Source organism: Magnolia sinica, chromosome 3 (assembly GCF_029962835.1).
Source record: "Magnolia sinica isolate HGM2019 chromosome 3, MsV1, whole genome shotgun sequence".
Classification (NCBI taxonomy): domain Eukaryota; kingdom Viridiplantae; phylum Streptophyta; class Magnoliopsida; order Magnoliales; family Magnoliaceae; genus Magnolia; species Magnolia sinica.
The window spans coordinates 113,910,930-114,055,108 of NC_080575.1; the positions used below are offsets into that span (position 1 = coordinate 113,910,930).

General features: G+C 39.4%; 6 protein-coding genes, 1 long non-coding RNA gene and 1 pseudogene across 8 annotated transcripts in view; 4 read left to right on the forward strand and 4 right to left on the reverse strand.

Annotated features, from left to right (window-relative positions):
- The first annotated feature begins 6,966 nt into the window (after positions 1-6,966).
- On the forward strand, positions 6,967-9,669 carry LOC131240804 (pentatricopeptide repeat-containing protein At5g46460, mitochondrial-like). Its single transcript, XM_058239287.1, has one exon. It carries the CDS (start codon positions 7,222-7,224, stop codon positions 9,340-9,342), a length of 2,121 nt encoding a protein of 706 aa, XP_058095270.1. The 5' UTR covers positions 6,967-7,221; the 3' UTR covers positions 9,343-9,669.
- A 27,850-nt stretch (positions 9,670-37,519) lies between these two features.
- Positions 37,520-38,511, forward strand: LOC131238712 (uncharacterized). Its single transcript, XR_009168027.1, has 3 exons — positions 37,520-37,607; positions 37,768-37,926; positions 38,002-38,511. It is a non-coding gene; the product is annotated as an uncharacterized LOC131238712 (long non-coding RNA).
- Positions 38,512-42,981: 4,470 nt separating this feature from the next.
- On the forward strand, positions 42,982-47,828 carry LOC131240805 (S-adenosyl-L-methionine-dependent uroporphyrinogen III methyltransferase, chloroplastic-like). Its single transcript, XM_058239288.1, has 6 exons — positions 42,982-43,645; positions 44,023-44,100; positions 45,029-45,098; positions 45,183-45,252; positions 46,438-46,645; positions 47,116-47,828. The coding sequence occupies exons 1-6, from the start codon at positions 43,013-43,015 to the stop codon at positions 47,263-47,265; spliced, it is 1,209 nt and encodes a 402-aa protein (XP_058095271.1). The 5' UTR covers positions 42,982-43,012; the 3' UTR covers positions 47,266-47,828.
- Positions 47,829-49,715: 1,887 nt separating this feature from the next.
- Positions 49,716-50,783, reverse strand: LOC131240806 (uncharacterized). The gene is made up of 2 exons (XM_058239289.1): positions 50,644-50,783; positions 49,716-50,495 (listed from the first exon to the last, which is right to left on the reverse strand). Exons 1-2 carry the CDS (start codon positions 50,737-50,739, stop codon positions 49,863-49,865), a joined length of 729 nt encoding a protein of 242 aa, XP_058095272.1. The 5' UTR covers positions 50,740-50,783; the 3' UTR covers positions 49,716-49,862.
- Positions 50,784-53,406: 2,623 nt separating this feature from the next.
- On the reverse strand, positions 53,407-58,533 carry LOC131240808 (cytochrome P450 CYP72A616-like). The gene is made up of 5 exons (XM_058239290.1): positions 58,199-58,533; positions 55,904-56,121; positions 55,217-55,461; positions 54,320-54,719; positions 53,407-54,033 (listed from the first exon to the last, which is right to left on the reverse strand). Exons 1-5 carry the CDS (start codon positions 58,470-58,472, stop codon positions 53,611-53,613), a joined length of 1,560 nt encoding a protein of 519 aa, XP_058095273.1. The 5' UTR covers positions 58,473-58,533; the 3' UTR covers positions 53,407-53,610.
- A 4,907-nt stretch (positions 58,534-63,440) lies between these two features.
- LOC131240809 (cytochrome P450 CYP72A616-like) lies at positions 63,441-70,359 on the reverse strand (annotated as a pseudogene).
- A 34,256-nt stretch (positions 70,360-104,615) lies between these two features.
- LOC131240810 (cytochrome P450 CYP72A616-like) lies at positions 104,616-110,356 on the reverse strand. Of its 2 annotated transcripts, XM_058239291.1 has the most exons (5): positions 109,976-110,356; positions 108,005-108,225; positions 107,322-107,566; positions 105,961-106,348; positions 104,616-105,285 (listed from the first exon to the last, which is right to left on the reverse strand). In XM_058239291.1, the coding sequence occupies exons 1-5, from the start codon at positions 110,247-110,249 to the stop codon at positions 104,860-104,862; spliced, it is 1,554 nt and encodes a 517-aa protein (XP_058095274.1). In that variant the 5' UTR covers positions 110,250-110,356; the 3' UTR covers positions 104,616-104,859. The 2 variants fall into 2 exon arrangements, with proteins under 2 accessions (XP_058095274.1, XP_058095275.1); XM_058239292.1 differs by lacking the exon at positions 108,005-108,225 and having other exon boundaries at positions 109,976-110,114.
- Positions 110,357-139,580: 29,224 nt separating this feature from the next.
- Positions 139,581-144,179, forward strand: part of LOC131240812 (cytochrome P450 CYP72A616-like) — a 5,569-nt gene continuing 970 nt past the window's right edge. The window contains exons 1-4 of the mRNA XM_058239293.1: positions 139,581-139,914; positions 142,242-142,462; positions 142,692-142,936; positions 143,063-143,459. Coding sequence (XP_058095276.1) covers positions 139,641-139,914; positions 142,242-142,462; positions 142,692-142,936; positions 143,063-143,459 — 1,137 coding nt within the window. The 5' untranslated portion in view covers positions 139,581-139,640. The remainder of the gene's footprint in view (positions 139,915-142,241; positions 142,463-142,691; positions 142,937-143,062; positions 143,460-144,179) is intronic.

The following is a 144,179-nucleotide window of genomic DNA, read 5'->3' on the forward strand; positions in this document are numbered from 1 at the left end:
AAAGAATCACATAGCATAATGCAAGATATTGGCGAGGTATATAGACGATTCCAATATTGCAAGGGATTCATCTTCTATTCAGACGGTTCTAAGTAAGCCTGGTGCTAAGTAGTGGAATGTGTCTATGGGCAATGTGATGGACTCGTTGTATCAGATCGACGCATGGGAGCTGGTAGAGCTTCCAGTGGGTCGGGAAGCAGTTGGATGTAAGTGGTTTTTAAGAGGATACAGAATAGATACAGAGAGATGTTGGTAGCGAAGGGTTATACTCAGAGAGAAGGGATCGGCTTTTCAGAGATATTCACGCTGACGGTATATCAGGTGTCTATTAGATTCATGATTGGCGCTGGTTGGCCAATGCGATCTTGAGCTGAAAGAATGAATGTGGAGTCTGCACTTCTACAAGAGAAATTGAAAAGGAAAATTTATGTGAAGCAATCAGAGTGGTTTGAAGTTAAAGGAGCTGAAAAGAAAGGTTTGCAAGAGGTCGTTACACGATTTGTGCCATTGGATTGCTATCCTAGATCTAGATCTGATACCACTTGTTGGGGATTTGTGTTGCGGAATCACAAAGATCTAAATCTCGGATAACAATCCAATGGCACCAAGCAAACACAAGAGAACACGCAGATTTAACGTGGAAAACCCTTGTGGGAAAAAATCGCAACAAAAAGCGACAAAATTTCACTATGAAATAGAAATTACAAAGAGAGAGGACTTACTCGATTCGAACAACCTCGAATCTCACCCTTGTTATACCCTTTAGAAACCCTAAAACCCTTTTAAGAATCCTTAGAACCCCTTTAGAAAGCCTTAGCATGCACTAGAATAGCCCTAGAGACCCTTATTTATAGTTTAGAAAATTCCCCTTTCGTACCTCTGCGAAATCGCCTCAAATTTATGCAGTCCGCACAAATTTTACGTACTATCTGCGTAACCCTCGACTAGTCAAAGGAGGGCCTCGACTGGTCGAGTGGCCCCCGACCGGCTGAGCAATACGGAATAGCAAAACCCATAGACTACACTTTGAGTCGAGCGAGCCTCGACCGGTCGAGTGGACCCTCGATCGGTTGAGCCAGCCACTTGACTGGTCGAGCAACATGGTAATGCCAAGATTTAAGACGTCCGATTTACAACATGATGGACAATTGTTTCACTAAATTCACACCATTGATTATATTCATCTCAAGCGTCTGTAAAATGTCCACCCATCGAGCTAGACAGGTGATGAAATCCGTACAAATTTGTACTTATATTCTATTCAAACCATAGCCCACAATTTGAACGGTTTATTTTGAGTTATTTTTATCTAATTATATAAGATATAGTGTTTCTGTATAAACCATCACACGCTCTTTCAAGGTATGAAAGTTTTTCTCAGAACTCGAGAGACATAGTCGGGTGAAGTGGGAAACAGATTGGCTAGTCCCCATGCCACCGGCCAATGGCTGATGGTCGGTGCTCTGTGGACCTCACCTTAATGTATGTGTTTCATCCATGTCGTCCATCTATTTTTCCAGATCATTTTAGGTTATGAGACCAAAAATGAGGTATATCACAATCTCAAAGTGGACCACATTACAGGAAACGGTGTTGAATGAACGTCGATTATTAAAAACTTTGTGGGGGCCGTAAAAGTTTTGTATCAAGATGATATTTGTTTTTTACCTTCATCTGTGCCTGTATGACCTAATCAATATATTGGATGTAAAATAAACAGTATAGTGAGCCTTAGGAGGATTTTAATGGTGGATATCTAATTACCATTGTTTTCCTTTGGTGTGGTACACCTGATATTTATATACCTCTTGTTTTTTGGATCAAGCCCGAAAATGATATTTTAAAATGGATGAATGGCATGGATGAAACACATACATTATGGTGGAGACCATAGAGCACCGATCACCAGCCACCGGGCTGGTGGCAGGGGGAGTAGCCAATCCGTTTCCGGTGAAGTGAGGTCCCTATCGAGTATAAAATGACAAGGTTCTACTAACCGATTTAGTAAGCGAGGAACCATAGCACACTCGAGTCGGGCATTGCGGTTGACTTCGGGTATATAACCACCATGAGAGGATTAGGTGCGTCCCCGACCTCACTCGGCACGGTGCGACCCTTACCGTGTGGGCCACCTTGATGTATGTATTCCATATCAACACCGTCCATCCTGTTTATCTAGATCATTTTAGGAGATGAAGCAGATCCAGATCTCAGGAAGACCATATTAGAGGAAACAGTGCTGATTGAATGCCCCACTATTAAAAACGTCCTGTGGTCCACCATAATGTTTATTTACCATTCAACCGGTTGATGAGGTGATATAGACGTAGATGAGAGGAAAAGACAAATGTCGGCTTGATTTAAAACTTTGATGGCTCATTATGAGTTGTTAATGATCAATCACTGCTGTTTTCCATCTTATGGCTTATCTAAGATTTGGATTGCTTTATTTTTGGACTCATTCACGAAAACATGTATTATATACGATGGAAACGGATTGGCCACTCCCCCTGCCACTAGCCCAGTGGCTGATGGTCGGTGCTCTGTGGGCCCCACTATGATGTATATGTTTCATCCATTTCGTTCATCCACTTTTAAAGATCATTTTAGGGCTTGATGCCCAAAATGAGAGGTATACAAATCTCAGGTGTACCACACCACAGGAAAACAATAGTGATTGGATATCTACCATTAAAATCCTCCTAATACCCATTGTACTGTTTATTTGACATTCAATCTTTTGATTAGGTCATACAGACCCAGATGAAGGGAAAAAGCAAAGATCAGCTTGATCCAAAACTTTTATGGCTCCCAGAAAGTTTTTAATGGTTGACAGTCATTCAACACTGTTTCCTGTAATGTGGCCCAATTGAGATTGGCATATACCTTAGTTTTGGCCACATATATAAAATGATCTATAAAAATAGATGGACGGCATGGATGAAACACATACATCATGGTGGGGCCCACAGAGCACCGACCATCAGCCATTGGCTGGTGGCAGGGGGAGTAGCCAGTCCGTTTCCTATATACATGCATCTAAGGTGGCCGCACAGTAATGGCTGCATGTGAGGCCGGGGCAGATATCCACCGTCGTATGTATTGATCTGATCAGACATTTTCGATGAATGGCTCAAATTTTACAGTTTAGTCTATCACAGCCGTCAGATCTGCAGTCTACAAATAGACGAAGGAAAGCAAAAATGGCTGCAGGGTCATTTTATCTTTTGAGCGTGAGACGCGTGACATGGATATTGATGGTCCCACCTAAATCAATGAATACACAAGGAGTTACATGTGATGTGGGGCCACCAAAATGGTACACAGCGAATATTTGTACAGTGATCCTATCTGTTCACAGGTGTAAATCCTATCAGTACAAGTTTTGTGATGTCCTATCCACTATGAAGATCTGGCTCATCACGCAGCTTGTACGGTTTTGATGATCCGGCACACCATATGATCGTATACCGCGAAGCATTATAACATTTCCAAAAAGGAGCAGCCAAGCCAAGCGGATAGCTGAGCCGAGCGAAGTGAAAGGTAGAGGCAGAGCAGGGAGCCGTACCTATAACAAGAACTGGGCCACCCGAGCCAACGGAACGCACATGCAGTCACATGATTTTCTCGAACCTATCACCATGCCCATGTGCCTTCTCTTCTAGGCCCTCCACGTGTCAAAATTTCGATCTCCCACATAGGAAAGTAGCTCACGTGGGTCCCTACAGGTGGCCCAGCTGGAGCCATCCAAGACGGCGGTGCGGTTACCGAGGAGGAAACCGGTCCGAAATTCACTCCCAGCCCAGATGGCAGACCGGGCCATGCGTTTGGAACGATCCTGGGGCGATCTTGCTGGGCATATGGGGTTCCATGTGACCAGAGCCGGTGCCTCTCATGTTGGGATACAGACGTCCGCTTCCAAATATTTATATTTCTCGGATCTTGCTCACGCCATTCAATCTCTCTGTACACATGTATGTACGGAACATATGGGACCCACTTTTTTTATTTTTTATTATTTTTATTTTTTTTATTTTTACATTCTATCACTGTCCAAGATAAATGCTAGAAAATTTTAAAATCATGTGGTGTGACTCACCTGAGATTTGGAATGAGCTGATTTTTCAGTTGTCAACTCATCTTTATGGGATTCATTTTATGATTGGATTAGATGTTGTATACAAAACATGGTGGGGGCCATGTGATGGATGGATTGTATGCCATACACACGTAACGTTGGGTGCCATACATTGTTTTGTGGGTCAGGCTTCACCTGCAAAGCTTGGCAGTGCAAACATAGTTTAAACGTTTGTCTTTGGGATGAGTTGACCCGGACGAGTTGCAACCGAGTTGCTAAAACGTGTCGTAAGTTGCCTCCATAACCCATTTAAGATAATTATAGGGCTATCCACTCAGTCCATCGGTTGCATCAAGTCATGTTAGGATGTGATCTAAAAAAACAAGCATAAAAATCACTCAGGTGGGCCACACCATAAGAAATAGTGGAATTGAGTTCTTGCAATTGCAACCCTCTCACGGCTTATAAAGGCTTTGTATTTCCCATTAATCCTAGTAGGATTGACCATATGAACGGCCAGATCGCAAGTAAAGCTTCTCCGGTGGATGTACGGAGAGAAGACAACCAAACGAGTCTGATTCAGACAGACTCCTGAGTTATATATGAATCGTCCGAGTCGACCCGAGACCCCGTCACAACCCTGTCACGTGATGTCCGGCCAGATTGGTGTCTACCGAATCCAAGTCAACTTGTCCAAGTCGTATGAATTCCTCGGTCCAGATTCAAGAAAGAAATATCCATTAATCAGATGATGCTATTGTCTAATCAAATCAATCTTAGGAATATAACTCATCCACAACGGGTCCCACAATTTGAACAGCTTAGTATCAAACATGCATCCCATGTTTATCGTTTATGAATGCATGTGTATGGACCATCAGATACGGCCAGAGTATAGGGACGCGTATAAAAGATGATGATAATAATGTAAGGTTGTTGGGATGGCCTGGCACTGTTTGGACTGATCTCGCGTGTTATTTCCAGCGGGAACAAATCTCTACTGTCAGAGAAACAAAGATAAATCAATAAATACACTGACTCTTTACATCCACATGGAAATTCATTGGACATGTTTGTATGGGTGGATATACATGTTTAGAATAACCAAAAAGAATGGTGGAGTCAGAGGCTGTTCGTCTACCTCTTTGGCCTTATATGTTTCCTATTTTCTTATTTTTCTAACGTAAAACGGACTCGGATTCGGCAGTAATACTCATGTGTCGGTGCTGGAAAAGCTCCGTAGCCCCTGCTAAGATGTATTTGTTTTTATACATGTTGTTCATCTATCTTATCATATAATATTATGGCATTAGTCCAAAAATGAGACAAGTCCACATATGAGGTGAACCAAGTCCAAAAATGAACCAAGTCCAAAAATGAGACAAGTCCACATATGAGGTGAACCAAGTCCAAAAATGAGACAAGTCCACATATCAGATGAACCAAGCTATAGAAACTATGGTGATTTTATATGAAAAATGCATAGTGCCCGTATTTGCATTTTCAATTTTCTTGTTCAAGTAACCATTATCTAGTGTTTATTTGTGATGCTGAAGTAAATATTTTAATTAAGGAGCTCACTTAACAAAAGCCTCGTAAATTCGACTATAATGATTGTGTCATTTTTTATATCTATTCTGTCTGTATATGTTAGAAAGTCAACACAAAAATAAAGAACATGCAGAACTTGAGCAAGCAATGATATTGGAGGCGATGATGATGAAGAGCTAAGCTTTGGTGGATGTACGTGTTATATATCTACATCGTACATTTGTTTTGAAAACTCATTTTTAGATTGTGATAAAAAAAAAAAAAAATTAGGTAAAGCATAGTACATGAAACATCGTAATTGACCATTAAAAACTTCATGTGGACCACCAAAGTTTTGGATCAAGCTGATATTTGTATGGTCTCTTCATCCAGATCTTTGTGACCTTATCAACGGGATGGATGGAAAGTAAACATTCGGGTGGACCCTATGAAGTTTTTAATGGTGGGGATTCAATCACGACGGTTTGCTGTGGTATGGTCCACCTAAGATTTGAATCAGCTTTATTTTTTGGATCAGGCCCTAAAATGAGCTATCAAAATGGATGGACGGTATGGATGTAAGGCACATATATCAAAATGGACCCCACAGTCCCATCCAAGACAGAGACACATCTACAAACCAACCTCGGCACACGAAGAGGAAACTCCGCTTTTATTGTCTAATGATGCTTAGGCCTGAATAGGAAGCAATCTGGTGTCGTGATCACCTGTTGGGGTCCAGTGCATCTTAGTTGCTTTGATGTCCCTGACTGGATCAAGTGGGCCTGCTGATGCTCATCAGCGTTCTGATTTTGATGGATTGATGATATGATCTTATGGCAAGATAAAGAAAGTTGTATGACTAAATCCTCCTAAAATAACACAAATTTGATGGATAAGACAATACTCATAGAAAATAATATACTCTTTTATGTATCAAAAGTCTTCGATCAAGCTGATATTTGTTTTTCTCTTTTATCCAGGTCTGTTTGACCTTATCAACGGGTTGGATGGTCACATACATTATTAATGGTGGGCATTCAACCACCACTGTTTCCTCTCGTGTGGTCCACCTGAAATTTGTATCTTCTTCATTTTTGGTACTAGACACGAAAATAATCTGGAAAAACATATGGATGGTGTGGATATACAATGCATACATTGAGGTGGGCCCTACTGTCAGCGTCGCACCCACATAGCTGGTTCATGTATCGTAGACAAGTCACTCTCCAACCGATGGACCTGATGAACGGCTTTGATCCTGCAGATTTACTGTGGCGGTGAGCCTGAATTGGTGCAACTCTTATTACAGGGCAGACGGTGGACTGTGACCATACATGTAGTGAACCCTACTGAGAGAAAAATGAATGGTTAGGATTGTAAGTTTTAGAAAGTGGGGCATTTAAAGCAGGCCCATTGAATGGAATGATCTCTACCGTTTATCTGCCATCGTGAATCGATAGAATAGTAGAGGTGGCTATGATTGAGCAACCCTTTAACCGTGGAAAGATAAGGGGCGGATCCGTACCGTACATCTCGTGGGCCCTGCTATGTTTGGTTCAGCAAAAACAGTTGTTGTGGAATGTTCGGTTCCGTTGTTCCTTTGAAATACCATGCAGAAACTTCCCGCTATTATTCTGGATTTCAAATCGTTACGAACACTCTCTTCTTGGATTTCAATACTTGGTCAGAAATCCTTCGCTTCGTTGGTGGGTATGAAAAATACTTACCCAAAAAGCACTCCTTCATGGAATTCAATCATCTCCAATCACATCGGAAATGAAAGATTAGATGACGCCCGTCGCGTTTTCGACAAAATCCCATCACCCGACGTCTACCTATATACGATAATGATCACGGGCTACTCTCGAATGAATCGAATTAATGAAGCCCTCCAAATGTTCTACAAAATGCCGACTCGCGACGTGGTCTCTTGGAATTCAATGATCAAAGGGTGTGTAGATTGTGGGAAATTGGATATTGCTAGGAGAATTTTTGACGAAATGCCTGAAAGAAATTGCGTCTCTTGGACCACCATTGTAGATGGGTTTGCTCGGTTTGGAAGAATTGAAGTTGCAGAGGAATTGTTTTATAAGATGCCTTCGAGGGATGCTGCTGCATGGAATTCAATGATTTTTGGGTATTGTAGCAATGGTAGAATTGAAGATGCCTGTAAACTGTTCGAAAAGATGCCTCATCCAAATGTGATTTCGTGGACCACGATGATCAGCGGGCTAGATCAGTGTGGGGACAGGGACAAAGCATTGGTTTTCTTTCAGCAAATGCAGGTTTCGGGAGTTGAACCCACCTCAAGCACCTTTGCTTGTGTGGTTACAGCTTGTGCTAATATACCAGCATTAGATCAAGGCATTCAGCTCCATGCCCATCTTGTAAAGGTGGGTGACGTCTTCGACACTTTTGTTTCTACTTCGCTTATTACTCTTTATGCAAATTGCAAGAGAATTGAAAATTCTTTCAAGCTTTTTGAAGAAAACAAGAATAGAAATGTGGTTGTATGGACAGCTCTTTTAACTGGTTATGGCTCAAACGATAAACATGAAAGTGCATTGGAAGTTTTTTGTAACATGACAAAGGTCAGGATAAAGCCCAACCAGTCCACTTTCACCAGTGTATTGAATTCATGCTGTAGGCTAGAGGCTCTTGATAGAGGAAAAGCGGTCCACACAAAAACCATTAAGGCGGGATTGGATCTTGAAGTGTTTGTGGGGAATTCTCTCATTGTCATGTATACCAAATGCGGAAACATCAGCGATGGGGCGATCGTGTTTAACAGCATGAGCAAGAGGAACCTTGTTTCATGGAATGCTATTATAGTTGGATGTGCACAACATGGGTATGGCCAGCTTGCACTTGAATTCTTTGACCATATGGTACATGCTGCTGTACGACCAGATGAAATCACATTCGTGGGATTGCTAACTGCCTGTAGCCATTGTAGAATGTTAGAGAAGGGTCAGCATTTCTTTGAATTGTTGAATCAGGACCCATCCGTTGATGTGAGGCTTGAGCACTACGCATGTATGGTGGATGTTTTGGGTCGATCTGGACACTTGGAAGAAGCAGAGGAGTTTATTAAAAACATGCCCATGAGTCCAAATTCAATGATCTGGCTGGCTCTACTTGGTGCTTGCAAGGTGCATTCTCACTTAGAAGTGGGTAGAAGAGCTGCAAAACAGTTATTCCATCTTGAACCACATAGTAGTGCTGCTTATATTTTATTGTCGAACATATATGCTTCGTCCGGTAGATGGAATGATGTCTCGCGAATTAGAGCGATGATGAAAGAGAGAGGGATTATAAAGACACCTGGGTGCAGTTGGATTACACTAAAGTGGTCGAGGCATGAGTTCTTGAGTGGAGATAGGTCCCACCCAATGAGCAAGCAAATATACGAAAAGCTGGATTTTTTGAGCGGTAAATTGAAAGAGCTTGGTTATGTTCCTGATAAGCAGTTTGTGTTACATGATGTGGAGGATGAACAGAAGGAAGCAATGTTGGCCTACCACAGTGAGAGGCTAGCTATTGGCTTTGGGCTTGTTAGTACTGCAGAGGGGAGTGCGATAACGGTGATCAAGAATCTTCGCATTTGTGGTGATTGTCATTGTGCCATAAAGCTTATATCGAAGATCGTTGGCCGTGAGATCGTTGTAAGAGATTCGAATCGCTTCCACCATTTTAGGAATGAGACTTGCTCTTGCGGAGATTATTGGTAGATGTTTTCCAAAGTTTGGATCATTTTGAAAGGTTGGTAATGCTTGAATTGATTCTTGGGTAAGCTCCAAAAAGTGCTATATGTGACACCAAGAACAAGTGTACAGTGGCGATTGGAGCTGCATGTTTGTATAATTTTGAAATTGGGAAGCAATGTTGAGAAATGTTTACAAGTGAGAGTAATCACAGCTAGAAATTGTGATTTTTACCAGCACATCAAAGTCATTGGGTTTGGCAGCTTTCTTGACTGCCGTAGAGAGAAGTGGAGGTGAAAGGGAATCAAAGTGTTCTTTGTTAATTTATAATAATAATAATAAATTGGTTCATTCGGAAAACAACAATCTTCTCTCAATCTTCTTTTCTATCATTTTCTTGTCTTTAGTTATTTTTAAAATTTGGTCTTTTTTGGTCTTGAGTTATTTTGAAGATTTTGAGAAATTTCAGCAATTTTAGATTGCAAATTGAAAAAAAGAAAAGAAAAAGAGTCAGGGTATAAACTGTAAAATAAATATAATAAAGAAGTCAGGAATGTATGTTGTATAAGTGTGTTCAAGGTGCAAGTTTTTGGATTTGCAGGCCAAAGTCCACATTGCTCTAATTCAATATATATATATATATAGATATATATACTTATTACATTTCAGAGGTGGATTTGTTGTAACCTCTTACAAACTGGTTTAAACATTAGTAGAGTGAGAATAATTCTATAAAGATACCAACACTATAATGCACCTTAAACATATTTTTAAGTGTATTTTCTTTTATTTCCACCTCTTTTATGCACATCTCCTCTTTCAAGAAATGCACAGGGAATTGGCTCCTTACTGCAAGTGGCCCACTAATGCAACCTAAACAGCTGATGTGTGGTTAGCCTTGAAGGATGGGGAGATTGATGTATTGTCTTCTGAAGTAATACAGAATACATTGACTCAACCTCAATTATAAGGCAATAAATATCCTTTTGGATTAACCTCGTCCGTAGTGATCATATGAGCAGAACAATTTCAATATATGGCATGACAGTTTTTGCCGACATATTACTCACATTGGACCATCTCATCCACAGAGGGATTGGTATTCCTAATGGACATCATGTGTAAAAAGGATGCAGAGTCTATCCACCACTTCTTTATTCATTACCTGGAGGCCTAAGAAAATTGGGGCCACTCCCTTTAACTGTTCAATATGAAATGAGTCTTATACGCGGCGGCGCCCTTGATCATGCCGATAGCAGTCTTGTTGGGGCAGATGGAAAGAAAGGAACAAAAGAATTTTGAAGGATTTCACCACCCAAGTGTTTAGGATCTCTGATTACATCAAAAGTAGTTTAGTGAACTGGATTCTTGAGTAGACCACCTATGCTCTTGTATGGCTCATCTAAAGGCCTGTTTGTTTAGGTCGAAATCTGTGTAAAAGAAGGTGAATTCTTCTGTTGTGGTGGTTTCACCTATTTAGAAAACTGAAACAGAGCATTTATTTGCCAGGAGGGAACAAGTGGGGTTCATTGATTAGTGATCCAGACTGTTGATCGGATGGACACTGCTGTGGATGGAAAATTCCCCTAATTCCACAGATTGAAGAACTCTAACCAATCTTAATGTTGGCCTGTTAATGGGTAGGAGAATACAGCAACAATGCACATTCAACGGAGCAAACAAAAGGCTTGATGGATATGATGCATGTCCTATACGTCAGAGTCACAGATCAATGGTCTAGATCACCCGGATGTGTAGCCTACTTTTCCAAGCTTAAGAGCTGAGCATCATGCGGTTTCATTACGAAGTTCATATAATTAGCGGTTGCGAGTGATGTGGACCTTTCAGCTCCAACGGCAGGAAGCGGATTGCGTATTGAGTAACTTGGTTGGCTTAGGGTCCTGAGTAAACTCTGTTGGGCCTACCATAATTGATGTATTTTATCCACTCCGTCCATCCATTTACCAGATAATTTTAGGGCTTGTTCTCAAAAAATGAAACATATCCAAAGCTCAAATGGACAACACCATAGGAAACAGTGTGAATTGAATGTCTACCGTTGAGAACTTCTTACTGGCCACAGAAGTATTGGATCAAACTGATGTTTGTGTTTTCGCTTCGTCCATGTTTGTGTGATCTCATGAGAAAGTCGGATGAGAAATAAACATAACTGTGGGCTCTCGGAAGAAATCATTATTCCCATTGGTTCCTCTGGTGTGGTCCGCTTGAGCTTTGGATAAATTTTAATTTATGGCGCAACCACTAAAATGAGCCCCAAAAAAAAGATGAATGGCATGGATAAACCAATAAGATAAGCCACATGCATTTATATACATTTATAGTGTGGGCAATAGAGTTAATAAGATAAAAGCATACTCACTTAGCACGCAATTCCATTTCCGATCTTTGAGCAGCTACCTTTATTGCTTACACGAATAATAGGAACAGGAATAGCCCACCATTTTAGTTTTGCATCATCTAAAAGATGACTGTGACTTTTAGCCGTACACATGGGAAAGTGGTACTATAATACGGAATGTCCTGCGGCAGTGTCTATCCCAACCATTTCATCAATGAATGTACTGAATAAATAAATGATTAAAGGTAAAACAGTGAATGGTTTAAATTTTACTCTCTTGATTTACCTATCTTTTTCTAAGTATTATTTTGTGCACACTTGATTTCTCTTACTTTTTATCCAAGTTAATTGGAATCACGTGAAACTTGAACTTCTGTATATATGTCTATTTATTTCTAACTAGTGTGATTATTCTCAAAAAAATATTTTATTCTTTTAAAATATATTAGATAAAGTGATGGTAAACATCAATGTGCTTAGTTCGGGAGTAAGATACCAAATTCTTTGTCAAATTAATCGTGTTCTCGCTATCACAATACACCGTCACGACTGCTTGTTGAAGCTCCAACTCATTTATTATTCCTTTCAACCAAATAACTTCCTTAAATGCCTTCGTCACCGATACACTATTATGTATTTAATTCTAGTAGTAAAAAGTATAACTACAGACTAAAACTTAGACATTTAACTAATAGCTCTACCTACTAGCATAAAAGAGTAACTGGAAGTAAACCTTTTATTATCTACATTCTCTATATAATCCAAATTAATATAGCTTCCGAGTCTCTCCTCTAAATCTTTGAAATACAAGACGTAGTCATTCATACCATGTATATACTGAAGTAACAATTTCACCGCTTCTTAATGTTACTTGCCGAGGTTCGACATGTATCTACTCACAATAACAACTGCATGTAAAATATCCTGTTTCGTATAGACCATGACATACATAAGACTACCAATTGTAGTTGAATAGGGCACACAAGACATATATCACTTTCTTCATCTGACGTAAGACATAATTCTTAATAAATTCAAAAGTGAGCAGCGTGGGAGTGTTAACTAATTTCACCTTTTTCAGTCTGAATATGATTAGGACCTTTTCAAGATATTTCTCCTAAAACAACCATAGCCTGCTTCTCTACCTATCCCTATGTACATTAATGCCAATAATCCTCTTTTCATCCTCCAGATCTTTCATTTCAAACATCCTGGATAAATGAGCCTTAAATATGTTGATTTTAGACATGTTATGACTAACAATAAACACATCATCAACATATAACACTAAAATGATGAATTCTTTGTCACTCAGTGCTTTAAAATAAACATAATGATGAAATTCACTATTAGTAAAACTTTGGTTCAACATGAAAGAATCAAACTTCTTACACCACTATCGAGGCGATTGTTTTAGGTTGTATAATAATCTCTTTAACCTGAAAACAAGACCGTTCTTTCCTTGCACCTTAAACCCTTCTGGTTGCTTCATGTAAATTTACTTTTCTAATTTCTCATATAAAAACATAATTTTAATATCCAATTGTTCCAAAATTATTATATTGAGCAATTAAAGCCAATACAAATCTAATAGATACATGTTTTACCACTAGCATGAAAATCTCACTAAAATCAACATATTCCTTCTAAGCATATCAATTCGCTATCAATCTGGCCTTGTACCTAATCAGTTTTTTCTAGGATATCCACTTACACCTGATTGCCTTCTTCCCAATAGAGCTCAAGTAACTCACATGTGTAATTTTTATACAAAAAATCAATCTCTTCATACATAGCTACCATCATCTTTTCTATATCTTTATTTTCTAAAGCTTCTTGGAAAGTAGTTAGACCTCCCTCATCTATAATAAGAGCAAATGCAACATTAGAGTTACCCCTATATCTTAATGGTAACAAGCAATCTCTTGGTAGATTTCTCTTGATAGGTAGCGGCTCCACCTTTTCTAATACCTTAACAAGCGGCTTGGGTTTTTCAAGTGTCCCACCCTTATCTAATTCCACATCAACACCTGACTTTTTCCGTTTCCTTTTGCTTATCTTTTTAAGACAATGAACCATTATCAAATTTAACATCCTTCATAATAATGATCTTCTGTGAAGCACGGTCTAACAACACGTAACCTTTCATCCCATCACCATAACCAACAAAGGTGCACTTTTTTACTCTTTGGTCTAACTTATCTTTGTCAACAGATGATACATAAGAGTAAGCATCATAATAATAATAATAAAATTTCAAACTCGACTAATTGACTACCTGACCACTTATACTTCCCTAGGAATTTTTCAATTAATAACTATAGAGTGAGACCTATTCATTATATAAAAAGCTATAGAAATAGCTTAAGCACAAAGCTCTTTAGCCGACTAAGAATTGTTCGACATACTTCGAGTCATTTCCAAAAGAGTCCGGTTCATATGTTCTCTCACACCATTTTTCTCTAGCATATGCTTCATTGTGTTGTGCTTGACTATTCCTTCATTCTTGCAATACTGATGAAATTCTCTTGAAGTAATTCCTCGCTGTTATATATATGTCATCAGAACTTTTACTTTCCACCTCGTCTGTTATTCAACTATCGCTTCCACATATTAAAAGTGGCAAACACATCGATTTATGTTTTAAAATACAAAGTTAAACATTCTTAGAGAAGTCGTTTATAAATGTGATAAAGTGAGACGACCCTCTTTCAAAAATAATAGGTGATCGCCCCCACGCATCAAAATGCATGTAATTAAGCTGCTCTTTACTGACATGTTTTTCTATTTTAAAATGTAGCTCCGTCTCTTTCCCATATATGCAATGTTTACATAAATAGAAATCAAAACTTTTAAAACTAGGAATTAACTTACGATCAAGAATTACATTTACACCTCACTTGCTTATGTGGCCTAGGCGTGCATGCCACAAACGTGCCAACGTGGAATGATGTTGCAGCTCCACCAGATATGGTATTTTCGATCACCAGTAAATGTTATCACTCCGTTGTGTCTTTATTACTGTAAAAGCCCATCATAACCGGCGAACTTACAACTAATTGTATCCAAAGTTTCCATATAGATCAGATTCTTCTTCAAATCTGAAATGTACCTCACATCTATCAGAATACACTCCACCCCATTAAATTTTGATGCAAACCGAACCAATTCTAATTATCTTGCAAATATGATCATTGCCCATAAGAACCAACCCACCATTATACTCGCTATATGTGGTAAACCAACTTCGATGATGACACATATAGTACGATGCCCCCGTATCCAAGATCCATTCTTAATAGAAATTTTTAGTTTTGGTTCGACAGTACGTCACAACCATTCGAGTCTTCACCAGATTCAACTGAATTAGCTGCCTTCGATAAATCATCTAACTTCTCATCCTTTGACTTTGAGAAACTGACAGTCTTTTTTTAAATGTCATATTCTTTGACAAATTCAATACTTCAACTTTCCTTAACCTTTTGACTTTTATATAAATATATATATATATATATATATATATATATATATATATATATATATATATATATATATATATATATATATATATATATATATATCGCAGTTTTCTCTTTTCTCGCTTAAGGCAAGGCAAGTTTGGGTAGCAGAATTACGCGGTGATAGGAGGGATAAAATTGTCATAGCCCTCAATCCAAAATCCAATCTCATTTGGATATGCTAGGATTACGGCTTGAAGTACAGATCCTATCCAGATGAATGGATTGCAAAATCCAGCGTTGGATATATCGCCGGGTTGCATCTGAACCTCAAGCCCATCCCACCGTCTTTCTAAATCCGTCGTACAGAATGCGGGATGGGTTTTTTCAGGTTCGAATTCGTTGACTGTAATGGCGGGGAAGTAATACTTTTTGGTAGGAAGATGACCCTTATTGACAATGGGTGGGTGCCATTCCTTCTGCTAGAGGGAGAAGGGAGCTCCATACCATTTGATCGGGGGTAAAGAGAAGAGGTAAGCCTCCCTTTTCACATACTCAACCCCTTTTTCCCTTTGGTCTTCCTTGAAATTCTCATTCCATTGTCGTCTTTGTCAGTTACCTTGGATGCTCCTTATTCAGCATCTACCATGCAGGTGGAGCTGAGCAGATATATCACATTTCAATAGATTCCAGTTGCATCTCACAACGCTCTTCGCCCTTACTTCGTAAGTAATTATGTGTTGTTTTAAAATTGGACCCTTTTTTCTTCAAACGTGGTTTTAAATCATTTTACATGGTACTAAGTATAGATCATATGGAGAAGTTGTTTGCTGAATTGGGGGATACCTGTTTAGTTCTTTGTTTGGTCATGCACGTTGCTTTGGTGGTGAAGAAGACGGTGGGAGAGGCTTCATCCTTCAGGCTCCCATCTATTTGCCTCCTGATTATATAGAGTCAAATGGAGGAAGCTTGGGTTTGTGTTATAGTGTTTTCTGTAGTACTTGTAGTACTAGCACTCTTCTTCCCATTTTCATTTTTTTTTTGTCAGTAAAACCGTCTGTTGGGTATGATAATGCCATGAGTGTATTTGACAAAAACAGAAACAATCTCTCTCTCTCTCTCTCTCTCTCTCTCTCTCTATATATATATATATATATATATATATATATATATATATATATATAGCTATTTTTATGCATGACCCCCAGCTTTAGTGGTCCCAAACTTTGCAATGAAGTTTTCAATGAATTTCAAACACTTAATAATTGGGGACCCATAAAAACCAAAACCTTTTAGAGAAAAAAAAAACAGTACTATAATTTCTACAACACCCTTGGAAGAGATCAATGTCCTTGGATGGAAAAAAGAAAAAGAAGAAACCAAAAATAAATTAAAAAGCTGACTTCCGACTCTCTGTACTTTTTCTAAGCTTCCAACTTCTCAACATCATCAAGAATGATTGCCTTGTGGGTTTTGTCAGCAAATTTGTGTACTCCTGGAATTAGAAGATTTTGTGAAGCGGGTCTCCCTTTAAAAATCAGGGGTAAGGAATTCGCTAGTCTTCAGCAGACAATCAAAATTAGTGTAACGTCTTGGATTTTCAAAAATCCTTGAATTTTTTTTTAAAAATATAATTAACTTATATTATCACCTACTGACTATTAATACTCAATGTTAGTTTATACATGGGTGGTACCAGTAAAGAACCACACAAGTCTGATTAATCAACTGTAAGAAGCCAACAAATTCGCCCGATCACTTAAACACCGAGTTTAGCCACATGATTTGCTCCCATAGAGCCTAAATCTAACCGACCTACCACTGATTAATCAAGACAATCGTAACTAAATTAAAAGATTTACCCGAAGCCTAGTTAGATAAGGCTCGGATATTGACTAATGGACCAAATCAACCCCATTACTCTTTTATCCCAAAACCGACAGCTTAGAGTAATCATGACCAAATCTCCACTTTCACTAATTATAAATAGGTCACACTATGAACATAGTTAATCCAAACCCTAATCATTGCCCACGAGAAATCTTAATACCTATTCATTCAAGAAATGCTCCGATTTTCTGAACAAGATCTAGACCGCTCGTTAGTGGGCCACTAGTTCTAAAACTATAGAATAATGTCCGTCTCATTGGGCTTGACGCCTATCGCGGGTGACAAATCAAGAAAGTGCCTAGAAAGGCTCAACTTAGGCTGGAAGTTAAGTGCTTGCAATGGGCAAATCCCCTGAGCCGAAATCTTAAACTTAAGTGAAATAGACCTTTCACTCTTTCGTGAAGTTGTGGCTTTCCGACTGTTAGATCACAACTAAACTTAAGGCATGAGTTAATGATATTTTTTCGTTCATATCCGTATAGCCGCGGCCCTAATTGACCATCGATGATTATTGAACAGACTTTTAATCATATCTGTCGATTAACACATCCAAATGGCGGGCCGATCATATTCATATGTAGATCATCATTAGGACTAATTATCCTATGGTGTATATCAATATGTAAGCTCCATAGTGGGCCCTAGAGGTTAGAAAGACCCTCCTATAGGGCTAGTATAACAAAAACCTAGCCCTTGGGGCCATTTACACCAAATATGACACTATACAAGGGCCTCTTTTGGGCACCCCCTCTCCCCATACGAATTTGTATTTTTCAAAGGATAGAAAGAGAGAAAGAGGAAGAGAAAGAAGAAAAGAAGAGAGAGTAGGAGTGGGGGAGGCTTTATATAGTGCTTCCATTTCATCGATTTCCTCCAATAAAAGCCCTAATATCGATCGTTTTCCTCCGCCGAATCTACCTCATTCACGATTGGAATGTAAGAAATAAATCTTATTCCCCAACCTAGGTTTTTTTTAGGATGAATTGCATGAATTTTACTTAATTATTTTTAAATTGGTATAGGGATCATTTTTTCTAATTTTCTAATCCTAAGAGTGCCGCGAGTCGAGCGAATCGTCATAAGGTGCGGAACATTATGCCTAGGTTTCCATTTATCGACCCTTGAGGGTCTCAATTAATGATTTGTTATGGTGAATAATTTCTAAATAACTAGCATATTCATATTTCGTATTTAATGGTAATGTGTGTCATTGCTTGTCTATGTATGCTCACGTGTTTGATAAAATGCCTAAGTGATTAAATGTGTTATTCTAATTATGCTCACATGATTGATTGAACTCTAAATCAAATGCGTTGATTTGTTGATGCTCACATGATTGATTATATGCTCTAATGAATGCATTACTCTATTGTTATTCACATGTTCAATGAAATGCCTAAGTGAATGTATTGTTCTATTGATGCTTACATATTCGATGAAATGCATAGGTCGTTGCGTAGTAGTATATATGTAATAAATTGCATGATGTAGTGTTTAGTTCATAGTGATGCTTAGGATTTCTACGATGCTGGGTTAGTCGGTAAATCACCCAAACTAAAGGGTGGCCCGAGTTAGGGCGTCCACCCTAAGCTTATTCGATCAATCTGGGTTGGCCACGGACGACCGACAGTAGCTGGACTATACCGGATACTTGCACCCAATGCCGATTGTGTCGTGGTTCTCTCAGGTCAATCAAATTAATCCACGAGTCGACTGATCATGTATGTTCATAATGTATGACACAACTAAATGAAATCTATGATACTCCGTTCCCAATGGATGTGTCTATTCATAATCATTAGTGCGATACGATCCTACTAAGACTCATAAACTAGGCATGGTGGTACGGGACACTATGTCCGAGCTGTCGCCTACGTTGGGGTGACAAGCCTTCCCGTATTGACCAGTGAATAACTAAGACTCATGAGCTAGACATGGTGGTATGGGACACCATGTTCGAGCTGTCGGCTTATGTTGGGGTGATGAGCCTCCCCATAGTGACCAGTGAATATTGATGGAGGTGATAGACCATTGTTCGAACGGCACTCGTCAAATTACCTGTCCGATGGTTGCGTGCTAGAGTATCGTTTGAACGACTCGGGTGTGAATGGAATTAGGTGACGAACCCTTTTCCTTTATGTGCTTTGGTTTTATGTGACAAGCCCGCACCTCGAAGCTAAGTGATCATACTTGGTATTGGGTGACGATTCATATCAGGTTGATCCTCATACATTTAGGTATCATACCGTACCCCTGGAATTATTGATTTGTGATATAAATGAGTGATACCTAAATTTGGATCAAGGGACACTAGTAAGGAACCACTATGTGTGGCAAGGAGCCACGTGATCCAGATAAGGACTCATGATATAACGTCAGTATTCTAGCTTAGCCTATATATTGGATGAATTGAACTTAATAATTACTCGACTAATATGATCATTCACTGTATTGCATTAGCTTTAAATGTGGCGAACAGGCATGGTTGTCGAGTGATGAGGAAGTGTTGTCATTTGTGAAACAAGTGGTCGGAGTCACGTGTGAGGGAGTGTTGTTTGGAAAGGGCATGCATCATATCATATCTTCATATGCACATTTAATAAGAGTATTTAGGAAATGTTTAATTTATTGCTTTATTATTACCTGTGCTGATTGTGTCGATAACATGTGTAACTTAGAACTAATGGAATCACTGAGTTAACTACTTACTTCCACTTAGGATGGTGTTTTAAAATACCAGCCAGACATATTATTAATGCAGGTACTAGTGAAACCTCAAACAGGTAGGCTTATATCGAGTTGTGCCAACGTCGTCATGTTTTGGAGAATTGGGAGTAAACTGAAAGCTTTACACTTTAATAATCTTGGGTATGTATATTGTGGCTTGTATAATCCCATTTTGAGTGATCATCATAATTGAAATTGTATTTTTAATTCTTAGCCCCATATTTCTAAATCTATTATCGTCTCTACCTCACTTTGGATCCGTTAATTCGAATTGCGCTACTTTGATTATTTGTGTGTGAAATGAATTTGAATCTGAATAAGGACACACGTACGTTTTCATTTGGTTAACACCTGGGAACTCGGGATCGGATTCTATGTACTCGGGTATCGATTTTTGGGGCGTTACAAGTAGCCTTGATGAAATTCCCGAGCATCTTGGTGGATCCACGAGGATGTCTATTTGAGAGTGTAGTTTTGTTGTTTCTGTTGGGGTTAAATGAATATGGCTTGCACATGTTTCGACTCTATTTGAGAATGTAGTTACTTATGCAGATCCATCCTACCAAATACCTGGCATTCCAAACACTCTATCCTATGGATTCGGGCATTTCATGTGCATCCCATGGCATATCCAAACACCACCGGCCACATATCCCATGGGTTGGTAACATGGGGTAGGAGATCCAAAAAGTGCACTCCCTATCCCATGATTTAAGACTATCCCACAACAACCCCTGATAGTCATTAATGATGGGTTTTCATGAATTGCATTCCATGTAATCCTGTCCACTTCATCGAACCAAACATGCCCTTAGACAGTCTTCCCCAAGCAAATAATGGATTCGTAAAGGTACCTTCACTGTCGCTCTGCATTGACAATTACTGCAACTAAAGGGCCGCGATAATGGTCTTAATGTCCAACCATACAATGACAAAGAGTATCAACCAGATACTCGAACGACTTGAGGATATATGTCAACAAAATTAGGACTTTGTCTTCCTCCTCGATCTTTATCTCAACACTTATCAACTTATAAATCAGTTCATTAAACATGTTAATATGTTTAGATAGATTCGACCATTCTACCATTTTTAGAGTATAAAACTGCATATTCAGAAATAAACGATTAGTGAGAGATTTTGTCATATAAATACTCTCCAACTTCGCTCATAAATCTGCAGTAGTTATCTCATTTATGACATTGTAAAAGACTTCATCGGGCAAGCACAAGTGAATTATACTAATTGCCCTGATCAAGTTCATCCAAATCTTTTTCCTTCACAGAATTCAGACAATGTGTTTTCCCAAGGAGTGTATATTGAAGCCTTACTGAATTAGGAGGGCTTTCATATTCAATCTTCATAGTTCAAAGCTATTTTTATCTATAAATTTCTGTCTCGAACTTCACATTCAATCCCATTAACGTCATATCTCAAATTTAAATTAACAAACCAACCTCTCTTTAACACCAATTGTTGGAGATCTAGCCATATAGAAGCACCTTAATCTGAATTAAAACAAAAAACAAAAATGAAAATCCAAGAAAATACACAAAGAATACACAATTTTTATGTGAAAAATCCTTGCAAGAAAAAACCATGGTACAAAGTAATGATCAATCTACTATTCAAAGAAGATTACATGGATAGAGAGAACTTACAACGAAAACTCTAGCTTTTCTCTCTCTTTGAGGCCTTAAAAAAAATATAAAAATAATAAAAAATCGTAACTCACTCTTAACCTTAAAAGGCCCCTTATTTGTGAGGGAAATGTCAAAATACCCCTCTAAGGATCCATTAATACTTGAGCCTTATTAGCATATGGGCTCAGAAAAGTAAATAGACCCAATATTAATTTTGGTGTCACAATTTTAATAATTTTATAAGTATTATCTTATAGATAAGATATATCTACAATGGGACCGACAATTTCAATGGTCTACATACATCAATACCACATACGAGGAGGATGAGTCCCCAAATGAGAAAGTGGATTGCCCAGTGAGGTGTACATGGGTGTGAGGAGGATGAGTTAAAGACTTTCAATACTAAGGACATGGGTTCTAGTACATATTATGGTGTGGCTGGGTGTGAGGGTGTACATGTAAGTAATTTAAAACAAGAAAAAGAAAAAGAAAAGCCAAGTGCATGTGGCACAACCATGATGGATGTGTTTTATCTACGCTATCCATCTGTTTTGCCAACTTCTTAAGGAATAAGCCTAAAAATGATGCAGAGCCGAAGCTCATGTGGACCACAACAGAAAACATAAAATAGTGGGAATAGAATGGCGCCACCATTGAAAACTTAACTTCTTATGGGCTATGAAAGTTTTGGATAAGTTTATATTTGTGTTTACCCTGCATCCATGTCTCTTTTACCTTGTGAACACTTGATGGAAAATAAAATATCACGGTAGGCCTTGGGTAGTTTTCAATGGTGAACATTCAATTCGAGCTGTTTTTCATCATGTGATCTACTTAAGCTTTGTATTTGCATCATTTTACGGCTAAGATGAGCTAACAAAACGGATATAACATGTATAACATGGTCAGACCCACAGAACTTGGGCTACTCCGTGCCACAGGGATATCCCTATGGTAGCCCCACCAACTGATGCAAAGCTCTCACAGTAGTTCTGTCGGTTGGCATGTTTGGTCGGTGGAATTGAATGTTATTGAATTGTATTAGATGCGATTAACATCATTATTGCACAGTGATTGCATCTTTGGAAATACCATGGTATTGTAGCCATCCAATTTCATATTTGGGATAAAATTTTTGCTACAGAAAAATACTGAATTAAGCAAAATCATGTTTGGTGGACCATGGAATTGTAATCAACGGACCAAATTCATAGCGAATGTCGTTCACTTATGTACTTATATAACTAGAATGTTACGTGTAAATGGTGTATATGGATGTACGGCATAGATAAACACATGCATCAATGTGGGGCCCACATGTGTAGTGGATTGCAAAATTCACAGGAATTGTGCATGGGATCAAATACAATTCCATGGGACTAAGGGCCTATTTGGATTGACGGTTGGGATTTATTAAATGTTGAAATCTGCTTTTTACTTTGTTTGATACAGAGTTGAAATCCGGGGTCTACCATCCCTGCGATTACGTTAAGGAATCAAGACTCGCAGATGGTGGTGCAGTATTGTTAGAGGGGAGTGCATTAATTAGTGCAGTGCACTCATGATGTGGTATTGAGAAGAGGAGGGTGGTTTGGAAGTTGCATTTGTAGTCGATGGACACAATGCAACACACTAATTGGAAGCTGCATCTATATATATACATCGCATTCAAACATTGACTACTGATTCCCTTCTGTATACTTGCCCAACAAGCAATTTGATCCAAATACTTGTTTGTCCTCTACAAACATGAATGTATATCAATTGTTGTCGAACGCATGCTTCAACAGTAGATGGACATAATGCAACACACTAGTATACTATCAATCCAAACAAGCTCTAAATGCAATTTCATCCCACCTAATCTTAACCTCTACCATTATAAGACCCGTATCCTAGCCCGTACCATTCCGTAGGCTTCTGCGGTCCTCTTGGTCGAATTCTAGCGACCCGTGATCTATTATCAGTGTTTGCACGCGATCCTGAGTCGTGTCCCGTATATCAAAGTCAGCTCGACTCGAAATTTGTACCCTTACAACCGCGCCGTCGCTGTAGTTCTGACGCCACGTATTACGCGCTGAGGCGATACCCGGACCAGGAGATGTGGGCCCGCATTCAATTCAAGGAAAATGGTGCGCGTTACAAATGCCGAGAGAATCTCTACGACTCGTCACATCAATCAAGTACACCCTCCATACCCTAATGCCACCTCACCCTATCTCAAGTACATGCACCCATTCCTTCTTTTCCCCAAGTCAACACTCTCTCTCCCCACCCATTCCACCTTTACACCAAATTCAAACCAACTCAAGCAATCATGGGAGGTGGATGTCCAAGACCTCCATGAGAAAGAGCTAGGTGTGGCCTACTTTCCTACCATCCAATTCCACCCTACATGATCGATCTCAACAGTTGAAGTCCATCCATTGGAGCTCTAGCTTGCTTTGGCGGAAGGAGGAGAAGATCATAGGTGGGTTTTTTTTTTTTAATGAATTTTCAACCATTGATTATTGTATATTTGAGGGCCCACTTGTGGTGGGACCCATCTTGATGCATGCCTTGTATTAAAGAGGGACCCATAGTGGTGGGGTCCCTCCCATCCCCATCGTTCTTCTCTCTCTCTCTCTTGTTGGGATGGTGTGTGGCCCACCTGATGTGCACAACACATCCAGGCCATCCAGGGCCAATAGGCCCACCGTGATGCGTTTTATCCATGTTCTCTGTCTATTCGGGCCACCTTACTACCTGTTTTCGGCTTGGCCTGTGCGAAGGGAAATCACGAGGATTTGCTTGTTCCCTGGCTGTGTGGACCACTTGTGCGGGCCCTACCATGATTTATGTATTTTACCCAAGCCGTTCATCAAACGGGTCCCACACTGCAGATCATCCAGCATCATTCCTGCTGTCTGGACCGTCTGGGCAGGCCCAGGTAGAGAGAAAAACCAAATATCAGCTTTGTCCAAAGCAGTAGGCCACACGTGTGGCCCACCTTGATGATAGGCTAATCCACACCGTTTGTTGAAGCTAGGACGATGGGTCCAATGCGGCAAATGTTGCTGGATTGACGTTGCAAGTTCTGCAGGTCCATCACGTGGTACGTGTTAGATACCTACCGTCCAACAAATTTTTTTGGCAGAGGTGTGGGGCCCACCACACACGTGCTGCATGTATGGGATGGGACCCACCGTGATGAATGTATTCTATATCCTTCGTCTGTCCAGCTCCTGCTAAATGATGGAACCCCTTGATATATATATATATATATCACTCCGTCCACCCATATGGCATGGACCACCCCATACGTGTGGGTGGGACCAACCTTGATGTAATTATTATATCTGCACCATCTAGTAGATTGCTGGACGGTGGCCGCACCTTGATGTATTCATTTCATCCACACCGTCCACTGGATTGGGACGGTGGGTCCCACCTTGGTTGTATGTATTGTAGATCCACCACCCATCCATTTTGACATGGCCCACCTTAATGTATTTTTATATCTTCATCATCCAGCCATTTGACGAGCTTGCCTTAAGGCTTGAGATAAAAAAAGAGGCAGATCGATATGTCAGGTGGACCACACTGCAGAAACAGTGGAGATTGAACGTCCACCATTGAAACCCTTTTTGGGTCATAAAAGTTTTCGATCTGTATGATATTTGTTTTTTTTTCATTCAACTCAGGTCTTTGTGACTGTATGATCTGGTGGACGGAAAATAAAATGGTGGGCCCCGCGAATTTAAATGGTGAAAATCATTATCTCCATTGTTATTGTGGTATGGCTCAGATGATCTTTCTATGAGATTTATTTTTGGTAATGCTCTAAAATGACCTTTAATTGATGTGTGAGCCCCACCTTGATGTGATGTATGTTGGGCCCATTTGAGAGGCCCTTTATGATATATTTGAGGCTCACATGATGCGGCCCAACTTGTTGTATATGAGGCCCATTGGTGCGGCCCATTGAGCGGCCCATTGTGATATATTTTCGGCTCGTGTGAAGAGGCCCATTGTAATATATTTCCAGCCCATTTGGTAAGGCCCATTGAGATGTATTTGGGGCCCATGGGTTGAGGCCCATTGTGACGTACTAAGGCCCATGGGTCATGGCCCATTGAGATGTATTAATGGCCCATGTGCAAGGCCCACCTGTTATGTATTTAAGGCCCGTGGAAGTAGCCCAATGTGATGTATTTATGGCCCTTGTGCCAAGGCCCATGGTGATATGTATGCGGCCCACAAGTGAGGCCCGATGTGATGGAATTATGGCCTATGGTGATGTATATTAGGCCCTTGTATGAGACCCTGGGCCCACTATACGTTTGGCTCTATGTGGGCCACTCCTTGGGAGCGAAGTTAGTTAAATGTCCACATTGATAGGTAATGATGGTTAAATGTCCTAATTGCGACATTCCCTTAGGCGTTTTATTAAGCTGATTTTGATTGTCGAGGCCGATTCCGATTATTGAGGCCGATTCCGATCGTTGATACCGATTCCAATTATTGAGGCCGATTTCCAATTGTCGATACCGATTCTGATTGTCGAGGCCGATTGTTGAAGCCGATTCTGATTCCGATTGTCGAGGCCAATTGTCAAGGCTGATCCCGATTGTTGAGGCTGATTTCAATTATCGAGGCCGTTTCGATTCCAATTATCGAGGCCGATTCTGATTATCGAGACCGATTCCGATTATTGAGGTCGATTCCGATTATTGATACCAATTTTGATTGTCGAGGCTGATTGTTGAGGCCGATTCCGATTCCGATTTCGATTTCGATTGTCGAGGCCGATTCTGATTGTTGATACCAATTTCGATTGTCGAGGCCGATTGTTAAGGCCAATTCCGATTCCAATTATCGAGGCCAATTGTCAAGACTGATTCCGATTGTTGAGGCTGATTCTGATTCTAATTGTTGAGGCTGATTCCAATTGTCGGGGCCGATTTCGATTATCGATACCAATTCCGATTGTCGAGGTCGATTCCGATTCCGATTATTGAGGCCGATTCCGATTCTGATTGTCGAGGCCGATTTCGATTGTTGAGGTCGATTCTGATTGTCGAAGCCGATTCCGATTGTTAAGGTCCATTCTAATTGTCGAAGCCGATTCCGATTGTTGAGGCCGATTCTGATTGTTGAGGCTGATTCTGATTGTTAAGACCAATTGTTGAGGTCGATTCCGATTGTCGAGACCGATTCCGATTGTCGAGACCAATTCCGATTGTCGAGGTCGATTCCAATTGTTAAGGCCGATTCCGATTGTCGAGGCTGATTCCGATTATTGAGGCCGATTGTCAAGGTCAATTATTGAGACTGATTCCAGTTGTCGAGGCCCAATGTGATGTATATACGGCCTGCATTTGAGGCTATTGTGATGTGTATTCATCCTGTGTTTAAGGCCTAATGTGATGTATATGAGGCCTATGTGATGAGGCCCATTGTGATGTATTTGAGGGCCAGGCGATAGAGCCCATTGTGATGTATATGAGGTCTATGTGATGAGGCCCATTGTGATGCATTTGAGGGCCAGGCGATGAAGCCCATTGTGATGTATGTGAGGTCCATATGAAAGGCCCATCGTGATGTGTATTCAGCTCTTGAGTGAGGCTCATGGTGCTGTATATTTAGCCCTTGTGTGAGGCCATGGGTCCACTATATGTTAGGCTCTAGTCCACTATATGTTAGGCTCTATGTGGGTCATTCCTTAGGGGTAATCTTTGTTAAATGTCCACATGGTTGAGGTCGATTGTCGATACCGGTTATTGATACTGATTATGAGTATATGATAGCATAACATCATGATACATGCCCATACGCATCATCTGCAAGTTCGTTATGAGGTGTGGTTGACAATTGCATATATCATTGAGTAGGTTGTTATGAGACTCCCTGATAGGAAGAGGTTATCTCACATGAGCGCACGGTATGCGCAGGATTAATGCATGACTAGATTGTATGACTCATGCATCTTGCATTATGTGTTGTGATGTATCTTGCATTGTGTGTTGTGATTACTGTACGCGCTAGCGACATCAGGGCCGTAGCCTCCACAGGCATATCGTGGATGACCAAATGGGACACCGAAAATCTGTCATTAACATCGGGCTGCTATAAATGGCCCTGGGTGAAAATCTCTAAACTTTTGAGGCCAAGAGACACCCTAACATCGAGACCGAGTGGATACATGAGAGCCTGAGTGCCGAATACCAGGAGGTCGCGTTTCGTAACGTGTCGTGGTCGGTTAGGAGGGAGTGTGGCCTTATCCGCCGAGTGTAGGGGGCATAACTAAACTGAGTTTGACTAACTCGTGAATGAGTCCGCTATCGACGTGTCAGAAATATATTGACTGACTACTGGCCAGGTGGATAGTGAGGTCTCTTCCACTTGCATGGTCGCGCGTCAGTGGGTGGCGATTGCATGTAAAGTGTACTAGACCCTGGTGATGATTCCAGAGATGTACAACACCGATATGTGGACTTATTGAGCATGAGTTGCATATTCATTCATTCATTTATTCGCTATCCACTCGGGCTGGTGGTGCGCAACTATTTGTTACGTGTACCTTCGCAATGGTCAGGATTTCAGTTAGGGCACGCGACTAACCTGAGATCAGGAGTTTACCACATTAAGCTTTACTATCCAAATTTAGGTATGAGACTAGTTTGGATAGAAGTCCCTTTTGGTAGATCCCGTAGCTTGCGATACTACATACTATCATCCCAACTTCACACTCCTGCATAGTTATTCGTACCGCATATTGTATTGCATCCTCGGTATCTGATACTTGACTCTTTATGACTACTCATTTGCATAGCTAATTTGTATTGTGTACTCTGATATTGTATGACTCATGGACTTGTCAGTATTCCGCTTATTCTGATATCGTATGATTCATGGTCTTACCGGTATTTTCGATATTGTATGGTTATGACATTGTATTAAATACTTGACACTTACCTTGTGCACACATTTACACCACCCTTTAAGCTTTCTATAAGCTTATGTACGATAGATGCGTGCATGTGATATTAGGTTGCAGTAGCATGGAGTTTAGAGCATGTAGCAGACTTCTGGAGCTTTGATTTTCAGATATATATGTTCCTTTTAACATTGTATTCAAATGTTTATATTAGTAGATATGAGATGATGATGTTGCCTTTGTGATTTGGGTAAACTTGTAGTTATGTTTATTACGAGATAAAAGTATGTTGGAAAATCCTCATTGTAAGATCTCAGGATCAGAATTTGGCATATGGATGTTGGGAGCTGAGAATGAGGTACTACGGAGACTGTCGACATTGCATTCGGTAATTGAAAATTATGTGAGCCCAATTTTCAAGTTTCACGCATGACAACCATCCTCTCCAAATGATGTATGGAATTGTCCCGGACAAATGCAATTTTATCCCACAAAAACACCTTAGATGGGTGGGTGGAGGTAGAATGCACTTACTCGGAAAAGAAAAGGAAAGAAGAAATCCAGCTGTCGCTCTTATCGATGGTGGCTTCACGGCACATGGACAGATCTAGGCCATCCATCACGTAGGGACTTCACAGCACATTGACAGATCTGGGCCATCCATCACATATGGATCGCTGTGGGAAATCACTGACTGAAGAATCAGACTGGTTCAGCCATCAGGGGAGAAACTTTTATGTTAAAAAATAGATATATACTAAAACTGTCCAACGGTCTAAATTCAAAATACATATACGTCCTACCTAATGACTGGCAGATTTTTTCTCTTGTGCATGATCGCATTGCTCCCGATTCTATGAATGGCGTGGATCTGGCACAAGTATTCCATGTTGCGCACGGGTCACACCTTTAAGTTCAATCTCCCACGCACGCGAGTACACGCAGTATTCCTCAACCCTCAAACATCGGAAGCTTTGTTCATTGTAACGTTGGATGTTGCAACTGCTAAGGATGAAAGACGGAACGGCCAGTCTCTCGAATCATCAAAATCAAAGTGAAATTTCCAACTGAGAACGAATCCTCTACAAACGGAAAACTGATTGGCTACGGACCCTGCCACTAGCCAATGGCTAGTGGTTAGTGCTCTGTGGGCCCCACCATGATGTATATGTTTCATCCGTGCTGTCCACCCATTCTTCCAGATCATTGTATGGTATGAACCCAAAAGTTAGGTTGATCCAAATCTCAAGTGGGCCGCACAGTGTTGATTGAACACCCACCATTAAAAACTTATTGGGGGCACAAAACTTTTGGATCATCCAAGTCTGTATGACCTAATCAACAGTTTAGATGTCAAATAACTATTACAGTTAGCCCAGGAGGTTTTTAACAGTGGAAATCCAATCACTACTGTTTTCTCATGGTGTGGTCTACCTGAGATTTAAATCTACCTGAATTTTGGCATCAAGCCCTAAAATTATCTTTCAAAATGGATGAACAGCGTGGATAAAACACATATATCATGGTGGCGTCCACATAACACTGACCACTAACTACGTGGCTGCGGGCAGCGTCACCAGCCAAACCACGCGGAAAAGCTTTTTCAACGGCTCTTATACACCTCCCTAATTCAAGTTATTAACATGCGCGAAACTTGTGTCTAAATCTTATTCAATTGTCTATGTGGGGTCCAACCTGTTGTGTGTACGCCATCCAACCTATGTATCGAATGAGTCCCACCAAGACGATGTGATGACCCAAAATTCACGTCTATAAAATCATTATCCCATTGAAAACAATGAAAATCCACTTAAAAACTTCCAATTCATGTGGTGGCCTAGGTGATGGTACGATCCACCTTATTTTCGGGCATCCTACTTTCTTGGTGGACCAACTCTTTTGGAAGGGTTGGATTCCATGCACAAACCACAGTAGCCCCACAAGCAGAGTTGTAGCCAGAATAAGCTATTTCTTAAAAACAAAAGACCTTCATTTCAATCCGTGCTCATGAGTCAGCGTGACTGCCTGTTAGGGCTGTTGAAAATATGGGTGTAGTAAATACTTATGTTATGTCGATTGGATGAACCCAGCTGTCAGGTTGGTGCCTCTGGAACGGGGTAGTTGAAACTTGATAGGAATGGCCCAACTGAACAAATCCAATGTATAGATGGTGAAAACTGTCCAATCAGTCGGGTTTCAAGCATGGTTTAAAAACTTGATGTTCGACTGACTTGAAGCCTTAAAATGAAATATATATATATATATATATTACATTTAGAAATTTGAAAACAATCTTAATTTAAAAAACGAAGAAAAAAAGAGAAAATAATAAAATGAGGCAGAGTTCTCAGTTTGTTTTTGTAAATAACTTTTGGATGTAAGACCTGTTGGTATATTTGGTTGAATTAAATAGACTATGGAAAATCGAGAACCAAAAAAAAAAAGATTTGAGAAAGATGACTTATTGAATTGAGTCGAGGCGTGACTGAGTCACTCGGCTTGAAATCGAATTTGCTCCCCTTGGACAACGTCCCAAGTGCAATAGGTTTCAAAAGCAATTGACCTTCAGGATACAACGACTATGACCCGGTCCTAGCGATGCACTCACTGTACGCGAGCTCGAACCACTTGCAGTTTAATCCGAAAGTGCTGAGTTAACTCAGCGATGAACTCAACAATTAAAATTCGTAAAATCGTATCAGAGAGAGTTTTATAAGAGAGATAATATTTTTCATATTTTTGAAATTGGAATTGGTAGTCCTTATATATACTCCGAAGTGGTGCATAAGCACCATTTACAAAAGGTTAGGTCCGTTGGGTTTAAACCCAACAGGTACAACCAACCAGAACGGATGCAACTCTCTGGTTTAAAACGGAAAAGCGCAAGCGCAAGTGCGAGTACACTCTCGCAAATAAAGTCTCGCGAGTAACCATACACATACACACACCCACGTGACTACTCTCACACCGCACCCGCACCCGCGCCCTCACCTAGTCCAGCTCGTCCCGTCCCGTCGCGTCGCATCGCGCACGCGGACACGGACATGGACTCGGACTCGGACTCGACTCGGCTCGACATAACACGACATGGCTCAGCTTGACGTGCGCGCGTGTGGTCAATGACATAAATTAGAGCTATTAGCATAGCCCCCCACATAACCAAATTCACATGCCCCTTAAAAGGGGCTCAAGCCCAAGGCAAAAAGACTATCTTATATACAAGATAGTTTTCTTTGTCAAATCCAATGTGAAACAAAACCCATAACTTAAAAGCATTAAAACTTTTCAAATTTTGGAGAGAAACTAAAAATTTGAAAATTAAAATTTTTAAATATATTTTGAAACAAAATACAACAATCTCCCACATGTTTCAAAATAAAACTTTTTCGGATTAAAGCGTAATAGTTGTGTAATGGTACCGGTGTCACCATAGACTTGAACCGACATTAGAGTAAGCAAGACAGGTCTACAGGAATCAGATGATAACATAGTCTTGAACCTAAATCCTTTTAATGTAAATCACAAGTGCATACCACTCACACAACTCTTCCTCTGTAAGTGATTCTGCGATTCGGTGCATTTCGGCCATACACCATTACTGGATTTCATGAGTGCTCTAGAGAATTCGTCTAGATTCTCATAGGAAACGACCTACACCTCCACACCCATATAGGTGAATTCCATCAAGTATATGCAACAACTGTATACACCACCAAATATATGACTATGGATCCATTAAGAGTTCTAAAAACTCATCCTTCTGCGTTGTTGCTCGCATTGTACACCATAGAAGGGGTTCATATAACTCAGTGCAATCATCTACCTCCTGTCTTATTGTTTACGCATTAAACCTATCTCATGGGATCTCCGCTTGTATAGGTTGGGTTGTTGACACTAATAGCTCATATATTAGGCTCAGCCCCAGTCCTTTCGATGTATCATTGACTAACCTTTTAGATAGTCCTTTGGTTAGAGGATCTACTAGATTCTTTTATGATCTCAAAAAGTCAATAGATATAACTCAATCGCGCAACATGTGTTTCACTATGTTATGTCTGAGTCTAATATACCTACTCTTTCCATTATATATTTTACTCTTTGCTTTCGCTATAACTGCTTGACAGTCACAATGAATAGACATGATCGATACAGGTTTTAACTACAATGGTATACCAGCTAAGAGATTTCTAAGCCACTCGGCTTCTGATCCAGCCTTTTATTAGGCAATAAATTCGGATTCCATAGTCGACCGATCTATACATGTCTGTTTGGTAGACTTCCAAAAGACTGCTCTTCCACCCAAAGTGAAGACATATCCACTAGTGAATTTTGTCTTATCTGAATCACTGATCCAATTAGTATCACTGTATCTTTCTAATACAGTAGGAAAACCATTATAATGTAAACCATAGGCCATACTGCCTTTTAAGTATCTCATAATCTTAGACAAGACATTCCAATGCTCTTTTCCAGGGTTATGTGTATATCTACTTAGCCTTCCTACTGCAAAAGATATGTCTGGTCTAGTGCAGTTTGTTAGATACATGAGGTTACCAATTATTCTGGAACACTCCAATTGAGACACAGTATTTTTTGTATTCTTTGTGAGAGTCACAGTATAATCATAAGGAGTACTGACAGGTAAACAGTAAAGATGATTAAACTTTTTCAATATCTTTTCAATGTAATGAGATTGTGATAATATAATAATACCATCTTTCCTGGTTATTTCAATACCCAAGATTACACTAGCATTTCCTAAGTCTTTCATGTTAAACTTAGATGACATAAATTTCTTAGTTGCATTAACTAATTTAATATTAGTTCCAAAAATAAGCATGTTATTAACATAAAGGCATATAATAACATAATCATTTTCAAAAATTTTACTATATACACATATATTTGCATAATTTATATGATAACTATTTGATTTTAAAACACCATCAAATTTTTCATATCATTGTTTAGGAGCCTGTTTTAAATTATATAGTGATTTAATTAGTCTACATACTTTATTTCCTTTACCTGATATCTTATAACTTTCAGGTTACTCCATATATATTTCTTCTTCTAAGTCTCTATTGAGGAAAGCCGTCTTAACGTCCATCTTGTGTACCACTAGTTTATATATGGAGGCTATGCCTATTAAAACTCTAATAGTTGTAATCCTAGTTACAGGGGAATATGTATCAAACTAATCTATTCCTTACTTTTGTTTAAAGCTTTTCGCTATCAACATAGCCTTAAACTTATCAATAGTCTCATTTGGTTTTAGCTTCTTTTTATACACCCATTTATAGCCTATTGGTTTGTTTTAGGTAGTAGGTTTATAAGTTCTCAAGTGTTATTAGATATAATAGATTCTAACTCATCATTTATTGATCTATTCCAAAAGGTTGCATCTAGAGAGTTAATTGCTTCTATATAGGTTGTAGGATCATCTTCTACTAAGAATGTGAAAACACCATCTCCTAAGTTAGTTTCTTTTCTAACCCTAGTACTTTTTTTTGATTGTATCTCTTTTATTACTTTCTTGTAAGCATTTTTACTAGTAGACGCAATATCTGATTCATTGACTTTCTATATTCCTATAGATTTAGATTTCATAGGGAATACATTCTCAAAGAACTCTGCATCCCTTGCTTCTATAATTATATTAAGATCTAGAATATTATCCTTAGTTTTTAAAACTACAAACCTATAGGCTGCACTGTTTTGTGCATACCCTATAAATACACAGTCAGTCGTTTTAGGACCAACTTTCTTTTCTTAGTTTCAGGTAATCCTACTTTAGTAAGACACCCCCACACTTTAATATATTTATAACCAGGAACATTATTCTTTCGAAGTTCATAAAGTGTTTGTTCAAAACATTTAGAATGAATCCTATTTAGGATATAACAAGTAGATAGAATTGCTTCTCCTCATATATTTGAGGGTAAGCTTGAACTGTTTAACATGGCATTCATCATCTCTTTTAGAGTTCTATTCTTACGTTCTGCTATTCCATTCTGTTCTGTTGTATAAGGAGCTGTAGTTTTGTGAACTATTATACTCTTTTTACATAATTTTCTAAATTGAGAAGATTCATATTCACCACCTCTATCTGTTTTAAGTCTTTTAATTTTTATATTTAACTGATTTTTAATTCAATTTTGTATTTAGAAAAAACATTTAAAGCTTCATCTTTGTTTCTTAACAGATAGACTCTAGTAAACCTAGAGTAATCATTTACAAAAGTTATGTAATATCTTTTTCCACCTCTAGACATGTGGTATCTAAAATCACCTAAGTCACTGTGTATCAATTCTAATAGAACAGATGATCTTTCTATTCGTTTAAAGGGTTTTGTAATAAATTTTAATTCTACACATGTTTCACATTTTTCGAATTCTTCATTAGATATATTAAGTAATAAACCTAATCTTTTCATTTTCTTTAAAGATACTACATTCACATGACCTAATCTACTATACTATAGATAAAAAGGTTCAACGATATAAACAGAATTAGATGTCTTCTTATTATTATCATTAGATACATTTACAATGAATAAACCATTGCCACAGTTTCCCTTACCAACAAAAGTTTCATTCTTAGTTATTACAAGCTTATCTGAATCAAATACTAACTTGACACCAGCCTTATTGAGGAGTGAACCAGAGACCAAGTTTCTTCTAATGTCAGGCACATGTAGGACATTATTCAACATTAGAGTCTTTTCAGAAGTGAGTTTCAGAAGTACTTTTCTTTTCCCTACAACTGGAGACATTTTAGCATTACCCATGAACACCTGTTCATCATCTCCTGATACTTGGTAGGAGGTAAACATGCTATGATCCTTACACACGTGCCTAGTTGTACCAGTGTCTAGCATCCACTCTAAGTTGTTTATAAGGAAGACTTCTAACACCAGAGCTATTAACATGTCAAACTCATTTCTTGTTTCTGTAAGATTAGCCTGTGGCTTATCTTTATTTTTCTTAAGCCTGTAGGTTTTAACATTATGCCCAGGCTTTCCATAGTTATAACAGTTTTCTTTTTTCTTGAATTGATTATTTGCATTCTTCTTTTTGAGCCTGCATTCATTTGCGTAATATCCAGGTTTGCCACAGTTATGATAGTTGCCTTTTTTTTATTATTTGTTTGACTTGATTGCATAAGATTCACCTTTGAATCTATCTCATTTCTATTTTCTTTTTAGTTCCTGATTCTATTAGCTTCATCTATTCGTATATGTATGATAGTGGTTTCCAAAGAAACACCATTCTTTTTTATGTTTCATTTTATTCTTATATTCTTTCTAGGAGGGCGGTAGCTTTTCTATTAGCGTTCTTAATAGAAACACTTCATCCAACTTAATTCCTTCCGTCGATAGTTCATGAACTAGACTTTGAAAATTGTGAATCTAATTTATGACAGGTTTATCGTCTGTTATTTCATAATGAAGGAAATTAGTAATTGCATGTTTCTTAATACCTGCATCTTCCAATATGTACTTCTTTTCTAAAGCAGTCCATATGTCTTTAGCAGATTCATAAGAGGGATACACGTCATATAGTTTGTTGGACAAAGAGTTTAGAATGTAGTTTTTATAATTATTTTCATCCGCTACTTTGGTTTGATTTGCTGGATGTATAGTAAATGATTCAGATAGTATGTATGAAACTTTAAGAATGGTCAATGCAAACATTAGTTTCTGTTTCTACCGTTTAAAGTATTGTCCAGCGAACGATTTGATTTTGGCTAACTCAGCAAAAGCATTTACTGTTACTGTAGCCATAGTATATGTAATTCAACGAAATTTGATTTCAAGATTGTTGGTATATTTGGTTGAATTAAATAGACTATAGAAAATTGAAAACCCAAAAAAATAATTTAAGATTTGAGAAAGACGACTTATTGAATTGAGTCAAGGCGTGACTGAGTCACTTGGCTTGAAATCGAATTTGCTCCCCTTGGACAGCATCCCAAGTGCAACAAGTTTTCAGAGCAATCGACCTCCAGGATACAACGACTATGACCTGGTCCCAGCGATGCACTCACTGTACGCGGGCTTGAACCACTTGCAGTTTAATCCGAAAGTGCTGAGTTAACTCAATGATGAACTTAGCAATTAAAATTCGTAAAACCGTATCAGAGAGAGTTTTATAAGAGAAATAATATTTTTTATATTTTTGAAATTGGAATCGGTAGTCCTTGTATAGACTCCGAAGTGGTGCATAAGCACCCTTTATAAAAGGTTAGGTCCGTTGGGTTTAAACCAAACAGGTGCGACCAACCGGAACGGATGCATCTCTCGCAAATAAAGTCCTGCGAATAACCATACACACACACTCACACCACACCTACACCCACGCCCTCGCCTAGCTCAGCCTGTCCCGTCTCGTCTCGTCGCGCACTCGGCTCGGCTCGGTGCACGCACATGCGTATGTGATCAATGACATAGATTAGAGCTATTGGCATAGCCCCCCACAGAACCAAATTCACATCCTCCCTGAAAGGGGCTTAAGCCCAGGGCAAAAAGATTATCTTATATACAAGATAGTTTTCTTTGTCAAATCCGATGTGGGACAAAACCCACAACTCAAAAGCACCAAAGCTTTTCAAATTTTGGAGGGAAACTAAATATTTGAAAACTAAAATTTTTAAATATATTTTAAAACAAAATACAACAACCCATGGTTGGTTTATCCAATAAGCTACATCATCATTGTCCATTAGGCCACCTAATAAGCTGATGGGCTTGATTTTTTCGCGGGTTATCTCTAAAAGCACCTCTAATACTAGCCAAATGCAGATTCCTAAGCAACCATCGGGTTAATGAAAGAAATGATGTAATTAGACAGCTGATTTTGTTATATCCAGTTCAATCCTTAATCTAAACCATCCATCTTGTGTGTCTCTCCTTTGATTGACTCTCTTTCTCATAGAAATCACTTTAATTAAATGATTATAGCCATCCAATTAATAACTAGGGAGATGAATTATTAATATTGATTGTATTATAGAGTCCTTAGTCATTGATCTAGACCATCCACCATGTGCATCCCATCTCTGAGTGCCTATACCTCTCGAATATCGCTTTTGTACATCACACTAGGTCTACATTTATTTTACATGTCTTAGATTTTAATGTTAAAGAGCAGGTGTCAACCTCAACATGGTGAATAGTGCAGTAATTACGGACTAAGTAATTATTACCCAACGGACAGCCGAAATGGCTCCTTTCTCTCATCCCAGGTTATCCTTTGCTCAATTTCATGCTTACAACAGCTATTTATGTCCTAGTAAGTTCAAGCTAACCTGACCTACTTGAAAATGAAAGAACATTGATATTATCAAAAGGCCTATCAATAATTGTAAAGGAAAGAAGGATCAATCTCATTTGGCATGCGGGTTGAGCCATGCATACTTGCTTCTCAATCTCTATGGGCTTTGCTCTTGCAGGTATCCTACCGGTTCTATGATCTAACAAATTACCTAAAGACAATCTTTGTGCCCAGTAAAGACAACAACCGCCTTTTACACAATTTCATTGCTGGAGCTGCTATTTCCCTGTGCTTGTATTGTATTTCATTGTTTCTTCTTCAGATTCCTCAAACTGTCGTACGTTATGTGACATTTGCTGCATTGGTAAGAAGTGATCTTTCTTTTGCATCTAACAAGTGAAACGATTAACAGACCTGACAGATTGAGACACTGACCTTCACGAAAAGATTTCTTGCTGGGAACCCAAGAATTCGGATTCCAGCTAATAAGCAAGGGTTGGAGCTGAAGGTTTGGTTTGAGAATCTGGCATTGGTAAGCCAATGTTTCCATTTTCTTCCTCTTTCAGAAGTATCTTATGCTCTTGAAAGGCACCTTTGTAATGGGGATCTGTTCAGAGATGAATAGCAGTTTTAGGCTCAAAGGAGACTGGGAAGGAGGAAGCCTTTTTCTTTTTCTTTTTCTATTTTCTTTTACTTTTTCTTTATTGTAGTCTTGGCGATGGCCATTTATCGGTGTTTTTGTTTTTACTCCTGTGAGAAGCTGAAAGAAATAGGCACTGAAGTTGGTAAATACATGTGATTTGGTTCCTATGAAATCCAATAAATTCAAAATTCAAAATTCAATATCAGTGCATCTGGAGGAAAACACAAATAGGACAACTTGCTATTAAGACAAATTCAACAGTCTTTCTCCTGTCTTTCAGTATTTTGTAGGAGGTATGTATAATACAATGCTTGATGGGAAGGTAGGCCTTGTTTGAGTCAGCATTTTGTGATGGTGGGGCCCACCTCTCAGTGTTTGAGATGCTTCATCTGGTTGGCCCTAAGATGAGCTAATATAAAATCCATGCAACAATCCAAGCTGCACATGTGGACTATATTCTGACTTCTAACTGTCTATTTGCAGGGGAAGAATTCGGATGTCTGCAATTGTCTGATTGGTTTTTGTACAACATGGAAACCATTGTGGGGCCAACTTGATGAATTGTCTGGGTAATATTGAAAGGTGGAACCCACCTGCTTGGAGTGTTGTTGGAATTATATTTGAAAATATCTGTTTGCAAAAAATAAGAGGGTGGGACAATGGAGCATTTGATCACCAGTTGCTAGTATACAGGAGATGTATTTAGTTGTTAAACTGGGAAAACTAAATCCATCCCATGATCTGATTACCAATAAGATTAAGTGATTTCTCAGACAATCATACTCTTGATCTTGGAGATAGATTACCATCAACCAACCCAAAATAGTTAGATCCGTTGTAAGATTTCTTGAGATCTAGATATGAATCAAAGTAGCGAACAATCTATCCTTACCATTAATTTCATGTTTACAAATGATCTAAAGGGCAAGATTAGGTGCATGGCTGCTTCACAACCTTCACTATGCCAACCAATAACATGACTATGCAACGACGCCTAACCATTCCTAGAATACCAGTCCTCTCTCATGAGAAGCAGATGATGATCCAGATTTGTAGAGAAACAATGCTATGCAAGCATATGCAATTTTGGATGTTTGCTTGGTGGAAGGAAAGTTTTAACAATTGACAATCTTTGAAAAAGAGGAATAGTCTTCCTCAATATTTGCATATGTTGCAAGAGTGATGAGGAATTGTTATCACTTTTTGTGCACTATTCATTTATTAGGAATGTTTGGGTGGACATCCTCCAACCGGTGTTCAAAATATCAGTATTGCATTACATATCGCACCTATGGGATATAGATATGTATTGGTTATCACATAAGATATATGTCAGTTGTATCTTATAATGTAATGTATTGTTGTTGTTAGAAACACAAGGAAACATAGGAAAATTGATTAAATTTTTCAATAAAATTTCAGTGATTGTCGAAAAAGGCATCGATACAAACTTAGAAATTCAAACATTACAAAAAAATAAGTGCAAATAATAATTTTTTATTGTATAGGATCCTAATTTATGTGTTATCTAACTAAATTAACACATTTATATTCAAAGTCAATTCATATAATTTATAAATGTAATAAGCGTGAAAACATAAGTATTATATTCAAAAGCAAAAGAAGAATCAATAGATCAAACTACATGTATGTTTGATTTTATGTTTGGACGCAAATATTGCAATCGATTTATGAAAAATTGAAAATTATTATTATTATTTTCAATCTTTTGTAACTCAACCCATCTCCTTCGAATTTCGAAATCAAAGTTCTCGATGCATAATTTTTATGCAAAATATGAAAATTCATGAATTTATAAAAATTTGATACTGATTTAACATAATTTATAAAAAAAATGATTAAAAATAAAAAATACTCACTGAATCAAACATGTGTAATATATCACATAAATGGTATACAAGATATATTATGAGATATATTAGCCCATCTCATCGATGCTAAAAATAGTCTCCAACATTTCAATATTTTTTTTGACTTTTCCAAGATCGTGGAGTGAGCTCTTACATGCATGGCATGGAGTGCGAATAGGAACAAATGAGAAAATTCTTAGAAGGATCTCTTTACTAGTAATTTGGTGGGTTGTTTGGGAAGAAATAAATGCTCGGTTTTAGGAATGAGAATGAAAATACGGAGGGCCAAATTGTTAATAGCAGAATGAGCAGTGAATAACCCTACGTGTAAGGACTGTAATCTTTTCTTTCTTATAGTGAATTACCATTTCTTTAAAAAAAAAAATACATGCTCATCAATATACGCTGAAAGATATACTCAATTCATATGCATTTCCATGGCTGGAATGAGGCTTTTACATGACTAAAACTAGTGTACACATAGTGTTCTTTTGATGATGATGATGCATACAGTGTCTCAAGATCTTGATGGTTCAGATCATTGTCAGTAAATTCCACATTTAAAAAAGAAATCATATAATTTATTAAATGTTTAAAACTCCATGTATATGGAAAGATAAGCAGAAAGCTTGTTTGTGGAGAAATTAAATTAAATGTATTTTTAATAAATCTTATTTAAAATTTTGGGTGTATTTAGAAAATAGAAATTAGTGGTCACCACCCATTGATAAAATTGAGAAGGTGAAATTTTTAATCAATTTACTTGTATTTACACAAGAATACTTGAAAAAGGAAAGATCTAAGAGAGGTAAAGAACACCGTTTGATTACCCATATCCATTATCTGTAGTGGATATAAGGATTTTAATTATTTTAATTAAAATTCTCTATGTAAACCTTACAGCGTTTACCTTTTCACTCGATCTTCACCGTTGCTTTTGCGTCGCCAGGGGTAGACGATTCACCAATCAATGGTTGCAATGGTTGCTGGCGAAAAGAATCCTACCTTACCAGACCATACGTACCAAAGTTGCTAGCCAGATCCGGATTGTTCACCTGGAGAGACCCACCATAATTGAGTTAGCTGCCCTAAAAGTCAGGTCAACAGAATCATCAGGTGGGCGGTACAAATGGAGAAATGGACGGTCAAAAGGGATTGACCAACAAACCACATTCAACGTACACGAATGTTTGCGTGTCTGCTTGGCTACTCTCGCAAGAACTCTTGTGCCCAAGGACAGGTTCATTTACCGCGAGTTATGCCAGAATAAATCCATTGCTATATGATAGCCGTTGGATCTGAGACTTTATCACTGATCCAAACCATTTATGCGATGGGCCTCACCTTGGATGGAGAATATCAAGAGAGCTCTCAGATTGAAATGTTTTAACCCTTTGACTATTTAAAAACTGAGACATAGAGTCCGTACATGGCAAGGGGAAAGAATGATCGAAGGATTAAAATATTCAAGAAACTTTATTTACGTATATTGTCCATTCAAGATCTGGAAGAGCATATAAACGGCTTCGATCATAGGAAGATGACTTAGATCCAACGGCTAAAGTGCGGAGGTATCCTATGACAATAGGTGGGGATGTATGTATTCTAACAAACCTGCGTTTCAGTTCCCACGCACGGTCCTGAGCGCTGCGGGCGAATCGTGAAGTTTCCGAGAGGATCAGGTGTTATCCGAGTAACACCGCAATGGATGTTTCCTTGAGCATGGGGCCCACCTTGATGTTTATGTTATATATGCAATCCGTACATCAGTTTTCCCAGATCATTTTACCGAATGGTACTAAAAATGAACCAGATCCAAGTCTCAAGTCGACCACACCATAGGAAACTGTGGTCACTGACCATTAATAACTTTTTGTGGGCTATAAAAGCGTTGGATTAACCTGATATTTATTATTTACCTTAATCAAGGTTTTTTTTTGACTTATCAACAGGTTGGATGGAAAATAAAAATTACGATTGGCCCTAAGAAGTTATTAACGGTGGATGTTCGATGAAAATTGTTTCGTGTGGTGTCGTCCACTTGAGACTTGGATATGCTTTATACTTTAGATCATGTCATAAACTGATCTTAAAAATCTTATGGACAGCGTGGATATAGAATAAACATCATGGTGGGCCCTACAGTACCCAGGTAGCGAGTCGAGGACTCTCAGGACCAGAACTATGGCACTTCGGCAACGTTATGATATATACGCAATCTCTCAAAAATGGAAACGGATTGGCTACTCCCCCTGCCACCAGCCGATGGCTGATGGTCGATGCTCTGTGGGACTAACCATGATGAATGGGTTTCATCCATGCCGTCCATCTATGTTTCCAGATCATTTTATGGTATGAGACAAAAAATGAGGTATATAACGATCTTAAGTGGACCACATTACAGGAAACAGTGTTGAATGAGCATCGACCTCAAAAATGGCACACGTGGCATGCATGTAACTCAAATGAACCGTCCAAATAGTGGGTCTCAAATTGGATGGGCCCTAAACTAACAATTACAGTGAAAAGATGTCCAAACGAGCAGATCGGTGGACATGCAACGAATAATTGAAATGAAAAGCATTCAACAGCTATCATAAAACAAACAAATTCCCATCCATGTTAGTATCATCCGTTCAATAACATCTCCACATTCAAACCAATCTAAGGTGGACCCACGATGTGGACAGTTTAATATTGAGTCACAGATATGCCACATTACAATCCCTGGACGCATGCGTATGAACCATTAATACTCTGCCAGAGAGCATCAAATGAATGAAAGAGAGATTCATTGAACTTGGCCCTCTCAGCATCAAAAGGCTTTTTTGCCTTTTCAATCTCTTCAAACAGCACAGACTCTTCACTTTTTAAATTCTCTATATATATACTTGGGGTGGGACTTCCAAATGAAGCTTTCTCTACAGTTGGATTTACAGCACTGCCACTTGAATGCAATGGCCCATCTCAATCAGCTCCCATCTCAGATCATCTCCCAACATTCTTCATCTTTCCTCTCCCCAAAACCTCCTCTCTCATTCTCCACTTCCCCTTATGCTACAGCCATCTCCAAAAACCACACCTCCCTTATCCTTCACCCCTCCTCCTTATCCTCCACACCCTCCTCCCCCTTCACAGAAAAGCACTCCTTTGGGAGATATCAAAGGGACAACTGGGTATACAGGGAAGAACCACCTCCCTATTCTTCGTGCTCGCTTGATACTGATTCGAATTCCATCAGAGACGATGACATTGCTCTGCAGCTGCCTGAACTGAAGAGGCTGCTCCAGGTTTTGAGAGAGCGGCGAGCGAATGAGGTCTCTGCCGGTGGTGGAGGAAAGAGAGAGCTGGGAAACGTTTTCTTGGTCGGGACGGGGCCTGGCGATCCCGGGCTACTGACTCTCAAGGCGCTGAGGGTGATTGAGAACGCTGATCTTTTGTTGTATGATCGGTTGGTCTCGAATGATGTGTTGGAGTTGGTGAGAGCGGATGCACGGCTTTTGTATGTGGGAAAGACCGCTGGGTACCATAGCCGAACGCAGGTAGGGTTTCAGCTGATTTGGTGCATTTCATTTTCTGTTGTGAATGTTTGGGGTTTTATAGTTTTTTTTAACCTGGGTTTAGTTTTTTTTTCCTGGGTGTTTGTAGATGGTTCCGAATTCTTTTGTTGGATTAATTTTGGAAAATCTTTGGATTATGGCGATTCATTTTTCCTTAAAAAAAATAAAAATTATTTCTTTGTCTAATTGTGTGGGAAAATGTGTTCCATTGGCATTGATTTTGAAGATCAATTTGAATTCAGCAACTGGGTTGTCAGTTCTCTCTCTCTCTCTCTCTCTCTCTCTCTCTCTCTCTTAATGTTTAAAGGTTTTGTTTGTTTACTTGACAAGTTTACTTGACAAGATTTGGGGTTTTGCAGGAGGAGATTCACGAGTTGCTACTGAGTTTTGCAGAAGCGGGTGCTACTGTTGTGAGGCTTAAAGGAGGGGATCCACTGGTGAGTTTCACCATGCTGTTGAAGCTAAGACCATAAATTTGTTTTTTTTATAGTTTCCTTATCACTGGAATGATGAAAAAGATTTTAAGATTGAGGAAGTTATTAGGCGCATTGAAAAGTTGATGGAATGACTGTATAAGCTCTAGGGAAGATTGCAGTTGTAATTGAATTGATGCATTTTATATGCTGACTTTCACATGAACATACAACTGGTTTATGAAACATTTCATTACAGTCGATTTCATGAAGATCATTGGGGGATTCTAGACATCATGATCATTTCGAATTCATCTTTACATGCAAATCATTGGTACTGCTTTCATTCACCTAATTTAGGGGGCGTTTGGATCGTGAGTTACTTAAGATAAGCTACTTATGCCTCAAGTAGCATATCTTGGTTTCTACTTATTAAATAGATAAGTATGTTTGCTAAACAACATACTTATCAGCTTCTCCTCTCTTTCATCTTTCCTGATGCCTCTCTTCGGCAACTTATGAAAAGTAGAAAAGCTAAAAGAATTAGCTGAAGTGATTAAATAGTTTTAAGTAAAAAAGTTACTTATAACTAATAATAAGCCAAACTTATCTAAAATAAGTTACTTATTTACTGCTGTAAGTAGCAAAAGTAACTTATTTGGTGCTATCCAAATTGGCCCTTACTTTGTTTTGTGACTTTTCAAGATCTTTTTTGCTAATAAACTCATTTACTTGAAAGTAAACTCCCATAATGTGTGGGATCTAGTGCATTTTGCTTGTTAATTCCCAGCAATTTTACGTTGGTTGTCACTAATTGTGTTTTCTGACAACTGGGTTTTTGTCATGAAGGCTACTGCTTCGTTATTCTCATCACTGAATATTATCTTAGCATTAGGATCCACTTGTTCTTTGTGATTGATGGAAAGATGATTGTCCTCTGTGCGGTTTATAGGTGTTTGGGAGGGGTGGCGAGGAGATGGACTTTCTACAACAACAAGGAATTCAAGTGAAGGTTATTCCTGGTATAATAGATTCCATAGAGTTCTGTTTGTGCTTGTAAATGAAGTGTTCAGTGGATGAAGTTTGATTTTGCTTTCATTTTGCAGGCATTACGGCTGCTTCAGGAATAGCGGCAGAGTTGGGAATTCCATTGACACACCGCGGTGTTGCAAATAGGTACTTGCCCTCACCTTTTGCATATCATGTGGTTGTTTGATTTTCCCATAAGAAATTCATATGTCGAGTCTTTTCAGTTTCTAGAGTATGTCATTGTCAAAATCACATATAATCAGTCTCAGTCCTCACTATTCTTGGCTTTGCTTTGCATTCCTGACGAGGAACTCTGGTCTTGTTTGGCATGTTGGAATGATCAATGGAATTTTCTTTTATTCATTCATTCTTTTTTATATTTAGGTTGTTTGTGTGCAGCATCTGTAAAACTGTTAGCAAGCAGGGATTACTGATGGATAGGTAAATTAATGTCCACAAAACAAAAAATACATGATGCAAGAGGAAGAAGCCTTCATTGTAGTTTAGAGTACAAATATGTGGAAGCAAAACCTTGCCTAATTATGGAACTACATCCAAAGTCTTCCCACACTTGTAAGGAACAATAAAAAAGAACAATTTATTTCCTAACAGAGTAAACACATGCATTTTATAATCACTTAACTTTGCAAGTAATCATTTATTTTTCCAGTTACACATTGGGCCATTAGTTTATGGCAACACTAGTGTTAGGAAAGGTTTTTTTTTTTTGTTAGCTTGTTAGTACACCCCACTGTTAGTTCACACTTCACTGTTAGCCACCCCCACTTGGGAATCGATACCATGACCTCAGTGTTGAAATGAGGTATCTTTCACTCAGTCTACCACTTGAGCTATGGATCAGGGTGTTAGTGTTGGGAAAGGTTATTTAGCGTTTGGCCACAGCTCAGCTTTGCTCCAAAGCTGAAAGTTTAAGCAATGATAGCATTGAAATTTCGCTTATTATATCAATGGCCTGGTCAAATGGCTCTACTTCTGCTTTGAGCTATGTTTATGATGTTGCAGGTTGTTTCTGAGGCTGTCCTTGGTGCTCTTGTCAAGAGAGTTCTTTACTGTTTATGTTTTCGGAACTCTTGAATTCTTCGGAGTTGAATATCTTTTCTAAATTAAATTGATGAAGTTAAGCTCATTACTCCAATCCCAAACCATGAAATGCAATAAGACTTTCAGAATTTCAATCCATTCTCTACCTACTGCTGTCTGCAATGGCTCTGAGTTTATGGATTTTAGAGGAGTTGTTGTCTTAATGCACAAATTAGGATGCTGATAATATCGAACTGCTGATATATTTTTTTCTTTTCTTTTTTGCTGCAGTGTTAGATTCCTGACAGGGCACTCCAGGAAAGGAGGCAAAGACCCTCTGTTTGTAGCAGAGCATGCAGCTGATCCTGATTCGACCTTGGTTGTCTATATGGGTTTGTCGACACTCCCATCACTTGCTCAGAAGTTGATGTATCATGGCCTGCCACCTGATACTCCAGCTGCTGCAGTGGAGCGGGGAACTACACCTCAGCAGCGGATGGTGAGAAAACAGTAACTTCTCTAGAAGTTGAAGATTCTTGGCAATTCCATAATCTATGCAACACTGAATTGCAATTGGAGATTTATTTTCCGAATAGTCACTTTAGGAACCAGCAAAGGCTCTATTTGTAAGAGTGGGATTTCCAATATTACCAGCTAAGGCTCTATTTGCAAGAGTGGTATTTCCAATCTTATTCCCCACTCGTGCCAATGTCAGACACATATTTACATGGTTGGGATCCTGTCCAATTATCAGGCAGCACCCGCGATGTATACGCTGTGGCTGGAAAATTAGGCCATTCTGTCTCCGGTGGGCTATTCAATTATCACCTCTGGTCAATCCTTCTTAGCAGTCCATTTACATCGGACACATATCAGCTACTTGATTACTGCATTGGTACATGGTGGGCGCTGCTTGATGGATGACTAAATGGTTAGTGTTCTTGATGCATGAATATCTTGTTGGTGCAGGTATTTGCAGAACTGAAGGATCTAGTGAAGGAAGTTCAAATGGCAGATTTGGTATCGCCGACGCTAATAATAATTGGAAAGGTGGTGGCACTTTCATCATTCTGGCCTCTTTCTTCTAAAGAAGCCCTCATGGTGGAGGAGACTAGATAATGGTAATACTACACAAAGGATATATAACTCACAGCACTGACTGATGGAGGACAGACGATTTTGGTGAGAGAAGCTCAAAAAATAAACAGACGGGCCACGGCTATCTTCATCTGTGTCATCTTCACAATTTTGGCTACCATATAGGATGCCATCTAATGCAGCTGATGCCATATATGAGTTCGCAAGTGAAAAGGCTCATCTGCAGCCCTCTCAGATTCATCTCTTTGATGTTTACTGGAAGATCAGTTCATCCATTTTTGGTTTGTAGTAGTTTGAGCATCTGTCTGAGAAAGAACCCTAGGCTCCATTGAGGCATTTTGGAGGATAGGTGTTGAGATTGGGAGAAGAATGGATTGCTTGTTCCTGTCGACGGAGACAAATATGCAGTTCAAGTGTGTCTAATAAGGTTTGATATTGAAAGGCAGCGAGATGGAGAGCAAAGATGTTCCTCTTGATGATGTCTCAAGTGCGGGATTCTTGTGTAGACTGTAGTAGCAATTCACTTTGAGGTTCTGTAATGTGGGATTCGTGTAGTGACAATTTGCTTGTGATTGGTTTTCTTATGTATTTTTGTGGACCATGATTGGCAAGCAGATGAAAGATTCTGTAAGGGGTTTCCAGTAGCTTGGGCTGGTTTTGTAAGATCATCGCATCTTCTTAGAAGGAAGACTATCTCAGCATTTGATTTCCTTTCTTTGGCTTCTCCATCAGGTCAGAAGAAGGGAGATGCACCTGAAATCCATACAGGAGAAAAATATCGATGCTTTAGCAGTGTGCAATGGTTGATAGGTGGGCGCTAAGAAATTGCACATGCTGCATAGCACTCAATTTAAATTGTCAATCAACAGTGGACCATGATTTAGATGGATCGCAAACAAAAATGTTACCTTGGTTTGATTTTGTAGCTGGACTATTGGATGGCCGGAATTGAAAAACAGTCATAAGTCCCAATTCAACAAACGTCCATCCATCAGAGTTATCAGAGTTTAGGACGGCCCTATCAATCAACTTTTGAGGTGATGGCCTATGCATCGCATGTCCCACAAAAATGGCGTAATTTGAGTTAAGAGGTACTATTACTGAGTGCCTTTGCAGCCACCACTCAACTATCAATAAACTCCCCTCATACAAATACAGCTTAGCAACTTTTTTTTTTTCTGAACCATGATATGTGATTGGCAATGGCCCAGGTTTGCCAGCTTCTAGGTCGAATAAGGCTTGGGTTTGGAATTTAGGACCATGGTAGGGCCCACAAGGCCTGACCCTCATTTACAATTAATAAACAGACTGGGCTTGCACAAAAACCAGTTTGACAACATACTTAGTGAACTGGGCTGTGATAAGGTCTATGCATGGATCTGTAAGTGGCTAATATTGTTCAGGCTGGAGCCTGGGCTTGGGCTTACGCTCTGCTGTCATTGCAGATTAATGATTAATAAATGATAACACGTAGCTGGAAGTGGCCCAGCTGAGCTCGCTGCAAGTCTTCTTTGACCCTGGAAGCAGCCCAACTGAGCTTGCTGCAGGTCTCCTGTGACTGGATCATTGAAATGCTAAGGGCTTGTTTGGTAGACACCTGAAAATTAGTTCATCTTGTCTCAGTTTATTGTAATAATGTATTAGAGGTCATATTTCTTTTTGGCAAGGATTGGAAATTATCTTAATAACCAACAAACTAATTCTCTAATGTGGGGAGAACTCATTTTTTGGCATCTACCAAACAGGCCCTGAGAAAATAATGGCGCCATTGAGAGCCTTTGTAAGTTCTTCAGATTGATGACTTAAATGATCTATCCATTTTTAAGGAGGCCAAAGACAATTTAATTATTATAAATTATCTAGGGCTGAAAATAAAAAAATCACTGAAGAGAGCTGAAGAGGCAATGTGACATGTTGATATGAAGTTTCTAAAGTATCCTCTGAGGGCCTGTTTTTGATAGGAAGAAAATACTGGAAAATGATAGTAAAATTGTAATAATTATTATTTAAATACAAAATTCAGCGTGTATAATTCATTGCTTAAATGCAAATGTAACAGGAGACGGATAAAGAATTTTGAAATCATTATAAAAAATCTCCTATTACACCTAAAATTTAGCGTATTTTTATTATTGTTGATTTGACATTTTAATAATATAGAAATATTATGATCACACTTTTACCACAACTATCCAAATAAAGTGAATCTTGGCTAAATTATATGTGGACTTGAAGACAAGACAATATTATAATATGTAATCATTACACTTTTATAATTTATTATCTATAATTATAATTAACCAAACAAGCTCTAAGCTCATGAAATTTGCTAAAGAACTCTAACCAAACAAGCTCTAAAATTATTCTCTCATGCATTTCTATCATTTTACTAGAATTTAGCCTTTCAATCTTAAAAAAAGTAAACATTGACTTTGAGTTTGCTCTCACTTCAGGGTCAAGGCTTCTAGGCCAAAGCACCAATCCAGCCAAAAAGCTGGCAGGCTTACCATATTGAGTATACTTATTTCTCACAAGCACACCAAATGTTCGATAAAAGTTCTCAAAGAATTGAGCACCAACACAATTTCAAACACAAACACATCCCTATTTCCTGTATGCTATGCTGTTGGGGGATCATTGTATAAAAACTCCTCCACAGTTGCGGGAAAATCAATCCCTCCAAAACCATTTTCATCCATAACAGCAGCTTTTCCCAAAAGCAAGTGAGCCAATCTCAAAGGCTCTTTCTTCTCCCCTCCGTCATTTAAAAAATAACCAATCCACCCCTCTAGCCTTTCCATCTCCTTCTCACACTTGGGTCCCTTCACCCCTGCAACCTTTGAGTAAAACCCGCCATTGCAGAAACAAGACGTGCTCTTCAAATTCCCCCCTTCATGCGCACAATCTGATAAGCCCAGTAGATCCATTAACCGTCCAATATCATCTCCATCGTCCGTTCCGGTGATGGGTTCGTCGTTCGGATCATCAGGCTGCGTTGGGTCTTTCGCGGTTTGCGGGAATTCAATGGAATGAGAAAGGAATTCTTGAGGAGGCTGGCTGTCTTGGAGGAGTCTTAAACTGCTGCTGCTGTTGTCATATGGTTGATGATACCCGAGATAAATGGGAGAGCTGAGACTTTCTACTGTGGATGTTGTTGTAATTGATTTGGTGAGAGGAATTTGAGATGGATTTTTATTGTTGTTGTTGTTGTTGCTGTTGTTGTTATTTTCTGATGCCAGTCTCTTCTCTACCTGTTTGAAGAAATGGGTTTGATTTGGTTAGGGGTATGAATGTAATAACAGTTAGAAAAGAAGGAAGTGTTTTTGGGTATTTGGATATGGAAAAATCAGAAGAAGGAAAGAGGGTGTTTGGTGGATGAGAGAAATGGGAAAAAAATACCAGCTTGAGAGAGGAGAAGAAGGCCGCATGGGGAGATCTGGATTGCATCTCGTTGAGAAGGTAACAGACTCTATGCTTCAAAACTGAAACGCACATAGGCGTTTCTCATCCAATGTTATTCGAACCCGCCGTCGCGTGTGTAAAATATCTGACCTGTGTGAAAGGGGTGCGAGGTCAAGGAGTCGAACCGGCTCGGCCACTTGCTAACCCCTGCTCGAACTCGGTCCTCGAGCCTGATTGGCCAGCTCGGCTCGATTTGGTCACCAGTTGGGGCCAGACCGGTCCGAGTTCGAGCCAAGTTAGCCTGTGGAGCATTTTTACAAACACATGGACTGCACTTTCAAAATCTTACTGTGTGTAAACCAGCAGCAGGGGTTTTACAAGTATTTCATTAAACACTTTGAAACCAACATAAAATTTAATAAAAAAAAGTATTTGTTTCATATACGTATCTTCCTTGCCACCCGCCACAGTTCATTGAGTCATTTCATAAACACTTGGTGAGCAACAATAATATCAAAGTAACTGAGTCACCGAACTGGTTTGATCCGAGTTCGATTCGAGTTGGGTTTGATCTGAGTTGAGTCGAGCTCAGGCAAGCTTGAACTTGGTTCAAAATTTTTTCATGCTCCAAAAATAAGCTCGACTCAGCTTGAATGCAGTTTCAAACTGAGCCGAACCAAACCTTTTCAAGTTGAGTCGAGCGAGCAAACCGAGCTAACTCTGCTCGTGTACAGCCCTAGGTATGCCAGACCATGATAATCATTTGGGATGAAAATCAGCTCATTTATATCGTTGGGTGGGCCACATTAGTTCAATGAATTATAACATCGGCCGTCCTATAGTTTTGATATTCCCTCTTGATGAGTGGGTCAGCTTGATTTTCATACAGATGATCATCCAGAGCTGATCAGGTGTTAGTGTTTCCCTGACCGTTGATCATGGGGACCACCTTTATGTGTGTGTTGCATGTCCATGTCGTCCATCAGTTTTTTCAGCTCAATTTAGGGCATGGACGCAAAATGAAACAGATCCAAATCTCAAGTGGACCCCACCACAAGAACCAATGGTCAGTCAAGGCCCACCATTAAAAGCTTTCTAGGGCCCACTGGAATGTTTTTTTGCCATCTAACCTGTTGATAAGGTCACATAGACCTGGATGAATGGAAAACACAAATATCAACTTGATCCAAAACTTTTTGGGGTCCCAAGAAGTTTTTAACGGTGAACATTCAATCCTTAATATGTGATCTACTTGAGATTTGCGCCTTCTTCTTTTTAGGGCTCAGGCCCTAAAATGAGCTGGAAACACTGATGGACGGTGTAGATATACGACACATACATCAAAGTAGGTCCACTGTCAGGGAACACACCCACTACTGATCTGCTCCTGTGGCCATCATGGTGTGGCCCACCAGTACGAATAAGATATTCTACACATGTAACACATTGATAGGAAAAGAGTGGTATTCAAAGTTCACAAACAGCCAATGTATGGATCTGTTCTCATTATTTTCCATGCCATAAATTAACAGGGGTGGCAATCAGCCAGGCTGCCTGGCCCTGCTCTGTAGGACCAGGGCCATGGCTCCTAAACTTGACCCAAGGGCTGGGTTTGAGCTTGAAAACTAGGCCTAGTGTCCAGGTTTTGCCAGGCTCGGTCAATGATTATGATGCAGCTGGTCCAATTATCAAGTGGGCCACAGCTCTGCAAAAGAATGTACAGGATGAAGGTACTTGTGACCAGTTCCCATATATGGACGGCTTAAAAGGCACCTTGTATTTTGGTCCATGTTTCAATAATCAAAACCATTTATACGGGTACTAACAGAAAATTCTTTGATTGTACTGTACAGACCATGGCCAGGCCTGTTGTCAGCTGCCACCCATGTACAAGGCTAGGTCTCGACTAGCCCACTAGCCGTGTACCAAGTCCACCGTGTTAAAATAAATCAAGACTCAATGAGGCCTTCTAGCTGGACATAAGCCCATCCTATAGGACTCACAGGCTCGACCTGAATCCATTCGAAAACTGGATGGGCATGGGTGATGTAGAGCAGGTCATGGACAATTTCATGGCTAAGATGGACCAAAGAAGGCCCGATCAGAGGCGGATGTGATCAGGACAGTAAAAACTTAAAATAGCATATCTCGCAAATCAGAATGAGTTATTCGACGTACCTTATATGATTTTTGGGTAAGAGAAGCTACTTTAGCCAACCCACTATGTTGGGTTGCCCATGCCGAATTTGCGAGATTCCTTTAGATCGATCGGCGGTCGAAAATCTATTTTATTTTCAATTTTACTATTTATAGTTCGATCACAACTTTTAATCCATTGAGTTTTAGGAGAAAATGGCTTAGAAAATTTAGGGGAATAACATGGTTAGGCCAAATTGGACACTTACTAATTTTGGCCAAAAACATGGCTGTCTATGCATAGGAAGTTTACTATTTATAGTAATGATTTTAGAGAGTTTTGGAGTTTGATTCTGAATCTTCTTCTTAGGTTTGATATCACTATTTAAACTATTGTAAATTTATTTTTATCATTAATCAAGTTATTTTTTATTTTTATTAGAATTTATTTCTTTCCCTCATGGATTTGAGGAATCTTCCGTGGATGGGTGATCAACCTCATCACGTTCTTCCCTGTGTCAATAGGGCACGCGCATGCTAGCCAGCCCACTTGCAAACCTTTTCACCCACATCGAATTTTTGTTACCCGTCACACCACATCACTTCCCCGATACATAAGATGATCAAGTTAAACCCATAACACAACTTGTCAATTGGTGAATCTTGTCGCCATCCGATCTGTATTTTGTAGTCATGATTCTCGGTTCATTACATCTTGTAACTATCATGGATGGATGGAATGACTGATTTGATAAATAAGAAGACTTCTCAAACAACAATTTGAACTTAGGAATGTTTTTTTTTTTTTCCTTCACAACGATAATGTACTCAAACTTTGCGCAAGATAATTTGAGCTCCATATTGAGGTTGGATAGTAATAACGGTCTTCGGAGCATGAACATACAAGGGTGAAAGTTCAAATGAGAAGTGCTGCAGAATCATGGCCAATGCCATCTTAGATTCTATCATTGCAAAGTTCTGGCCAATGCAGATCCTTGGCCCACCCCCAAATGGGAAGAATGCCATCTGATGCTTTGCTGCATTTGAGACACCTCCCACGAACCTCTCTGGTTTGAACTCCTCTGCATCGTCGCCCCAAAATTCAGGGTCTCGATGAATTAGGTTGCTTGGCAATGCAATCTGGACTCCTGGTGGGATGGTGAGTTTCCCAAGTTTCATTTCCTTGTAAGTTTGTCGAATTAGAACGCCGCCTATGTATAGCCGAAGAACTTCATACAGAATCATTGGTACCTGCATTAGAAATTAGAAGAATTTAATAAACCAAGTGTAGACGTCACCACTACAATAAAAACATAATATCCACTGGGTGTATGTGCCACTGCTTGAAAATCATTGAGGTCTTGCATCAGGTGGGCCACACATGTATAGAAAATGGATGGTGACCAATTGCCCATATTCGATGTGGGCACTTGGTCCTGCCGGATGAATGAATACAAGAATTTTAATCATCACAAAAAAGAGTATTAATCACATTGGAGATTATAGAACTGGCAAATAATGAGTGAATCATACTCACAATCTTTAGGTGGTTTAAGCCATTGAAATCTGGTGCATTTTTCCCAAACACTTGCAAAACTTCCTCCCTGGCACGTTCTTGCCAGCTCGGATGCATACTCAACAAGATCATCGTCCACGTCAGTAAAACCAATGAAGTTTCATGTCCAGCAAAGTAGAATAGCTTGCATTCCTCTATTATGTCTTCAGTTGTCATTCTGATGTTCTTGAAGTTCTTTCCATGTTCTTGAGACTCATTACAGTTGTTGTTGTTGGACTCGAGTAACAAGCTTAATAAATCATTGTTACCTGATTCTCCCATTTTCATAGCAATTTCTCTCTTCTCAATCATAGCCCTCAAAAGAGCTGTCACATCTCTGTCCAGCGCCTTTCTCCTAAGGTTATCTTTGGTGGGCAAAAACCTGCATTCACCAATGCAATGATGTTGGTGAGACATCGACTATAATCCTTATTTGGATACTTGTATTGGTATATCCTGGATTGGCCAGTTCAAAAATGTTACCAAACAAAGGACTGGTCAAATCAAAGAGTCACCAATGCAGGATTCAGGACTCCTGGCCCATACAACGAATGGAAGTCCCATAATCCAAAGTCCCAAGTCATTCAACACCGACAATCAATGTGGGTGTTGTTTCTCAAATAAATGCCGAGGATTGAGACTGTAATCAAGACCTATGGCTCATCCACAATGGTCTTTGAATTAATTGAGGTAGTATGCAATGTCCCATCTGAGAATATCTATGCTCAGGTTTTCAGTTTGCATGACTGGGGCCCATGGTCCCATGATAAAGTGGATGGATATGGTATATGTTTATGATGACAGAATACTTAGGCAGTGAGGATTATCACAGAGGAATGGGAATGTCTCGTGGCTAACGAACAAGATGAAAAGAAGTACCTGAAACCTGGGATGTATACAATCCTTCTAGCTTTAGTGAGGAGTAGACCTTGTTCTGCCTGGAGTTCGAATATCCGCTTCCCTTCTTTGTAGCTGCTGCCAAATGCCGTCCGGGAAATGACATCTCCGGCAAACGTCTGAAGTTCCGGCCACACATCCAATTCATAGGACTCTTGTGAACCAATTAACGTTTCCCATCTCTTGACCAACTCACTACAACTCATGGAAAATGCTGGTAGCATGCACTGTAACCAGCAAATTTGTATTGTGTAAGATGTTACAGTTAGTTTTTCTGAAGCTGATGCCTTCAGTTCAACACTTGAGGCCCATTGGGGATACAGACAATTGATCTGATGGGTCCACTGTGAGTTTTGGATGCTGAAAGCTCTCCACGATTGGAAGATCCTAACCCTTCAAATTTGGGTCCTTTTTATTTAAATCTGGACCATTGTTATATATTTATATGTTTTCTCAACCATCAATTTGTGGCATTGGGATCTTCCAAAACAAGGAGGTTTTTGGAGCATCCCCAACTTAAAGTGGGACCTATTGGATATGTGGCATGGATCATTGATCCTTGGGCTCCTTATATTTTGGAAATTAAGTGCTAAACCACTATGATATGACATTATGGCGAATCCTCAGACATTCAATTGAAATTTATGAGAGGAAAGGATAGAAAACAACCTTCAATTTTTGTAGATGGAAGGCAGGAGATAAAAGCCTCCTATGCATGACCCACTTCTCCCGCCTGTAAACAGCAACGCCTGTTGCTAGAAATTTTGTAAGTGGGGTTTGCGGGGGCTTCTCAAAGTGATCATTTCTAGAAAGAATTTCCCTTATCAGCTCAGGATCCATGATGTTCAGTCTAGGCATTGGTCCAAACCAGTTCATTGACATCTTACCTGTAATTTTCCAATCTCAAATATTTCAATTAAGAGAGAGAGAGAGGACATCTTACCTGTAATTTTCCAATCTCAAATATTTCAATTGAGAGAGAGAGAGAGAGAGAGAGAGAGAGAGAGAGAGAGAGATGGTCTACTGTGAACGTAGGGCCCACCTTGGGTGGGTCCCACAGTGATGTATATGCGAAATCCACTTCTTGTCAGGGGACCACAGAAGTACACAGAGATGAATCAAGTGAAGTAATCTAATCGCAATAATCAAGCACAAATACAAACACAACACTCTGATTTTAATGTAGAAAAATCCTTTCAGAAAAAAAAAAAAAAAAACTACGGTACAAATTAAGTAACAAATAATCACTATGAAAGCAGAAATTACAAAAGTTTAGAAAATATTCAATTCGAACAAGCCTCGAATCACCCCAAGCTATACCCTTGGAACCGAATTGGAAAGCTCTTAGATACACTTAATCCTGATTAGCCTTCAAATCTTGCAGATATGCGCTTAACTCTATGATACGTTCAATAAAACCTTCAATGAGACTTCGATGTCATGGACAGACTATCGATGACATGGAACTCCACTTTTATGGCATCGAAATAATACCAAAACAGTCTAGAAATAAAAACATGGAAAATCAAATTTTCTCAATTGCAATTCGATGGGTCTCGATGACATCTAACTTAAGTTTTAATGGCATCGAAACTAAGTTTGATGGCATCAAACAGGTACACAAATAGTCCAACAACCAATTAGAGAAATTATGAAATTCTCGATGGGATCGAGCAGCTTTTCGATGGCATCAAACAGTGCTCAATGACATCGAATGATCTGTCAATACATTAGTAGACTCTGTTTCTGAATTGATTTAAGACAAAAAAAATAAAAATAAAAAATAAAAAATAATAAAACACTTATAACATTAAATATGTCACCCGATGATATAAAGGACTGAAGTTCGGGTGGGTCACACCAAATAGCCTCATGCTGTATATGTGAAATCCAGTCCATCCATTGGGTGTGTCACCCAATGTTACAACCTGTGCTAAAATATGCAATTGAAGTGGGCCACTGAGGGCGTTTGCTCTCAACCATTTCCCTTGCTGCCACCTACCTAAATCCTAGATGGCATGACTTTTTGGCCCTTACACTAATATATGCTATGCATCTAATGGTCGGAGTAAATTTTCCGTACAGCTTACGGGGGAGCTCACCCAGTTTACTCACTTGGACGGTCTCCGGGAGACCATGAGAGTCAGAAAGAACATGTGGACGGTCTCTGGGAGACCATGAGAGTCAGAAAGAACATGTCTAAAATTGATTCTTAATTTAAATGTCTTCTCATGTCCTTTAAATGTTTAGAATTAATATTTATAAAACTAATTACTAAATTAAAATTGTCTACTGTAACTCATGATGTGTGTATTTATTTAATTTTGAGGTGTGTGTATATTTATTTATTTTTGGTGAGGCTTTTGTATGCATGGGTTAGGCTTTTTTTAAAAAAAGAAAAAAAAAAACCGTGGGATAACCCACCTTGCTCAATTTTAATGGATTAGATTTAGATCTAAAATTCTAAATCAGTTATTAAAGGGGTTGGGCTGGGGACCCTCTCAACACGACATTTATTGCACCCTTATCCAACATCACATTTATTGCTCCCTTATCTAACCTCACATTTATTTAGTTTTCCGTTGATCGTAACTTCTGCTTTTCCGTCTTTTCGTAGACTAACAACCAAAGGCGATGGATCTCACGATCCGGAAGGTGGTTTGGTTATTCCCCACTGATGGTCGGTTCCATGGAGCCAGTGGTCTGGATTAACATGGCATGTCCCCACTGATACAATCTCCACAGCTAAGATACTATCGCAGCATGCCCAGCCCCATAAAATTAAAAATCAGAACTAGGAAAGTAACTATTTCAAAAGATAAAATAAAAATAAATAAATAAAACAAAATTTATAAACACGAAGACCCAGAAGATCAACAAAAAAAAAAAAGAAAAAAAGAAAAAAAAAAAAGAAAAAGAAAAAGAAAGAATGTAAAACAGAAATGGAGAACGACATTGCAATACCATACTCCTTTACAGTGTTGTAGAGATGGGGAACGACACGTGGCAAAATCTGGTGGGATAGATTCATGGGCTTTGAGAGGGCTTCCTCCACCATCCATGAATTCTCTCTCAGGTTTCCAAAAAGCAGTCTGTAAGGTGGGCCAGTGAAGCCTTGGGCCCTGAGCTGCCTCTCCAGCTTCATGGGCTTCCACCATACCCAGTATACCAGCCTCACAATCCATGAGACTCCCAACAGACATGAGATTCTCAGAAAAAGAGAGAGAAAGTCTCCCATCCTTTTCAAACTGCTACGGAAATAAAAACTTCTCTACGGCTTGCAAATAACCACGAACCCGCTCGCCTACTACTTATAGACCAAACCAAATGAAGATACCCTCAATCTCTATAGCAAATTACAGAACTGCCACTTATATTCACGCATCATTTTCTTTATTTCAATACCCATATGGATTTTTATTTTATTTTATATTCCTTGCTTACTTCACTTGCAAATGTTGTCCATCTTACGATGGCTAATGGGTCAGGCTGGCTGGCCCCGCCCGCTTTAGGCCATGTTTGTATGGGCCTTAAGGGCCACGGTGGATCAGGGCTTGCAGTGTCATCTGCCTACAAGCCTGATGTGTGGGCGTGGCTGATCAGCTCATCTCAACTGACATTGGTGGGGTGAGTATTTGGATGGTGGGCCTATAGGTCCATGTTTTACGAAACGGATGGGAACTTGCTTTTGGCCTAGCTTATTGGCCACCAAAGTGTTTTGTGAGGGACGTAGTTTGGCTAGAGACCCAAACACCAGCCAGCTAGCTGGTGTCAAAATTCTGTGGGCGCCCATCCATCCATTTTGTAAGCTAATTTTAGGGCATGAGCCCAAAAATAAAGTAAATCCAAGTCTCAAGTGGACCACATCACAGGAAAATAGTCTTGTGGCCCAAAGAATATAGCAGGCGGATTAAAAACTTCTTAGGGACTACTGTAATGTTTACTTGACTTCCAACCTGTTGATAAAGTCACATATATTTGGAACGGAAAACACAAATATCAGCTTGATCCAAAACTTCCGTGGCCCCAAAAAATTTTCAATAATAAGTGTTCAATCCCCACTTTCTTATGGTATGGTCGCTTAAGATTAAGATCATGAGCCCAAAAATGAGCTGAAAGAAATGAATGGACAGCGTGGATAAAACACATATATCATAGTGAGGTCCAATGAGCTTAAAAACCAGCTAGCTGGCTGATGTCAACTCAATGGAAATCAAATAGTTTTTGCCATGAATTCTTGATATTGTAATTTTGGAGGACAGGCTAGGTTCAAAATGGGCCAACGAGATCTGATGGATTGGAACTGTGGTTGAACCAAACCACCCACGAAGGCGATCCCAGTTCAGCCCGGGTTTCAAAACTCAAACCCGACATTCAGGGCGGTAGATGTCGCATCTGTTATGATCAGTATTCTAGACCATCCAAGTGTGGGACCGCATTTTCATATCAACGACAGCCCAAGTATGAGCAAACAACTTCTCATTGAAGAGAAGAAAGAAAAGCAGTAGTCTTTGGATCAGACAATTAGAATAAAGTACTGGATATGTGATTTGCTTTTCTTTGTTTCATCATAGGTCGTCCAGGAGGTGGGTCCCACCACTTCAACTGTCTGATAATGGGTTCCGTGTTTGTGGTTGAGATGGACCGAATATTCCATGCTCTAGCATTGGTGTCGTCTCTTCCATTTGAGGAATCATTCACAGTAAGCTGTATGTTAGTTTAAGGTATAGCCGGCCTTCCTTGTCAACCATGGGGAAATAGGAGAGTGTGGGGTTTTTAATGCAACGGCTTCAGGCCGGTATGAGGTAGTCATCCATTTTTGAAAAAAGAAAAGAAAAAAAAAAAAGAAGAAAGAAAAAAGAGTAAGCTTTGTAAAGATGAAGTTAAAATTTTAATCATGTTTGTCCTTAAAAAACCCAAGCCATGTTCAGGTGCGACGTCACCACAAAGATCGGGCTGGTGCACTTATCATCAAGACCACAGAAATACGTTAAATTAGAGCAAATGGTCGGATGGTTTAATTTAAACCATCCATTATTTTTACACAGAGCGGTCCGCCTGATGAACGGACCAGACTGATTCTTGCACCTGGTGATGCTTACGGTGGTGCTCACCATCTACATGGATAAGATGCCTATACAGGTCACGCCTTTGATCATAACCACAGTTGATGGTCCAGAGCTACCCTACAACCGGTTGTGGCCGAAGCTAACGTGTACTGTAATTGGACACTTCGAATGCATTAGGGCGCTGATTAGCTACTGACGGGTTTAGTAGCGAGATTAGCTATCTCGCTACTAGAGTGACGCCACATAGTTTTGTGGGACCTACCAGGATGTATGTGTATATATCCATTCGGAGAGAGCATTTTAGGGCATGAGCCAGAGAATAGGCCAGATCCAAAGCTCAAGTAGAACCCAACATAGATAACAATGGGACAGTGACACCCACCGTTTCAGCCTTCCCAGGTCTCACCATGATATTTATTTGAGATCCAATCTGTTCATAAGTTAAGAGGGACATGGACTAAGGGAAAACACAAATATCAGCTTGATCGAAAAGTTCTGTGGCCCCAAAAAGTTTTTAATGGTAGGCGTTCAATCCCTACTGTTTTCAATGGTGGTCCACTTGAGTTTGTATCTGCCTCATTCTTTGTCTCATGCCCTGAATGATCTCTCCAAGTGAATGGACGATGTGGATACAGACGCGGATTGCGTCCCACCCCACTGGGTCCGGGCACAGATATGTGGGGCCCACCGTGAAGTAAGTGTTTTATCCATGCTGTTCATCATTTTTCTCATATCGTTTTAAGGTATGAACCAAAAACTGATGCAGGTCCAGTATTTAAATGGACCACTTTGTGGGGATTGAACTTCCACCATTAAAAACTTCTTGGGAGCTGGAGAAGTTTCGGATCAAACTGATAGTTATGTTTTCACTTCATCCACATCTGCATGACCTTATGAATAAGTTGGATGGTAAAAAAATCATGGTGGCCCTTAGAAAGGTTTCAACGGTGGGTGCCATTATGACTGCAGCTTCCTTTGATGTGGTGAACTGGAGCTGTGGATCTGCTTCATTTTTTGTCTCATAACTTAAAATGATCTATTAAAAGAGATGAATGGCGTGGATAAAACACTTATATTACGATGGGCCCCACAGAACCCTGCCCGGACGGATTGCCCGGCGGCGGTAGGAGGCAATCCACGTCCGTACAGGCGAAAATGCAAATACGTTTAATTATACATTCCGTACTGAGTTGCAGCTTTTTCTACCACATGTTTAGGAAATCCAAATCCGAGCCATACAACAGGTCAGCCTCATCATGGATATAACCTATCCTGAAAATTAACGGATGATTGTTGATCTGACCCATCATAAGGTTTGCCCATCTGATGAGTGCACCATCCTGATTTTTATTCCAGATAATCTCAATGATGTAATGGACGTTTTACATGGACCGGATGTCCCACACATGCAACAGATTAGCAACAAAAGAGTGCAGCATGGTGCCTTAACACACTAAGAGATGTACCTGATAATTTCTCCATTTAATCACTTGTGCATTCATGATTCTTTAGTTAGGAAAAAGTCAAAATGTTGTGAGGCAGAGGGGAAAAGAAAACAAGTGAATGATGTAATGGAAAGTTCTTAATTATCTAATTTAAAATTATCCTGATCGAGTTGGGGATTGTTTGTTATGTGGTTGAGGCCGAATCCTCAAAATTGCTTTTAGAGGAATGATGTGATTAGAGTTGAAGAACGCCCTTAAGTTGGAAGTTTGTTATCCTCTAATTTAAAATTACCTTGATGATGGAGATTGGGATTGTTTGTTATGTGTTTGAGGCCGGATTTTCAAATCGTTTGACGAGCAATGATGTGATTATAGTTAAAGAAGTTTGTTGTCTTCTAATTTTAAGTTACCTTGATAGAGATGGGATTTGTTTGTTATGTGATTGAGGGGATTGTTTGTTATGTGCTTGAGGCTGTAGAGGAATGATGTGATTAGAGTTGAAGAACGCCCTATGTTGAAAGTTTGCTGTCCTTTAATTTATATGGCTTTGATGGAGATGGGGATTGTTTGTTATGTGCTTGAGGCCATCCTCAAAATCACAGTGGGCCCACACAGTTTGACTCAACCTGACCATACACTGTCTTCTTCTTCTTCTTCTTCTTTTATTTTTATTTTTTTATTTTTTATTTTTGCACCCACACACATTGCCCACATGATCACTTGAGCACTCGATCCTATGATCTCAGTGTTGAAACAGAGACTGTCTACCAGTGAACTATGGAGCCTGATCCAACTCTATCAAACACAAGTTTAAGAATGAAATGTAAGCTAAAGGTATGCCCAGTCCTGCCCAACTAATGGTAAGTATGCCTCCACGCTTATCTTATAGATTACTATTTTGGGCTGTGTCATTTTGCCCAGCCTATCTACAACCGGTTTCAACCCAAGCCCAAGCCATTTACTTAAAATGGGCCATATTATTAGCCTGAGCCCAACCCGCTATGCATTTAGCTTGGCCTGAACCCTCTCAAAAGTGACTTGGACCAGCTAATCCGTGCACTACTGGGCCACACTCTAAGGAACAGTTAGGATAGGGATTCTTCCCATTAAAACATTCAACTGTGTGTCGGGCTCACCACAGTGTTTACATGCTACCTAGTCCATTGCCATTTTCAAACACGAGTGGGCCACACCATGCGGATTGAGAAGTCTTAGGCATGATTTTATGGGCGGCTTCGGTGGCACCTACCGTGATGTATGTGCATTACATTCATGACGTTCATCCATTTTGAAAGCTCATTCCAGGGCATGATCCCAAAAATGAAGCAGCTCAAAATCTTAGATAGACCACATTACATGAAACAGTGGTGATTGACAATTAAAAACTTCTTGTGGGCCCCAAACTAATATTTGTGTGGTCCCTTCACAGGATGGCAAATAATGGTGGGTATTCAATCACCACTGTTTCTTGTGGTATGATGGATGTACAATCACCACTGATTGGTGGCGCTTTATAAACATTTTCTTCTCCTCTATACTATCCAATGCGGTAAAGGTTTTGCCTTTAAAACCTAACCACTAACACAAGTTGCAAGAACTTTTTCAGCTTTAGCCACCTCGAAATCCTTCTCAAGTCTAACCAAACTTGCGTATTGCAGGTGTTTGTGACAGCATTTATGACACGAGAAAATGGGAAAATTGGAAAAGCAGAAAATTTCATTATAGATTTAAACATAACACCATTACACACACATACATACATACATAAGAGATTGTGTACAACTGTACTTGTTGAGAAAGACATGGCATCTTTGTAGCAACACTTATTTTGTGAACGATGGCTTGTAAAGATGCATAACATTGTGGAATTTGACGTCGACAAGACAATTACATGTGATAGTGTTATTGTGCTGGTGACATCAGAGGTCTCAGAGTTTATTTAAGATGATTTGAACACCATGTTGGGGTTGAAGAGTTACAACAACGTAAGGGGCATGAGCATAGGTGGGTGAGAGCTCAAATGAGAAATGTTGTAGAATCATGGCCAAAGCTAACTTAGCTTCAATCAAAGCAAAGATCTGCCCAATACATATTCGTGGCCCCCAACCAAATGGAAGGTATGTAACTTGATTCTTCGTTGCCTTTGAAACTCCTTCTGAGAACCTCTCTGGATTGAATTCATCTGCATCCTCACCCCAGAGATCGGGATCATGGTGAATGAGGAGTGTCGGCAGAGTGACTTGTACTCCAGGAGGAAGGTCAATTCCTCCTATTCTCATCTTCTTATAAGTCCTCCGAGAAATAATAACCACTGGTGGATATAATCGAAGAACCTCATGTAGAATCATGTTCACCTATAGAAAAGATAACAGAAGTTCAGAAATCTACCTCAACCGTATGGAAATATAGCTAAATGGTAAGAACATCAAGTGGAAAAAAAAATCCCACATTCGAGCAAAGCAATGTTATGAATGTTTCATTCATGCTAAGATGCAACCAAAGAACTGACAAGTATACTAAGATGCAACCAAAGAACTGACAAGTATAGATTATCAAATCCCACATTTGAGCAAAGCAATGTTATGAATGTTTCATTTATACTAAGATGCAACCAAAGAACTGACAAGTATAGATGATCTTCAAAGGAAGTTGTTGAAGGAAAACAGAAAATGAAACTTTCTCCTGCATAATTATAGGTGCTATGATATGAGGCCATAATCTATTGAAAGGAACCTAGAATTCAAATACTTACAATCTTCAAGCGGTTAATGCCATCAAAGTCTGGTTTATTCTTCCCAAATACTTGCAAAACCTCTTCCCTTGCACGCACTTGCCACATTGGATGCATACTAAGCAGCACCATTGTCCATGTCAGCAAAACTGATGTGGTCTCCTGTCCAGCAAAGTAGAATAGCTTACACTCTTCTATCACTTCATCAATCGTCATTTGGACTTTACTTGGCTTCCCTTGTTCCTGAGAGTCTTTAAAGTTGGATTCCATCAACAATCCCAATAAGTCATCATTACATGCGTTTCCCATTTTCATCTCCTTCTCTCTCCTGGATGATACCCCTCAGCAGGTCGCACACTTGTTTGTCGATTTCCTTTCTTCTAACGTTCTTTTTTGTGGGCAGGAACCTGCAAAAATGGACATGTTGGTGAAGGTAAAAAGCAACAGGAAATGAAATCTGCAACTGTCAGTATTTTGATATCTATCTTCACTTCTTCCCTGAGTAGTTGAGGACTCCTGGTCATATCTGGTTTCATCTACCTTAACCCCTAATACTATAGATTTACTTGAGATTAGAACAGAAGTGGTGATGATGAAGATCTACTTGAATATAAAATGCTTGCAATTGAACAATGCACTTGTATCTGACATAAATTATGGGTGTGTTTGGATGTAATCCTAATCACGAATGGGAAATATGTTTTGGCAGAATGAGTAGCTTGAAAGTTATTGAAGTATTATTTTCCATTCTAATGAATTGTGTTTGGATGTTATCCTAGTCACAAGCTGAACAGACATTCTATTGGAAGGGATGGTTATCCAGTCAACTGCAATGAAAATATTGGAAAAACTGGTGTGCAGATTGCTCATTGCATGGTTTTCCGTATTGCTACCATGTCTTTCTTATGTTAAACCATGTCTGGAATGTATACTCTCCGAAAGGCATGGATCATAAGCTTGTCATGTTTGGCACGCAGTAGGAATAACCCTTCTTTGTAGCTATAGCCAAAAAGTAGTACTCAAGATGAGGAAAGCAATATAGAATAAAATCGCACCTGTAGCCTGGGATGTACACACTCCGAAAGGCCTGCATCATAAGCTCACCCTGTTCTGTTTGGAGTTTGAATATCTGCATCCCTTCTTTGAAGCTGCTGCCAAAAGCAGTCCTTGAGATGACATCTCCTGTTAAATTCTGGATTTCGGGCCACACATCTAATGTGGAAGAACCCTCAGAACTAACTGATTTCTCCCATCTGCTAATCAGTTCACTACAACTAGCAGAGAATGCTGGTAGCATCCGCTGCAACCAACTCAAAAGGAAAAAAAAAAGGTTAAGTATGATCAAGCATTGCCAAAGAATAAAACAGAACAACTTTAAACACCATTAATTTTCCACAGTACACTGCTTCATAAGGAAAAGATTGATGGTTCCAGGGACCATTAGTACTTGGGCCCTTCCATGATACACGGGGCCCATGATGGTCAATAATCTATTTTCTCTATAGATCCCACATTAAATGGGTCATGGTGCATATATCACATTGATTGTATTAAGTAGGCTCGACCTTTTTCTGCAAACAAACAGTTAAAACAAAAGCCACCAATGGGTTAACATTTTAAATGTGAAGTCCTTTAACTAGATGGGCAGGATCATCCAAACCATATATTGTCGCACCTTACACAATCCATAACAGGACTCACTAGATAAATGGTACCTTCCAATCGCCAACTGTGATGGACCCCACAGGCTGCATTTTCTGGTGGTCCTATGGACTACTAATCAAGCCATCAACAAATGACCTAATCTTCTTCGTGACAAAAAAGAAGTGTGGAGCTAAGAAAAACCCGAGAGATCAGAAACTACCTTCAATTTCTCAAGATGGAAAGCAGGGTTGATAATCCTTCTATGCTTGGCCCATTTTTCACCATCATAGTTGGCGAGCCCTGTTGCCAAGTACTTTGCAAGAGGGTTTGTTTTTGGTTTTTCAAAGTGACCAAACTTGTTAGAAAGAATTTCCCTTATCAGCTCAGGGTCCATGATGCTCACCCGTGGAGTAGTTCCAAGCCACGTGACAGACATTTTACCTGTGTTTACAATGATAACTGAAGTTAAGCCATGAAGACCAGGTCCATCCCAATCAAAGCAGATCTTTTTGTAAGAAACCAAACATCTGGATTGATTTAAGTAGAATTTCCATCAAGAAAGCATTTTGAGGTTTTTGATAATTGTCGTTGCACATCGACTCTCTCATACTTAATCAAGGGGTATTCTTCATGAAATTCTCAATTCATGGTATTTAGCTTTTTTTAAGGGTTTTTATTTTTATTTTTATTTTGTGCTCGAGCACGTTCGCACATAAAATCAAGATGGTACTCATTCGATTTCCAACAAAACTGCCAATGTCAGTATAGACAACTCCACACCTGACATATTAGAGTCCGTTTCAAGTAGGTATGTTCAAATCACGAATTATAGGGAAGAAGGGGAATGGGAAAATCACAAAGCTGAGCTCCATTTCAACAATACTAGAGCAAACAAATCAACGTTGAAGCAAGTAATCTAACCACCCAATTCAAAATATACCTATAATGAAAGATATAATGAAAGATCGTGGAATCAAGCACTACAAACTTCACCATCCAATTTAAAGAAAGTGCTCCTCTCCCACAGTTACTGAGAGGTTTGCTGCCAAACCCTTAGGGCCTGTTTGGTAGAAACCTAAAAATGAGTTCATCTCATTTTAGCCAATTATAGTTATGTATTAGAGATCATTTTCTTTTTAGTAAGGATTAAAAATAATCTTGATAACTAACAATCAAAATCTCTAAAAATAAGAGTAACTCATTTTTATGTGTCTGCCAAATAGGGTTGTATATATGGAAACTAATTAAAAAACAATAGGTCCAAGTTTACAATTAACCCTGAAAGTCAGAGAAAAAACGATGATGGCATTTTGTTAATTATATAATGAAACATCCACAGTGAAATCCCATTGTTGGTGAATCTTATTACCATTCTATTAAAACTGGATGCATGTCTTTCTGGACATTTCATACCGCATCATCTTCCGCACTCACAGATATAAGGCTTGGGCATCCATTTAAGACCTGCAGTTTATGCCTAGGCTGGACTGTGAGGCCCATGGGCCAGACTTGGACATGCTTCCTAGACCAGGCCTAAGCCAGGCTTAACCTTTTTTCTGCTTGGGTTCATCCAAGGCCTGGGTCCAAGTATGCTTATGACTGTCATCGTTTAACCTCTGCCTGGTTTTCCACTTACCAGAACACAGTCAACCAGAAAAAAAAGAAAACCCTGTAATCTCGACTCAATACATTGTACAGCTGGTCAGATATGGTTGACCACTTGACCAAGTCACCAAGTCTTTCTATATATATATAAACAACAAAGCAAACCTGCTTACAACTTGCTGTTTACAGATGCTTAATTCCTGAAATGAGGTTGTGAGATTGAAACTTCATGGTTTCTTTTAGTTTTCATTTTATTTATTTATTTATTTATTTTTATTTTTATTTTTTAAAGGACTAGGCAAGTGACTCAGCTCGAGTCACCACAAGGTAGGTGATGCACTCCGAATATGTGCACAAGAAAAGGCCCACTTTCCCTTTTTAGCCCATTCCTACTTTATTTCTTTTTTTCATATTTTATATTAGGTAAGAAGTCATCTTAAAATTTTTCTTAAATACTTTTTAAAATTTTTTTTTTATTTAAGTAGTTTCTTATTTTTCAAATCTTTGCTTGTTCATAATTCTATTTTTAAATTTCATAAATTTTATTGCAGATTATAAGGATTTATTATAAATAAAGCTTAAGCTAATGGAATGATATTTTCTTTTAATTAAAATTCTCTTGTTTTTCTATGGTAGTTATTGAAGGGAAGGGGAATTGATCTCTACGTTAAGACTACAAGACTGTTGCATTCTTTTTTTTCTTTTGGAGTCGTTTTGGCAGTCCCTAGCATTTGGCTAGAGGATTATTCAGTTTTTTTTTTCCCACAATCTCTTCATTCTTTTCTTTGATATATTTGCCTCCCCTTTCAAGGTTTGCATTAGCGGGAGTGGATTAAGTGCGGCTCCAGCCTCACTGAACCCACCTTGATGTACTTATTGTATATCCACACTGTATATCCGTTTTCTAGATCATTTTAGGGCATGAGACAAAAATGCAGTAGATTTAAATCTTAGGTGGACCACACCATAGGAAACAATGTCTATTGAACGCCCACCATTAAAAGCGTCCTAGGGTCCACTGTAATGCTCAACGTAATGTTTATTTGCCATCTAGCCAGACCTGGATGAAGGGAAAGAAAACAAATATCAGCTTGATTCAAAACTATTGTGGCCCGCAACAAGTTTTTAATTGTCAATCACCACCATTTCTTATGGTGTGGTTCACTTGAGATTTGGATCTGCCCGAATTTTGGGCTAATGCTGTAATCACCACTTTTTCCTATGGTGTGGTCCACTTGAGATTTGGATCTGCCCGAATTTTGGGCTAATGTTGTAAAATGAGCTGGAAAAAAAAAATGAATGGTGTGGATATACAATACATACATCAATGTGGGCCCTATGGTCGGGGCCACACCGTGTTGGGTGAGGCTGGGCCGCACTTAATCCGTTCCCCCACGGGGGAGCGCCGCTTCGGTGGATCCCCTCGATCCCTTATTGTGGGGCCCACTGTGATGTATTTACCTTACACCCATGCCGTCCATCCATTTTGACAGCTCGTTTTAGGGTATTCTCGTGAAAAACGAAGCAGATCCAAATCCTAGGTGGACCACACCACAAAAATCAATGGGATTGAATACCCACCATTAAAAACTTCTTGGGCGCCACCAAAATGTATATTTTCCACCCAACTTGTTGATAAGGTCAAAAGACCTGGATAAAGAGACCACACAAATATCTCAGCTTGATCCAAAACTTTTGTGGCCCACAATAAGTTTTTAATGGTCAATCACCACTCTTTCCTGTGGTGTGGTCCAAATGAGATTTGGATCTGCTTCATTTTTGGAATCAAGCCCCAAAATGAGCTGTAAAAACGTATGGACAGCGTTGATGTAAGGAAAATACATCAAGTTAGGCCTGATCGGAGCCATGCCCCCATAGACAATTCAACCAAGTCACACTCGAGCTTCCTGATAACTCCACTTGAAATCTAGTCAACTATAGTTACACTCTACATAGTGTTTGTTCAGTCACCAATTTCAATAACTATGCATCTGTGAAATGTGTGTTATTTGTGATTGAGTTGCTGTTACTCCAACAAATTTGGTATCAGAGATTGGTTCTGCAGCAACCTGGAGCATGGTTTTTTTTTATAGCAAGTATCTCTCTAGTGTTAGTTTAGGTGTCTACAGTATCAGACCCTCACTATTCCATAACTACGACTAAGGATTTCACCTTTAAATTCAAAAGCGATTGAAACCTTTCCCAAATGTAAAGTGGAAGATCCTAAACTTTTATAATCCTACACAAAATATAATTTTACCCAATTTTAAGAAAGTAAATTCGATTGAAAAAAGAAGAAGTATACCATAGCTTTTCAACGTTTGATGGAAGAAGGGAAGAACACGCGGCACGATCTGGTTAGACAGGTTCATGGGCTTTGACCACGCTTCCTTCAACAGACGCGCGTTCTCATTGAGGTTCCCGTGTATCAATCTGTAGCGAGGGCCAGTGATCCCTTGATCTTTGAAATAAGTGGTCAGCTTCATGGGCCTCCACCATATCGAATCGAGCACTCTCCAAATACATGAGAGAAGAAATACTGATAGAATTAAGAGGAAACTGAAGAGAAAACCTCCCATTCTTACCCTCTTTTGAATCTTCCAAAATGAAAAGCCGATCAATACAGAGCCTCCTGCTGTCATTTATGATGCCTGTCTTTCATGTTAAAATACCAAAATGCCCTCGAGTGCATGACAGGTCGAGAGGATATCGACACCCGTAGTTCCGACAACTAGTCGAGATACTAATTCCACATGCGTGTGATCCGTACACCTCTACACGCAGTTACACACGTAACATGAAACACGTGTATAAGATATGATCCTTCCGTAAAGTAAGCGAATTTCACTCTTTAGCTGGGATACAATGGAAGCGGAGTGGCTGGTGTACCCCACACTGGCTTTATAGCTGCCGTATTAACGTCAGCAAGTTTGGTGGGTTTGATCATGAGGTACCTGTTATATCTAAACCGTCCATCCATTTGGTGAGCTCGTCTTAAGGCTTGAGACTAAAAATAAGACAGATTTAACTATCAAGTGGACCACACTAGAAAAAGTAGTAAGAGATTGAACGTCCACCATTGAAACTCTTTTTTGATTACGGAAGCTTTGGATCAAAATGGATTTTATTTTTCCTCTTCACCACTCTCCATGTGACCTTATGAATATATTGAATGGAAAATAATAATAATGGTAGGCCTTATGAATTTTTTAACAGTGAAAATTATTCTCCTCTGCTATTGTTATCTGTGGGTTGGTCTATATGATCCTTGGATATGATTAATTTTTGGATAATGCTTTAAAATTACTTATAAAAATAGATGAACCACATAGATATAATAAATGCATGACTTTGGAGCTCATGTACCTTTGATCTCCTTTGAACGGTTCGTACAACTTGGAGATCGAGGAGCGTAGTGCTCGTTGCCGCACGACACGTACCTGCAGCAGCTAGAAAAGCCGCCCATCCGCTTCCGGCTACAATATACACGACCGTTAAATATTTTGTGGCTGTTCATTGGTTTTTGATATTCCGTGGGCCAACCGACACTGTCACCTGATGGAAAGTTCAAATCTCACACATGTGTTACCTAGTGATACACGTGCCGACGTTTACATGTGTACGGCCCTCGCATGCGTTTGTAATTAGCAAGACTCGAATGATGACAGGAGATTAGACGAAAATGGGAAGTGACTTGAAATATACTACCGGGTTGTTTGGCACTATAGGTTTGGGGGATTCGACGGGATTTCAACTCTTTTATTTTGCACCATAAATAAGGTAATCGTGGGTTTCATATCTCCTTGGGGTTTGAAATCCACGGTAATAGCTTATATTATCTTTAAAATTCTTATAAGAGTTGCATGTGTAACGTGTGTGTCACCTCACTATTATTTTATTGGGCACATGGTCAACTAATGATATCCCAAAACAATTAAGTTATCAATTGCACTATTATAATTACTTTAATATAACGATCAGAACCGTCCTAATATCATCCATGTAAATCAACGGTTAAAAATTATTTGTTAGTCACTTGGACATGATCTTGTGCTTGAGGCCCATTAGAGACTTGGAATTTCATCATTTTCAAGCAAAACATATATTTTAGCGTGTTTGTTACAATCATTGTGTCAAACATTACATAAACACCCGTAAATATATCATGTATAGCTACTTTTAGATTAAAGTTAATTTCTAATATAGGGTGTCAAACATATTAGGAGGATTTCAAATCCATGGGGTTCCCAACCCAGAGAGTTCCAAATCCACACTCTCAAACGGGATCTTAAGAAAATGAGAGAAAAATAATAGAAAATAAATGAATGAAAATAAATAAATAAATGATGGATGAATGAATAAATAAAATAATGCTGAAAAAAATAAGTGAAGAATGAATAAAATGAATGAATGGAAAAAATAAAAAATAAAAAGAGATAGTGAATGAATTTAAGGAGTAAAGAGAGAAAAAAAGGAGAGAATATATATATATATATATATATATATATATATATATATATATAGAGAGAGAGAGAGAGAGAGAGAGAGAGAGAGAGAGAGAGAGATTTGCAAAAAAAAAAAAAAAAAACAAATCCGGAGGCACCACTGCCGGAGGGGCGGCGCGACCACTAGAGCAATGATGCTAGTGGAAAGTGGCGGCTCGACCACCGGATGGGTAGTACCACCGCCACCAATTTTCAGTTTTTTTTTTTTTTTTTAAAGCTTAAAGCTTGATGAGTCTAGTTTTATATAAAATTAAAAAAAATAAAATCAAAATTAAAATATAGTTAATTTTAGGATGTTTTGACAACTTTCCAAAAATCATTAATTTTGTACATCTGTTATTTATAGAATTTTAATATTTTTTCTACAACTCCAAATGAAATTAAATTTTGTAAGATGAGTTTAAAATTTCAGCACAAAGTTAGTCCAGCTTGTTGGGTCAGACAAACTATCTGACCCATTGCCACTCTTACCCATCGCCTCAACCAGTGCCCACATGAAGGCTCAACTGCAGGACTGCACAGCTCTCAGGATAGCATACACTACGTACCTTTAGGGATACTAGTGTAATTCATTAATTTCCTGAGTTACAATTAATTTTCAAAAAAAAAAAAAAAATGGGTTTGATGAATGAGGCACTAAGAAATCTTTCATACTCTTTGGTGGGCACTAACGGAATATTAGCTTGGATTTTCAAATTGTTGATTCATCGCCAGAGATGGCTTAGAACCTAGATTCATTATTTAATGGATCTTTCCTTTCGAATACTCTCAATTATCTCCCTAAGATTTTTTCCTATCTAACAGAATGCTATTGGATCAAATGACAAAGACAATGTTGTTTCCTGCCAGCTTGCATTTCTTACCTAGTCTACTTAAAGAATCCACAGGTATTCCAATTTTCAGTTTCTGAGTTTATCAGTAAAGTAATGCGGCCAGCTTGAACTACTAGTGTTACTCTAATCGCACCCTTCAAAGAAATGTAGTACTCGAGTTGCATTCTGATCAGGGAAACTGCTCGTCATTAAGGGAAGTTTTATTGTTAAATCAGAAGTTCAAACCATAAAAGATAACTTGAGTTGCAACCAATCACTTAAACCGTGGACATGTGCAATCTGCTTGGTGACTCAAAAGATGATTAAATTACATAAAACCATTTTAAAAGTGTGACTTGAAGCATACTACATTTGAAGCACCAACTATAACTCTAGAACTTCATATGATGATTATTAGAGGTTGGGACTGTGAAGATGATCTTAGAGTTTGTGCGAGATGATCTGAGCACCATGTTGGGGCTGAAGTGTTATAACAGTGTAAGGAGCATGAACATAGGTTGGTGAAAGCTCAAATGAGAAATGTTGTAGAATCATGGCTAATGCTAACTTAGCTTCAATCATGGCAAAGTTCTGCCCAATGCATATCCGCGGGCCCCAACCAAATGGAAAGTATGAAAATTGATTCTGTCGCATTCGAAACTCCTCCCAAGAATATCTCTGGATTGAATTCGTTCGCATCTTTACCCCACAATTCAGGATCATGATGAATGAGGAGAGCTGGCAGTCAGAGCTGTATTCCTGATGGAAGGGTAATACCTCCTAGTCTCATCTCCACGTATGTAAATCGAACAAGGGAAGTCAAGGCGGGGTACAATCGAAGAACCTCATAGCGAATCATTGTCACCTGTGATATGGGTTCAAAATTTTTACAATTCATGTGTTATGTGAATATTCACTACGTGAAAAATGGGAAAAAAAGACGGATTTAGAGACGGTTTTAGACCGTCCCTAAAATTGCTTGGTTTAAAGACACTTTAGAGACGGCCGTAAACCGTCTCTAAATTTTTAGACGGCCCTTGACCGTTCTTATTATTGTCTTAAAAATTTGAACGTCCACAAATCATTTAAGACGGTCAAAAACCGTCGTTAAATGCAGATAAAAGACGGCCATTGACCGTCTAGAATAAGAGACGGTCTCGGACCGTCTTATATGCCAGAATTTGAGACGGTCAAAGACTGTCCCTATACTAGTAATTTGAGACTGTCGAGGACCGTCTCAATTAGAGACGGTCGTTGGCTGTCTTTTCCTGTAGTCGGGGACTACGAAGCTTTAGTCTGTATTAGGGATTCTTAGGTGTCTCTGTTTGAGACTGTCAAGGACCGTCTCTATTAGGGACAGTCATTGACCGTCTCATATTGGTAATCAGAGACTGTCATGGACCGTCTCAATTATAGACGGCTGATGGCCGTCTTTTCCAGGTAGGAAAAATAGGCCTGCGTTAGGGACGGTTGTTAGCAGTCCCTATTTGAGACTGTCAATGACCGTCTCTAATGCTCAAGTAAAACATAAAATACAAACATCTTCTATTACGAAAAAAGTAAAAAAACAAAAAATAACTAACAATGTTTAAGAAAAAATTTAGATATTTTTGAATAAAATGTACATTTTATAAGAATCTAGACGTTCAAATCAATAAATTAAGAGACTTTTAATAAGTGTTGATAATTTTCGAAAAATAAAATTGATAAGAAAATGATATTTTGAAAAAGAAAATTTTAAAAATTAAACAACAATTGTAAAAAAATTGTCAAATTGAAAATATAATATATATATATATATATATATATATATATGATATATATATATATATATATATACTATATATTATATATATTAAAAAAACTAGATTTTGTATTTTGAAAAGAAAAACTAAAAAGTTGTATAACAAAAGTGATATTTAAAAAATGATATTTTGAAAAAAAAATTTAAAAATTAAACAAAATTGTGAAAAAATATATATTTTAAAAAATAAAACTAGATTTTGTATTTTGAAAAGAAAAATTAAAAAGTTATATAACAAGATTTCGATAAAAAAAATGATATTTTGAAAAAGAAATTTTAAAAAAATAAAAACATTTGTGAAAAAATATATATATATTATATATATATATATATATATATATATATATATATATATATATATATATATAAAAGAAAAGTAGATTTTGTATTTTGACAACAAAAATTAAAAAGTTATATAACAAAAGTGAGATTAAAAAATGATATTTTGAAAAAAAAAATACGAAATTAAACAAAATTGTAAAAAAATTAAAAAAAAATGTAAAAATATATATTTTTTAAAAAAGAAAACTAGATTTTGTATTTTGACAAGAAAAATTGAAAAAAAAAAAAGGATCTATACCAAATTGAATGGATGTGGCCTACAATACACAAGGTGGGATTAAAAACATGTAAACGTGAAAAGAAAAAAGAAAAAGAAGAAGAAGAAGAAGAGTGTTAACTTGAGGTTTAAAAAAAAAAATATACACGTTTAAGAAACAGGAGTGCAAATCAAAGTTCCTCAATACCTTGGTAAAAAAGAAAATGGTCTAAATTCAACGGTAATATCAGATGGTTAAGATTATCCAATCATTGTGATATTAAAATAAGTGTTCTACCCAACAGAATAGATGTGCCCTTCAATAAGTGCAGACCAAAGGAGATTGAAGCATATAGATATTTAAAAAGAATAGTACAAGTCAATATTATTCATCAGGATAGTCAAAAAGAAAAGGGTCCAAATTAATCCAACGGCAATTTCAGACAGTTAAGATCATCCAATCAGTGTGACCTTTGGAGAGGTACAGGTATGCCAGGTGTTGCCAACATTAAGAATTGGTACCAAATGCATACATTAGTATACGCCATTCTCATGTTATCATTTTTCGGCTATTAACTCGTCTCAAAAGCAATGAGATGTAAACTTGCACAGCTTAGATATAGTTAAAGCTGCTTGTTAATTAAAAAGGAACTGAAATATAGTTTAAGCCAAATGGAATTTCAAAAAAAAAAAAAAAAAAAAAAGACGACCGACATCCATCCAATCGTACCAAGTCCACCAATCAGGTGACAGAGATTGTTCTATGAAAGGCATTCCCTGCTCTCCACCTATCCACAATCGACCCTCACATATTAGCTCCAAGGACTCCAAAATAGTAAAACATAACACATATATAAGTCTCACTAGAAACCCTAGAACTTGTAGAAACACAAGACAATGACACAAACAAAATTTTTCCCAAATGGAATCAAATTAATATCAGAGATTAGTTTCCAAACACCACTAGTAGATTTGAACAATCTTTAACAAGAAAACAAAATCAAACCCTACAACCCCTAGAATTCAACATACAGCTTCATCAAAATAGCGAAATCCAAAGGTGAAAAAATCATCATAAGAGTGATTTCATAACCCACCTGAGATTATTGAGTTCTTATGATTCGAATTCACATCCTAAATATATGATGGAAAAATATATGGACGATGTCGATATACATAAAATATATCAAGGTGGGCCATACACGGTTAGAGTAACACCCATGAAGGAGTTATCTAAATAGTGAAATGGTACTATAAGGTCACCTCTTGGGAACTTCCCATGAGGTTAATCTGTGTGCGCCCCACCACGATGTATGTAGAACATCAACACCATGCATTTGATGTGTCCCATTTAAGTCCAAAAATCAGTCGTATACAAAACTCAGGTGAGCCATAGCATCTAAAACTATGTGAAGACATCACTAAAACATATAAAAGCATTCAATTGGTGGGGTCCACATGAGTTTTGGATGTGTGTGAAACTTGGGTTAACTCCTCTCAACTATAGTGAATGGGCTGGATCTATGAACCACATCTAGGTGGGCCCAATAAATGATTATGAATGTTTTAATGGGAGGGTAACCCTCTCAACTATAGTATGTGGTGTGGCCTACCCAAGTCATGGATTGACTTTATTTTTAAGCTTGTGGCCCAAAGTCACGGTTTATGATATCCACATCGTCAATCCATTTTTCCAGATCATTTTAGGGCCCGTTTGGATAAGTAGATTGGAAGGGATTGGAAGTTAAATCCCTATAGATTGGCCGAGCGTGCCAAACAAACTGGGTGATCTGATCCTGGGATATACAATCCCATGGATCTTAAGACAATCTACTGACAACACCATCATTAACTTTAAATCCCATCCAATCCACCCTAATCCGGTCAAATTTGCCTGGGACATGTTTGGTTCGAGGGATTGGAAGGGATGGGAAGGTTTAATCTTGGGATTGGGCGAGTGTGCCAAACAGACTTAATATATAGCAATCCGGGGGAATATAGCAATTCCATGGATCTTAAGACAATCCATTGACAACGCCATCAGTACCTTGAAATCCATGCCATCCACCCTAAAACCATTCAATCCCTTCCAATCCACCCATCCAAATAGGCCCTTAGTGGTTGAGTCCACAATCAAAGTATATCTAAAGCTCAAGTGGACCATACCACAGAAACAGTGGGAATAATGATTTCCACTGTTGAAATCTTCCTATGGCCTACAGTGATTTTGATTTGTCATCCAACCTGTTTAATAGATCACAAATACATGGATGAAGGGAAAACTAAAATATCAACTTGATCCAAAACTTCAGTGGCCTCCCAAAAATTTTCGATGGTAGACGTTCAATTTATACTGTTTCCTATGATGTGGTCCACTTTAGATTTTTATAGGCTTCAATTTTGACCTTACGTAATAAAATTATATGTTAAAATGGATGGATGGAGTGGATAAATTGAATAAATCATAGTGGGCCCCACAGGATGCTTAGGGTATAAGGGCCCTATAGGGCCTAAAAATGTCTTATCTAAGCTGTCTATATATTTTAAAATATTATTATAGGGCATGAAACCAAAAATCATCTAGATCGAAGGCTAAAGTGGACCATACGGTAGGAAACATGGAGATTAAATCACATGTATTTGCTATGGTGGGGAACAGATTGGCTACTCCTTGACACCGGCCAATGGTTGGTGGTCGGTGCTCTATGGGGCCCACCATGATGTATGTGTATCATCCATGCCATCCATCTATTTTTATATATATCATTTTATGAGATGATAAAAAAATGAGTTATATCTCAATCTCAAGTGGACCACATTACGGGAAATAGTGTTGAATGAATTTTGACCATTAAAAATGTTTTGGGGGCCATAACAGTTTTGGATCAAGCTAATATTTTTTTCCCTTCATCTGGGTCTTTATGACCAACTAAACAGATTGGATGTCAAATAAACAGTACAGTGGGCCTTAGGAGGATTTTAATTGTGAATATCCATTCATTAATTTTGTCCTGTGGTGTGGCCCACCTAGGATTTATTCCCTATCATTTTTTGCATCAAGCACTAAAATGATCTGTAAAAATGGATGAACCGAATGGATGAAACATTCACATCATGGTGGGGCCCACAAAGCATCGACCACCAGCCACCGTCCGCCAGCCCCAAATTTGGGCGCGCGCTCAAAACAGAGTCGCGCGCCCAATTACCCCCTCTCCCCATTTCAACAGGCCGCCTCCCAACCTCTCTCTCTCTCTGTCTCTCTGTCTCTCTCGTCGTCCCGATCTCTCTCTCTCTCTCTCTCTCTCTCTCTCTCTCTCTCTCTCTCTCTCTCTCTCTCTCGCCGTCCCGGTCTCTCTCTATCTCTCTCGCCGTCCTGGTCTCTCCCAGACCCGTGCCACTCTCTCTCTCTCCGTCCCGGTCCCAGCTTCTTCCCACCCTCTCTCTCTCTCTCTCTCTCTTCCTCACTTGCATCATCTCTAGATCTCGTGCGGCCAGCAGCCCCTGCCCTTCATCTCTTCCCCGACCAGGTACTCATTTGTTGTGAATGTTTAAGGTGTGCACAACATGTGTTTGATGAAATGTCTCTGTGGGAGAAGGTGGATTGCATACTTTGCAACTCAAGCATCTGAGTAAACTCTATGGGGCCACTACGATGTGTGTCTTATCCATGCAGGCCATCTATTTTTCAACTCATTTTATGGCGTGAGCCTAAATGGAAGCATATCCAGTGCTCAAGTGGGCCCACCACAGGAAACAGTGGGAATCGAAGACTCACTGTTGAAAACTTCTTAGGGCAGCAGAAGTTTCGAATCAAGCTGATATTTGTGTTTTCCCTGTCTGTGTCAGCTTATGAACAAGTTGGGTGATAAATAAACATCGCTGTGGGCCCTACGAAAGTCTCAACGGTGGATGTCATAATCCCCACTCTTTCCTGTGTGTGGTCTAGCTGAAACCAAAATGCCAATGAATTTAATATGTTATATAAATCAAAACACAATTTTTCTTCATATTTTCATTTTTAGTGCTGATTGTTTATTGATTTTCTTTTCTATCATGTAGAACAAATATAATATTAGTAATATCATCCATGGTATTGCAACAATCAATATCAGGGATGCATTTCCACATGATATATAATAATAGGGAATCCTAGTAGTGAGATGAATCATGGAATATTAGAGAAACAATTTCAGATCATCAAGCTTCATGAGAGCAAGTTTATTCTACACATGACTATTACTACTCACCACTGAGCAAGAACCATATGAACAAAGAATGGAGATGAACAATTTTATTTTAACCAATAATACAATGATCAATAATTTATTACTATGACACATGAGATTGCTGAGCTTTGGATGCATGTTAATGGTTTAAGTTATAAATGATTTACATCTTTACAGCCTATCTTGTTTGGCTTTAAGTTATAAATGATTTACAGTTAACCCCAACAAAGAGTTTGAATAATTGAATAGAATTAAAGTATCATTAGCATGTTATATGTCTAATATATTAGAAGCATAGAGTCACTTTTGTTACACATATAACACAGTTACTTGCATTTGAAATATACCCATTTACTACCAAATCTAAGATGCTAAACAGGATGTTAGCATTTACAAAAAATCAAAAGTACAACTGCTGGTTTATTTACGTTTTATAGTTGTTTTTGATCAAAATTGATAAAAAATCACAATCCCTGGAATTTGGTTTCTACTCCACGTCACTCCAACCAAAAGCACATTGGGAGAAAAAAAATCCATTCCCACGATAAGGCCAATGGATTGAAATTTGTGGTTCATCCAAACGGGCCCCACAAAAAGATTGCTTCATCGAGGATAATAAAAGAAGGCACCAAAAGAACACATGTGGGTTGTATGTTTGGATTTTCATGTGGCCCACTTTAGAAAGGATAGCACTCAATGAACCATCTTACTCACATCTATTTTTCTCGTACATGTGGGTCCTACCTGATAGTAGACCAACGTTCTTCATTTTTTTTTTCCAAGGCATGTTCTCAGCAGGTTACACCTGATGAATGGGCCAAATACTTTCAAGTTGTAGAGACAGAGGATGACAGAAGGATTGAGAAAAACCAAAGATACTAAAGTATCTAATGCATCTTAAATATTTAGAATTAAGAAGTCTCAAGTCCAACTAGTTGGACTGCAATTTATTGCATCCTAAACATTTTTACAGATCATTTTATAAATCATTTACATATTTGCTATCAATTGTATTATCAAATGAAATTCAAACTCTTTGTTGGGGTTAACTGTAAATCATTTATAGTTGTTTATAATAATATGAAAAAAATCTGTTTTTGTTTATAATAATATAAAAAATCTGTTTGTAAAAAAATAATTTCATTTGATTTTTTTTTGTATGGATGCATCATGCATGTTTTTATGATAAAACATATGTATGTATGTGTGTATATGCGTGCATGCGCACATGGATGGATGAAACGTATGCATGCATGCATGGATGGACAGATTATGCATGTGTGTATGCATGCATACATGCATGGATGGATTTGTGTGTGTGCATATGTATGTATGTATGCATGCATGGATGGAAGACTGGATGGATGGATCATCACGCCTGTGTGTGTATGTGTGTATGCATGCATGGATAGATGGATGGATTGTTAGATCATGGATGGATGGGTCATCATGCATGTGTTTATGTATGTATGCATGCATGGATGGATGGAGGTATCATCATGCATGTTTGTATGCATTTATGTATGTATGCATGATCCCAAACCTAAACCCGACCCCAAACCCGAACCCGATTTCCTAAACCAAAACCTTAACTTATCCTCAGTTCCCTAAAGCCATAACCTATAACCTATAACCTAAAACCTACACCTAATCATGTGCATATATTTGTGGATATATATAGATCTATATTTTTTTGTGATTAGTGACCACATGTGTGACATGTTTTGACAGTTTATGAAAAGTCACTTTTTTATTGTATCTCACTTTTTATATGCTACATGCACGTGATATCAGAAATGGATTTGATGCCCCCGAGCAAGAATTGGATGACGAAAGATATATTGAGTGATGAATACATTAAAGGTGTTGAATCGTTTATTATTTTTGCGAAAAGGAATTCGAGAGGTGTTGATTGGTATAGTTGTCCTTGTGCTAGATGTTGTAATGTGCGTGGGAAGAAAATACTAAGTACAGTTTCTGAGCATTTGATTATGAATGGTATAGATCAGACATACACAACTTGGTTTTTTCATGGAGAACAACTTCCCAATATGGGTGTCAATGTCAAGGCTCCTAGTACATCTGCCACTGATTGTAATGAAGAGCTATTGTCCAGAATGGTTGATTTGGTTAATGATACTTTTGGTCGTGTTCAACCCGATGACTTAGATGCATGTATGAATGAGGTCAATGAGGAACATGGTAGTCAGCCTAAAGATGACATAGACAATGATACTCAGTACAATAAATTAAGGGAGGATGCGGTACAACCCCTATATCCATCGTGTAAACGTGAGTATACAAAGTTGTCAGTGACAGTTGAGTTGATGAGCATGAAGGCTAGATATCAATGGTCAGATAATAGCTTTACGAGTTTGCTGCAACTGCTGAAGAAGATTTTGCCAAGTGAGAACTCTTTGCCAGATAATACCTATAATGCAAAGAGATTGATCAGTTCGTTGGGTATGAACTATGAGGTGATACATGCATGTCGTAACGATTGTATTCTGTAATGGAAGGAGCATACTAATAAGGAAAGTTGTCCTACATGTAAAGCAAGCAGATGGAAAGTGAATAGTGTTGTAAGATCAAGAGTCTCACATGTACCATGGAAGGTGTTAAGATACTTCCCATTAACACCAAGGTTAAAAAGACTTTATAGCGTATTATGGATTGCAGAGAATATATTGTGGCATTCAAAGAGGGCTAAAAATGACTCGTACATGCGTCATCCTGTGGATTCTTCTATGTGGAAGTTTGTAGATAGAAAATTTAGTGATTTTGCTGTGGATCCACGTAATGTTCGGTTGGGACTTGCAATAGACGGATTCAACCCCCTTGGGCATATGAGCATCTCATATAGTTGCTGGCCTGTTATGGTTGTTCCATACAATCTTCCACCTCATTTATGCATGCGGAAGCAATTTATTATGTTAACACTTTTAATTCCTGAAAAAATGGTCCAAGGCATGACATCGACATATATTTATAACCATTAATCGAAGAATTAAATAAATTGTGGAAAGGGTCGATAACATATGACTCGTTCGGAAAGAACATGTTTACAATGAAGGCGATTTTATTATGGGTAATACATGATTTTTCAGCCTATGGACATCTTTTTGGGTGTAGGACAGGAGGAAAGTATGCATGTCCTGTTTGTAGTGAGGAGACTGACTCTGTTTGGCTAAAACATGGAAAGAAGTTTGCTTATATGGGGCACAGAAGATTCCTCCCAAGAGCTCATATCTTTAGGAGACAAAATGTATTCTCAAATCCCTAAACCTAAACCTACACCTAATCTTAATCTCAACTCCCTAACCTAAACTTAAACCTAAACTTGAAAACTCAAATCTAAACCCGATCCCGAACCCGAACTCGATTTCCTCAACCTAAACCTTAACCTATTCTCAATTCCCTAAACCCATTGCTTATAACCTAAACCGAAACTTAAACCTATACCTTAACCTAAACCTATAACCTATAACCTAAACATAAACCTATAACCTAAATGTATTCTCAAATCCCTAAACCTAAACCTACACCTAATCCTAATCTCAACTCCCTAACCAAAACCTAAACCTAAACTTGAAAACTCAAACCTAAACCCGATCCCGAACCCGATTTCTTAAACCTAAACCTACACCTAATCCTAATCTCAACTCCTTAACCTAAACCTAAACCTAAACCCGATCCCGAACCCGAACCCGATTTCCTAAACCTAAACCTTAACCTATTCTCAATTTCCTAAACCTATAGCTTATAACCTAAACCTAAACCTAAACCTTAACCTAAACCTAAAACCTAAATGTATTCTTAAATCTCTAAACCTAAACCTACACCTAATCCTAATCTCAACTCCCTAACCTAAACCTAAACCTAAACTTGAAAACCCAAACCTAAACCCGATCTCGAACCCGAACCCGATTTCCTAAACCTAAACCTTAACCTATTCTCAATTCCCTAAACCTTTATCTTGTAACCTAAACCTAAGCCTAAAGCTATACCTAAACCTGTAACCTATAACTTAAACCTGAACCTAAAACCTATTACATATAAGCTAAACCTAAACCTAAACCTAAACCTAAACCTTAACCTAAACCTAAATGTATTCTCAAATCCCTAAACTTAAACCTATACCTAATCCTAATCTCAACTCCCTAATCCAAACCTAAACCCGATCCCGAACCCTGATTTCCTAAACCTAAACGTTAACCTATAACCTAACATAAACCTAAACCTATTACCTGCACTTATAACCTAAACATAAGCATAAAACCTAAACCTAAACCTAAAATCGAAATGTATTTTCAAATCCTTGAACCTAAACCTACACTTAATCCTAATCTCAACTCCCTAACCTATACTTAAACCTAAACTTGATAACCCAAACCTAAACCCGATCTCGAACTCAGACCTGATTTCCTAAACCTAAACCTTAACCTTAACCTATTCTCAATTCCCTAAAGCTATAACTTATATACTATAACCTATAACTAAAACCTAAACCTTAACCTAAACCTACAACCTAAACCTAAACCAAAACCTATAACCTAAACCTTAACCTATAACCTATAACCTATAACCTAAACTTATAACCTATAACCTAAAACCTAATCCTAAACCTAAAACCTAAAACCTAAAACCTAAAACCTAAACCTAAACCTATTTTAATGATCAGTTTTATTTTTAAAAAGTGCTCACTTTTTTGGAAGAAGTTTATGCAATTCTTCATGATTCTGAATTATAATATTTTGTTGGTTTAATATATATATATTAGATGAAAGACAAAAAAAGAAAATTGTTACTAATTTTTTTTTTTTTTTTTTTTATGATGTTAAACTTATATGTATTTATGTGTGGATGAATGTAATGTGGATAAGATTGCTTGTGTTTGGATGGATGTAGTTTATGTCTGGATGGATGTAGTTTATGTTGGATCTACGTAGTTTGGGTTTAGATGGATGTAGTTTATGTTTGGATGAATGTAGTTTATGTTGGATTTACGTAGTTTAGGTTTAGATGGATGTGAATGTGAATATGATGAAATATATTATATAACAAGTGTATATCAGGAAGAATATGATGATGTAACAGGTGTATATTGACCCTCTTATAAGGGACGGTCCATGACAGTCCTTTTTAACGGTCTATAGCCATCCTTTGAAGGCTCATCAGAGACGGTCTACGACAGTCTTTTTTAAGGATGGTCCATGACCGTCCTTTTAAAGGACTGTCGATGGCCGTCCTTTAAAGGCTCATAAGAGACTGTCCGAGACCGTCCTTTTTAAGGACGGTTCATGACTGTCCTTTTTTCGTCAATAAAAATGACGGTTTTCGACCATCCTTTAAGTAATACGACACGTCAAAATTTGACGGCCCTTGCGACGGTCCATGACCGTCCTTTTTGGTCATTTGAGACGGTTTTGGACCGTCCTTTTTTCGCAGTTTTGGCGTAGTGACTCCAACCTACAAAAGAGAAGGAAAAAAAAAGGTTTTCTTAGATGCTTAACTGAATTGAGCTCAGATTAACTCAATTCAAAAAGTGGGACTAACCCCATTCAATTCATAATGAGGGATTGCGCTAGTTTCAAGTCCAATTTGAAATGCATCTAGTTGCAATCATGGACCAGTCATCGTTACAAAAAAATGAAAATTGTTCGACCACCATTTTGGTCTTTTACACTAATTTAGTTGAATTAATGCCGTTCAGTCCAATCGATCATCCAAAAGCACACTAAATGCAATCAAATAATGTGATGATGGGATGTGGATGTTGCATGACCAACTTGAAATGCATATAATTGCAATCACCGGCCAGCCATTGTTATGAAAGAAAATGGTCCGACCTTCATTTTGGTCATTTCTGCTACATTTAGTTGAATCAGTGCAGTTCAGTCAAATCGACCATCCAAACAAATCCTCAGTGCATGCAGCAATGCAATATGGATGCTTGTAATGCAACTTCCCAAATAAGCAAGCAGAATATTTCAACCAGTAAGAAAAAGATGCTGATGCTTATGCACATGTGCCATGCAAGGATCATAGAAACCAAACACTCACAATCTTTAAGTGGCTTAAACCATCAAAGTCTGGTTTATCTTTCCCAAAGGCTTGCAAAACCTCTTCCCTTGCATGAACTTGCCATGCATGCTCAGGACCACCATGTTATAGTAACAGATAACAGAACACAAAATGGGAAGAATGGAGAAAATCTCTACACCCTTATTCATTAAGCAATCAGCCTTTAAATAGGCATTACACCAACTAATAAACAAGAAAGTAGGAACTAACTTATATACTGCGGAATCTGCAGATTTAATTCCTAAAGAATAGGTAAACATAACAAACTCCTATTGACTAGAACAATAAGCCACAGGATAAACTAATTATTGCTGACTTATTCAACAAACCCTCCCTTAAACTAATGATTAAATATTAGTTTAAATAAAAAAAAACTTTGAATTAAATTGAATTCTTTAAACAAATGCCAAGCAGCTCCCTAAGCTCCTAAAATGCGCTTGGTTTGAGGGCCTTTGTGAATATATCAACAACTTGATCCTCACTTTTGCAGTACACAGGATCAATTGTTTCATTTCTTGTAGGATCTCTCAAGAAATGGTACCATACATCAATGTGTTTGCTTCTCCCATGAAGAACTGGGTTTTTGGATAATTTAATTGCTGAATTGCTGTCACAAAATATGATTTTAGTTCTCTTTTGTTTGAAGTGAACTGCTGCAAGAATCTGCCTGTTGAGGGTCAAATATTGTATATTAGACCCCATTTATTAGCTAGATTTACGAGCATGATACTGTTTAACGCTTTATTTTTAATCATGTTGTGATGCAAGGTGAATCTACGAGCCTGTACCGAAAAGGGTGCTTAAAGCATGGATTTAACGCTCTGATGACACCAGAGCATGGGACGGACTCCAGAGAACCAAGATCGACAGAATTACACACCAAGGACCCGGAAAAATCGAGAAACTGAAGCTCAAACGGCCTGAAAGTCAGCCAGAATGCAAGATCACTGAGTTTCCACCATCTGTTCAGCTTGAAACTTTATACATGGCTCGAGGACCAAAAAGTAACCGTACACGTCAAATTTCAGCCATTGGATCCCTCTAGAAGTGGCCCAACGGACAGATCAGCCCCTTTAATCATTATGTGGGGCCCGCCTGATATCTGGATATGCTTTAAAATTGGTTCCCACGGTTTAAATGAAATGGGGAACAAGATGGATGGTGTGGATTTCTCATAATCATCATAATGGACCCAACTTAAGCAAAGTGTACATAGCATACAAATGTACCAGCCATGCATAGCATCAGAGAGTCGGTCAAACCGACTCTTGACCGACCTCCTCTCACAGGAATTCGCATTCCGAATTTTCTGCCGCTGCGAACGCCAAACAGAGAGTGCGGCTGATAGCTAGTGGGCCACTACCTTCAATCACACGGTCAATTTGGACCGTCCAGTCATTCCAGAGGATCCAACCGACTGTATAAAAGGGATTTCTCCAAACCCATACACGCATATATGCGTGGGTCTCTGTTTTAATGCAGGATGGACGGCTGAGTTACAATTCAATGGGCCGCATCAACAGACAATAAAAACCATCCATATCCGACCGTTTTTTCGTCACGCATCTAATGGACGGCATGGATTCCTCTGTCGACGTCAATAATGGGCCCCACCGAGAGTCCAGCGGCGATCCGTCTGCAGGCTCTGTTCACGCACAGCGAAAAGCCTGGCCGCTGCGGGCCACTTTGCAAGCATGGACAGAGTCGGTCCGTCCATCTGGACCATCCAAATGAATCTCCAGGTGTGGCCGACCAGGTTCAAGAGGACTGAACGGTTTAGATATTCCAATCGGTCCGTTCAGAGTGCGAAAACGCGGGTTGAGTTTGACCGCAAGCCGTTCAAGCTTCCGGCTGTGAATCGTCTTCTGGCTGCGTAAAGTCTCCGCAGGAAGTTTTCAAAAAGAGGATTTTTTTTTCTGACTCAGGAGAGACCTCTCCAGCGGACTATAAGATATAAGGGAGGAAGGTGGCTTTTGGGGGACGTCAGGGAGAGAGAAAGAGAAACAGAGAAGACAGGGAGAAAAGGATTGAAGGAAGGTGGATTTTGGCTGGACGTGGAGCAGGGAAAGAGATGGAAAGGAAAAGGTTTTTTTCTCTTTATTTTTGTAGCCACATCATGACGGGCTAATCCTCCTAGCTAGGGCTAAGAGGTGAAGCTTGTATTGAGATGGGAGACTCTATTTGTTGATTTAATTATTTAATTGTGAATTAAACTTGATTGTGGTTTAATTATTAAGAGATGTTTGTAGTTTTTAATGGTCTATTGTGATTGAAATTACAATGGGTCTGAGATAGCTTTGAGCATGTTCCTTTCTTTTTGTGTTTATGACGTCAGGAAGCCCTGTTGTTCACCATCGCCTCATGGGCATGGTCGGATGACGGTACCCTTCCTAACTTTCATGCACTATTGATTGGTTGGTAATTAGTTTAATCCTGTTGTTTGCTTTGTCTCCTGGGCATGGTTAGATGATGGAATCCATTCTAATTTATATACCTTTTATCTCTTGAAAACCAGATCAAGTAAGTTCAGTTTAAATTCAATAATTCTTGATGCAGACATAAGATCTCCCTGATCTCTACAAGTGGATCCTCTGAATCCCTTGTTTCCTTCCTCTGAATTCCTTAAGTTTTCGATAATTATTCCACAATTATTCATTAAATTCTATTTGGTTTAGATCACATCTTAATCTAGTTCTAGTTCTACTTGGTTTCAGATAATGTACAGGTATCAGTCCCTGTGGATTCGACCTCGGTCTTACCGAGTTTATTACTACATCACAACCCTATACTTGGGGAGTGAACACTCCCGCAACCAAATAGCTTGACAAGCACACGAACTCGCAGTTATGAATTCGGCTTCAGTTGTTGATAAAGTGACGATTGATTGCTTCTTCGATGACCATGATACTGCTCCTGACCCCATCATGCAGACATAACCCGATGTGCTTTTTCGATCATCTGGATCTCCAGCGTAATCGCTAGCCGTAAAGCCAAACAACTCTGATTTTTCTCCTTTCTTATACAGGATCCCATAATCAGTTGTTCCCTGCAAATATCTGAATATCCGTTTTGCAGCTAAGAGATGCATCTCCTTTGGACAATCTATGAATTTGTTGATGAGACTTACGGCATGCATTATGTCTGGTCTCGTTGCGGATAAATACATTAAGCTTCCCACCATTTGCTTGTAAAGTGTATCATCAACCCCTTTTTCCTTGGGAGTCTTTGGTAAGCTTCAACCCTGTTTCTGTTGGTGTACAACTGGGATTGCAATCTTTCATCTGAAACTTGGTGAGCATCTCTTGGATATACTTTTTCTGAGAAATAAAGATACCTCCAACAGATTGAACTACCTCTATACTAAGGAAGTAATGCATCATTCCCAAATCAGACATATTTCCAGTATAGATTAAATCATCAACATATAAACTGACTATGAGGATTTTCCCAACATTTTCTGATTTGATGAAAAGTGAATGTTCATAAGGACATTTGTGAAAACCTCCCTTCAAAAAATATGCTTCAACACGACTATACCAAGCACTTGTTTTAGTCCGTATAAAGCCTTTTTTAACTTATAAACTTTGGACTCCTCTCCAATTTTAACATAACCAGGAGGTTGATTAACAAATACCTGCTCCTTTAATTCTCCATACAAGAAAACTGACTTGACATCTAATTGGAAAATAGGCCATGAATTTTGAGCTGCCAATGCAATTATCAATCTGATTGTGTCGTGCCGGGAAACGGGAGTAAACACTTCTTTGTAATCGATGCCGAATTCTTGCTTGTATCCTTTTACGACTAAACGCGCATTGTATTTATCAACTTCACCATTCTCCTTCAATTTCGTCTTATACACCCATTTCACATTAATGGTTTTCAGTCCATTTGGAAGTTTCGTCAACTCCCAAGTGTCATTCCTTTCTATAGCTGCAATTTCATCATCCATGGCTTTCCTTCATTTTGATTTTTGAATAGCCTCTTCATAAGTTACAAGATCACAATCTGCAAAGAGAGCAAAGAGTATGAGTGGATCCTCAAACTGATCAATCCCTGTTACCTCATAGTCACGCATCCATGCTGGCCTCCTTTTGAGTCATGGTGACCTTGGTTCTCTTGTAGCCATAGATGAATCATCTACTTGAATAATGGTGGATTGCTGCTGATTCCCCACAAGATGTTGTTCTTCTTCATCTTTTTCTCTATCAAAATCTATAGGAATATGATGTGTAGCCCTATTTGCATTCCATTGCCAAAAATTGTCTTTGTCAAAGATTACGTCACAGCTGATAATAATCTTCTTAGTGTTAGGATTATCTAATTTATAAGCTTTTGAACAATCACTAACACCAAGAAAGACACACTTTTCTCCCTTGTCATCAAACTTTTTCCTTTTCTCATTTGGAATATGAGCATAGGCTATGCACCCAAATATTTTGAAGTAGCTAACATTTGGTCTTCTACCACTCTAAACCTCCTCGGGTGTCATATTTTGGACTGCAAGAGTTGGACTTCTATTCAAAATGTGAACACTCTAGTTGACAGCTTCTGGCCAAAACTTCTTTGAAATTTCACCCTTCGTCAATAAGCTCCTCACCATGTTCATGATTGTGCGGTTCTTTCTTTCGCACACTCCATTTTGTTGTGGAGTGTAGGGGGTGGTGAGTTGCCTTTTGATGCCATGCTCTTCACAAAAGTTTGTAAATTTGTACAATTTATATTCGCCTCCGCGATCGGTCCGCAACACTTGAATTGAACATCCTGCTTCTTTCTCAACCATGGCTTTGTAGCTTTGGAAAGCTATTAAGGCTTTAGATTTATCCTGTAAGAAGTAAACCCAAGTTTTTCTACTTAAATCATTAATGAAAGTGATAACATATCGTTTACCTCCATTATATATATGATTGATAGGTCCGCAAATGTCGGAGTGGATAATTTCCAATAACTGCCTTGTTCTCTGAGTTTTTCCTTTTGGAAATGGCTCTCGATGTTGTTTGCTAACAATGCATTTTGTACAAGCATTTGAGGTGCTTGAGAATTTTGGAAGGCCAGCAACCATCTTTTTCTGTTAAAGTGTTCTTAGACCAGCAAAATTGAGATGGCCATAGCGAAAGTGCCATAGCCAAGCCATGTCTTTTAATTTTGCTGAAAAACATGTTTGATTAACATTGTCGAGATAGAGAGAAAACATCCAATTTGCAGTCATCGTAACTTGAGCAATTAAGCTCAATTTAGCATCTTGAATTCAACACACTCCATCCTTGATAAAAATCTCATAACCCTTCTCTTACAACTGACCGATACTTAATAAGTTGGTCTTTAGATGTGGAACAAAAAGGACATTGAAAATGATTTGAGTAGCACCTCCTTTAGTCTGGATAATTACTTTTCCTTTGCCCATGACAGAGACTTTGGAGTTGTCCCTAAATTTCACATTGTCTCGGATAGATTCGTCTAAGATGGAGAAGAGCGACTTATCACCACACATGTGATTGCTGCAGCCTGTGTCTAAGTACCACATGTTCTTGCCCGTTTCTTCTTTCGCATGACAAACCATCAAAAGAGAGACTTCCTCTTCATTTTCTGCAAAATGTGATTTTTCTCCGTGGTTTTTAGACAAGTTAATACGATATTCAGATTTGTAATATCCATACCTGTGGCATCGATAACATTTTATGTTAGACTTGTCTCTTGAACTTGGTTTATGAGTAGCTGAATGAGATCCACCTTTACCTCGTCCTCTTCCCCTTCCTCTTTCTCTTCCTTGTGAATCAAAAGACTGATGGTCTGATTGCTGTTGCTGCTGCTTTTTGCAATCGGTTGATCCTTGATTCTATTTTCTATCAGTCTTATTTGAGGCCAAGGACTGACTGTTGATGGAGGCTTGTAATGCTTGTTCATCCTTGTCTTGCTGATTGAGTTTCTGTTCATGGATTAGCAAAGAACTCTGCAATTCATCAAGTGAAAGTTCATCAATATCCTTAGATTCCTCTATAGAACACACAACAAAATTAAATTTCGAAGTAATGAATTGCAATATTTTCTCCACAATTGTAACATCCTTTGACTTGTCGCCGTGAATCCGCATTTTATTGACAATTGTCATGATTTGTGAAAAATAGTCTTTGATTGATTCACCGGACTTCATTCGAAGTGTTTCAAACTCTATACGAAGTGCTTGAAGCTGCTGCCTCTTTGCTCTTACTGAGCCTTGATACTTTTTCTTCATGGAATCCTAAATGTGCTTGGACGTATCCTTACATAGAATTGTCTCCAAAATTGAACGGTCAATGGCTTGGAACAAATAATTCTTGGCTTTGAGATCTTTCAACTTTGCTACTTCTATTTCTGCTTTTTGTGCGTCTGACACTGCTGTGCCCATTGCTGGTTCTGGTATGCCATTAGAAACAACTTGCCAATACTCCTTTGACCTAAGAGAATTCTCCATCAACATGCTCCAATGATCATAATGACCATCAAAGCGAGGTATAGCAGGTTGTACAAAAGTTTCAGATGCCATTGCAAGAAAGCTGGTTATGGGAAGAGGAAACTACTGCTGTATTTTTAGAAAACTTGGCTCTGATACCACTGTTATAGTAACAGGCAACAGAACACAATGGGAAGAATGGAGAAAATCTCTACACCCTTATTCATTAAGCAATCGGCCTTTAAATAAGCATTACACCAACTAATAAACAAGAAAATAGGAACTAACTTATATACTGCAGAATCTACAGATTTAATTCCTAAAGAATAGGTAAACATAACAACCTCCTATTGACTAGAACAATAAGCCACATGACAAACTAATTACTGCTAACTTATTCAACACACCATTGTCTATGTTAGCAGAACTGAGGTAGTCTCCTTTCCCGCGAAGTAGAATAGCTTGCACTCTTCTATTACGTCGTTGATCATCATCCCAGTGCTCTTGGGGTTCCCTTGTTCTTGATAGTATTTGAAATTGGACTCCATTAGCAACCCCAACAAGTCGTCGTTATTGGCATCTCCCATTTTCATCACCTTCTCTCTCTTCTTGATGATAGACCTCAGCAATGCATGCACTTCTTTGGCGATTTTCGTTCTCCTAATGTTTTGTTTTGTGGGGAAAAACCTGTAGACATGAAACAATCTTGGAAAACAGAAGAAGCGACAGGACATGAAATTCATGATAGTCACTTCTTTCTGGGTGTTTGCCGTAAGAATTCTATATATAAGGTGGACCTTATTGATCAACGGTCTGGATTGCCCTGAGGGTTGGAATATCATGAATTTTATTTTTATTTTTTAAATCTCTTTGTTCGAGCTATGGAAAAGTAAGTAGCACTCAAACCGTGGTTACATCCCTTTCAAGTCCAACTTCAAGATAACAAGGTTGCTACTTGGAGCCTAGTCCACCAATATGAATGCAGAGGAAGGTAATTGTAATTTCATCATTTCCATCATTTCCATTATTTCCATCATGCAGCCTATGGGTCCGTTTGGATGCTTGGTAGAAATTGAATTGCATTGAACCATGGATTCCGTTTTCGGGGATCTTGTTCAGATAGCAAGTGTAAATCTCATTTTTGTGAGACAATGCTCACTTCATATCTTGTGTTGGGGAAAATGATTATTCTTGCACTTCAATTCAGTCGTACACAGCCAAACATTCCCTAAGATCATCAGTACAGAATCAGTTGGATATCCATATCAACTGCACCCGAGCAGAAACCAGAGTCTGCTGATTGCTCTTTGATGCAGTTGCTCTTACTGGTATTGTTTTTCTTGGCTTTTAACACATGTACTAAGAGAAATCAAGATGAATGAAAACTGCACCTATAGCCTGGTATGTGTAGACTCTGATTGGACTGGATAAGAAGCTGGGCTTGTTCTGTTTGCAGTTGGAATATCCGCATCCCTTCTTTGTAGCTGCTACCAAATGCCGTCCTAGATATGACATCTCCAGTGAAATTCTGGAGCTCGACCCACACATCCAATTAACACGACCCGTCCGAACCAAGTGATTTCTCCCATCTGCTCATCAATTCACTACAGCTAGTTGAGAATGCTGGCAACATTCTTTGTAGTGAACGGCAATAAAGAACCCCAACCATAATCAGGTGTCGCCATAACATTATAAAAATAAATAATTTCAAAAAAAAAGAAAAAAAGAAAAAAAGAAAAGAACTTTAGAAGACAGTCATAGGGAAAGAATCCTGTGCTAAACACTATACAAGTTGGTTATCAAGAAATCTAGTCTTATACATATACACCAGCCACAAATGTATAAGTCCATTCATTTTGTTGACTCTATCACGAATGGGCCATAACCCAAAATCACAATGGTTGTACGATCCTAGCTGATCATGAATTTCTAACCATTCCATCAATCGGCATCCATCGTATGGGTACGTAGATGAATGGTCTGGATTCTGTAGATGTGTGTCACAGGTGTGGAGATAGAGTGCTTGATAACTAACTAAAATATAAATAGCATGACCGTTAGTATTGTTGCGTAGCACGCCAACAACGCAGTGAGCCTAAATCCAATCTCAAGTCTTACCTGCAAACGATAAACAAGAAAAAATATAAACTAGAAACAGATCAAAGCAATCCAAACAAACCACAAGAAAAGATATACGTGAAAAAACCCCAAACTAGGGTAAAAAAACTACGGATGCAAACTTCTACTATGAAGAATAATGAAGATTACAAGGCAATATACTAACCTCTCCCTTGGAAGTACAGAGAAAATCCCTTGCCCACACCTTAGAAATATTTCTCAATATTCACCTTAACCCTAGAATAGCCTTAGGGACCCTAATTTATAGTTTTGGCAACTTTCCTTTCGCACCCTTGTAAAAGGCGACACAGGAATCCGCAGTCCGCATCAGATTCAGAAATGAATCTGCGTAATCACGACCGGTCGAGCGGACCCCACGACTGGTCGAGCACCTTAGACCCAAAAAATGATGCTCGCTGGAGTTCGAGTCGTGTCAGTCTACGACTGGTCACGATCGGTCGAGTGGGCTCCGTGACCGGTCGAGCAGGGGCCACGACCGGTCGTGTGCGGCCCCAGATGTGGCTCCACTTCTCAATAATCTCCCACTTGGAAACACATCGCCATAAATCTTTGTCTTCTTCATCCGGAGTGCACCACCTTTCCGTCTTCAAGCCTGAAGACCAATCAAAGCTGAACAGAGCTTCAGCTTCTCCCGTGTGACCGCCTTGGTCAGCATATCCGCAGGATTCTCACTTATATGAATCTTCTTTAGAGCAATCGATCCATCTTCCAGTAACGAACGTATAAAGTGATATCTGATGGCAATATGCTTGGTCCTTGAATGAAAGACTGAATTTTTAGCCAAGTGTATTGCACTCTAACTGTCACTGTATAGCTTGCAATCTGCTTGCTTCTTACACAACTCTTCCATGAAACCTTGCATTCACACCATCTCCTTGCATGCTTCTGTAGCCACAACATATTCTGCTTTCATCGTACTGATAGATACTATCTTCTTTAACTGAGAGACTCAACTGACTGCAGCACTACCCAGAGTATAAACATAACCTGTAGTGCTTCTTCTGTTGTCAATATCTCCTGCCAAATCTGAATCCACGTAGCCTTGTAGCTTAATTTTCGATCCACCATAGCACAGCCCTACATCCTTAGTACCTACCAGGTATTTAAGAATCTACTTCATAGCTTTCCAATGTTCCTTCCTGGGGTTGTTCATAAATCTGCTAACAACTCCCACTGCTTGAGCAATGTCTGACCTCGTGCTCACCATAGCATATATGAGACTCCCAATAGTTGACGTGTATGGGACTTTAGCCATGTAGTCCCGTTCCTCCTACGTCTTTGTACCTTGCTCCTTAGATAGCTTGAAGTGTTTAGCTAATGGAGTGCTAACCAGCTTAGCAACTCCCATATTGAATCGATCAAGTACCATGGCTATGTACTCTGCCTATGGCAAAAGTAATTTCTTGTTTTCCCTGTCATGCTTTATTCTCATGCTTAGGATTTATTTTGTAGTTCCTAAATCCTTCATTGTAAATTCTTCAGACAGTTAATTGTCTTTTGAGGTTGTCTTTTAAGATCTGAGATGTTCTTCATGATTGAACCGGCCACAAGCATATCATCAACGTATAGAATAAGGATGATATACGACTTATCAAACTTCTTCAACTAAGAACAATGGTATGCACGATATCTCCTAAAACCGTTTCCCGACATGAAACCGTCGAACTTCTTATACCACTGCCTCGGGGCCTGCTTCAGGCCATATAGACTCTTTTTCAGTCTACACACCTTGTTCTCCTTTTCTGGTGCCACGTATCCTATCGGCTGATGCATATATGTTTCTTCTTCAAGGTCCCCATGAAGAAAGACTGTCTTAACATCTAGCTACTCTAGATGTAAGTCCTCTGTAGCCACTATACTCAAGACTATGCGAATCGTAGACATTTTCATCACAGGTGAAAATATTTCAGTAAAATTGATACCTGCCTTTTGTTGAAACCCTTTTATAACCAATCTAGCCTTATACCGTTTCGAACCATCGTGCTCCTCCTTCAGTTTGTAAACTCACTTGTTATGAAGAGCTTTCTTACCCTTGGGTAGAGTGACTAGCTCCCATGTACGATTGGACTCAAGAGAGTCCATCTCCTTATTCATGACCTGTTCCCACTTAAGCTGTGTATCCGACTGTAATGCTTTTTTAAAACACTCTAGTTCACCATTATCTGTCAGCAGTAGATAATGTAAGGAGACTGAGTATCGGACCGTGGGTCTCTTCTCCCGAGTAGACCTCCTCACAACCGGTGTATGCAGCTCTGCCTCATAATGCTCATGTGCATGATCATCCTATTGCGTTGTAACACCCATATCCTATAACTCTTCCAACTCTATGAATTCTTTCTCCTCGGCCTTATTTTTCTGCACAGTCCTTATGCATTACTTTTTCATTAAAGACTACGTCTTTACTTCTGATGATTTACCTGTTTTCTGCATCCCAAAACCTGTAGCCAAAATCATGTTACTCGTAGCACCTCCTGGACTTCGCATCCAGCTTGTTTCTGTGCTCTGCATCAATGTGAATATATGAAGTGCAACCGAACACTGAGATGTGCAAGGTTCACTTCTTTCCCAGTCCATGTTTCTTCTGGTAGCCTACCATCCAATGGTACTGAGAGACTTCTATTGATGAGATATGCGGCAGTATTCACAGCATCTGCCCAAAAAGTCTTGGGCAACCCTGCATGTAACCTCAAGGATGGTCCTGTTAGTGCGCTCAACCACACCATTTTACTGCGGTGTCTTTGGAATCACTTTCTGATGTTTGATTCCATTTGCTGCACAATACTCCTCAAATCTCTTATCACAATATTCTCCCCTATTATCAGATCTGAGACATTTTACTGTTTTACCTGTCTCGTTTTCTACCATAACTTTTCACTTCTTAAATACATCAAACACATCAGATTTATATTTTAAGAAATAAGCCCACAGTTTTCTACTAGCATCATCTATAAAGGAAATAAAATAACGTAAGCCGCCAAGAGATAATACCTGTGTCGGTCCCCACACATCAGTATGTACAAGCTCCAATAGATGCGTCTTTGGAGCGCGTCCCGTCTTCTTAAAACTTACACTCTTCTGCTTACCATACACGCAGTCCTCGCAGAATTCTAAGTCAATAGACTTCAGCCCTGGTAGCTTCCCTTTTGACAATAACACTTTAATCCCTTTCTCACTCATATGTCCCAACCTCTGATGCCATAACTGCCCATTCACTCCAGTTGATGCGACTGCCAGTGAACTATACGATCCTAAAGTCACGTACAAAGTACCTTCCTTTTTACCTCGAGATATCACCAAGGCATCTTTTGTGATCTTCTAGGAATCACTGGTGAATGTTGTCACATAACCAATATCGGCCAACTGCCCCACTGAGATCAGATTCCTTCTCAAACTTAGTACATGTCTGACATCCTTCAATTTCAACGTCGTTCCATCTTTCTGATTTATATGAACGTCTTCCTTTCCAACAATACTGCACGGCTCATCATCACCCAGGTAGACTTTTCCAAAGTTACCTGACACATAATCATGCATAACTTCCTTACATGAAGTGGCATGAAACAAAGCACCCCAGTCTATGACCTAAGACTCATTCTTCGTATCAAGAGACAAGATCAATGCCTCTGTGTCACTCTCCTCAGATATATTCACTGAATTCTTCCTACCTTGAAAGCTTCCTTCTTATTTTTTGAGCGCCCTGCAATCACGTTTCATGTGCCCCTTCTTGCTGCAATGCCAACACCCGTCTTTATCTTTCGGTCCCTTGAACTTTTTCCTCGACTTAGAACATCCGTGTTTATTAATTGCCTCCTTTGTTCAACGATCTTCCTCTTCCTTCAACATTTAGAGCATTCCCTGAATCTCTTGAAATTCCTGATGCCTTTTTTCTAGATTCTTCGCTAGGAATTAGACCGGTCACATCATTAAATTTTAACTTTATCGACCTTGAAGAATTGCTCACAGAAATCACCAAACCATCCCAATTGTCTGGCGAACTGGATAAGATCAATAACGCCCTGACCTCATCTTCAAAAACAATGCTAACGGATTCTAACTGGCTCGTGATTGTATTGAACTCGTTTAGATGTTTAGCCACGCTCCCACCATCTGACATCTTCATGTTGAATAGCTGCTTCATAAGATGAACCTTGTTGGATGCTGCAGGCTTTTCATACATGGTAGTTAGGGCTTTCATTAATTCTTTTGTAGTTTTCATCTTGGATATATTGAAGGCGACACTCTTAGACAAAGAGAGTCGGATCGTTCCTAAAGCCTTCCTATCCAGTAAAAACCATTCATCATCTGTCATCTTTTCTGGTTTCTTCTCTTTTCCTCCTAAAGGAATATAGAGATCCTTCTGATACAGATAATCCTCCATCTGCATCTTCCAGAAGGTAAAGTTTGAATCATCAAACTTCTCAATTCTAGTTTTTCCTTCTTCCGTCACCGCTCTCAATAGAACTAAAACCAATAGCTCTGATACCAGTTGTTGCGTAGCACGCCAGCAACGCAGTGAGCCTAGATCCAATCTTAAGTCTCACCCACAAACGATAAACAAGAAGAAATATAAACTAGAAACAGATCAAAACAATCCAAACAAACCACAAGACAAGATATACGTGAAAAAACTCCAAACTAGGATAAAAAATCATGGATGCAAACTTTCACTATGAAGAATAATGAAGATTACAAGGCAATATACTAACCTCTCCCTTAGAAGTATAGAGAAAATTCCTTGCCCACACCTTAAAAATATTTCTCAATATTCACCTTAACCCTAGAATAGCCCTATGGACCCCAATTTATAGTTTTGGCAACTTTCCTTTAGCACCCTTGCGAAAGGCGACATAGGAATCTGCAGTCCGTATCAGATTCGGAAATGAATCTGCGTAACCACGACCGGTCCAGCAGACCGTGAATGGCCCATGACCGGTCGAGTACCTTAGACCCAAAAACTGATGCTCGCTGGAGTTCGAGTCGTGCTAGTCTACGACTGGTCATGACCGGTCGAGTGGGCTCTACGACCGGTCGAGCAGGGGCCACGACCGGTCGTGCACGGCCCCAGATCGTGCCTCCACTTCTCAACAAGTATTTCTCTAGTAATCATTTAAATAAATTGTAACAACCTTCAAGTTCTCGAGGTGGAATGCGGGAGTGATAATCTTCCTGTGTTTGGCCCATTTTTCGCCTCTGTCGGTTCCGAATCCACTCACAAACTGCTTGCCTATCTGGTGCGGCTCTGGCTTCTCAAAGTGACCAAGCTTGTTAGATAAAACTTACCTGATCAGCTCTGGATCAATGATGTTAACCCTTGGAATCTTTCCCTCCCAAGTAAGTGACATTTTACCTGTTTTTTCAAACTCCTAACAAATCAGTTCCTGGGTAGCAAGTATCAGTTAAATGTAGGATGACAACTGGGATGAGCAGGCGTCTGGTTCGAGTCGTCCCATTTTCGGCCTGTCGGTTAGACATGGGCCTACATTTCTAAAGGTCCATCCCTCCTCTCATCTTTTAATTAAGACCAGGTGGTTATGCAAAGTGGGACCCACTTGAACTCATCGGCTCAAGGCAAGGTAATGGGGCCCAGTTAACATCACCAACTTCTTCAGCAGACAGCCATTGGCTTCACCCACAGTGATATCTTGCCCTTATTTGGTTGACAGTGGTATTTTGTGGTGGGAGTGAATGGCCCTAGGTGGACGGTTAGTAACATATGATGAAAGCAATTTTGGTCAGTGGCCAGTCCCACGTCGAAGCCCACAGATGGATGATTCTGGTTCGTGCATTAGGGAGGTGTACATTGACTCGTCTCTCGAGCCGGGTGCGTTAGTTACCTGAAGTGCGGGATTTGGGATTGCTTGAGTGTGTGTATGGAACCCAAACACTCCAGTGCTCTCAGTTATAGTGTTCTTAGTTGAATCTGTCACTTGGACAGTCCAAATTGATCAATCTGAACCGTCTATTAAGTCTAGAACATATTTTATAGGGTAAAATTGAAGAACCACAATGCTCGGATGATACAATCACTCCTGATTTGTCCTTAGTCATCCTTTTTCCGAGCTATAGATGGGCTGGTTAGGATTATCTGACAAAAGTGACTCTTTAGAATTATAAGCAATCTTTGATGGACTGCAACAAATAGATTGATGAAAATGTTGACTGGACACGTTTCTTATGTAAATGATCTGGACTGTTCCATATTTAATTTGTGTGTGTACACACACATTAAGAAGGTCCATGTGTCAGGTAAGCCACAATTAACTGAATAAATATGTGATTGTGAAAAAATCAGCCCAAGTTTTTTGACTTGTCGATATATTTCTAGTATCATGGCTCACTTACTGATTGGACCACCTCTATCTTTGGGCAGTAAGACATCTACATGGTGAGGTCCGCCTCATGAATGGCTTGGATATCTCGCTTGTCTTGCATGCTAGCATGTGTGATGGCATGTGCATTAGCTGACTTTGTTACTGTTGAAGAGTATGGAATCATAATTTCAAGCCACTAAAAATAACTATTCGGATTGCAATTATTGTAATTGTGCAATTGGAACTTGAAAGCTGGATAACATAAATAATGGTGCTGATGATTCAAGTAAAGTTGTTTGGATGCGACTCTGCCCTGCACCCAAGTCATGTATGCAGCCGGTAAGAGAATCGGCCTAATTTTATAGCGAGATTAAACTTATCAGCCCATCTAAACTTATCAACAGTGGTCCATAATAGATTGGCCGTTGTCCGGACTGGCCCACTTTGGGCTGAGTCAATATTTTAGATCTGGGCTTGGTGTACCTAAAGGCCGGATCCCAACTTATTGCGGGTAGTCGGGAGCTTTTCTATCTGGTTGGGCCAGGCCTGGACCAGACAATCAAGACCAGGTACAAGGATCATTCAATGAATCCGATCTTTAGATCATCCAGCATATGAGGCTCCTTTTTGGACGGTTTACAGCAGCAGCTTGCATAGCGTGTGAAATGAAAACCATCTATTTCTTATTTTTTACGAGGATTTGGGAAGTACCGTAGGCCTCCACCGTTTGATGGAGGAAGGGAAGGACGCGTGGCCCGATCATGTGGGAAAGATTCATGGGTCTCACCCATGCTTGTTTCATCAACGTCTCGTACTCCCTTAGGTTCCCGAAAAGTTATCTGTATGGAGGGCCTCTGATCCCTTGACCATTCAAGTACATGGGCCTCAACCAGATGGAATGAAACAGTCTCCAAATCCATGATACAACCAGCAACCCAGAAATTGAACCCAAAATCAAGGGAAAACCGTCCATTTATTTCTTTTGATAGCGTAGGAATAGAATGATATCAACCGCCTTATGAGTATTTAAGCATTGGCCGTTGTGAAAATGCCCTTCTCTTCCTTTGAAAACTACTGAAATGCCCTGCGGCGTTTTGCCTTTGTCGATCTCTGTCTGTCTGTCCTTTGGCGAATCATGAATAATTCATGATGGATACGAGTTTCTTACAACGACTTTGTAAAGACTCATTGCAACCAAAAAATGCTCTGTGAGGCCCACCGTGATGTGTGCCTGATGTCTACTCTATCCACCATTTCCGCCAGCTAATGTTCGGACATGACTCTTAAAAATCAGCCAAATCAAAAACACAAGTGGGCCACACTACAGGTAATAGGGTGGATAAAGATGCCTATTATTGAAACCTTCCTTGGGCCCACCTAGAGTTTATATGCCAGCCTACGCGTTCATAGCCGTTCATATGGTGATTTGGGGAAAAGTCCAAATATCAGCCTGATCCAAAACTTCCGTGGCCCCAAGACGGTTTCAATGCAGGCATCCCTATCCCCACTTTTACCTTTGATGTGGCCCACTTGTGTTTTGGATTTGCCTGATTTTTAGAGTCACATCCCAACATTAGCTGGCAGGCAGAAATGATGGATAGAGTAGATATCGGACACTAAAGATAGCTGAATTAGCAGGCATCCCATCCCCACTTTTACCAAAGATAGCTGAATTGGACAATCCTATTCGTTTGATGTTCAACATCAATGGTGGCCTGCTAACTATTTAGTTTTTTTTTTTTTTTTTTTTTTTGTTCCCTGTCCGTTTGAAGGCTATCCATCGGATGGATAGAAGTATCAGGTGAATTTGCTACTTATCTAGCTCCTGATATGCTCCGAGGATCACCAGGTTGATAGTCCGGACCACCAAGAAATGGATCTCGAGTCAGCTTTGGGATGTATGATCGAGACATTCACTCCGACCAACCAAAAATAACTTGAAACCAACTGTTGTTGGTGTCTTAAATCTGTCCGTGACAGAGCCTGTTGATGCCATCGACAAATGTTCGATCCCATCAAGAAAATTTGGAAAATTCCATGTTGGTTAACTGGAAAGTTTTAGTGTTGCTACTTGATGTCATAGAAGGAGTTCGATGCCATCAGTGGATCCTCAATAAGGTGTCGATGCCATCGAAGGTCCCATCGAAGATGTGCGCAGAATTGTATAAGTGCATAAGTTATTTCTTATTTCGGTTGTAACACTATATATATAAAGTGTAATTCGGATTTGAGAGAGAGAGAGAGAGAGAGAGAGAGAGAGAGAGGTGTACTAGGGCTTTCTTAACCCTTCCTAAGAATTAAGTGCATAACTAGGGCTTGTGAAGTAGACTTGAAATTTATTTGTTAATCAGGCAGGCCCCATTAGTCTGGCCCACTTTTTTATTGAATTACCCTTGATGATTTCTATAAATGAGCCAGAGCTGGGGTTTGATCAAGGCCTCAATAGGAAAAGTAACCAATCCAGGCTGCTAGAGCCCATTCACAGGGCAGGATCAAAATCCACAAGTTCAGCCCACGGGTAGAATCATGCTCAAATTCGACCCACAGCAGGGCAAAAGTCGGTTAGTCCAGGGTGTTGACGCAGGGATGAACGTGATGAGGTCAATCAACATCTTCCTCCAGGGATAACTACTCCGAATCCACGGAGCTTCTCATGACTCCTCCTAGAGATACCTTAAATCCATGAGTAAAAATAAGGAAATAGAAATAAATTCTAGAAATTTGAAATTTGATTGATACTAAAAAAACAGAGTTTACAACCCTATGAAGAAGTTTCATAATCAAAATACAACTAAAACTCCCTAAAATCGTGGCTTACTATATAGTAAATTTATTATTTATAGACAATCATGATTCATACCAGATCTCATGGTTTTCGGCCAAAACAGTAAGTGTTCTATTCGGCTTAACCATGCTATTCTCTCTTTTGAACACTTTTCCTGTTGGACACAACTTCTAAAACTCAAAGGATGAAGAGTTATAATCAAACTAAAACTTACTATAAATAGTAAAAAAAAGAAAATAAAATGGAATTTTAACTGTCGATTTGATGGAATCTTGCAAATTTAGAGTGGACAAACCAGCGTAGAGGGGTTGGTTGGCTAAAGTAGCTTCTCCTACCCAACATCATATATGGTACACCGGATAACTCATTCTGGTTTGCAAGATATGCCCATTTTAAGATTTTGATGGCCCGGATCACTTCCACCTCCGATCAGGCCTTTTTTGGTCCATCTTGACCATGAAATTGTACACGACCCACTCTACATCAGGTGCCAGATTGCCCGGCTCTATAAATGCAAACCTTTTGGCTCTTGTCCTCACCAATGAACGGAATCCGCACTGCTGTGGGTGAAAGTAGGCAAGACTGGCCTAGGTCCGGCCCTTTTGGGATTGATTTCAGTTGTCAGTTTCTGACGATCTGGGCCTGGCATTGAATTTTGTGGGCCAATAACAGACGGCTGAATGTGGCTACGTAGAAAGGCCTATTAGGATTAGCTCAGCCCATCCCAATTATAACGTCCTTTTGGGCTGGGTAATTGGATAGTAGCGGGGCATGGACCAAGATGCTTGCTTGTGGGATGGCCCAACCCTGGGCTATGTCTTTCGCTCATGAATCATCTGGTACCCATCCTGGTTAAATGACCAGGCGGCTTATACCTGCTCATCTAGTCTCAAGTCGATTCACGACTCTGCCCTAATTGAGGGTGAGTCGACCCAACTCAGGTCACATAATAACCACAGAAATTTCTTGAAAATGAGAGATTTTTAACCCATATGAAAAGAGACAGTGATGATTACAAAGAGCAAGCAAATATAAGGAAGTTCAGGTTCCATCAACCACATGATTTGCATTGTGGATTCTTTGTAAGAAGTTAAACATCTTCCTTCGTCAATGAAGTAGCAGACTTATCCTGGCGACATGAGACACATTCGGAAATATCCAACGTCCGAGCCTTCACCTTTCGGTGCTGTTGGATACAAGGAATCTCTTCAAGGTAGAGGATTTCTAACAGCTATGATATTGCATTTGCGATCTTTTGAACAAGAGTGACATTCTATATTTTTTGATTTATTATCATTCAAATATTTCCCATACCATTGTTTCTTAACACAATGTACAATCGATTCAACTCAAAGTAAGCTTAATTTTCATAAACCTGTTTTCCAAGTGTATCACTTGAATCTGTAACCGCTTGTACGCATACTACATTTGAAGCACCAACTATAACTCTAGAACTTCATATGATGATGATTAAAGGTTGGGACTACGAAGATGATCTTAGAGTTTGTGCAAGATGATCTGAGCACCATGTTGGGGCTGAAGAGTTATAACAGTGTAAGGAGCATGAACATAGGTTGGCGAAAGCTCAAATGAGAAATGTTGTAGAATCATGGCCAATGCCAACTTAGCTTCAATCATGCCAAAGTTCTGCCCAATGCATATCCGTGGGCCCCAACCGAACGGAAAGTATGCAAATTGATTCTTTGTTGCATTTGAAACTCCTTCTGCAAATCTCTCTGGATTGAATTCATCCGCGTCTTTACCCCACAATTCAGGATCATGATGAATGAGGAGTGCTGGTAGGCTGAGTTGTACTCCTGACGGAAGGGAAAATCCTCCTAGTCTTGTCTCCTTGTGAGTAAACCGAATAAGGAGAGCCAAGGGCGGGTACAATCGAAGAACCTCATAAAGAATCATAGTCAACTGCAAAACAGAATTTGTAGATTTTAGAATTCATGTGTAATGTGAATACTCCAAGCTAGCAAAATAACAACAACGATAATAATATTTTGTTTGGATGCTTAACAGAATTGAACTGCAATTAACTCAATTTTTTTTTTTTTTTTTTTAAAAGTTGGACTAAACCCATTCCATTGATACCGAGAGATTACACCTGTTACAGGTCCACTTTGAAATGCATCTAGTTGCAATCATGTGCCAGTCATCATTACGAATGAAAATAGTCCGACCTCAATTTTGGTCATTTCCACTAGATTTAGTCGAATTAATGCCGTTTTGTCCAATCGATCATCCAAAACGGACACTTAAGCCGTCCAAACGATGTGATGATGGGATATGGATGTTGCATGACCAACTTGAAATGCATATAATTGCAATCATGGTCCAACCATTGTCATGAATGAAAATGGTCTGACGTCCATTTTGGTCATTTCTGCAACATTTAGTTGAATAATTGCAGTACCGTCCTATTGATTATCCAAACGCTTCCTTAGTGCATCCAAACAATGCAGCAATGAGATATGGATGTGTGTAATGCAACATCCAAAATAAGCAAGCGGAATGTTTCAATCATTAAGAAAAAGAAGTTGATGCTTGTGCACAAGAGCCATGAAAGGATCATAGAAACCAAATACTCACAATCTTCAAGTGGCTTAAACCATCAAAGTCTGGTTTATCTTTCCCAAAGACTTGCAAAACCTCTTCCCTTGCACAAACTTGCCACGTCGGGTGCATGCTCAGGGTCACCATTGTCCATGTCAGCAAAACCGAGGTGGTCTCCTGTCCCGCAAAGTAGAATAGCTTGCACTCTTCTATCACTTCGTCGATCGTCATCCCAGTGCTCTTCGGGTGTCCTTGTTCTTGGGAGTGTTTGAAATTGGACTCCATTAGCAAACCCAACAAGTCATCTTTATTGGCATCTCCCATTTGCATCGCCTTCTCTCTCTTCTTGATAATAGACTTCAGGAGTGCATGCACTTCTTTGGCGATTTCCATTCTCCTAATGTTTTGTTTTGTAGGGAAAAACCTGTACACATGAAACAATCTTGGAGGACCGAAGAAGCAACAGGACATGAAATCATGAAAATACTCAGGTCTCTTCATTTCTTTTGGGTATTTGCCCAACTATCATGAAATTTATTTCAAGAAATTTGGTGCAACCAAACACATCATTTATTATTATTATTATTATTATTTTTTAAATCTATATTTTTGAGCTATTGGAAGGTAGGTAGCACTCAAATTGCAGTCACATCCTTTCAAGTCGACCTTCAACTTATCCCAGTTGTAATTTGGAACCTAGTCCATCAATACAAATACAGAGGAAGGGAATTGCAATTTCATCATATACACCAGTACTGTAGTGTATTGAAAAACAGCCAATGGGTTCGTTTGGATGCTTAGTAGAAATTAATTGCACTGATTCTACTAAACAAAGGGGAAATGGCTAAATTGGAGCTTGGGACAGTTCTAATTCATTGTGATTACCAAACCCCAATTACAATTCCAAGTGCTTCGATGTGGACTTGAAAAAGTTGGAATTGCTTGTTGGACACTTAGTCCAGTACCATGGATGGAGTAGGGTTCGTCCCACTTAGACATCTCCACTTCAGGGCCTGTTTGTATTGTGGGAAATGAAAAGAAAAGTAAATGTAATGATTATCCAATGACGGATTCTCAAGGATTCCATGGTACTACTAAACCATCGATTTTATTTTTTTGGGATCTTGTCTGGAGCGAGTGTAAATTCATTTTTGTGAGACAATGCACACTTTATATCTTGTGTTGGGGAAATTGAATCTTGTTGTGCTTCAATTCAGTTGCACATCCAAACATGGCCTAAGATCTGCAGTGCTGAATCTACTGGGCATCCATATCAACTATACCAGAGAAGAAACTGCAGTATTCTGATTGCCCTTCAATGCAATTGCTTTACTGGTATTGTTTTCTTGGCTTTTAACACATGCACTAAGAGAAATCAAGATGAACGAAAACTACACCTATAGCCTGGGATGTATGCGCTCTGAAAGCACCGGGCAACAAGCTCTGCTTGTTCTGTTTGCAGCTGGAATATTCGCATGCCTTCTTTGTAGCTGCTGCCGAATGCTGCTCGAGATATGACATCTCCAGTTAAATTCTGGAGCTCAGCCCACACGTCCAATTCACATGACCCGTCCAAACCAACTGACTTCTCCCATCTGCTGATCAATTCACTGCAGCTTGTTGAGAATGCTGGCAACATTCTCTGTAGCCAACACCAAGAAAGAATCCCAACCATAATCAGGTGTCACCATAACATTATGAAAGAAAAAGAGCAAAAAGAAAAAACAAAGAGCTTTAGAAGATTGTCATAGTGAAAGAATCCGGAGCTAAATGCTATATAAGTTGGTTATCAAAAAGTCTAGTCTTATACTTATGCACTGGTCACACATGTACAAGTCCATTCATCTTCTAGGCCATACCCCAAAATCACAATCCTAGCCACCCATCCGTTTCTATTCATCCAAAGTTCTGTTAATCAGCATCTGTTGTAGGCCCATGTAGATTAATAGTCTGGATGCTGTAGATGTGTAGCACTGGTGTGGAGAAAAAAGAGTGCTTGATAACCAACTAAAATATAAACAGCATCACCGAAAATGAATTGTAATTCTTCTCTTGTGATCATTTAAAGAAATGATAATACCTTCAATTTCTCGAGGTGGAATGCTGGAGTGATAATCTTCCTGTGTTTGGCCCATTTTTCGCCTATGTAGACTGCAACTCCATTGATGAGCTGCTTGGTAATGGGGTGTTGCTCTGGCTTATCTAAGTGGCCAAGCTTGTTAGATAAAACTTCCCTGATCAGCTCTGGGTCCATGATGTTAACAGTTGGAGTATTTCCTTCCCAAGTAAGTGACATTTTACCTGTGTTTTCAAATTCCTAACATTTCAGTTCCTGGGTAGTAAGTATCAGTTAAATGTAGGGTTGCAACTGGGCTAAGCTGGCCTGGTCTCGTCTGGCTCATTTTCAGCTGGGTTTGGACTGAGAACTGAGACCTGTGGGTTGTTGGACATGGGACTACTACATTTCTAATGTCCCGGCCTGACTCATATCATACAGCCTTCCTCTCATGGTTTAATATCAAGACCAGATGGTTATAGCAAGTGGGACCCACTTGATCTCATCGACTCGAGGCAAGGTAATGGTGCCCACTTGCTGTCACCAACTTCTTCCACAGACCCACAGTGATACATTTACCCTAATTGGTCGACAGTGGTATTTTGTCGTGGAAGTGAATGCACCTAGGTGGACGGTTTGCATCATCTGATGAAGGCAATTTTGGTCCGTGGTCGATCCCACGTTGAATTCATGGATGACTCTGGGTCATGCACCAATGGACTCAGCTCTCTTATGGGGCACTACTTGAACGTCCACCGCCCATCATGTAGAGCCTACCTTTGATGTGAATTGTCCGTCATTTAGGCCCCCACCTTTGAAGTGGGTCATCCATCATACCAGCCTGCTTTGAACATGGGCCTTTTATCATTATAGGCTGACCTTTGATGCGGATAATCCATATGTTGGCTCACATTTATATGGGTCATCCATCATGTGGAGCCCCCTGTGTAGTCCCACCTTCAATGTAGGCAATGCAGCACTTGGGGCCTCCCTTGATATGGAGGGTGAGAGAGATAGCCTCCTTTGACACGTGCCATGAGAGAGAATATGTAGAAAAGTCTCAGGTTAAAAAGTCAAAAGAACTTACTAAGATATTGTAATGATGTTTGCCAAACTAACTTAAGGGATCATTTGGCACATGGACATGAGGGTTTGAGGGGACTTCAAATCTCCTAGTTTGTTTGGCATGATAAAGTAATTGGGGGTTTCAAATCCCCTCAAGGAGGGGGTTTGAAATCCACGCTTGGATTACATCTAAAATCCTTTCAAGGGTTGCATGTGTAACATGTGTGTTACTAGATTATTAATCTATTGGGCACGATGGCCCACTGATGATATCCCAAAATAATTAGACAATTGCATTACTATAATTACTTTAATATGATGATACGTGTCACCCAAACATTGTCCATGTAAATCAAAAATTAAAAATAGTTGGTTAGTCACTCAGATGTGATCTTGTGCTTGTGGCCCATCCAAGACTTGGAATTTCATCATTTTCATGCAAAGTATATATTTCAACGGACTTATTATAACCATTGTGTCAAATATTACATATAAACACTAAATAAATATATTAAAGTTGATTTAATAATTAAATTCAAACCCCTGTAAATATACCATACATGGCTACTTTTGGATCAAGGAGATTATGAATTCAAGGTACCAAAAACAATAGGATTTCAAATCTAGGAGGTTTCAAATCTAGGGAATTCAGGGGTTCCAATTCCATGCTCCCAAGCAGGTCCTAAGTTAAAAAAGTAACTTCCTTATTTAACATAAGTTAAAAAGTAACTTGTATCCAAACTGGCTCTAAAAGTGTAAAATTAGGCTATTACACCGTTTGGATCATGACACAAGGACCATTCAATGAATCTAATCTCTTTATCATCAATCATAAACTATGGGGCCCATATTTTGGACGGTTTGCAGCAGCAGCAGCTTGCATAGAGTGTGAAATAAAAACCATCTCTTTAAGAGGGAATTGGGAAGTACCGTAGGTCTCCACCGTTTGATGGAGGAAGGGAAGGACACGTGGCCCAACCTGGTGGGATAGATTCATGGGCTTCTCCCATGCTTGTTTCAGCGACCTCACGAACTCCTTTACGTTCCCAAAAAGTAATCTGTAGGGGGGGCCTCTGATCCCTTGATCATTCAGATAACTGCTCACCTGCATGGGTCTCCACCAGATCGTATAAAACAGTCTCCAAATCCATGATACAATCAACACCCCAGACATTGAACCCAAAATTAAAAGAAAATTGCCCATTTGATCGGATAGGAATGATATAATCTGCTTTGGGGTATTTAAGCAAAGGCCGTCGTGAAAATACCGTTCTCTTCCTTAGATACTACCGAAATGCCTCGCGGCGTTATGCCTTTGTCGTAGTCCATGCCTGTCTCCGTTTACCGAATCATGAATGACAGGTATTTCCCTCTGCAACAAAAATAAATAAATAAATAAAATAAATTATGTGAGACCCATCGTGATGTGTGTCTGACATCTACGTTATCTGCCATTTCGGCCGGCTAATGTTCTGACGTGACTCGGAAACCAGGCAAATCTAAAAATCAACTGTGCCATTCCACAGGAAACAGTGTGGATTGGGACGCGGATTTCCTGGGAAAGCCTTCTGCAGGAAGTTACCGCGCAAGGACGCTGAGTGGGGCCACCGGAATGTTTGTTAGAAATCAATCCCGTCCATCCGTTTTTCGAGCTCATTTTATGACATTCGACAAAAAATTGAGATTGATCGAAAACTCAAGTGGATCATTACAGAGGGAAAATTGAGGAAAGAAATTCCTACCGTTGAAACCTTCCAAAGCTCCAACTTGATGTTTATATGCCATTCAAACCGTTCATAAGGTCATTCCCACTGTGATGAAGTAAAAACATGAAAAAATTTAGCCTGATACAAAAATTTTATGGCCATAAGAATGTTTCAACGGTTCTCACTGAATCCCCACTGTTTCCTCTCGTGTGGCGCACTTAGTCTTGAATACACCTCGTTTTTTGTCAACCATACTAAAATGAGCTCGCAAAATGGATGGACGGGGTGGATTTTTCACAAATATATCTGTGGGCCCGACTCAGCATCCTTGCACAGGAACTTCCTAGAAATCCGCGTCAGATCCTTTCAATGGGGATGTCCACCATTGAAACCTTCCTTGGGTTGGGCCCACCTTGAGTTTATGTGCCGTTCAATCCGTTTATAAGGTGATTTCGGAAAAAAAAAAAAATCCAACGTCAGCCTGACCCAGAAGTTCTGTGGCCCCAGGAAGGTTTAAGTGGCAGGCACCCCTATCCCCACTTTTACCTTTGGTGTGGCCCACTTGAGTTTTGCATCAGCCTTATTTTTGAAGCGAGCATCTATCATGATCTAGCGTAAATGATGGACGGAGTGGATGCCAGATACACATCAGGGTCACCCCACATAGTTTTTGTTGAACGGACTCCATACAGCAGTCGCGGAAATTCGTGTATTCATACGGCCTCGGGTCGCCTGCATGGTCAGATGATTCAGGCGTCAGTCTGAATTTCCCAAACCTTTGATTATCGAATGCCAAAGATGGCTGTCTTGGACAATCCTAACCGTATGATGTTCTCCATCAACGGTGGCCTACTAACTTCTTTTTTTTCGCTTTGTTTTTTCCCTGCCCTTTGAAGGTTATCCATCAGATAGAATTGTCTAGTGAATGTGATACTTATCTAGCTCCTAATCTGCAGCAAGGATCACTAGGTCGATGGTCCAGATCGCCAAGCAATGGACCTCAAGCGCGACGGCCGGCCTTGGGATGTAGGATCCAGACAAGTGCTCAAAACAACCGACAATAACAGAGAATGGCTTAAACAGGCTCACCTTCTCGTATGCATCGAGTGATGCAAAAGTGGGTTCCACCTTTTGAACGTCTCGGCTAACCACCTGTGACGCGGATTCCCTGCGAAAGACTTTTGCAGGAAGTTCCTGTGCTGAGATGCTAGGTGTGGTTTACCTTGAGAAATCCATCCTGTCCACCCGATTTTTTTCAGAATCATTATAGGACATGAAACAGATCCAAAACTTACACCCTGATCCATAGCTCAAGTGGTAGACTGAGTGAAAGATACCTCATTTAAACACTGATGTCTTGGCATCGATTCCTGATAGGAGTGGCTAACAGTGAAGTGTGAACTGACAGCGGGGTGTACTAACAAGCTAACCAAAAAAGAAAAGAAGAGGTGATCCAAAACTCAAGTGGGCTGCGCTAGAGGAAGCAGTGCAGATTCAGTCACCACTGTTTAAACTCAAGGCAGATTCGTTTCACTTCATTCCAGTGGAATGACCTTACAAAGGATTTGGATGGCATATAAATATCAAGGTAGGGCCTAGAATTGTTTCGACAGTAGAAAACTCATTCCCAAGTTTTCCCTGTTGTGTGGCCCACTTGATTTTTGGATCCACCTCATTTTCCGTTGCATGTCTTAAAATGAGCTCAGAAAACGGATGGACAAAGTAGATTTATCACAAACATCACAGTAGCCCCACCTAGCATCCCGGCGCAGTCCATCCACCTAGTTGTTTTTGTTAGGTCCGCTGTCATCCAATGGCATCAAGGACCTCGAAATGGACGCTCGAGAACTAAATAAACTGTCCGTAAGAGTCCATGTTCAAGGCCATCCGTCCTAGTCGAATGGTTACGAGGTCCGTTCCGCTACAAACTACAAAACTTTGTAGCTTAAGCTTAAGCTACAACACAATGTGTGGGCCCACCTTGATGTGTGCATGACATCTAATCCATATCCATCTATCATGCGTGTCCCTCTCACGTTCTCCTTTATGTCAAAAAACCCAGGCTAATCCGAAACTCAGGTGGCCACACCATGGGAAATAATTGGGATAGGACGCCTAGCATTTATGGTATGATCAATATGGACCATTCATTCGCTGGGCATTGATTGGAGGTTGTGTTATGATTTTCCAACCAAAATGATGTTTTGAGAGGGATGGGCAATGAAGGGTAGGACCCACATAATTGATGTCAAAGATAAATTATTGAAATCTTTGAACTATATTATCTACATGGACTTTCAATTTCTGTACCCGTTGATTAAAAGGTCAGGATCGTTTAAAGCAAAGAGATTTTGCTAAGGGGGTTGGACAATTATGGGTCGGAATCGCATGATGGATGGGCTAGATCAATGATCAAACCATTTATATTATGATCAAAATGGACCATCCATTTCCTTAGGCATTGAATAGACTGTTAGGATCACCCACTGGAAGTGACATTTTTAGAGGAATGAACAATCAAGGGTGGGAGCCACTTGATGGATAGTCTAGATCAATAATTGGACCATTTATTATATGATCAATATGGATTGTCCGTTTCCTTAACTATTGAATGGACGGTTAAGATAATCTAATATAAGTGAAATTTTTTTTTTTTATATGAATAAACAATCAAGACAGGTGATCATATGATGAATAGTCTTGATCAAAGATGAGAGCATTTCTAGTGTAGCCATTATGGGTGTCCATTTCACTTATTACCATTAAATGGATGGTCAAGATCTTCCAACAGAAGTTATTTATTTTTACAAGATGAAAAATCAAGGGTGATAATCACATGATTGATAGTCTAGATTGATCATATCAATATATACGGGTCATTCATTCTCCTAGCCATTGTGGATCACAATTCTTCAAAAGTTGTTCACATAAGCACTTTCAAATCCACTTGTCATTTTGATTGCATAGTAAACAATATGTATTTCAAAGTTGTAATTGATCATTTGATAGAGTAGACCATGGTTGTTCATTTCATTTAGATACTTCTTAAATAAATAATAATGGACCACACACATGCGCCCACACACATGATTCTTACCAAACATAGACATTATAAATTTTAAGTCCCAATACCTATTACAAGAGATTGCCCGAAAAAAAATAAAATATAATTACAACTACCAATAATTACAATAATCAAGCATTGCAATACTTGGTTATTAAAATATTTCAAGCATCCAAATAACTCCTCAACTAATTTTGCTTCTTGGGGTGAAATAACTGCCACATATGTGCTTGGAGGTTTTTGGGTGGTGTACATTGCTTTTCAAAGCGTAGCTCACCTGATGATTGCTTCGCCCTTAACTCTTTGGTCATTTCAGATCAGGATGGGGTGCACCTATATATTGGTAGATTGGATATAATCCACATACCACATCCGCGCACAATGCTCAACTACCCACATTTTAGAAAACAATAGATGAGTGTAATATGGTCCTTTTACCTTTTCTTTCAATAAAATCAAAATTCTTGAAGATATATATATATATATATATATATATATATATATGTGTGTGTGTGTGTGCGTATTTCATTTTCATGTTGTTAATTGATAGTCAAGATCTACAAAAATAAGCTGAGAGTAGGCCAGGCACTGAATTAACTCATTGGGCAGCCAGGTTCTTTAGTGACCCAGATATCCAGTGCAGGAGTATCGATGTATCATACAATCACCACTTTTGAGATGTATTTGATTTTACTATTCTATATAATTATTATTGCCATTAGTAAATCTTAATTAATTGTTTATTTAGCAAAATAAAGGATGTGACACACCAATTAATAGAACATCGATTATATACATGGGTCATGTCATGGGCCACACAATGGCCTACACCACGAGCCAGCCTACACCACAAGCCAGTGCTGCAACCTACATGCTATTATTGGCATAGCAAACATCATGAGGCAGAAAAGAAAGTCAAAGGTTTGACTAAAGAAACAGAAGGCCAAAGACTTGGAGAATGCAAAGTTCATCTCTGATACACTTCTGACTAAAACATGGAGTGGGAAACAAATGCATATGCATATATATATTTTCATGTGTATATGGATTATATGTAAATATGATTGAAATAGAAAATTTAATTTGGATGGCTATTTCTTTTTTTTATGCACTGAATATAATGTATATAGGTAACTAAATAGTGAGTTAATATCGTTCTCACTCTCAAATCCTTTATTTTCATGTAATTCTCATGTAAATCAATCCAAATCTGGTAAATGTTCTACTGGACCATGATCAAAGTTTCCTTTTGAATGAAACACGTTTTCCTTAGTTAAAAAAAGATATCCTACCTTCAAAATTATACAAAATTCTTCAAAAAATGGAGATTTTCTGTGGTTATAATCCCGCCGAGAAGAGTTCAGTGAATGGGGTGTGGTTTACAATCTATAAATTTGGGAATGGTCCCACAAAAATTTAGTGTATGTGCTTGGAGTGCAAGTGATTGTATTCATCCATTGACCAACTTGGAAATATGACACGTGAATATATTCTTGGGGTGCAAGGTACTGGAAAGAGCATTCAAAATTGAATCCAGGGAGAAAGGAGAGATATAGAGCATACCAGCCGTCTGGATGGTGTAAATGGATACAATAGCACTATGACCATTCAAATCCCGTGATATTCTACCTGTGGCTGATGATGTGGGACCACTGCTTTGACCACTTCAATCAACATGGTGGCCCTATAAGTGTGTATGACTTGATCCTCAAAAAACAAGTGTTTTTTTTTTTTTTTTCAGTACCCAAAATACACCCCCTTTTGGGAACAGACTTTTCACATCCACACTTGCTATTTTATGGTTTTTAAATTTTTTAGATGAAAAGTCCCATATACACTAAAAGGCTTTTTGGATTTTTTCTAGCATTATGCAATCTCACAAAAACGTTTGTAACTCCATCATTATAAGTTCAATTGATATGATTTTACGTTTATTGCAAAGATAATTTAATGAGTTTTTAATTACGACTAGAATCATTTTTCTTAGAGATTGTTTGATTTTTTAAGAGTGAGCCTAAATTCCTTAATAGTGTAACTCACATTGTCATGGTTAGCATCACATGACTTTGGTAAATGAACTACATCGATCTCTCTCTCATTACACCTCGAATCTAAGTAAATTTTAACTTGATGGAAAGTAATTCGATAAACTTTCCAATTATCCATAAAATGTCTTGATTGAGAATAATTTAATTTGTTAACATCTTACTTGAATTATATATTTTGTAGCATTAATCTCAATTTATTTCTTCATGACTTTCAAGCAGATGATGACTAACCAAATGATTTTCAATCAAGATGTTTTATAGATAATTAAAATGTTTATTGACTTACCCTTGCAACAAATCCAAAATCACTTAGATCTAAGGTGTAATTAGGAAAGTCCATTCTAGTTACTCAAGCTGCACATTATACACCGTGCAAGAGCAAACATGAGGCTACATCATCTGGGACTTTCAATATACTTTTAAAAGAGTTTAGTCTCCAAATAAAATGATTCCAATCCCAATTAAAAGTTAAATTATCTTTTCAACGGATATAAAACCGACTCAATCCAACCTATAACGAAGATTTTATAAGTATTTCGTGAGATTGCGTGATACCGACAAAATCTCAAAGGCCTTATAAAATACAAGGGCATTTTGATCCCAAAATATATAATCCCCTCAGTCTTGTACCCGAAAGCAAAGAAAAGTATATATATATATATATATATATATATATATATATATATATATATATATATATATATATATATATATATATAAAGGATATATCTTACAGGTCCGTGATCCCCTGGGTGTATATTGGAAAAAAAAAAAAAATCCTGACAAAATGTACGTCTCTATAACTATGACAGGCGGATTTCAACCTTTGATAGGCAATATGATGTTTCTGAAAATTTTACCCCGTCCATCCGTTTTTACGTATCATTCTAGGTAAAGATAACAAAAATCAGTTGGATCAAAGCTCAAGTGGGCCATACGAGAAGAAACAGCGGAGATTCAGCGACAACGGTTTAAACATTGATATGGCCACGAAAGCTTCACTTCGTAGTAATTATTTTAAGTTTTCACTTCATCCTGGTGGAAATGACCTTATAAGCGATTTGGATGGCATATAAATATTAACGGCATGTTTGGACGGGCAGATTGGAAGGGATTGGATTGTATTAGGGTGGATGGCAGCAATTTCAAGGTCACGATGGCTGCGTCAGTGGATGGGTGCCAATCTCACGGGATTGGAATATCCCATGGCCCACTATGTGGCATGTTTGGCCGAGCGGACTGAGTTAGGATTGCAGCATGTGAGCGTGTTTGGCCGGGCATGGGATTACATGCAATCCCATGGATTGATTCCAAAGGCTGCCAAGGGTGGGCAAAGTCAGTTATAACAGTCTCTGGACAGGAAACGGATTGGCTGCTCCCCCTACCAGCTGCTCTGTGGGCCCACCATGATGTATGTGTTTAATCAGGTTCCGTTCATTCATTTATACATATCATATTATGTCTTCATCCCAAAAATTAGAGGGATATAAATCTCAGGTGGACCACACCACATGAAAACAATAGTGATTGGATATGCACCATTAAAATCCTCCTGAGGCCCACTATTTACAATTTATTTGACATCCAATCTGTTGATTAGGTCATACAGGCCCAGATGAGGAGAAAAAACAAAGATCAGCTTGATCCAAAATTGCATATGGACCCCAAAATGTTTTTAATGGTCGATCCTCATTCAACACTATTTCCTGTGATGTGGTCGACATGAGTTTTGGATATACCTAATTTTTAAAATCACACTGTAAAATGATCTGTAAAAATAGATGGACGGCATGGATGAAACACATCATCATATAGGGGCCCACAGAGCATTGACCTCCAGCCATTGGTTGGTGCCAGGAGGAGTAGCCAATCCGTTCCCCTATGGACAAGCCCACACCACGTTCGGGCAGGATTTTGTGGGGCCCACTATGATGTATGTCTCATCCACGCCGTTGATCGCGCCAGTAGACTATTTTAAGTGCAGTGGTCAGATTCTGTGGGCCATCATTCGTTGCTTTTTTTCCATCCAAAAAAGTAGTGGGCCACCTCGACTAAAATTTGGTTTATTCAATCAATTTCACTCTCACGTGGGACATGTTCACTCATCCAGTGGACCACATCATATGACAATAGTGTGATATAGACATATCGAGATAATATATGGCAGTCGATAATGTAAATGATCTCCACAGCTCATATGGCCGATGTCAGCACAAGTCATACATAAAAAAGAGAGGAAAAAAAACAAGTGATAACAAGAAAGTTACAGTACCAGTGTTGGGTTAAAATTTAAAAATAACAATCAATGCAACAAAAAGAACCACAACGGCAACCAGAATTGCACATAATTTCTCTCCATTTGATGGGGCAAGATCATCAGTTGATGTGGCCCTAGAAACCATAGATCGGGTCATCTGCGTCGTCTATCGGATAAACGAAGTCGAAGAATGGTGGATGTCCAACTTATCAGAATATGTGGCAACCTGAACCGCAGGAGATTCTGTGCGAGGTCTTGACGGTGCACAGGCCTTACTGAAGTGACCGTCCTAGCATGCAACAGCTTCCTTCCAGTTTTTGAAGGCTCGGTGTCTCCCTCTGCTAAATCCCTCCACCTCCAACCTAGCATCGTCTCATGTCAGATATATACCTGGCCAATGTCCCACCAAGACGACATATTACTTCTCATTTCCCATCTACAATGACATGGAGGTAATTGGCACGAGATTCGTGTTTTAAAATAGAATTGCGAACGAATTGTACAAACATTATTGTCTTACCGAAAAAACCAAGTATAAATAAACTTACTAAATGGAAAGAAAATAGGTTGTAAGTACGTACCCTTCCAAACAAGCGGAGTGTGTGGTCTTATCTGTTTTAATGTGCATAATGTAAACATGTGATTACATATACAAAAGATGTTAATTAGCAAAAAGTTGTCACCATCGCATAAGCCATATTGGTATACACTACGCATATACCAGCACATGTCAATCCCCCAAAAAAAAAAGTTTTCAGGAATCATGTCTATCAAAGTTATTACATGCCCAATTAAGTAACAAGAAAACATAATCATGGACAACACTTCCTCAGACGGATCCGACACCTCCATCACTAAAATTGTCACGGAGTGTTTTCTTCAACCACTCAATGCGGCGCTCAGGTCGAAGACTGACAAAGAACGATGTCAATTTCTCGTCCCTACTCAAGAGCTGACCAACTTCGATAAACTTTGAGTTGGTCAGACCTTGGACCTCTTTTAGTACATCAAGTACTTTAGTAGTGCAATTCACCTCTTTGCTGAGGCCAAAATTGAGCATAGCATCTACAACGGTCTAGAGAGAGGTCCCGAGTACATCACAGGGACGAGGAGAGCGTGATCGCTTTCTTGTTGTGCTCCTACCTCGACTACCATCGGAATTAGCAGTTCGAGTGCGAGTGCTACGTGAACCGCGTTGTCCCATCGAAGGACTGTCCAGTGAAAATGGGATGGCCCTTGTGGAATCTGTTACAAAATCCTCTGAGAGGTCAATCGTATCGTCAATATCATCATCGAGCTCTCTCCATGCATCATTAAGATCTCGTTGAAGACAAAATGATGATGCTGATGCGGCCATACTCCTACTGCCTTGCACATAACGTCCCGTGGTCTGGTCCGAACCGATGATAACTCCAAGGTCATCCATTCTATCAATGCGTTTCCTGCGGAGTCTTTCAGCACGCGGATGAGACTACAGCCATACAAATATCATTTGTAAAGTCAGCAAATAGTAGATACTGATGTGAAGAACAAAATTTCAACTTTTGAAATTCATACTTTAAAATATTCCTCTCAAACTTCATCAGGAGCCGTGACCACCATCCGCTCATTGTCTCATCCAAACCTGCTAACTGCCAGCATATCCTTCACTGCATTATACTCTCTATTGTAATACGTTTTGGGAGAGGACCCCTTTCCGATTGCGGAAGCTCGCATGGTCGACTGCGGGCACATGAGCTGGAATGTGTGTACCATCAATTACACCGACGCATTCCTAAATGCATTGGATCAAATGTCATTTTAGCTAAAGGTGTAAATGCAGGAAAATGAAAAATACATATATAGAAATCCGACCCACCATAATTAATACCTGAAAGTAAGCAGCCCAATTTACTTTTGTCTAAATCTTAAAGGGAGTCGCTGGTCCGGCCTGTTTAACGAAATCAAGGTACATTGATACAAGTGCATCTAGTACATGGTAAAAGTGGCGACTCACCATTTCACCCGATCGAATGAATCTATGACCAATGACACGATTTCGAACATTGTGCCCCAATGTGTGTAGGAAAATAACTAATTGTTCTTCAAGACTCATTATACGTGCAACAACCCAATTTTCGAAAACCTCAGTACTTGACCCGTTCTCGAAAACCCGGTGTTAATTAGTGATCAAAATAGACAATTTATCAAGGTGCGATATGTGGAAACAAGCGTAGTATAAATATATCCCTACTCAAATGAATATTTAGGGCCACTCAGCTGGGGCCATATACAAAATTCCAAAAATATAATTGTTCAAAAAGTAACCATGATAACTAACCTATTGGTTTCAGCCGAAGTAGGCAGCCACCTCCTATTACGACTCCTCGTCGTAGTACTCATCCTTAGCGATAACAGGTCCCGGGTTTGCCCCGCACTCCTCAACGTCTGTGCCTATCTTATCTGTACGGTTAAACATTGATGAATGAGTGGCCAGCTCAGTGTGATCTCCCCTCAAGATTACACACCGCCGCCCTAGACAAGAAATAACATAAAACATATAGGCAATATAAAACATAGCAAATGCAATCTTATTAGGTATATGGATGTGTGAATACAATCATTGCCCTGGGGGTGCACATCCGTGCGGAAGTTGGGCTCGTCACCCATGTATTCATCGAACCTAGAAAAATCATCCAGTCGAAAAAATACGTACATCACGTACAATAACAATAGATGCTGGTCTGTGTTATGTATGCATGATTAGTCAACCGTTATTAATCTAATTACAATTAGCCATTTTAAGTAAGCTTAAGGTCACTACGGGGGCTTATCACCAACATAGGCCGACAGCTCGGGCATAGGTCCCATACCACCATCCCCAGCTCATGAGGCTACCGCCTTAGGGTGTGTGTAAAGCCCATCAACACATGGCCAATTAATTCTCAAAATTAGGGAATTACCACTGTATGCTGAATAGGAATAAAATGTAGAAATCTTTAAATGCAGCGACTAAATGAGATGGTATGTATGATTTAAATACGAGTAACAACGGTGGTAATAAATGTTGTGAGGTTCATTCCATAGTCAGGTAAGTGGAATCACTCCATAGATGGTAATTCCCATGAACTAAACCACCACTAACCATAACCTCCATGCTGATAGTCTATTCTCATCGAAATTAGTTTTGTTACACCCTAAGCACAGATTTTCTTTAAAATAGGAGTTTCTATAGAGAAGTTTTAAATGATGTGTGACTTTCATACGATACAATCCTACGAAGATTCAGACATACTTTGATATTTGAAGTAGGGCTCATGTACACAGTCGGTTTAAGAATTATATATCCCTAATTTACCAATTCCTTAAGCATGCATCTTAAGTGATTAATCGATTATTTTTATAAATTCAACTCATGCCTTTAGGGTGACAGTTAGCAATTCAACAAATTCCAAGAACATATGGTGGAGTAAACAGTTCAATGATATGACGTAGGATGAAATAGAATAAGGACTTGATCATTTTGACATGTACGTTCAATAGTTGATCAATGGCTAAATAAAACTATGAGATAAGCATTTGTTTGAACAAGTTGAATGATCATCCACTCCTCATGAGATCATTTATAACTATTGTAAAAAAAACTACTTCTAATCTAGTTTAGATATGGAAAGCTCAAGGGGAAGGAAATCATCACCAGACGATGCGTATCGTGCCACTCAATCCAAGTCCTCGTGAGCGTCTAGCGGCCCAACACTAAGCAAGGAATTTCCTGGTTGATTTAACGGCCCATATTAGATAAGTGTTTCAAGGTTTTTAATTCATTGAAAGTGTATGGGACTTATAGGGCTCATTATGGGAGAGATTTGGGCTTGAATTAAAGTGACTAGGCCCGCTATATACTTATCCAAACAAGGTGGCCCTACTGGGCTTAAGCTCATCATCAACTATGTGCTGAACTGGGCCTATTTTGGCCCAATTATTGGGTCCAAATTAAACCCAAGTGGGGCTGGCCCTCAATACCTCATGATGAGGCCCACCACATTCTATGGTGGGGCCCACACGTTTGCATGGTGCAGCCCACCCACTTGCATGATGCAGCCTACTTAACATTAGCATGCGGCCCACCCGTTCTACACAGGGTGTGGCCCACTGCGAGATACAGTGAGGCCCAATCGTGGTCTATAGTGTGGCCCATCGTGATATAAGGGTGAGGCCCACCATTATGGTGTGGCCCACAACTTTGGGAAGTCAGGTGCGGCCCACTGATCTTTACCGCGAGGCCCACCTGCTGCCACCATGTACACGGCCCACCTGCAAGTGAGCAGGGCTCGCTAGCTAGTGAGGAGCGGCCCACCTATTGCCACTATGCATGCGGCCCACCTGTTGCTAGGTGCGGCCCACCAGAGGTTTAGTTGGGGTGTGGCCCACCTGCTGCAAGATATGTTTCTCAGCTCCCCCCCTTTTTTATTTTTAAGCTGAAAATACCAGCTATTTGCAAGCTATTTTCAGCTCTGCTAATGGCCCAACTGAAAGCTGTTTGAGGCCCTGTTTGAGGGCTGATTTCAATCCCTACATGGTCTAGTGCAGGAGCCACAACTTGGCTTAACTACTGTCTGTTTCCGAGGCCGAACTCAGCCCTGAACGCAGGTTGTTTTTTGTTCTGAAAATAGCCCACTTCAAGACCATTTTCAGACTTCCGAGGGTTTCAATACCGCTGTTATTTCAGCTGCAACTTTCATTTGCTCTTAAGCTGGTTTCTCATCTATCTTCTAGAGCTGAAAAATCAGCATTCTTTCAGCCATCACAACCCAGTTTTTAACTGTACTTGTGCAACAACGGAATGTTGTTCTTATGTTGCATCCTCAGCTATATATGTTATATCGAAAATCAACTAGTATCTAGTTGTTTTTCAAACTGGAAAACCTGCTGACCTCAGGTTGCATTTAGCTATTCTTAAGCTGAATAATCAGCTGTTGTCGGGCTAATTTTCAGCCATTCACAAGATTGGAGTTCAGCTGAGATTAGCCCGATTTTTCAGCTATTCATCAGTCAGCGTTTCAACTACAATCAGGCCTGGTTTTCCAGCCTTTTTTTAGCGTGATATTGGGCCTGATTTCAACGTAGGTTGCGGCCCATCAAAATGGCCGTTTAGATCAGATTACACAGCCTGTTGGGTGCTGACTAAGAGCCCCTGTTTCGACCCAGTTAGAGGCTCTTGGTTGGGACCATTTTCGGCCCAAACCACAGGCCATTCTGCAGCTTGATCTTGGCTCATATTCTTTTCATTTCATGACTAGAACTCGGCCCATTTTCAGTCATTACGTGGCTTGTAAGAGGGCCAAACACCCTGCTATAACCGGACGTTCAAACAGGGTATGGGGTTAGAAGTTACCTGACGGCGGCAATCTACTTTGTTTGGCGAGCACCTGGGCTCGGATGAGAGGTGTTGCTGGTCTGCACTGACCCAACTCAGCCTGAACTACACGGTCCGGGTTAGTGCAGTGCAGCACCGAGTCGCACCCTACCTTGCTGTCTCTCTCTCTCTCTCTCTCTCTCTCTCTCTCTCTCTTTCTTTCCTTTCTCCCTTACTTCCCTTTCTTTCTTGGTGTGAAACCTAAGGGCCAGAGTGCCCATTTATAGGCTGAAATTGCGGTAATGACCGCTTTAGTTGAAGTGAGAATATGTCAATATGTCCTAAGGGGGGTGAATATGACTTTTTAATATTTTATGATAATTTAAAATCTTATCAATCTTATCCTGACAAAATATGCATGCATCAGGATTTCTTCAAAGTAACTCTAATGACTTCCAAGCCAATTAGAGAATCCAGTCATAAAACTATTCGAAAGATAAACAAGAAGCAAATCATAGTTTATGATGGATGTGACTGTGTGTGAGGTGTGATCTCAGATAAACAAATATGAAAATATTTAAGAAAATCATACAAGCAATAACAATCTCAAACACATTTGTTTTTATAGTGGTTCGACTACTTGTCCACTCCACTTCCAGCAGACGCACTCAACCCTTAAGTGTACCGGATCTCACTAACAGAGGTTTCACAACAGGTTCACCTCAAACTGGAGGTTTCAAATCAGGTTCACCTCAAACCAGTACAACCCACACTAGGATGACTCTAACGTGTCTACACGACATAGTTTATGCCCCACATAGGAGCAAGTGTCAACACAGTACCCGAATTTTAGGCCACACAGACCAAGGATCTATACAAGGAACCTCACCAATTTATGCTCCCATGAGTAAGGGTCAACACACATCACCCAACTTTTAGACCACACAGGTCAATGACCTATACAAGGACCTAAGAGTTTATGCTCTCCATAGAGCAAGGTTCAACACAAAGCACCCTCACATATACTCCCGCCAGAGGCCTCCTATGAGGACTTGAAAGGGGTGAGAAACACCTTAAACCCAATCCTACACAAGGAATGATCATAAGGGTCCTCTGGACTCTAGTGACTTATAAATAAATAGATGAGCCCCATTCATCAAATTGATGAAGATCTCCTCCTTTGATGATGAAGAATCTTCAGCTCCTTTGAACCGCGACTCAGAAGATGTACCAATATAAGGTGACGGTTGGGTCAAGGTTATGATGGAATCCTACTCTATTAAATGTTTTCCTATAAGGGAGATAGAGCGATTCCAATCATCTATGCATTTAAGGCATCCCAGCTTAATGATTTGTCGTTAAGATAGTAGCTGCAAGATCCTTGAATGCAGAAGTTCATTCCCCAATCCACTCTATTGAATGTCAAAGATGAGGGTGGATTGGAGGATGAACTTCCATGAGAGAAAAGGCTTAGGTTATATGATTTAGGGTTAAATACATAAAAGCACTCTCTATTTTCTCTACCAACAACCAAGGGTAAGCTCTCATTAAATAGGTAAAAGGTTCCAACGGATATAAAACGGTCACATTTTTTATAGAGTTCGATATCATCTTGTAGGGTCGATATCATCGAGCGTATACTCTCGATAGCATCGACTGGCTACTCGATGACATGAACTCAACTGTCAAATGCTTTTGAAACTTTTTGTCAACTGGTTGAGGAAATCGAATGTGCGTCGATGTCATCGGATTTTGAACTCTGATTTCATCGACATGAGGTTCGATTCCTCGATATTTGAAAATGTAAGAGCACTTGCCTTTGAAATATTTTAGGTATATGATATGATCGAGCATCACTCGATATCATCGAAATTTAAATATCGATGATATTGAGGGCAATATCGATTCATCGATAATTTCAAGGAATTTTCCTATAAGCTTGCTGGACAGTTTATGTCCACTTTTGATGACATCGACCTTGCCTCGACATGATCGATATTTGAATATCGATTTTATCGAGTGACTCTCGATCCAAAAAAAAATCTGAAAACTTGCTGGATAGATTTGTGTCTCAATTCGATATCATCGAAGGGCTTTTGATATCATCGAGATTTGAATTTCGAGGATATCGAGTAGCTCTTCGATATATCGAGGATTACATGATTTTCCTTAGCAGTACTTTGGACACAACAGACCAGATGTCGATTTTATCGAGTCGGCTCAATGGACTCGAGATTCAAACTTCGATGATATCGATGAGTCCATCGATCCATCGATAATTCAGTCCAGATATCTTTATGGTTGCTAGACATCTTAGGTCCTCAGTTTGATGAGATCGAGTGAGCTTCGAGAACATCGACAACAAGGTTCGATTTCATCGAACCACTTGTCGATAAATCAATAAAGGTAGAAAACTTAAAGATTTTTCTGAAGTTTGAAAAAAGTTTTCTAGCAAAAAACTTTAGAGTGTTCTATTCAATTTTAAGAGTTTTATTTACTTGGTGTTTTGGGACATGGGGACATGAGGCTAAGTTTTACCTATGACGAGTTCAGGCACGCATCCTGTTGAGGCAGACGCTTGATCAATCTTTGTATGGGGCTCCTTTGTCTAGCTGACTCAACGCTCACGCTAATTAACAAACTAGGGCACTTTGATAGGCAAGGGAGAGGAGAAGCTGACGGTTGGGATTGCTTCATGCGGCCCTAATGGATGACTGTTGCGATGCCAGCTTTCTCAATCCAAAAGAAGAAAGTCCCCTGTTTCTTCTTTCTTAGCTTGCTTGGCCATTTGTGGCTGTGAGGGGACTCCTCTCTAGCTGGCGAGTAGAAGTCAATAACCCCCTAGATAAACCGTTGTTGGCTCGTCCATCAGCCATCCAATGGTCCTTCCGTTGTGGATCCTAGCCATATATAAGGAGATGGACGGCTCGGACCCAACTCTTCCATTTCTTTGCAGGGGTCTGTATCCTTATACGGTTTTCTTCGGGCGGACCCTACAAACAGAATGGACGGTTTGGATCATCCGAAAAGTAGCCAGGGTGGCCCACTTTGGGTCTTGAAATCTCCCAGTTTTGAAATTTCAAAATGGCGAGAGAAAACTCTCTGTTTTCGCAAATGGCTCGGTCAAAGGCCATTTGACCGATAGTTGTGGTCTGGTGCACCTCGCACAAGGGAAGTTATTGGTGCACATGCACTGTGTACAAGGTCCACTGTGATGGTCACCTTAGATCCATTCCGTTCAAACACTTTAGGGGCCCCATATGGAGGTCCCGACCCACTTTGGGCCGATGGTGAGGCCCAGGTGGGCTATTACACACTTCTTTGGTCTGTATTTAGCCCATATGACGTGATCTAATGGTCAAATGGGCTCGATACTTGTTTCCAACGGTTAAATATGTATTTAAAATACATGGGTACTTTGTTGGTTATTCACTGACCCTCATGGATTGAGTTTCAGAATGCTGCTATCACTAGTTGACTTAGAAAGTGATCTGACTTAAGATATTCTATCAAGGTTACCTTCTTGACTGGTGTAGAGTGTAAACCGAGTCTCCAGGGTCATGGTGGATTGTCTCAACATTGACGGAAGGTCCTATCCTGCACATGATTAATTCAAGTTATCTAGCTAATCGATCCTGGTTCTCATTGATGTTGTTTTAAGGGGTAGCACCTGAGTACCCGAGGTACGGGGTGTTATAGTACGAGTATCATGCAGTTGTGTCTTCTCGCGTAGCTGGGTACATAGTTCAAAGAATATCTCTCGATTCATCCTAAGTTACATGACACAATCCCAGTCACTGGCCCAAATGATAGAGTTGATGAACCTGTCTCGCTCATCATCTCCATGACAAGCCGGTTGTTTGAACATGTATACACGACAGTATTCCCCGATAGCCATTATACAAGCCATCACCACCTGAACAACAACAGCCCTCTTCATCTATTCCGCTTCTTCATTTTCCATCGCCAACTAATAACCAACTCTATCAGGTTCGGATGTCTTTTAAAAATATATAGTGTAAATCTATTGGTTTATACTACATTATTATTCCATGTCACATTTCCCGAATGTGATAGCAGCATGTAAATATAAATCTAGATAAAGACATTATATATATATAACAACACGCCGTCAACCTAAAAAGCGAATCCTAACATATACGTGTAACAGTCTCCTCAATGTTACATGATTCCTTACAACATAAAGTAACACTTCTTATAGTTAAATATGCTCTATATAAAAATCAAACACTAAGATGTATAAAGCAAAATTATACAATTCCAGTTCAGCCAAGGACAAAGATAAGATATGCAATGTACCAGGGGTAATATCTCCTTCTGTAATCATGATAATACCTAAAGAGTAACCAACAGACGAAATGACAACAAACCCGGAACATTAATAATGCAAAGAGTGAAAATTTATAAGATAGAGTTTCTATACAAAGACAACAGAGACTTGTCAAAATATCAAAACCATATGGGTTGTGAATCAATTTATAAGAACAAGTAGAAGGGTAAGCACTTATCAGCCATGCGATTCCAGAGCCACTATGCAGTGATATTCTATTTGGAATCCAATTGCACATATCTATTTGAAATCCAAATGAGACACCAAACCGCAGAGGACAATTTGCCTTTCATATATTCTAACCAAAACATATATCCCATGTGAAAAATCAGATGTAGCACACAAAATTAAAAGATAGTGAAGGATGATACCATGATCCCATAACTAGGTTAGAAATTAGATATTACAAATCCTCAGCCCATAGACGATCATGAAAGACAATGAATAGCAGTTGCAAAGAATGAACAAGTAAATGAAAATAACCATAAGTACATATGAAACTTACTTCTTTTTTTCTTTTTCTTTTTTTGAAAGATAACTGATTGAATTAAAAGAAAACAGAGATACATTAGCTACAATCTGCTAAGGAAGCAGAAACTAGATAAGCCCCTAGATTGGCAAATTCGGGTAACTTACTGGTTTGGTTGTATTATATTTCCAATCGAACCAAGCAAAACTACAAAAAAATTCAGATTTCGCACACAAAACTGAGAAAAAGTGAAGGATGGGCCCATGTCTTCTGAACCTGTAAACAAACATGCCAGACAGGACCCCAAGACAGAATCCATTTGCCCATTACTTGAGAAACAGTTATATTAATGTATTCAGAAGGAAACCAAAGAGCAATGAGCAAATCATCAGTATCAAATTTAACTTGTGCATTTGTTTAGATTGATATATAGTGTGAAAAGGCTACAAGGGTGAACTCCTGGAAAGTGACATAGGATCAGAGATGTTAATCATTTAAGTGAGAGCAGCAGAGAGTGTAGAAGTTTGGAATCACCTGCTTGGGAGAAATTAGAAGCTCGAAGAGTGTCAAAATTGGCCATTATTAAAATACAAAGTTTTCCTTCTCATGCTTTTTTACTTTCTCATATTTTTATTTTCTTTGCCATTTCTCTTCAATTTGTCTCTGGATATGGCAATGTCTTGGAATCTAGATGTTGGAAGATCCATTCGGTATATAATAGGAATAAACAACAACCATATTTATAGTTTTAGGGACAAAAATTTGGATGTTGGAGACAAAATAGGCAGTTGGAACATCAATTTAATATTTGCATGCATTATAAGACAAAATTGTTACCCACATATATGTAAAAGATGCATAGCAATATCCGACCCAAAATCTTTTTTTTTAAGAAAGGAAACATGGCTCCCACCCAAGAAAACATGATTCTAAAAAATAAGTCATGATGATGTATTCAGAAGGAAACCAACTGCACATATCTGGATTGAATCCAAAGGATACTCTTCAAACCAAAAACCTCAACACTTTTCATATATACTGACCAAAAAAAAAAAAAAAAAAACACAATACTTCCTATATGTATATAAACCAAAGAGCAATCTTCTTTCATAGTAAACTGAATGTGAAGAACAAAATACGAAATAATCTTCGCACAAACATACCACTTGACAGATGGAAGTAAATGAATTTGACAACATCATGCCATATCATAAGGATTCAAGGGTGGGAAAGTACAAACAGGAACATAGCTCTAGTAACCAAAGAGTCACATTGGTAGTTTAAATGAAATTTCATAACTAGACTCCATGGAAACCAACACTAGTAAATCCATCCGAGAATGCTAGTAAGAAGAAGAACAGGCTGAACTTTAACTCCAACTATACCAACATATATGATATTCAATCAAAGTAACTCTCTGATGAAGAAATTACAAATTCATGAAGAACATTCTGACGCAGGACAGCCCTAATTATGATGCATGCTCATGGAGATAATTAAACAGCTGAAATAAAAGGAATAAATGATCTAAAATTCTAACAGTAATCATCATAACTGAGAAAATCATAAAGGAAACATGCAATGGAGCGAGCCATCACTACAACCATGGAGTATGGAATTCAATTACTACTTAGGTTGGATCCGGCGAGGGATGAGACCTCCCGATCTTGCATGGTCACACCCAATCGATCAATGAAGATCACTAGTCTGAAAAACCAAGAAGTTTCTCGGATTAGGGATTTGAGAATTTGGAGATTTAGGGTTTAGATCGGTTCTCAAGATTTTGATCGAAGAGAAATTAGCCAAAACTGAAAAATAGAAGAAAGAAAGTTATTACCTTGAGGAAGTTGGAGGGGCACAAGAAGAAATTAGAAGAAGAAGATCAAGGGGAGAGAAGAAGCACCATTAGAGAGAAGAGAGGAAGGAGGCAACCAAAGGGTTTACTTTTCATTAATCACTAGTTGAAATTCGTATTTAGGGCTTTACCCCACTTAAATAAGCAAATAAAGACATAAAATTATTAAAATACTCCTAGAATAAGCAAATAAAGATATAAGATTACTAAAAGACCCCTAACTAAGTCAAAAAATGTACAAATAACATAAATATGGGAAAGTTTGGGCGCTCGGTCTTCTTTCTCCAATCTTCCTTCACATGTGTCTTCCCTAAGTGGGGTCTTCTATATGTCCAATCACATGTGAAAGGTCTTCAGCTCCTCAATATTCGCCTATCCACAAGGACGGCACTTGTGGTTGGCGCTTTCTTCGTTGGTACACCTTGAATGCACCTGTGTCCGCATCAATTCCCCTCGGGTGAGAAAAACTCGACCCCGACAAGTTGAAACTTTTGTAGCGCTCAAGTAGATCTAGATCAATACCCTGCAATGCGTCGCCCGACAGCCACGTAGATTCAGACGATAGTTTGTTTTTCCACCTGACAAGATACCTTTGGAAACCCCCATCTCTCGTGGATACTATCTCGTCATCCAAGATTTCCTCAATTGCTTCTTTATGGGTAATGGGTAGAGGAGGGGGTGGAAGAGGTTGGGTAGCAAACTCAGAAAAAGGCCATGAAAGGGACGATGTATCAACAATGGGAGTATAGGCACAGACTAGATCTTCCACATTAAAAGTTGGATTAATGCTCATTTCAGATGGAAGGTCAACCCGATACGCGTTGGACCCAACCTTTTGTAATATCTTGAATGGTCCAGCACTACGCGCTTGTAATTTCTTTGCTGATCCTTGAGAGAATTGCTCTGGCCTTATTCGCACCATTACATAGTCTCCTTCTTAAAATTCTTGCACTCTACGATGAGAATCAGCTGAAACTTTATAATCATCATTGCTCTTATTTAACCGCTGTCTAATATGTGTATGCAAATCATGAATATGGCGTGCGAATGCATCGGCTGACTCAGAAGACCTTTGGGTAACAGACATAGGTAAGAGATCTATGGGCATTCTAGGTTTATAACCACTTACAATTTCAAAAGGACTCAACCCTGTAGATCTATTAACTAACCCATTATAAGCAAGTTCAGCAGTTGGTAAAATTAGGTCCCAAGTCTTAACATGTTCACCCACTAGACAACGTAGAAGATTTCCAAGGCTACGGTTTACCACTTCAGTTTGACCATCTGTTTGTGGGTGGTAAGCAGTAGAAAATTGCAAACGAGTTCCCATAATGTCCCACAGTGTCTTCCAAAAATAGCTAGTAAATCGAACATCACGATCAGAAACTATGGTTTTAGGTAACCCATGGAGACGCACCACACCATCAAAAAATATACGAGCAACATGAGACGCATCTGACGTCTTCGAACATGGGAGGAAATGCGCCATTTTAGAAAAACGGTCCACAACGACAAAAACGGAATCGTGCTTTTTTATAGTCTTGGGAAGCCCGAGCACGAAGTCCATACTAATGTCCTGCCACGGAGCATGTGGCACTGGCAATGGCGTGTACACCCCAGTATTTTGCTTTCTTTGCTTTGCTAGCTGACATGTTCGACACTGCCCTAAAACTTTGGCTACATCTCGCTTGAGGCTTGGCCAATAGAAACGATCTTCCACGAGGGCAATGGTCTTATCACGACCAAAATGGCCAGCTATCCCTCCTGAATGAAGCTCCCAGATGAGGAATTCACGAAGGGACATATGGGGAATACAAAGTCTGTCTCCCTTGAAAAGAAAGCCATCTTTAAGAACATATTCACCCATAATATGTTGGTCACTAGAGAGCGACGCGTAAGTACCCCCAAAATCAGGACATATGGGGTATTCATCTTTCAGTTGCTCAAATCCGACTACCTCTACACTCAAGGAGTTGAGCAATGCCACTCTCCTACTAAGGGCATCCGCTGGTTTGTTTTCAACCCCGGCCTTGTGTTTCAAAACAAACGAATATTCCTGAAGAAACGCTACCCACTTGGCATGCCTTGGGTTGAGTTTCTTCTGAGAATGCAAATATCTCAAAGCCTCATGGTCAGAAAACAAAACGAATTCTTGCGGTAGGAGGTAGTGTCGCCAATGTCTCAGGGATTGCACTACCGCATAAAATTCTTTATCGTAAGTGGAGTATTTTTGTTTTGCCTCATTCAGTTTCTCACTGAAATAGGCCACCGGGTGTCCTTCTTGACTCAACACTCCACCTATACCGACACCAGACGCATCACACGCTACTACAAAGACTGTAGAAAAGTCAGGTAGACGCATGACAGGAGCTTCCACCATCTTGCCCTTAATTTCTTTAAAAGCCTTGACGGCGGCTTTAGACCACACGAACTCTCCCCCTTTCATGCACTCGGTAATGGGAGCCATGATCGTGCTAAAACTCCTAATGAACCGACGATAAAAAGTTGCTAGGCCGTGAAAACTTCGCACCTCATGAATGTTCCTTGGTTCTGGCCACTCAACTATGGCCCTGACTTTTTCAGGGTCTGCGCGCATCCCTTCAGATGACACTATAAATCCTAAGAACATAACTTGGTTAGACATGAATGCACATTTCTTAAGATTAGCGTACAACTTTTCCTTCCTAAGGACACTACAGACCTTCTTTAAATGTTCAAGGTGTGATTCCTTAGTGGTACTATAAATAAGAATATCGTCAAAGTACACCACTAGGAATTTTTTCATGAACGGCCTTAAAGTTTGTGTCATCACCCGCATGAAAGTACTGGGTGCGTTAGTCAAGCCAAAGGGCATGACCAACCACTCATACAGCCCATCTTTCGTCTTAAACGCCGTCTTCCACTCATCTCCTGGGCGTATACGAATTTGGTGATATCCACTCTTGAGGTCTATCTTAGAGAATATAGTGGACCTGGCCATCATGTCAAGCATATCATCAAGTCTAGGTATAAGGAACCTATACTTGACAGTAATTTTATTTATGGCACGGCTGTCCACACACATGCGCCACGTGCCGTCTTTCTTTGGCGTTAACAATGCAGGCACGGCACACGGGCTCATATTCTCTTGGATGAAACCCTTTTGCAGAAGCTCATCAACTTGCTTCTTCAACTCTGCATGCGCTGCAAGGTTCATCCTGTAGTGAGGAAGGTTCGGTAGAGTAGACCCTGGGACAAGATCAATGGCATGCTGTATGTCCCTCATAGGTGGCAACTCATTCGGTAAGTCTTCAGGAAATACATTACTGTATTCCTTCAGGACCGAGGTCACCTCACAAGGCAACTCTGATGGAACCTCAGTTGTAATTTCTCTAGCCACAAGGGCATACACCATAGAATCCTCCTTAGCCTCTTTTTTAAACTCTCTTGCGCTGATTATATGTAAAGACTTAGGTTTGGATTTCCCCATTTCTCTAGGCTCACTTGCCTTCTCATCCTTCTTCTTCCCTAATGTATTCTCAGGTGGCATGGGATTAAGTTTGATCTTTTTACCATTATACATAAAAGTACACGCATTCGAATGGCTAAAGATCGTGACATCATTATCGAATAGCCACGGTCTACCTAGGATAATATGTCCCACATCCATAGGTAAAACATCACACCACAGGGACTCTTTGTATGACCCAAACTCGATGGGGACTAGACATTGCTGGGTGACAGGTAAGGATGTCTTGTCAACCCAAGAAACTTTATACGGGTCTGGATGAGGTATGGATTTCAGTTTTAAGCGATCTAAGGTGCTAGTGGAAATCACATTCTGACAACTTCCACTGTCCACTATCACCTTACAATTCTTTTCACCACACTTGGCAATAGTGTAGAAGATAGTGCTTCGACGCCAGTCAGCACTACTTCTAGACTGAGCTAACACACGCCTGACTACTGCAAGCGTTGCTTCTTCATCTACTTCTTCATCAGTAAGTCCTCCTTCAGGGTGATACTCTTCAACTTCATAATCACCCTGGTCATCTCCACCCTCGTGGGACTCGCCTATAACTAAGGCTCTCCCACGGCTCTTCGTAGGACACTGATTAGACATGTGGCCAAGGTTGCCACACTCATAGCACCTCACTTGGCTCATGTTACTAGGACCGGCACCAAGAACCCCTTTGCCCTTGTCCTCCCTAGGCCTAGGCGGAATGGTCGCCTGTGCCCTAGGTTGATTACCAATATTAGGTCTAGTTCCTTGGGAACTAGATCTAGCATTGGAGTCTCGGGACTCGAAACGACGAAAGACAGGAGCCTTCAGATATTGCTCTAACTCCTGCACGACTTGATATGCTTCATCTAAGTCCGTTAAGGGCCGAGTAATAAGCTCGCGCTGAAGATCCGCACAAAGGCCCGTCTTAAAACGCGAGAGCGTTACTAGAAGGTCTTCTCGGATATCACATCGCATCACATACTCTTCAAATTTAGCGATGTAGTCAACGGCAGGCATTAACCCTTGGCGTAAGGATTGTCATTGGTCAAGGAGCTTCTGACGGTATGAGAGAGGAAGGTACTTCTCCTTCAACTTCTCTTTCATCTCATACCAATGTGTGATAGGGGCTCTACCAACTCTCTCTATCCTACGCTCGGTGTTGGTCCAAAAGAGCTTGGCTTGACCCACAAGCTTCATCTTAGCAAACCGCATTTGACGGTTTTCTGACATGCCATACCACTCAAAGTAGTGGTCCATCTCAGCTACCCAGTCAAGGAATGCCTTGCGATCCAAGCGTCCATCAAAACTCGGGGCCTCAACTCTCACACTCTTCATCGCACGCTCATCTGGCTCATAACGGTCTTGATGACCACATGTGGCTCGTGCCTCTCGCACCACACCACGACCGTTACCACGATCTCTATCCTCACTACCACCACGTGTGGCAGCACGTTCTTCCATGATTCCTTCCACTTGGGAGTGCGCATCTTCCCCTACAGCGGGGTTTTCCTTTTGGGACGCCTCTAGTTGCTCTACCTTAGTCATGGTAGTGGTAATTTGGTTCTCAAGGCGGGCAAACTCACGCCTTTGACCCGCTTCTAGAGCGGTTATCTTTTGTATCAATTGAGCAAGTTGCTCAGATAACTGCTCGTTATTCATGGTAGGTTGAAGTCCGAAACCTCTACCTCTTCTCGTGGGCATACAATGAAGACTTGAACCAAACTCTACCTAACTAGACTACTAGGTGTTATGACTTTCAAGATGAATGAGATGAATGCAAAACTACTATGAACTGACACAATTAAGTTGAAATAGGAAACAACTCAAATCTGAAAATTTTCCAGATTAGGAACTTTCTAAAATTGGAAAGTTTTTAAAATTGAAAACTTTCTAAACCTGAAACTTTCCTAAGTTAAACCTAAAAATCAAAAGCCTAATTTGATAACTCGATCTAGACAAAAACCATGCAAGCCTTGGCTTTGATACCAAATTTGACGCAGGACAGCCCTAATTATGATGCATGCTCATGGAGATAATTAAACAGTGGAAATAAAAGGAATAAATGATCTAAAATTCTAACAGTAATCATCATAACTAAGAAAATCATAAAGGAAACATGCAATGGAGCGGGCCATCACTACAACCATGGAGTATGGAATTCAATTACTACTTAGGTTGGATCCGGCGAGGGATGAGACCTCCCGATCTTGCATGGTCACACCCAATCGATCAATGAAGATCACTAGTCCGAAAAACCAAGAAGTTTCTCGGATTAGGGATTTGAGAATTTGGGGATTTAGGGTTTAGATCGGTTCTCAAGATTTTGATCGAAGAGAAATTAGCCAAAACTAAAAAATAGAAGAAAGAAAGTTATTACCTTGAGGAAGTTGGAGGGGCACAAGAAGAAATTAGAAGAAGAAGATCAAGGAGAGAGAAGAAACACCATTAGAGAGAAGAGAGGAAGGAGGCAACCAAAGGGTTTGCTTTTCATTAATCACTAGTTGAAATTCGTATTTAGGGCTTTACCCCACTTAAATAAGCAAATAAAGACATAAAATTACTAAAATACCCCTAGAATAAGCAAATAAAGATATAAGATTACTAAAAGACCCCTAACTAAGTCAAAAAACGTGCAAATAACATAAATATGGGAAAGTTTGGGCGCTCGGTCTTCTTTCTCCAATCTTCCTTCACATGTGTCTTCCCTAAGTGGGGTCTTCTATATGTCCAATCACATGTGAAAGGTCTTCAGCTCCTCAATATTCGCCTATCCACAAGGACGGCACTTGTGGTTGGCGCTTTCTTCGTTGGTACACCTTGAATGCACCTGTGTCCGCATCACATTCCAAATCAAGTTTAGAGAAATTAGTAGAACAAAAACTAAAACCTTTATGCATATTTAAGACCATCCATATGAAACCATGCTACGAGCATATTCAGATCAGTCGAACTTGATTGTAAACGAAATAATATAGAATATTAAACCAAGAATTCATCTGCCCACATTCTGAGAAACAGTAAATGCACAATAGATGAGAGTAACCATAACAGAGATGTATAACAGATCCCAGAGATGAGACAAATGAACTTCAAGTTAATGAAACCATGCTGCGAGTAACCAACAGAATTCCACGAAAACAACTTGACTTTAGGTTAAATAGGAAAAAAAATACATTCCTTGTCAAAAGAAGGAATCCAACTGCATATATCTAGATTGAATCCAAAGGATACAATCGAAACCACATAAGACAACAATTTTCATATATGTTGACAGTAAAGAAAACAATTCTTCTTGTATATGAACTAAGAAACTGATTCCATATCTAATCTGAATGTAAAGAACAGGATACGTAAGAATCTTTGCACAAATAGACCACTTGACAGATGCAAGTAGATGAAAATACTAGTATAATTTCATGTCATATGCTAGATGGGTGGGAATGTAAAATCTAAAAATTTACTGAGAATACATTCCACCTAACATATGAGTTCATCTCATTTTACTTAACAGAAACCACAGATGGTTAACTTTCAGCCAATGAAGATAGCTCTGGTAACATGTAGAACAAACTGACCTTGAAGTCCAACTTATTCAACATATGAGATTCAATCAAAGTAACTCTCCAGGGAAATTAACAGCATTGCATGAAGAACAATCCACATCAATTTCAGAGAAATTAGTAGAGTATAAGACAAATCTCCACTTTATGACAAAATATTTAAAGATATTAAGATTTTTCGAACTCGATGTTAAATGAAATTCCACACAATATCAAAGTAAGAATCCATATGCCCACATACTGAGAAACAGTATTGCAAAAAAAAAAAAAGAAAAAAGAAAAAGACAGATGTGGAAAACAGGATACTTGATAACAGATGACAAAATATACAAAGATATTCTGATGCAATCCACAATCTAAACTAAATGTGAAAAATAGGGAGATTTATGGGCATACATTCCACACAAAAAAAAAGATTTCATGTCATTTGATTTATCAAAAAATACGCATGGACAGAGATCAGCAAATGAAGATAGCATTGATCAAATAGTGATTAATATACGTAGTTTAATCCAATAAATTCATAACTGGATTATAAGGAAAACCAACAACAAAAAATCCATCTGAGATATACCAATGTAACACTCCAATTAAGTAAATAGAAATTCTCAGAAAAACAATCTATAGCAAATAGTCCAAAAATTAGTAAATTATATAACATATGAGATATACGAAACTAAAGAAATCCCAGATAATCAAATTCCTCAAATATATTCAGAGAACCTAAAACCCCCTGGATCATGATATTGCAAAGGCCTATTATAATCGGAATCCAAATGGGCCTAAACATAAGAAGTAATATAGAAGAAAACCCACACTACCGAGTTAACAAAACTTGAAGACAATAAAACGATGCAGTGAAATACATTAAATTTTTGTAAGAAAGCTAAGAGCAATAGGAAAAAAAATCAGTATATATGACATATGAAGAAGAAGTCCAACTGCACATATATATCAAAACTTGGAGGGCTTGTTTCGCCGGTGACAAATGGTTATCACATCAAATGCATGCAAATCCTTCATGGCACTCTCAAACGCAACGTAAATCAATATTTTCTGGAACATGCAAGACATAATCAGGGCGTTTCATGCTCAATGGGCGAGGAAAAAGACCTACCTCAACCTGACCATACCGTCAGTTCGCAATGACAGGGCCCGGTCGACTGAAGACGGCCATCGCGACCTGACGGTGGTTCTTATAACCCCATTTCACCCCAAAAATAAACCCTTCCTCTACCATCTCTCCCGCCAAAGCTCCACCCTATGAAAACCCATCCCGTAGTCCATACGATGGACTATGGACATGCATGGGATGACAACGAGAAAGGATACAAACCAGCATTGGATCCACGGGATTTTGCAATCGCAGAGGAAGTCTCCCAAATTCAGTGAGAAATTTTATCCATCTTCAATCCCTCGCCACCCAAACAGACCTCCATAAGGGGGGGGGGGGGGGGGGGAGAATTTGAGAACCCTATCCCACCTACTCCACCCTACTCCATTGTAAGATGCAGGTCCCAACATGCCATGGTAGAGCCAGGGAAGTTTCAAAGATAAGCAACTCTTTCTGCACCTGGTTTTCGGTATCATGTCCTAAATGATAGATGTACGATATTTCAGAAATATCATGGTGGCCCACCTAACTTCCCAAGGGCAGGAACTTACTTTCGCAGGAAATCCACGTTAATGACTATGCCCTGACAAAGATATGTCAAAATGACTGTGAGAGAGACAAAAGAACAGTTTGGTAACCCGCAGGAGCACCACAAACCGTGATCACCGTCTAGCGAGTGAAGCCCACTGTAGAAGCCACCCTGAAGTAATCAAGAAACCGGATGGAAGGAACCATTCCATCAACAAAATTTTCTCGTTGAATTGATGGGATCTTTCACCGTGGTCAATCCACCGTGGGATCTTACCCAAAGTAATTGCGATCAATAAGGGTAGGCCTGATAAATGGTAGAGATTGGAATGGATCACAATTCCACATTCCTCTTTGAGGAATGATGAGAAAAACATCAATGATCTAGTACCGGGCACTTAAAAATGTTCCATCGGCGTCTAACTTGTTCAGATGGGTCATAAAGTCAAAGCACGAGAAACTGTAATTTTCTCGTCGAAAAGTCCAAGCACGAGAAACTGCTCCATCAAGTGGATTATAACAATCTACCTGCTCATCGTCACGCTGTAAATGCACTATGATGTGGCCGGACTACAGTTCCATATACGCCGAGCATATAATTCAGTGATCTAGACCGTTGATCTGATAGACTACTCCATGGATTATGGACGTTCGAAAAATCTCCAACATTCAAAGATATTCACCCGTAGATATTTTGGCCCATTGACTTTTCTTTGGAGCATCTTTTTCTTAGTCACCACTTTCCCATTCCTCACCAATAAATATCCCACCCAAGCTTCCTCCTACACTTACAGCTAATCCCTTGCACTTGATCTGAAGAAAGGATGGAAGAAATCCTCTCCATTTTTCTGATAATATCAGCATCTCTGCTTCTCTCATGTGGTGTGAGAGTAGTTTACTTCATTTGGTGGAGACCCATGAAACTCCAGAAACATCTCAACCAGCAAGGAATCAAAGGCAACTCCTACAAGCTTTTCTTTGGTGACATGAAAGAGATGGGCAGGTTGATGAAGGAGGCATGGTCGAAACCCATGAATCTAACTCACTGGATAGCGCCACGTGTCTTCCCTTACTTCTATCACTTGGTGCAAAAAGAAGGTATTTATGACCTGTGGTTTATAGTGGTATTCTAGTCCTTTTTTTTTTTTTTCTATTATTTCCTTTGTTCGAGGTTATAGATAGTGATATTTTCATCCACAGTTGTAAAACTCAGTGACTCGGACTCCAAACTCCATCAAGTCAACTTGACTCGATGAGCTTTTGCGCCGAGTCAGAAGGAAACTTGCTCATAACCGTGACACGATTATAACTTGAGAAGGCTGGTTGAGTCAACCGACCGACTCGGCATACACTCAGTCTGAGTCACTCACGGGGAAGTTCAAACTCACGACCTCAGCGAGGCATATCGAACCCACCCACCCATGCACCGAACATCGTAAATATGACCATTTTGTCCCATTTTAAAACACTTGTAAACAAGTGCCATTACCCTTTGCTAAGCGCATGCGTTGCAATTTCCTCTAGCCATTAGAGGAAATTTACTCCTTGATAGAGTAGGAGTGGAAGACTTGAAAGTCAGAGTTATTGTTACATGTAATTGAGTATATATATCGTGGGGTATTGTGACACACGGATGAATGTGATGAGGTTGAACACCGTTTCCCTCAAGAGGATAATTGTTCCAAATCCACGAAACTTCTTTGGACTCCTCATAGAGGTTCCATGAATCCACGAGAAAAAAAAAAAAGCAAAATAGAAAATAAATTCTAAAAAATTCAAAATTGATTAATGAATAAAATAAACGAATTCACAACCCTTTAAATAGTGCTAAGCAATGGGAGAGAAATCAGAAGCAAGCAAGGTTTTCGGCCAAAAATAGTAAGTGTCCTATTTGGCCTCACCAAGCTCTTCTCCTAATTATTCTAAGCTCTTTTCACGTTGGGCGCAACTCCTAAAGCCCAACGGATGAAGAGTTATAATCAAACTAAAACTTAGTATTTATAGTAAAAATGGAATTAAATTAAAATTGGGAAACGACTGTCGATTCAAGGGTATTTCGCGCAATTTGGCATAGCGAGGTTGGTTGGCTAAAGTAGCTCATTCTACCCTAAAATCATATATTTTACGCTCGATAACTCATTCCAGATTGTAAGATACACCCAATTTAAGGCTCGACGGTCCAAATCACTTCTGTCGTCGAGTGGGCCTTTTCTGATCCATCTTAGCCATGAAACTGTCTGCAACCCACTCTACATCATATTGATAGGTGGGCCCCTTCATTTTCTGAGGCGAGGGATTACCTGAAAGCTTGTTGATCTGTTCATAAAAATAAATATATTAGCTTTCCTTTTAAAAAAAGGCTTATTAAGAAGGGCTTAAAAAAACGCATGCGTTGCAATAACGCTCATTTACAAGTTGCCATCATGACACCATAACACGGGTGCAAGATCCAATTCACCTATCAGGTTGGTCCAACCTTCTAATTTGCCCTGCGGGCCCCAAGATTGGAAACATGTGGAAGGGTCAGAAAACTTCATCAAATTTTTCACAGAGGTTGTTTTGCAAAATATGGTCCACCTGACCAGTAGGACAACCTGATTCTTGGGCTGGGACACCAATATAGTGTTGCCATTCTAATGGATGGATTGGATCTCAGACTTATCATGGAATTCTGGCACATGTGGGCTTAGCAAAGCTCTTACTCTTAGGTGGCGTCTTGATTTTAAGTTACTTACAATAAGCTACTTATGTGCAAAGTAGCTTACTTATCTTAGTTTCTACTTGTAAACATGCGAAGTAGCTTACTTATCTTAGTTTCTACTTGTAAACCACATTCTTATCAGCTTCTCCTCTCTTTTGATCCATCTGGTGCCTCTCTTCAACAACTTACAAAAAGTAGAAAAGGTAAAACAATTAACTGAAGTGATTAAGCAATTTTAAGTTAAAAAGTTACTTATAACTAATCATAAACCAAACTTAATTATCTGAAATAAGTTACTTATATATCTACTGCTGTAACTAGAAAAAGTAACCTGTTTGGTGGTATCCAAACGGGCCCTTAATATCTCTAAATTTATCTATTAAATATCAAATCAAATGAGGACTCGGCCCAGTCAAGTTTTCAAGTCATTGAACTATGTTTTCTACAAGGTAACTCAAATGAATATGGGACCTTCATGTTGGTACCTTGCAGCACTTAGGACGGCTGATGGGCAGGTAGCCCAGATGTTTTCGTCCCAATTGAGCGTTTGTCTGGGAATATCCTCATGGATTTTTAACCAGTGATTGATTAAAATTCCCTCTTACAAAGCTTGTGGGTGTTCCTCTTTAGATTGATCCTTTCAGATTCCCCTATTACTAAGCTTATGGGTATTCATGCTCTGGCAGTGATGTTTTATTTTATAGTACTTGATATTGGAACACAGGCAAGTTATCTCTTATTTGGGTCGGGACGACCCCTCGACTGATCATCAACGATTCGGAGCTCATGATGCAAGTCCTATCAAACAAATTCGGTCATTTCCAGAAGGTTCCTCTCAACCCTCTCGTAAATCTGTTGACCTTGGGACTCACAGCTTTGGAAGGAGAGGAATGGGTCAAGCGCAGAAGGATAATCACTCCTGCTTTTCACCTTGAGAAATTGAAGGTTCTTTCTTTTCCCACATATGCATTGGTTTTACACTAAAATCACCTAGGAAAGCTCAGCAATGTGAAGTAATCATGGCAAGCCTACGTATTAATTATTAAGGGAAACAAAATCAGATTTTTTTTTTTAAAAAAAAAACAGTTCTTTGACAGGTTGAATGTTACGTAGGTGTCCATAAGTGGCGTTTTGGAAGATCTCTGAGTAAAAAAGTGCTAAACCTATGTTGCAGGCGATGATACCGGCATTTTCTACCAGTTGCAGCGAGTTGATCCAGCGATGGGGGGAGTTGGTTGGTCCCGAAGGATCATGTGAACTGGATGTCTGGCCTGAACTCCAAAATCTAACTGGAGATGTCATCTCTCGCACAGCCTTTGGCAGCAACTATGAAGAAGGAAAGAGAATCTTCGAACTTCAGAAAGAGCAGGTTGTACTGGTGCTTGAAGCTGCTTTTGCTCCATACATCCCAGGTTTAAGGTGCATTTCCACTCTCCATCTTTTATTCTTAGTGTTGGGCTCCTCTAATAATATGAAAACATGCATCACTTACCATATGTATATGAAATTGAAAGGAACACTATTTCTATACATCGTTTTATACAGATTTGTTCCCACGAAAAAGAACAGGCGTAGAATGTATTTGGACAAGGAGATCAAAGCTATATTAAGAAATCTGATCCACAAGAAAGAGCAGGCAATGAAAATGGGAGAATCAAGCACCAATGACTTGCTAGGCTTGTTGCTATTGCAATCTAATAACTGTAATGGTGTCCTAGAACCAGGGACAAACTCAGAGAACAATGCCCTGACGATTGATGATGTGATAGAGGAATGCAAATTGTTCTACTTCGCTGGCCAGGAGACAACCTCGGTATGGCTAACATGGACGATGATCTTATTAGCTATGTATCCAAGCTGGCAAGAGCGGGCAAGAGAAGAGGTTCTGCAAATATGTGGGAAAAATACACCTGATTTCGATGGTACAAGCCACTTCAAGATTGTGAGTACTTTCATATCCATTTAGTTAGCCATTTCTCTTTTAAGCTGCGTTTGTGTCCCAAAAGCTACTAGCTAATAGCAGATGGAAGGTGGATAGACTAGAGATTGTAGAATAATTGTCAGGAATTAAACATGGGCCTTTCTCACAAATCCAAGAGAAAAGATTGATTTTTAGGTTTCTATCCCTCAGCAAGAGAGGATATCTTTTCTATATATTAATTTATGAACTAAAATTTGTATAATCATATAAGTATTTCGGTTACATTCAACAGGCATTTCCTTTAGTCTACATACTCGTCTTTTTTTTTTCTTTTTTTTTTTAAAAAAAGGTCTCTGAATCAAGTTATTTAGCTTCCCCACATCTGATTATGTCCATCTGTTCATGAGTGATACAACTTGGAAAAATGATTACTCAGTTTTTCAAGACTTTTCGTAGAGTACAAAACATCATTTCCTTCGTTGGTTTCCTTCTACTTTTCAAACTGATTTTTCCTTTTTTGGCACTCACTGAAAATAAGAAAATAGAAAATATAAACTGTCATATCTGTTTCTATGGAATACAAAGCACCATTTCTTTGAAGGTTTCTTCCTACATATCAAAGTCAGTCTTCAATACTTTGGGCACTTAAACAATATGCATAAGCTGTCTATTGCGATTCTGAAGGAGTCTGTCCATCACTTCTAATATCTAGAAACAGTCAGGGGGGTGATTTCCTTTTAT

Bases quoted from the DNA above. Each gene is read 5' to 3' on its own strand.
- LOC131240808 (XM_058239290.1), bottom strand. From the start codon at position 58,472: ATGGGAGACTTTCTCTCTCTTTTTCTGAGAATCTCATGTCTGTTGGGA. The intron at 55,462-55,903 runs GTTGTTTTCTAT...TGCTGGTTACAG, and splicing joins TCCATCTACAAAAATTGAAG to TGCATGCTACCAGCATTTTC. The intron at 54,720-55,216 runs GTACTTCTTTTC...TGGTGAATGCAG, and splicing joins GTATACATCCCAGGTTTCAG to GTTTTTGCCCACCAAAGATA.
- LOC131240804 (XM_058239287.1), top strand. From the start codon at position 7,222: ATGCAGAAACTTCCCGCTATTATTCTGGATTTCAAATCGTTACGAACA.
- LOC131240806 (XM_058239289.1), bottom strand. From the start codon at position 50,739: ATGTGCGTTTCAGTTTTGAAGCATAGAGTCTGTTACCTTCTCAACGAG. The intron at 50,496-50,643 runs GTATTTTTTTCC...TTCTTCAAACAG, and splicing joins TCTTCTCCTCTCTCAAGCTG to GTAGAGAAGAGACTGGCATC.
- LOC131240805 (XM_058239288.1), top strand. From the start codon at position 43,013: ATGAAGCTTTCTCTACAGTTGGATTTACAGCACTGCCACTTGAATGCA. The intron at 45,253-46,437 runs GTACTTGCCCTC...TTTTTGCTGCAG, and splicing joins CACCGCGGTGTTGCAAATAG to TGTTAGATTCCTGACAGGGC. The intron at 46,646-47,115 runs GTGAGAAAACAG...TTGTTGGTGCAG, and splicing joins CTACACCTCAGCAGCGGATG to GTATTTGCAGAACTGAAGGA.
- LOC131240810 (XM_058239291.1), bottom strand. From the start codon at position 110,249: ATGGGCAATTTTCTTTTAATTTTGGGTTCAATGTCTGGGGTGTTGATT. The intron at 108,226-109,975 runs GTACTTCCCAAT...TTGAAAACACAG, and splicing joins TCAAACGGTGGAGACCTACG to GTAAAATGTCACTTACTTGG. The intron at 106,349-107,321 runs GTGTAGTTTTCG...TCATGTGTACAG, and splicing joins GCATACATCCCAGGCTATAG to GTTTTTCCCTACAAAACAAA.